Source organism: Equus quagga, chromosome 9, assembly GCF_021613505.1.
Source record: "Equus quagga isolate Etosha38 chromosome 9, UCLA_HA_Equagga_1.0, whole genome shotgun sequence".
NCBI lineage: Eukaryota > Metazoa > Chordata > Mammalia > Perissodactyla > Equidae > Equus > Equus quagga.
This window is the reverse complement of record NC_060275.1, coordinates 45,957,953-46,079,848: the sequence shown is the minus strand read 5'-3', so window position 1 is coordinate 46,079,848 and position 121,896 is coordinate 45,957,953. Positions and strand designations below refer to the sequence as shown.

Here is a 121,896-nt window from a genome sequence, read left to right as displayed (position 1 = left end):
ACAAAAAGTTCACACGAAGGAAGACTTATCTTGCTAACCGATGCAGAATAACAAAGCATGAGACATAACACTTGCTGAGTGGGAACGGAACTGTTCAGGTGACAACAATCCTCATCCTTCAGTGAGTTTTGACCTCAAAACTGGCCTCCGCTGGTGGGCTTCTTTTTGATGCTCAACACAGAAAATTTAAAAAAAGAAAAATTTCATTTTTAGTACAGCCTTACCCCAACATGTGTGTTTCACACAGACCTTATTTTTTAAACAGAGTTTATTGTATTTAATACATTATAAAATTTGAAAAATTGTAGGAAAGCAGCAGACTCAAACTGGAGCAACTCTAACAAGTAATAATTCTGGCCCCTTTGCAAAACTGATCAGTTTAAAAACAAAGTAATGTTCACATCTGTGAGGCAGACAAAAAAGTGTGACTTCTGTACAAACTACATTTAAAATTTCATGTCTAACGTCTTTTGAATGCAGTGTGCTCATGAGCGTTTTTCTGAAGTCCTGCCTGGTCCCCGCCTAAACAGACGTGAAACCGCCATATGCAAAGAAACTCGATTCAAGGTGTTTTTTTTGTTTTGTTTTGTTTTTTTTTAAAAAAAAAAAAAGGAAAAAGAAAGACAAAAGAAAAAGAAACAATGGATGGCTGTTGGCAATGGAAACTGTAAGGAGATGCGTCCTCACTGCTCATGGCTTGTTTACTGGTCAGAGGCCTTGGGAGGCCCAGGACACTTCACGGCCATCACAGCACCAACTGTAGCTACCACCTTTTTTTTTTCTGTTTTCTTTTTTTTTCTCTTTTTTTGCATTTCCTACCTTTTGACATATATATATATTTATATATTTTTTACACCTTGAGGATATCACTATTCCAATTGTTCCCATATGAATACAGGTGTGGTCTCTACTGGATATAAATGTGTCTTTTATTCAATTTTAGGTCCAGGACTTGGTTTGCTGTCGCAACTGCACATAAATGTCCCTTTTTTATTTGCGTTATTGGTTGTGTACGTTTTTTCCTTTTTGCATAAGAAATATGTCCGTTTAGTCCAGAGGCTCTTGCTTTATCCGGATGACAGAGGGGACACGGGGCGTCCGCCTCAGCTCCCGCCGCAGGACGTATTCGCTGAACTGAGACGAGTCCACTCCTCCCCCACAGGAGCCCACGATTTCAAAGCCTCTTTGCTGCAACCTCTCGAGGACCTGCGAGGGGCCAAGACAAGCATCCGGTTAGAGGCGACATGGGTCCTTTGGCCACAGAAACAGCCCAAAGAAATCTCCCAAAGTTTGAGATCATGTGCGGCTCTGGTGAGTGTTATCCAACCCCTAAGTCTCTTTGAGTTTCTGGTTTCAAACGAAGACTCTGGATTAAAGGGCAGGAGGGAGGGAGCAAATGTTCCTAATACAGTACCTAAAATGGGCCTTTACATGCTGACTTTACACATGCCAAGTGCATGAAATCATTACAACCCCCTGGCATAATGACTGGTGTCAGCCCATTTTATAGATGAGAAAACCGAGGCGCAGAGCTAGTAAGTGATGGAACTGGGTTTCCAACTCAGCTCTGTTTGGCCTCAAATCCTATGTTTTTTGCAATGAGCAATACTACTTTCTCTGCAAAAAGAGAGGGTTCACATTTCAACGCTCATTTACCACTAGAATATATTCAATGAGATGATAAAGGATGTGGAAAGTCAGTGATATTATCTGAATTTACTCAGCCAGTGAATCATGCTCCACTCTACCCTTGTTCAAGTGTCCCGATGCTGAGTTAATATATTTCAGCTTGGAAAACTGATGTACTTTCCTTTTTTTTTGTAAAGATTGGCACCTGGGCTAACAACTGTTGCAATCTTTTTTTTTTTTTTTCCTGCTTTATCTCCCCAAACACCCCTGTACACAGCTGTATATCTTAGTTGCAGGTCCTTCTAGTTGTGGGATGTGGGATGCTGCCTCAACGTGGCCTGACTAGTGGTGCCATGTCCACGCCCAGGATCTGAACCCTGGGCCACCGCAGCGGAGTGCGTGAACTTAACCACTCGGCTACTGAGCCGGCCCCTGATGTACTTTCAATAGCAGAGCAAATGGACTCCTGAAGACAGTTGAAGTTTATCTACAGGTTTTCAATTTGTGGCATTTGAAATAGATTTATTGTTTTGTATGCATTCAGGAAGGCAAGAATAAATGCAATGGGTATATATTAGAAAACATCCAAAATAAAGATATTCTAAACTTCTCATATAAACATAAGCCACATAATCTCTTCTTTAATTTTGAAATCAAATATCTAATGCCAGAAAGATCCCTGGGTTTGTCACCATGTGTCTGACACTCTTAAAGGCAGGAAACGTTTCCTGCAAGACTTGGACAGAGATACAGGAAATTGATGTAGAGCATCTGTATCTTTAGGAATTCAACGAATATTAGACTTGCAAACGTTCCCCATCAGGATTCTGGATATAATTAGATTACTGCTACCCCACTCTAAAGGCAAAATGACTCAATCACAGCTTTTAAAAAAAAAAGGCCTGAGTCAGATTTTTTTTTGGAATGAAGTGAAATGTTACGAAATAACTTTCAAAATATAGTCAATGTAAAGTGAACCCTTACTGGTTTTTTTTTTAATTATTAGTTTTTGGTCACCTACTTTTATATGGAATATAATCTGCTATTTTGCAAAACAGCTAACTAGATGAGACCGGAAAGCAAGAGAGTATGCTTTCTAAAAATTAAAACTTCAAATGCTGGCAAATTAAAAAAGTCCTTATGAGAACAAAATGAACACTCCACGCTGCGTGCTCTATTTTTGTACATAAATTCACAACGCATATGCACGCCAGTCCCCAAAAGGACAGGATGAAGAAAACAATGCCTAAGTTCAAAATCAAGATGTGCGCTGGTGGCAGATGAATCGAAGGTGAAGACCAGTGCGCTCTGAGGTCTCCCCAGCAGAGGCAGGGATGCAGCCTGTCAGCAAGAAAAAGCCCAGTTTGCTGGGCCAAACCACCGCCCTGGAGAGGGTTCTTTGCTGCGCTTAGGAGAGGAAGTTCAAAGGTCGAGGATGCTTTGAACAATAAAGACCCTAACTCTGGTGTCATTTGTCTTTCAATGTTGTTAGGTCGCTAAATTGCTAATATCAGGAAATCGCTAAGCTCCCTCCCCAGGGGGTCTGTCTGCAACGTATAATAGGATAACTTTTCAGTGTGACCCGGGGCTAGCTCGGATGTGGTCGAAGCTTATTCCAACGTTAATGCAAATAGGTTATGCCTGTTGGCCATTACTTTTCAAACATCAACTTATTAATAGTAAAGTTCCTTAAAGTTAGGGATCATTTGAGAGATTAAACTCACTCTGTGGGGCAGCAGGTCTCCTGTGCCCCATCCCAAAGCCTCTGAATGCCTACAGGATGGGCCTGTTTCTTGGCAGGAAGCAGGAGGTTAATCCAGATGAAAATTTCTGCAACTGATCAGCTTCGGATGATCGGGAAACTTGGCAGGCATATGAATGTATGAGAGTTATTCGGTGGCCTGAGGGGTGGGGCCAAGGCTTTCTGTGTGAGAGGTGGAGGCCTAGGGAAGCGATGGGATGCTGTCCTGGCTCTGAAGGGCTCTGCCTCTCCCTCTGTCTAGGGGAGCGCCAGGAAGGGTGTGTGTGGGAAGGGAAAGGCTTTCAGGGCTCCAGGGGCGTTTATAAATAGCGTCCCCACTCAGGAACGCTGCACAGGGCAGCATGGGGGCGCACCTCTGGACCGTGCAACCCAGCGGCTACCCCGCTGCCTGAGAGTGTGTGCCTTCCTCTGGCACGTCCAGGGCTCAGTTTCTGTCAGTTTCCTGCTGTTCTGCTCAGACATCTTTTCATAAATTTTAAAAATTATAAATAGTTATGGAAAAATCTTCAAGAGACAGAATGGTATAGTGGGTGCTTCTAGTCTTTGAGCTTTGGGAGATGTTTTGTTGGGTCAATATTGAATAAAGTCATGGGCCATTCCAATTAAAAAAGGGGGGGAACTGCCAAACCCTCACTCCATTGACTTCAAATCATTTTGCACACAGACCTGGAGTCAAGACCCAGGTGTGCCTCCATTTTCTCATCAACAGTTCAGGGGGATTAATACGGCTGACTTGTTACGAGCTGTTATAAGATGATGATGCGTATACAGCCGCTGGCACATGTTAGCTAAGATGATGACCACACCTACCAGTGTCTAAGGCATATGGCACCGCACATGATGTAAACCAATGTTCTGTATTTCACCCTCACGTCTCCTCCCATAGACTTGTCCATCTTAGAAAACGGCAATTCCATTTATTCAGTTCCTCTGCCAAAAATCTTAGTCGTCTTTGGCTTCTGTTTTACAACCCACAGCCGTTAACAAAACACCTTGTTAGCTCTACATTCAAGATATTCAGAGTCAGACACGACTCAACTGTGGCTTGGACCATAGCTTTCCAACTGGTCCCCTTGCTTCCACTGTTTTCCACCTGCTGCTGGAGTATTCATTTTCAAATACAAGTTACAGCATGTCACTCTTTCACACAAAATCCTCAAATGGCTTCCGTTTTACTCCCATGTGAAAATGAACCCAAACCCAAAGAAACCAAAACAAAAAACCCCAGAGTGCTTACTACCCTTAATGAGGCAATCCAGTATCTGTCCCGGGCCGCCTGCTGGCCTCGTGTCTTAGCACTCCCTAACCCTGCTTCACTTCTTCAAGCCACACTGGTTTTCCCGATATTCCTCAGTATGCCAAGGATGTTCCTACTGTGGAGTCTTCAGAACTTGCTGGTCGCTCTGCCTGGAATACTCTATCCCAGATATCCTCTTCTCACTACGTGACCCACATTAATGCTGGTTACAGTTTGCCCCCCACTCCATTCCCCTAATGTAAGTTTCATGAAAACAGTGCTAATGTCTATTTCTTCTTTTCTATATCTCCAGTGCTCATACCAGCACCTGGCACACAGTCGACATTCAATAACATTTGTGGAAGGACTGAGTGAATGCTGTAGAGGGGTGAATATGTTTACCTACCCAACGGAAGTGTTACCACATGAGAGTTCTCCAGCTCTCTGGAGGAAAGGCACCATGTGAGGGCAAGGTTAAGTTAACAATGTTAAGAGTGACATTCGATGCCACATAGTATATGACAATGCTATACCTGGACTGAGTTGAGGTGACAGTAGCCATTCAGTGGAAACCTGATGACGTGCGTCGAGTCGTGATTCCAGCCTGCGTTGACAGAGTTACACATCACGTCGCCGATCTCTGGAAACACTTCTTCTATCAAGGATTTGTCACCGCTGAGCGTGATCCTTTCTCCGAGGTCGGGGGCAACGCGCACCACTAGGCACTCACAGGGCCTTGAAAAGCGACCAGTTTCTCTGTCCTGCTTCCATCTTTCCATCTCCAACAACATAGGCTGAAGCTGAAAATATTTTGCCTCTTCATATAACAAAGTGTAGTCCTGAACAAAAAAAAAAGGTATTTCAAAGGCAAAATACAAACATAAAATTCTGAAAATGTCTACATAGCAGAGGTGAATTTTTCACCTCTGTTATTTCAGTAATCAAATCTGGGTGTAAAATTTTCACTTCCAAGGCATTTGCACAGACTCAAGTTGCACTCACTCATTCATTCATTTCTTTGCTCCTTCAGTTATTACAATAGGAGCTCTGCGCATTAAGGGCTGGGTGGGCCTCTTCTAAGTGCTTTACATGAATTAAGTCCTGTAATCCCCATAATTGCTCAGTGACTTGGGAACCATCATTATTCCCATTTTGCCAATGAGAAAACTGGGATGTGAACTGAGTCCCCCAAGACTTTTCACTTTTCGTAGAAAAATGCCTTTGGGAAAGTTTGATGGTGTTGGAGAGAAGCCACTGTACGTCCTCTTGGATGGAGCACAAATGTCGCCTGAGGAGGAGGAGGCACCGCTGCGCACTGCTCACCAGAAGCCCAGGCTCCTGACTATCTTCAGAGGCAGCTCCAGAGCTTCTCACGGGAGGGCGTGGGCAGCGCGATGGCAGAAGTGGGGCAGGAGAGGGGGCGGGTGGGCGCCTTGGGGTGTGCATGCTGCTTTTACCTAAACTTGAGTGTTGCTGTGTGATGGTGTGGGGAAGGTTGACACACTGCCCTCAGCCCCCTATGGGTGTTGTCATCATAAAGTGAGAGACAAACAACATCAGGCCTTGACTCCTGCAAGACAGAAGTGCAGGAAGGAAACGAGGCCATTTCTGAACGCGCACTCACCCAGTGTTTAGGCATGGTTTCTTTTTCTCTTGCCTTAAAAAAAGAATCTATTGAATTAAAACAGAAATGTAGCAGATAGGTATAAAACACACACACACACGAGCCCCTGAATGGAAGGACAAAGGAGCATGAAGGGGAGGCAGCAACTTAGGAACAATGTTATCAAGCAGGTCAATATTATGTCTAAACGTAGCTATGGCCACAATCATCTCTGGGTGTGAGGTAAGTGGATACTTGTCCAGACACGTTGACTGAGAATGTTTTAATCAACTGACACAGGCACTTCTGCTTTCCTTCCAGGGGCTAGAGCTGGCAGGCGGTGCCTGGTGCCTGCAGGAGAGCTGAGGCTGTCAGCCCAGGGCCTGAGTGCTGTCAGAGGCCTCTACCATCTGGACAGGATGGAGCATGGGGAGAGGATGACCACAGGAGAACTGGTTTTACTTGGCACTTTGCTCTTTTTCTTGTAAATCAAGCAGCAGCAGAATTAGTCAAGGCTTCCAGAGAAAACTGCGGAGAGGCGAGAAAGCACCAGTGGCCTCTAGCTGGGTCATCCACCTTCCATATTGAGAACCTTGGGCCAGGTGGAAGATGCTGTCATCAATACTCATCAGCAGAATGGGCCGCTGCTTCATTCTGTCCTCTCCCAGCAACTCCATTACTACAGGAGACTTGGTTCCCAAAGGGGAGCGGCCCGCTGATCTAATCATCTTCATTTCACATGTTGCTACCTCCTTTGCCTCCTGACCTGAAGGAGATACTGTTTTGTTTGAGGAGTGAAGAACTAATCTGAGGTGTGGCCACTCTTAAGGCAGGGCAGAACCGAGGTCCCCTAGCCCAGCCTGAGGGTCAGAGTGGGGAGACTGCAGGTTCCTCCCAGACGACCCACGGACCCCCACTGCGGGGGCCTTGCCGTCTTCGAAGTACACCAACGTGAGATACTGACCTCAATATTTACTTATCAAGATGACAGCTCTCGAGAAGATTAAAAACAGCACTGAAGGTTACACAAGAAACAGAAGTGAGAACTTCTGCTACTGCTTTTTATTTTCCCATGAGATTTAATTACAAATTTTAGCACAAGGAAGATCTGGACTCTAGTGAAAATATGCTTTGTCTTTTCTAGAGCCATCAAGTCTTCAAATCCTAAAGGCGCTTAGAGCAGTCTTCCTGACCGATCGTGACCCCACGGAGGAATCCTCTCTAACATCACTGAATAGTGACCACTCAGTCTCTGATTGAATGCTTCCAGTGATGGGATGCTTACGGCCTAACAAGACACAGCATTTACTGGGTCTGCAGCTTGGATTGCTGTAAACGTCTTCATTAGAATGACCTGAATTTCCCTGTAACTCCAACTTCCTAGTTCTAATTCTGCCCTCTGGGGTTCCAGTGATCTTAATCTCTCTTTGACCCGTTCCCCCTTTAAACATTTGAAGACAACTGTAATGTGTTCATCTTATTCAGGCTGGAAATATCCAATCCCTTCAGCTCCTTTTCATTTGCTATGACTCTGAAGTTCTTCAACATTTGGTATGTACTTGACTTTGTCAACATGCTTCCTAAAACCCAAACCAGAACGGAACCTCACATTTCAGATGTCATCTAATGAGTGCACTGTACAGCCTCTGCTTGGCTGGACACTCTAATCACTGTGAATGCAACCTGTGTTAGTTTCCTGTTGCTGCTGTAACAGCTGTCACAAATTTATTCTCTTACAGTTCTAGAAGTCAGAAAGCTAAAATAGGTTATTAAGGCTGTGTTTCTTCTGGAAGGTCTAGGAGAAAATCCATTTCCTTGCCTTTTCCAGCTTCCAGAGGCAGCCCGCATTCCTTGGCTTGTGGTCCAGCATCACTCCTACCTCTACTTCTGTTGTCACACTTCCTTCTCTTCCTCTGACCCTCCTGCCTCCTGTCACTTGTAAGGACCCTTGTGAGTACAATGGGCCCACCTGCATTATCCAGGACAACTTCCCCATCTCAAGATCCTTATTTCAATCACATCTGCAAAGTCCCCTTTGCCATGGACGGTGAGATAATCGTGGCTTCCAGGACTGAGGACATGGATATCTTTGGGGGGCCACCAGTCTGCCTACCACACAGCATAAGGCCGTATTCGCCTTCTTGGCAGCCTCATTGCTCTATTAGTTCACGTTTTACTTATGCTAAAGTCCCTCCATCTTTTTCACAAGAGCTGCCATTGAGCTAGGTCTTCCTCATTCGGCGTTTGTGAAATTGTTTAAATCCTCCATTATTCACCCTTCTTTAAATTGTAGACTCTTGGTTCTGAACTTGTTTCAAGGTACTGAGAAATCTTGGGTTCTTTCATCCAGTGCTTTAGGTCTCTCTCTCCTCTTTGTGTCTTCTTGAACTGGGTGTTCTATTTGTACATGTGAATCATTTCTTAAAGTACCGAGAGGAGAGAGCTATATACAAGCCTTTGTTCAGGTTAATGCTCAGGGAGTAAATTAAGACTCTGGATTTTGGCTGTTCAAGCAGTGATAAAGCCCATATTTCTAAGGTCATCCAGCCCATAATTGTGGCATCTGCTAGATGCCTTGTTGAAATCCTGTGCGTTAGCGTGAGACTCCAAGGGGAAGGCTGGAGTTGGAGGGGCCCAAGTCTCTGTATTGCCCAGACAGTCTCCTCTAACTGTTTAGGGCTCATCTCCTAATCTGTAAAATGAGGGGAATAAATTACATTACAGTTGCTTCCAGTCCTGATAGTCTATGAGTCTATGCCCATGACAATGCCCTGATCTACCCGTTTGTCTACATTAACCCAGAGGCAATGAGGCTAACAGGACTTGGGGTTACAAGGCCCCCCGTGCTGACTCTGAATCCTCACCACCTTCTTTCTTCCTCTGAGTTCACAAACCACACATGTACTAATCCACTCTGCAGTCTGGCCATGGACCGACAGAGCACCTCCCTATGGAATGTTGTTCACGTTCATCGTTATCTGCTCTTGGAATATTAGGGAGACACTGGCCCTTCTGAGACTTTTAGCCCTGCTCAGTGATTCCTCAAGGATCCTGCTAGTGGTCATTATAGTGAAAGTTTAAAAGGGCTCCCCCGAAGGTCATCCTGCACCCTGGGACGTAATCTCACAGGCCTAGCCTTGGACTACCTCAAACCACCAGGTGTTCTTTTACTGTCTCTTGACTATCTGGGCTCCATTTCTCCCCTTTACCACCCAGTTCTATCTGGGCTCCAAGGCAGAGCCGCCGTCTGTACTGGGGGCAGTGCACGCTAGAGAACAGCTGAGCACACGGGCTTCGCTTGGCCATCAGCTGCCCACGCTGACTTGCCTCCAAGCATCAGCCAGCCCGAGAACTAAAAAGGCCCTTCTTGTTGTTGTTACCATTTTCTGCATGGTTAAGCTCACACTGGCCATTCGTTTTCTTGGCAGCCTCCTTTATATTTGTCTTTCTCTACTTCCTAACGCGCACTTCCAGTCTTGGCTCATTAGAGAACTCCCTGCAGAACAGACTCAGCCCCGTGGCTGCTTTCTTTAGAAACCACGTCCTCCTTCCCTTCCTCAATCAGCATCATTTAATTTTATTATCTAAATCCCATGTTTTCGAGTTTATCATGTTTCCTTTTAGATTTTCTGGCCTTGAGTCCCTTTCCTTCTGGTCTTGGAATCTTTTGAAATCTTCTTTCCTTAAGCATCAGTTCTTATCTGACAGCGCCCACCGTTCCTTTTACAAAAACTTTTACAAACGCTAGACAACTCAGTCTCTTATTCCCAAGGTACGAGGGGGAAATGGGCAGGAGTTTAGGGGGTAGCAGGTTCAGCCCTAGTTCTTTTGAAGGAAATGAACCCAAAGCATCCACGTTTGCTTTCAGCAAAGCAACTTCAGAATGTACTAGATGCTGTCACTCTTCTCTGCCAATTTGATCTTCTCTAATTAAGAAAGCCTCATCCATATTTCTTGCTTACCCTCATATCCAGTTAAAGGGAAATAGGTTTTTCACAGGCCTATTATCATGTTTAAATAATTTTAAAATCCAAGAGTACATGCTTTTAAAATAAAAATCTTTTGGAGGTTTACAGTGGTTTTTCAAGGCAGAAAGATCAAGATCTCATTCTACAGATGAATAAATTTGGCTTCCCTAAGACCCTGGAGATAGACACAACGGAACAAGAAGGTAAATAAGGGTGGACTCCAAAATGCAAATGGGCCATGTTTCAAAGGCTTATTTCTTGATTAAATATCTGGAATTCAGAAAACGTTTTCCCTAGGGGGAGGAAAGCGATATATGCAGTGCATGACTTTCCTCTTGCTGCGGTAAGAAGTCACCACAGATTTGATGAAAACAACGCAAATTTATTCTCTTATGGTTCTGGAGGTCAGAAGTCCCAATGGGTCTCCCAGGGCTAATGTCAGGGGGTCGGTGGGGCTGCCTTCCTCCTGGAGGCCCTAGGGGAGCATTGGTTTCCTCGCCTTTTCCAGCTTCCAGAGGCTGCTGCATTCCTTGGCTCCTGGCCAGCAGTCCCATCACTTCCAGCCTCACATCTCTGACCCTGACCCTCCCGCCTCCCTCGTTCACTCATAAGAACCCTTGTGATTCCATTGGGGCCACCTGGATTATCCCGGATAATCCCCCCATCTCAAGACCCTGAATTTAATCACATCTGCAAAGTCGCTTTCCTGTGTAAGGTAACCTATTCACGGGTTCTGGGCATTAGGATGTAGACACCTTTGGGGGCCATTATTCAGCTTACGGTACACATTTACTGGTCCGACAAAACAGTTCAAAGGTTTATTTAACTCCTAATGTACTTGAAGTTTTACACAGTAGTTGACAGTTCCTTATCCTCAACCACTCGCTCATTCATTTTAAAATCTGTGTATGTGCCGATGCCATGTGAGGCACTGTGGCACAAACAGGGGTTTTCTAGGGGGAACGCGTCCAGTTTTCCAGGAGCCCTAGAGCTCTTCTCCTGCCCACTCACTGCTCCTGGGCCCCTGCGGTGCTCGGTACCCCAGAAGGCAGAGTACAGATACATGAGAGGACCCACAAAGCAGGGGCACCAAGAAAATGAGGGGAAATGAAAGGAGTTTATATTTCATACTTCAAAAATAGCATCCAAGTAGTAGTCATCATAAGAAAAAAAACAGATGTCTGCAGGACTTTCCTTTAGTTTTAAAGATCTTTTTTGAAGGGGAGGTGGGCCGCCATAGTTTTCCGAGTGTTTGAGGTTTGGGGCATCTAAAGTTCTTAATTTTCCTGGCTCTGAAATACTTTTGTGGGCTGACACTCTTTCTTTTCTTTTGTTTTCTTTAAAAGGACTTCACTTTTTAAGAGCAGTTTTTGCTTCACAGCAAAATTGAGGGGAAGGTGCAGAGATTTCCCATATACCCCCAGCCGCCACACACGCACAGCCTCCCCCATTATCGACATTCCCCACCAGAGGGGAACATTAGTTACAGCTGATGAACTGCACTGACACATCATCACACCCCAAGTCCACAGTTACGTTAGGGTTCACTCCTGCTATTATACACTCTATGTTCGGACAAATGTATAATGGCATATATCCACAATTACAATTTCACTGCCCTAATATGCCTCCGTGCTCCAGCTATTCATTCCTCCCCCCCAACCCTTAACCTCTTTCTTTTCTTCAAGCGAGAAAGACTGGCCCACTTACTCCTTTTCTGCTGCTACCACTTGATACTTCCCGCCAGGAGACCTCCTCCCTGTCCGGTGGCACCAGCTTCCAGCTTCTCGCGACTATTCTTGTTTTTCTGGGGCAAGGTTATCCAGCCTGAGATGTCTCCTGATAGCTATTAAAGGAAACGGAAGCAGTGGCATAGTGTCCCTTTTCTACCTGGCCATTGTCTCAATCCCCCACTCTCTGAATCTGCTAGAGAAAGGCTAAATTATACACAAGTGATACTGATGGGTTGCTGGTGGCAGAGCCGCAGGCAGATCCATTTGCATTTTGAAGCCACACCCTGGCTAACTACCTTGCAGGACTTAGGCCTGATGTGTGGGGCGTGGAGAGGGCAGGGGCTAGAGATGCTGTCTGAGATGGGGCTAGAGTGGGCTGCTCTGCTCGCCTCCTGGTCCTCCTTGGTTGCTGCAGCTGGTCCTGCCTCCGAAGGCGTAGGCTTGGGAGAGGACAGAGATGGGCCTGGGCAGGGGTCTAGGAGTAACAGTCTCTGCACCAGGGACGCAGATTCTAGGTGGCGGCAGCTGAGACCAGGGGCTGAGGCAGACGTCCTAATGGGCACTCTCTTAGGTACTGGAGAAGAAGAAACTTCTTGGGGGTTTACCCAGCTTACTGCTCTGCCTTCTCTGAGAAAGTTCGGCCCTCTGGAGTGAGTACCTAGAAGCCATGTCTGTGTTGCCACAGCTGATTGGCTAAAAAGTAAGCATTGGAGCCAACCTGAGTGAATCAGCTGGTCTCTCCCTAGAATCATGGGAGGGGAAAGAGACTCTCGGCATCGTTGGGGCAGAGCCATGTTAATGGCAGTGCTCTAGGAGCCCTCAAACTCCCATGACCAAGGTCCTCAGAGGTGCCTGGGTGTTTCCACCTGAGAGAATGTCCCCACTAATTTTAGGAGATAAACTAGTATCCTTCCCATAAATACTTCCTTCCTCTTTTCCTTACGCTAGACTACTGGTTCTCAACTGGGGGTGATTTTGATCCTAGAGGACATTTAGTAATGTCTGGAAACATTCTTTTTTTTTTTAAATAGATAGGCTCTTTTTTTTTTTTTTAAAGATTGGCACCTGAGCTAACAACTGTTGCCAATCTTTCTTATTTTTTTCTGCTTTTTCTCCCCAAATACCCCAAGTACACAGTTGTATATTTTAGATGTGGGTCCTCCTAGTTGTGGCATGTGGGACGCCACCTCAGCGTAGCCTGATGAGTGGTGCCATGTCCACATCCAGGATCTGAACCGGTGAAACCCTGGGCCGCTGAAGCAGAGCAGGGGAATTTAACCACTCAGCCACGGGGCCGGCTCCTGGAAACATTCTTGGTTGTATAACTTGGTTGTATAACTGCTATTGGCATCTAGTGGGTAGAGGCCAGGGATGCTGCTCAACATCCTACAATGCACAGGACAGGGCCCTACAATTATCTGGCTCAAAATATCAATAGTGTGAGGCTGAGAAACTGAGCTTCACAGGGATCATTTTTGTTGCAACCTAAGGAACACATAACTCACCCTGGTCAAATGGTCAGTCATTCATGGGCGTTCAACCACATATGTTTGCTAATGTGATGTAATACGAAGCACACAATATCACTTGACATGTATTCTTGCCAAAACTTTTAACTTAAACCCATCAAGCCTTTAGACATAACTTGCAGTTTACAGGAAATTAGAGGATAGGGTACGGAGCTAAACTACATATGACAAGGCAACCAGGCAAATCCAGATGGTGGGATGTTCTGTAGGGCAACTGCCCGGTCTCTTCAGCAAGTCAAGATCATATGAAAAGGGACTATGGCTCATAATAAAGGGAAGGGACATAACTGGATTCAATATGTGGTCTTGGATCAGAGACCATCTTGGAAAAACCAACCCTAAAGGACATTTTAGGGTCAACCAGGGAAATGTAAATATAGTTGTGGTTTTAGAGGAAATACAATTTTACTAAAATGAAAAGGTAGAGGGGCTGGCCCTGTGGCCGAATGGTTAAGTTCGTGTGCTCCGCTTTGGTGGCCTGATGTTCGCCAGTTTGGAGCCTGGGCGTGGACCTACACACCGCTTACCAAGCCATGCTGTGGCAGCCTCCCACATAGAAGAACTAGAATGACCTACAACTAGGATAGACAACTATATACTGGGGCTTTGGGGAGAAAAAAAATGAAAAGGTAGAGATTATTATCTGAAATAAGCATAGAAAAACATCCAGAAGGCTGTGCACAAAGGTTTTAACACTGGTTATCTCTAAGTGGTGGGAATATGCTGTTTAAACTTCTTTTTTGCTTGTCCATATCTTCAGATTTTCTACAGTGTATATATACTTCTTCTATAATATTAAAAGCTTATTAAAAATAACTAATAGATTTTTCAACCTAAGCCAGAGATAGGTAAGTTGGGGGCTGTCTGCCAGCAAATTTTTCTATATCTAGGAAGGGTGGAAATTCATCCAGAGACCACAAAAGATGTTAGCAACATCAGGGTCACCTACCAAAGGTGTTCAAAATAAAAGGCTAGAGAGAGAGAATTTTGTGGTTCCCTGTCAAAAATGGAACCAAGGCTCTGGACCCCTGGTGTGCTGGGGAGTACAACAGGATGTGTGCACATATACACATATGCATAAGCATAAAATAAAGCAGCAACGAACAAATCAGTATAATTCGGGGGAAGGGGGAAATTAAAGGAAGAGGGAGAAACAGTCATATCCATAATAAAACACTGCAGAGAAGTTCTGCAATCATTTTTCCAGAGAACAGATTCCAACCGCTTTCAGCGGGAGAGGGACACAAGCAGCTGCCACTTAAATGGTGTTCTGCAAGATGAAATTATCTAAATTGTTAAATGGGTATCTAGCTCAGACAGCACATTTGCAGAATGAGATTTTAGGGGGCGTAGGATGTTGTGATTTCAAGATTTCATGCATTTGCTCAACCCAGCATTAAATAGCTGGAGACGGAAGCAGGGAATCAAGGAACACTCTCCCTAGCAAACCCGGAAAGAGAGATTCTCTCCACCCGCCAGATGCTGTGTCCCTTTTCCAGGGTCAGGAAATGAACTCTGACAAGGAAGAAAGCACCTATTATACAGTTCAGGGATGGGCAGGCTGAGAGCTCATAGGTGCCCCTGTATCTGGGATTCCCAGAAACCGACGGCTGCTGGTGGTGCAATTCCATGCTCAGCCACAAGGGCTGAATGGCCACCTCAGTTTCCATTTGCCTTCTGCCCCTGCTCCGTGTTCCAGAACACCCTGTAATTTACAGCCGGGCACCCAGAGCCTCCGTGGGAAAGATTTCAGGGCCCTGGGATACGTGAGTTTTATTTGACATGTTTTTTGTCTTTTTCCCCCAAGCACGGGCCACAGCTAAACCCTGAGCCAGTGAAAGGGCGTGTTCTGCGCTTGGCACTGAATAGCGGCAGGTCCTTCGGGGCTCTGGAATCCTCAGGGAGCTTGAAAGGGGCAGGGAAGCCACCAGCCCAATCCTAGCCAAGGGGTGACTGGGTGTGTCCTTAAGGGACTGTCCTTGGGAATTGGCCACAGCTTAACTCCCATGTACTTTCCCTCCCAGCATCTAACCTGAATGTTCTTGGAGGAAAAATGATGCCTGCCACATTTAAATGTGTTTCAAATATCCAGCTCCATTTCTGGAATGGACTGCAACTAAAAACAAATAGCTATTATCGTTTTCTAACCATAATTCCCCATAAACTGTTTTGGATTCCCTGGAGTCTGCTTCTCTTTTAATCATGAGAATTATAAATTAAATATATTACCCTGATAAGTAGTTTAGGACAATGGTGTTGCACACATACATGTTTTATATTTTCCATTTAATATAAGTCCTATAAGTCCTATATCATTTTAAATAAAGGTGCAGGGCCTACAAGCCTCCTAATGACTCTTTTGACCTTTTTCTCCTGTGCTTAAATTAATACTAAGCAACTGTTATGTGTCCAGCACACAATGTCCTTTAGAAAAACATAAAAATGTCCCTGCCTGTGAGACTCTTACAAAGTAGTTAGAAAGTCAAGATAAATGTGCAAAATATCTAGGGTTCAAGTATAAGAAAGTAGGTGACCAGGTATGAACAAGAATCTGGTTTGAATGTGAGACTCACTCATTCATTTATTTACCCATCTGTGCATTCATTCGCTCTCGCCACAAATACTTACATGCTTCCTGAGTGGCAGTGCTGAGCTCCTGTGACAGACCCTGTTGGCTAGCTTCCCCAACAGCTATTCCCAACCCCTCATCCCTTGCCCATTTCTCTCACTATAAGGGCTAAAGGGAATAAATCACCTGCTCAGCCTCCTTTGAGCTACAGGAAGCTCAGTTCTGGCCAACGAGCTATGAAGGGGAAGGCTAGTGGGGATCTTTTGACAAGGATAAAGTCTTTTGAGTTAAAAGCCTTTGCCCCTTTTCCCTGCCTTGAATGAGGATGTGATGCCTGGAGTTGTGGCAGTCACCTTATGACTTTGAGGTAACCAAGCATGAGGCCAAAACGTCAACACTGAGGTTGGCAAACAAAAAAGACAGAGAATTCTGGTCCTTGATAACATCACTGAGCAGATACCACTGCCAACAACCATGGACCTCTGACATCTTATGTGAGAAAAACAAATCTCCATTAGTTTAAGGCACTGGTGATCAGCCATTCCGACGCCTGTAGCTAAAACCATTCATAACTTACAGCTGGGTATACGGTGCTAAACAATATAGATAAATAATTACAAATGTACAGTGTGTGACCACGGAGAATCAGGAGGCAGAGGAAAACCTAAGCTAGCCCAGGCATGGGACAGCTTAGTGATCTATACCATGAGCCCTGAGTGACAAACAAAGGCCAGGGAAAGAGCATCAGGCAGACAGAACGGTTTGTTCTGATGGGGGCAGAAAGACGGCGTGTTTGAGGAGCTAACAGAAGTCTTGTAGGGCATAAGTGTAGGATGAGAGTCGGGTGAGGTGGGCAGGGGCCAGAGCCTTCTGGGCCTCGTGGGCTCTGACAAGGATGTGCTGCTTTGCTCCAGGAACAATGAAGGGGAAGCCTCTGCAGAGTTTTAAGCAGGAGCAAGTCATCATACACTGTCCTTTCTGAAGTGTCCTTTGGTCAGGGATGGGTGGGAGATGGAGGAAGGGGAGAGGGTGTGAGGCTATAAAAGGGCAACAGGAGGGATCTTTGTGATGGCGCAAATGTCCTGTACCTTGACTGTATCAACGTCTACAGCCCAGTTGTGATGTTATACGATAATTTTGTAAGATGTGGTTATTGGGGGAACTAGTAACGTAGGATCTCTCTGTTATTTCTTGCAAGTGCATGGGAAGCCACAATGATCTTCAGGTTAAAAGTTTAGTGAAAAAAAGTGTCTCCTGGTTTCAACGTGGAGAGTGGTTGAGGGGGGTAAGGGTGGGAGAGGGGACGACTCCAGGTCTTCCAGAGAGCTGCTGGGCCTGGACTAGGAAGGGGGGATGAGAGGAGTGGACTGATTCGAGAAGCATCCGGGAGGTCTGATGGAGAGATTCCCTGAGGATCCCACATTGGGGGCAGAGAGGAAGAAGCGCAGAATGGCTCTCAGCTTCCTGTGTGGAGCGAGCAGGCAGATTCTGGCATCTTTTACTGCGATAGGACACAAAGGAAGAGGAGCAGGTTTCATGGTGGTGGGGGAGGGCGGGGGGAGGTGGGCATGGCCTGCTTATGTTGGGCAGCTTAAGTTTAAGGAGCCAAGGACTATCCAGGTGGAGATTCGGAGTGGGCCTTTGGAAATGCAATCATCTTAATGTAGAACTAAAAGTGAAATTTCCCTCCTTCACCCCCCTCCCCTTCCTTCTGCTGCCTTCCTTCCAGGAAAATATGAGAGACTAAGAAAACGTTCACCCACCTCGCCATATCACACTTTCAGCCCTTCTCTCTACTCCCTTACTTGCTCTCCCACACGGGAGGAAGGCCAGAGCCAACTGGGCAACACCCGACATCCGCAGCACCAGGTGTAATTAGGGCTGGGGGCACTGCTGGGGTCCGTGCCCACGGACAGCAGGCCCTCTGGCCTCTCCCGACTCCTTTCACTTCCCGTGCCTAGTGCAGGACTCAGCCCCATTTCCCAGCTCCGTGGGGGCCAGGGCCTGCCCCCTAGAAGCAGTCCTGACTGTCTTCTGAGCTCACTGTTCTGCCTGCAGCTAGTGTGTGAAGTGGGCCTGCTGTCCTTGGCTGTCAGCGGTGGTCCCAGCAGCCCTGGGGCCTGCTGTCTAAACGCAGCCAGCTCTCTCTGCAGTCGTGTCTAAGCAGGTGCATCCCAGGTTGAGACTGAGGGCTGGAGGCAGGAGACTCCTCTTCGGCCTCAGGCCTACGGGGCATCTCTAATCCAGCTACTATCTGAGAGTCCAGCATAAGACGCTGGCCAGGGAAGGAAGTGGCGAGAGGGGAAGGCAGGAAGGAGGTTTGAAAGTGGCATGGAAAGAAAATACAACATTGAAAAGTATCCTTGAAAACCCTGTAGGAAGGTGCCACATTAGAAAGATTCCCAACCCGTTTTCCTTCCTGAGCTGAGAGACATCATCACTGATGAGGTAGCTGACTTTCACTCAGGAGCCGTGTTGCACAAACCAGCCCCACACATCTTGAAACCCTGGACTTACGCCCAGCACCATAAGAGGCACACTCAGAGGGCCCTGGGAGCTGCCATGGGCTGGGGAGCAGTGAGGCTGGGATCCTCCTCAGGCTCATTCCAGGGCGCAGGGAACTGCACGTGCTAGCTGCAGTTTCTCTCTCTATTTTCTTGCCAGATGGATAGAGTTGTTTTCATATAAGATAAATGCGTACATAATATGACCCTTTCCATACTCTGTTTTCCCTTTGGCTAGTCATCCTTGGCATGTGCCCCAGCTTCAAAATCCTGAAGGAGAGGCTGGATGAGAGGCACCCTGACCCCTATTAATTTGGGATCTGTTCTTCTAGATCCTTTTCTATGTATTTAATCACACACACACAAGTTTTTACATAAATAGGAACATACTATACATATTCTGCAATGTAATATTTTCACTGAACAATAAAATCTTGGTGATCTCCTCCATCAACAGACACAGATCTACCACATTCTTTTAAACTCTTCCAGTGCAGATAGCCTAGAATATTTGCAACCATGTGCCATTACTGGACATTTTTTAGCTGTGTCCAGTTTTTGCTATTTCAAATATGACTACAGTAAACATCCTATGTACATATCTTTGCACATTTATGTGAATATTTCTAGAAGATAAATTAATAGACATGGAATTGCTAGATCAAAGAATATGTATTTTGAAAATTTAAAAAGGACTGCTGAATGGCCCTCCAAAAATGTTTAATAATTTTCATTCCCAACCACACTGTATATTTCCCAACACTATATATTATCAATTTTTAAATTTTTGCCAATCTGATGGATAAAGAGGGTATCTCAGTTAAGTTTTGTTTCTCTGATACTAGAGAGATCAAATATCTTTTCAAATGTTTATTGGCAATTTCTATTTTTTTCTTTGAGAAATTTTTGTTTATATCTAAAAATGTTTCCCAGTGGGTTGTTTGGATGTTTCTTACAGCTTTTTGGGAGCTGTGTTATGATGGATATTCATCTTCTGTTGCAAGTATCTCTTCTGACACATCCGTTATTGTATATAGTGTCTTTAATTCAATTTTTGTTTTAAAGGAGATCTACTGGTGATTAAGTCTTGCTTAGTAGGCCCTCTCTGCCTCAAAATTACACTTTTAGAAATTCTTTTATATTTTTTCTAATACTTTTATAGCTTTAACTTTTGTGTTTATTTCTGGAATCTTTGTGAACTTATGATATGAGATAGGGTTCTGGTTTTACCTTTTTCCAAATGTCTTGGTGCTAATTTTCTCAGTGCCAATTCCTGATTATTCTTTTCCTACTGATTCAAAATACTGCCTTTATAATATATCAAATTCCTATACACACACCCCTCCCTCTCTCTTCAGACCTTGTTCTACTCCATTGATCTATTTGTCTATTTTAGCCCCCTCAGGATCACACTTTCTAATCACTATAGCTCTATGGGATGTTTTGATGTCTGGTAGGACACATCCACCATTGCCCACTACTACTATCACCACCAAAAATCTTTTTAGTGTTTTTTTTTTTTTTTTTTTTTTGGTGAGGAGGATTGGCCGTAAGCTAATATCAGCTGCCAACCTTCCTCTTTTTGCTTGAGGAAGACTGGCCCTGAGCCAAAATCAGTGCCAATCTTCCTCTATTTTACCTGTGGGTCACTACCACAGCATGGCTTGACAAGTGGTATAAGTCCATGCTTGGGATCTGAACCTGCAAATCTGGGCTGCTGAAGTGGAGCACTCAAAACTTAACCACTAGGCAACCAGGCCAGCCATATTTTCAGCTATTCTTAAGCATTTTTACATTCTAAACAAGATTCATAAATGGGTCAATTTTCATTTTTTAAAAATCTGTGACTTAAATGGGTTTGTATTGAATGTATTAAGTAATTTGGGCATAGCTGACAGCTTAACAATCTCGAGTCTTCCCATCCAGGAACACAGAATATCTCTTCATTTAGTCAACTCTTCTTTTATCCTTGTATGTAGAGATTTGCTGTTTTCTCAATCAGGCTTTGCATATTTCTTGATAGGTTTATTCTTAGGTGTTATAGCTTTTGTTGTTATTGTGAGTGGTATATTTTTCCATTATATCTTATGATTAGCTCTTGCCAGGAAAGCTATTGATTGTAATGTATTGATCCTGAATTTAGATGCTTTAATAAGTTCTTTATTAGTTCTAATAGTATTTAGCTGACTCTTCAGAATCTTCTATTTAGAGAAGTATTAATGGCTGCAAAGATTACATTTTTGTACATTCCCTTCTAATATTAACACTTTCTATTTGTTCTGATCTAATTCCAGTGCCTACAGTTGCCAGCACAAGGTGGGACTAACCATAACACTTATTACTAACTTTAAAAGGGAACAATTCTAAAATTTCATATAATGTAAGTGGAATGCATGCTTTCAATTTCTGGGAGAGAAAGTCTTTATTAAGCTATGGATGTTTTCTCTTATTCTCTACCTCACTAAGACTCTCAGAACTAAGTTTTGAATTTTACCAACTTATTTTCAATGTGTTAAAATGAATTGTAATTCAATTCTTTAAGTAAAAAGCAGTCTTCTTTTGGTCATGTAAAACTTTAACGACCATATACTCTATTTCATGAAGACAGTATGTCTGCGTCTGTCAGAGACCTCTGATGCCATCAGAGTTGGTATATGTTAAAAATGTAGAACTAGAAATATTTTTTGGAGCACATCAAAACAAATCACATATTTATGCTATTGGTAATTTAATATGAATCCCTCACCTTGAAATCATCGGGAATGAGGAGTTTTGATGTTCGTAGAAAATTCAAGATATATCTGAACATCTGTCCATCTCTGTCAATGAAATAGTGCTGTTTGAGACTGTCCAAAACAATGGGCTCTGTACCATCAAAAAGTCTTCCGATTCTGTGATAGAAAAGAGGAAACAGTGAAGACAATTAGAATCAATTGTTCAGCCACTTAGACTAAGAGCTACTTTTTGTGTCACTGTCAAAGCTAGCATTTTCAAAGATGGCAGTCAGGAAAATCACTCGTTAAGTAGTTAGGGTTCTCTGAGAAGTACTGGCCCCTGCTTGATAAGGATCTCAGGAGCGAACAATTCAAAATAGTCTCAGACTTTCTCAAGTAAATTCTTTTATTCACTGTCCTTTACCTGTAAAGAAAATGTCCCTGACATGGTGGTTATGGCTAAGTGCTGTCACTGGGATGGAAGAGCTTGTCTTTCCTTCTGTGTTACTTAAAACAACCTTCTCTGCTGCTTAAAAATATATATATATATTATTGCTCCAAAGTATCTTTTAAACAGATTCTATGAAAAAAGCAATTTTGTTTTTAAGAAATCTGTTTTCTGAGCTTTCCCCTACCTGTGAGTCCCAAACTTTCTAAAAATAAAGCTATGCCTACATGCTAACATCTATATTTAATCACAAAAAAGAATAATTGAAAATATCACTGGTCCAAGAGAACATGTCTTCCATTAACATTACGCAGTCTAGTTTCTTAGGTCTCAGCAAAAATCATCTGTAACAGTCAGGAATTATATTATTATATTAGTATAATATTATATTATTATAAATATTTGACCACCCAAAAAATATGACCTAGTTCTGGAACATAAGGGGCTATGCGTAATTTTTAAAAATAGGGATCCATAGTATGTTTTTCCCATTTACAGAGTCAACATTTGAACAGTGTGCTACAGTTAAAGCATTTTCAATCCATTATCCTTTATCCCTTTAAGAAACACTGAACCTGCAGACTTCAGTATATATTCAGTTCACAGAAAGTGGTCACATCCATACTATGCACAAGCAGAGGTCTGGCCAATAACAAACAAATATCCGATATCAGAAAGTAGAATTTAAACACTAGAAATCACTTCCTTTACCAAAAGGTGCATTTTACTTTTCATTAACACTGTAGGCAGGCAAATGACTCCATTTTTTAGTGAAAAGCTTTTGCAGAACAAGTCTATCTCTGATATGGAACATCATTTTATTGCTTTGAAGATGATTTTGAAATCATACATTTTTAATCTTATGTTGAAATGGGACAGATGGAATGGTAAATCAATAATTCCACCCTTCTTAAAATACAATACACAGACAAATAGGAAAGCTACTCCTCTCTCTTCCAAAAAAAGAAAGGTGTGTGAATTTCTATTTCAATAAAAATCTTTTAAAGATAATTAGAAAACTTGTCCTACCTGAAGGTATGTAGCACAAAGAAGAAAGCAACCAATTACAGTCAGGTCATATTTCTAAAACAATGTATTTTTCTCAGCTAATGTTTCCATCCAACTTTCCATGAATTGAGGGTGATTATCCAGAGTGTGGATTACAACCATTCAAGGATTCTTTCACTGCCCGCTACCTTGTCATTCATTTCTCATTAACACATCAGTCAAACAATAATTCATATAAAGATGTGGCAGTGAAACTAAAATACACTTAGTCACTTATTTATAGTGCTTCCAGGACAGCCTGGTGCAGCATGCTAAAGAATGAGACTTGTTTGTCTATTATTAAAACATTTTACTCTTCACTGTTAAACACATGATAAATTTACAGTTGACAGGGGAAGGAAAGGGAGTTATATTTATTCTGTGCTTTCCAGATACTCTGCACTATCCTAAGAACTTTGTGTCTGTAACTAATCCATTATCCTCCTTTTCAAGATGAAGAAATAGGCTCAAAATGATGAGTAACTTGCTCAACTAGTTAAGTAGCATTGGGGGATTGGGGCCCAGTCTGTTTGATCTTAAAGGGGCCTCCTACAATGATTGGAATGAAAAGAATTACTACTCTGGAATGAAAGCTTTTGGTGTTGAGTTTTTATTTCTATCTTATATTTGTTCAGCAAGAGCTTTACAATAAAATCCAAGAGTGTATACTGATAATTTTTGTGGCCTGAAATAAATTAGTATCAGTGATTGCAAGTCACTTTAGTGAAGAGGTAAAAAGTAAATATTTTGTTCTTAAACAAATCCTATGCTTTTTATTCTTAAGGGCTCATTTTCAAAATCTGGACTTGGACAACTGCAGGCAGAGAATGGGTGATTAATAAATCTTTACTGAGTGAATGAGTAAGAGTGACTGATGGGGCGGGAATGAGGCCTGACCAGTTATGAGCTGTAATCTGGGTGAACTGACTTCTCTGCTCTCCATGTCTTTTATAAAATTGTCTCCATTTCTTTTATAAAATTGCCCTAAGTTTTTCTCAGCGTTGATGAGAAAATCAAATGGGGTCATGGCATGCTCAAAAAGAACACAGCAATGGAAGATACCTCAAACTAGCAAATAAAAATTTCTATGAAAGCAGCTCGTAAAAGAATGCAGACACTAAGAAACAGGACTTAAGGAGTAAGAGGACCAATCTTCGCAGAACGGTATTGTTGTAGCCCTTTCCAAGAGAGGAAAGAGGGTCATTTTAAAGGTTTTTAGGGGGCCAGCCAGTGGCCAAATGGTTAAGACCACAGGCTCTGCTTTGGCGGCCCAGGTTTTCCCTGCTCAGATCCTGGGCGCCTGACATGGTGTGGCTCATGAGGCCATGCTGAGGTGGTGTCCCACACAGCACAACCAGAGGCACTCACAACCAGAATATACAACTATGTACTGGGGAGCTTGGTGGGGGGTGGGGGGGAGGAGGAAAAACAATTGGCAACAGATGTTAAACCAGATGTCAATCTTAAAAACAAACAAAAAAAAGCATAAAAAAATCTAAGAAATATTTAAAAAATGGTTTTTAGGATTAGAAAACAAAAAGAACAATAAGAAAACACTTCCAGCAGCTGCAGGAAATTGGGCACTGTTGCATTCAGAAGCACCCTCACCTCCAACTTAGGCGAAACAGGAAAAGACGCCAAAGAAGGAGCAGGAGGGCAATTGGAAAGGATGCTCAGTGCAGGCAGGAGAGGTGGCAGCGGCCTCTGGGCAGTGGGAGAAGTGGAGTCTCCAGGCGGGATCATTCAAGACAAAAGGGCGCGAGAAGCTGAGGAGGAAGGACCAGACTCCATGGGGCAGATCAGGAACGCCAGCCAGCCGGCCCGGCCCGTAGGCTGAGCAGCGAGGTTCGGAACCTGCGGCGGCCCACACCTTGTGCCCCAAGGTGGCGCCAGGCCCGGGAGGCTGTGCTTGGCGGCCCAGGAGGGCAGAGCAAGGGCCTGGGATGGTGGGGACACCTTCCTGGCCTCCTGCTCAGGGCGGAGGAAGCTGTGAGGCCCCCCGGAATGGAGGGAAAGGTCTGTGAAGAGAAGAGGGAAGGCTTGGGAAGGGAGAGCCCTGGGCCAAGTCGAGGCACATTCCTGAGGGGAAAGGCCTTTCCAAGAGGAAAGAATCCCCTTTCTGAGGCAACGTTAGGAGCGACAAAAGGAAGCACAGTGCTGCTGAGTTTTGCTAGCTCTAAAAGGAGGAACGTTTTGAGTTGTGAAAACAATGGGGCAGGACAGGGTGGTCCTGAAGATCGTAAAATGGCGTCCCCGGGTCGGTTCTGAGATCGGCCTGAACGTGCTGTGGAAAAGCATTGTTTGGCTAAGCAAGTAAAGGAACGTGGACACGGGCTGTATTTCTTGTGGACATATGAATGGAGTTACAAATCAAACTGCAGGGATTTGTAAACTCTGGTGCCTGAAAACTACGTGGAACTGATTACAGTTTACTAACCTTGGAGAACATTCCTGTTTTCCAACTGACCAAGACCAAGCTGGTTGTTCTGGATGATGTATGGCTCTCTCTCTCTTTTTTTTTTTTTTTAAACATTCATTGAACCAAGTGGCAAAGCTGAGAAAAGCTTCCTTCCACAGTTTTTTTCAATACATTTGCTTTTGAACATTTTACTTTGGACAATTTAAAACATGTAAAAGCAGAGAAAATAATATAATGAACCCCCATGTGTCCGTCCAGCCTCAAAGCTATCAGCTCTTGTCTGATTCGCTTCACCTCTATCTCCAGGTCGCCCTCTCCCGCACTGGGATTTTTAAAGTAAATCCCAAACATCATATCATTTTATCTATAAATATTTTCATTACATAGTAGGATTATAAAAGTTTACTGAAAATATCCATTAACAGATACTGAAATATATTCCTCTTTCTTGCTTTTTAATATTAACATTCTGTTGATTACACTTGTTTATGGAGCAAATAATGCAGGACCAAGTCTGGGAGGAAATTAAGCTCCGTTGGTGGAAAGCAAATGTGGTTCTCCACCACGGGTCTCCCTTGCCCTGGCATTAAAGAATGTCTTCGGGGGCTGGCCACGTGGCCAAGTGGTTAAGTTGGCACACTCGGCTGCGGCGGCCCAGGGTTTCCCGGTTCGGATCCTGGGCGCAGACATGGCACTGCTCATCAGGCCATGCTGAGGCGGGATCCCACATACCACAACTAGAAGGACCCACAACAACAAAAAAATATACAACTATGTCCTGGGGGGCTTTGGGGAGAAAAAGGAAAAAATAAAATCTTTAAAAAAAAAAAAAGAATGGCCTTCAATGAAACGTCTATTTCATTGGTCTACAGGGGTAGGACCTGATTTAAACTGGTTGAGTGTGAGTCAGTCATTACGAATTTATTTTTTCTTGTGTATTCATTCATTTATGGGACCTGGTTTCTCTAATTTACCGTGACTTCATTCCTTAAGAATTTCTCTTTGTTATTGTGTAGTCATTCAGTTATTCATTCATTCTTTCCACCAATATTCACTGAGCCTAACCATGTGAAATATAGGGGATGCAGTGGTGAATAAGCCCCACTCGTTGCTTTCGTGGAATTTAACAGTCTGTGGGGCTGGGAATGCAGATCAAGTGCAGCGTGATGGAGTGTGTCACTGGGTGTGTCGAGTGGGCTACGGCGTACACAGGAAGTGCACCCAACTCACTTTGAGGAGGCAGGGAAGAAAAAGTTCACTGGAGACCTGAAGGACAAGCAGAAGTCGGCCAAGTACAGGGGCGGGAGGTAAGGTTAGGTAAGAAAGGCGAGGGGTAGGGAAGATAAGCTTGAAGCTGGAAAAAACCTGACATGTGATTACCCTCCACTGGGGCATAGAGCCAGGCCGACTGAAAAATGAGGCTGGGGCAGGAGAAGTCAGATCTCGAAGAGCTGTATAATAAGCCAGGTCAAGGAGTTTGGATTTGGTTTCAAGAGCGATGGGGACTGATACAAGGCTATGCTCTCGGCAATGTGAAGGAAAAGAGCAAATTTAGAAGTGAGAATCGAAATATCATATCTGAAATCACATCTCACAGCAGCCTGTGGCTTATCCAAATCCCATCTCCTCTGCCTTGCTTTTCACTGTGTCATTTGCACAGAGCAGTGGTTCTTTTTTTTTTTTTCTGCTTTATCTCCCCCAACTCCCCTGTACCCCTGTACACAGTTGTATATTTTAGTTGCATGTCCTTCTAGTTGTGGGAGGTGGGATGCCGCCTCAACGTGGCCTGACGAGCGGTGCCATGTCCGTGCCCAGGATCCGAACCCCGGGCCACCGCAGCGGAGCGCGCAAACTTAACCACTTGGCCACGGAGCCGGCCCCGCAGTGGTTCTTAACCCTGGGTTGAATGAAGTCACCTGGGGAGCTTTTAAGAAATACTGATGCCCACCGCCAGATATTCTGACGTAATTCTTGGTTGAGGTTCGGGCCCAGGCATCTGCATTTCTTAAAAAGCTCCCAAGTAAGTCTAATGAATGGGCTGAGTTGAGAACCAGGGCAAAGGAGGATGAGCAGAGAGACTAAGCAGGAGCAAGTCAACGTCATCGACTTGAAATGCTTTCAGTGAGTCATTCTGTCACTTTGAACTGTCATAGCACTTTTTCTTAAATTGCCAACCACACTTTTAGAAATGAAGGGTGTCCAGGACAACCTAATTCTACCTCCCAGTTTACAAATGGAGAAAAAGAGTTCCAAATATGTAATGCTCAAGAATGCACAGCTGGCTAGACACAAAGCTGGCTCTAAACCTGCCATGCTGCCCCTGGGGAGATGGGCAGAGGACGGTCACATTCAAGCCCATGGAGGACAACTGATCTAATGCTTGTTACTATCTATTGAATAGCATTATGTGCCAAAGAGTGAGCTGGCTGTCTTACAGACTTTATCTCACTTCATTCTTACAGCGATCCTATGAGATGACCACATCATTCCCATTTCACAGACGAGGAAACGGAAGCCCAGAATGCCTGTCACTTGCCTTAGCTTCCAACCTAGGTCTGATTCTAAAGCCTGTGTTCTTGACCACTAAATATAATGCCTTTTTATTTATAATTAAAAAAAACACCACACACAAAAACAAAACAACAAAGAAGAAGAAGATAACTGAACAACTTCCCTTGAGAAATGCACAATTGTTATAGTTCAGTCGAGTTTGCTAATGTTGCATGTTATCCCAAGTTTGGTTATTATCCACTTGGTAGGGAAACTAACTTAATTCCTAGCTGGGATACAAAAAGTTGAGGCTCAGGGGCTTGGTGTAGTTGAGAGCTGGGGATACGGAGAAGATACCCTACACTGAAGGGAACTGAATGGGACCAAAACACCCCAAGACTTCAGAGGTTACTCTCAAACTGTTGGCATACCCGTGAAGGGGCATAATAAGGAATGGGAAAGTGAGGATCCTTAGGACAACGAAAACTTCTGGAGAGAGGGATACACAGGAGGTTCCAGTTCCACTGACCTTGCAGCTCTTGTGTCCCATGTTAGCTGTGTCCCTACACCGAATCCTGACAAACCCCTGTGAGGTTTTCCTATAGTTTAGGAAGTTTAGCTTGGAGGGGTTTCCCACACCCAATCCTCCTTCCAACGCCTGGTGAACGCCAAGCCCATCAGCCACCAGGGCATGTAACACGACACCAGACCAGACCCCACTTTACCGGAGGCAAGTGGCTTAATCCTTTCAACTCCCCAGAGCCGGGCCACACTTGGTAATTACACTGGGAGGCAGGCGGTGGGAGGAGGGCTCCTCTGTGGAGCCTTAGGGTGGACTTGCCCAGGGAGGGTGGAGGAGCCCCTGCCCAGAGGTGGGGCTGAGAACAAAGTTCCAAAGACAGATGGAGGGATAAAGATGGTGAGAAAAGGGCAGGACACAGCTTGTTGTGACTTTTCACCCACTTAGCTCTCCTGTGCCAAGAAATGCCCCTTTTTTTCCACCTCTGGGCTTTCAAGCCATGGAAAATAGGGTTTGGACATGAGGAAAAGATTCAATTTAGTTTCTGGTCCAGCTTTATTTCGCTGGCTAAGAGATTCAGAGGCAACTTCCAAATTACCTCTTTAGCACTACTTTTTGGGGATTTTGTTTTTTGTTTTTTGTTTTTTGTTTTTTTTTGGAGGAAGATTAGCCCTCAGCTAACTACTGCCAGTCCTCCTCTTTTTGCTGAGGAAGCCTGGCTCTGAGCTAACATCCGTGCCCATCTTCCTCTAGTTTATACGTGGGACGCCTACCACAGCATGGCTGCCAAGCAGTGCCATGTCCGCACCCGGGATCCGAACCAGCGAACCCCGGGCCGCCAAGAAGCGGAACGTGCGAACTTAACCGCTGCGCCACCAGGCCGGCCCCAAGGGATATTTTTAAATTATAAAAGTGATGCCTATTCATTGTTAAAAATTGGAAAAGCATAGAGGACAAAGAAGCAGGAAAATAGAAAAACAATCTGCCATGAATCCACTAATCAAGAGGATATTACTTTTTTAAAAATCAGATTTAAAGAGTATTTTTCTATTGAATAATTTTGTTTTCGGAAGCACTAGCAGCTTCATACTTTTTTATGGCTACTAATCCACATTAGTAGTTTCCTGACCAAGTTTCTCTCCTTATATCTGAAACCTAAGAAAGATGGCAGATGGGGTAGAGCACTGGGTGCAGGTGCACACATTCGTTTGTGCATGTGCAATCGTGAGTGTGTGGGTGTTTGTGGGTGTGTGTGTGCATGAACGAGAGGTGTGTGTGTGTGGAGAGCTGTCACTGCAGGTGGAACCTGTACTCAGAACAGCAGGGAGGGAAAGACACATGGGAAGGAGCACTGCCACCAGTGGGGACCTTTTCCTCTCTTCTGCTGAGATGGGAGAGGAAGAAAAGAAGTGGGTGGAAGGGAAGAGAAATGCTAGGTTGATATCTGAAACTTTCTGAAAGGTGGGCGTTCAATATTGTATTCTCTCTATTTTTGTACATCTTTTAAATGCCCATAGCAAAAACTTTTTCTTATTTAAAAAGGAAATGTTACACTGGACATTATTATAATGTAAAAAAAAAAGAAAAAGAAAGAAAGAAACCACAGTCAACTTATTGTTTTTGAAGTCTGAACGATCATAAATAGCATTTAATTTGCTTAAAGTTTCATAATTGTTAAAAAAGAATTCTAGGGGGGCTGGCCCGGTGGCACAGCGGTTGAGTTCGCACGTTCTGCTTCGGTGGCCCGGGTTTGTCGGTTTGGATCCTGGGTGCAGACATGGCACTGCTTGGCACGCCATGCTGTGGTGGGTGTCCCATGTATAAAGCAGAGGAAGATTGGCATGGGTGTTGGCTCAGGGCCGGTCTTCCTCAGCAAAAAGAGGAGGATTGGCAGCAGTTAGCTCAGGGCTAATCTTCCTCAAAAAAAAAAAAATCTAGGAATCGTTCTTCATGTTTCACAGTTGGGATTTTGTCTATATTTCATGAACACAAAAATTAATTCAGAGCTTGTTATAGAAACGAACAGGAGTAATTTAGAGAAGAGAGAAAATACCTTCTTAGTAAAAAGAAATTATATCTACTTATGAGGAAGTAATGTTTCCAGTACCTGTTTCCTGAGGCAGCATCATTTTCTTAAATGATACACAGAACTGAGGAAAGTAGGGAAGAAGTAAAAGATAAGTTTAAGATATAAGAGAAAGTGCGAGAGCACCAACAACTCCAGGACTCAGCATTTTGGAGAACTGATCACTGATTGCTTGGGGGCAGCTCCAGGCCACTCAGGGCCTGCTAATCCTCTAGGAACCTCATGAGTCCTCCCCATGACTCTTTGGCAAGAACATTTTTTAAATTAGGAGAGTTACATTGACTGTTTACTATGAAAAATGTCTTATTACAATTAACCTGATTTTAAAAAGCCCAGAATTTACATAAGTAGGCTTTTCGTTTCTACCTTTATCGAATGCCCACCATGTTCCTGGTACTCTGCCAGGCCTCTTAAAATGAGCATCATACAGTCCCACTGGAGCCATGGAGGGACAGAGGAGAGGGACCTCGCCAGCCCGAGGCAGGCAGGGAAGGCTTCCTGCAGGAGGCAAGCCCTGTACGGGGTTTTCAGGATCACTAGGCATAAGAAGGAGGGATTTCAGGCAGGAGAGAACACGATGGGTGAGCTGGGGACACAGCGAGTGAAGAGCAGCTCTCGCAAAGCGTTGACCTGAGTGGGGAACATACGGCACGATTATTCACAAGAGCCCAGGCCTGGTTCATTCAGTATGTTGCAGGAGCCCCTGGAACAGTCAGCTCCAAAACTCACAGACCTGGGTCTGAATCCTGGTTTAACTATCTTTAAGCCTAATTCAGTTTGAGTTTTGATTTCTTTATCTGAGAAAGGGGGTTATACTTAACACAAAGAACTCTTACGAGGAATAAGTGGATAATAAGGGATTATAATAAATGGATGTCTAATTTACTGAGTGTTCACTACATGCAGAGCATGGTACTGAGTCTTCACAACTTGACTAGCCAGATCCTATCATCCCCAGTTTACAGGCGAGGGCACTGCAGCCAGCTAACCAAGCCCGAGGCCGGAACTCACAGTCGGGCGGGTGGACGGCAGGGCCCGGCGCGCAGCCGCTCCCTCACTGCCCAGTGGTTCCCCCTCCTCGGGTGGCGCTGGGCCGGCCTGCACGGGTTCTGTAAGTGCTGACAGGTTTTCATCCTTCAGCGATGATGTGTTATGCCAAAACAGAATTCTGACTGTATATAAAATCCTTTTGGGAATCTAGAATTGGACGAAACCTTTTAAGATCACCTGGTCCTGCTCTTTGCTTTGAGCAAGTGTCTGTTTAAAAATGATTTCTAGGGCAGATGGCTATTTTTTAAGATCAGCCCAGGGTCAGATCACCATAACCTCCCTTGGGAGCCCACTTTGGTATTTTCGGCTCAAACAGTTTCTGTTTAGGTTTTCTCTTGCTTTCTCTTTGGGCAGGCAAGCCTGCACATGTGCACATGGGCCTGCCCCCACAGCCCGCCCCCAGCCTCCTCCCAACACTCTGTTCTATATTTGGAGGTATTTTTGACACTCCTTTTTTCTCTTGATTTAAAACTTTAGAATATGTTTTCCATTTTACAATAATTACTATTCAGAGAAAAGAATGTGACAATAGCTAACAGTTTTTGAGAGTTTGTTAGGCACTCTGCTAAAATCTTATGGATTATCTGATTTAATCCTCACAACTCTATAAAGTACTTACAAGTAATATTTTGACTTTACTGATGGCGAAACTGAGGCACAGAGCCATTAGGTAACTTGCCGCGGGTTGCTGAGCTATGTGGTCTCTTTTCCCTGAAGAGCAAGGGCCAGCCCATGTTCAACACTGTCCCCGACTCAGGGTCTGTCTGACCCAGAATTGCCAGCTCCCCTCTCGCTCTGGCAGTACCTGCCATCCTTTCTTCATGTTGCAGTTTCACTCCAGTTTTCCTTCTTTCTTTTTTTTTTTTACAACCTTTTATTTATTTAATTATTATTTTTGTTTCTTGGGGTTTTTTTTTTGAAGAAGATTAGCCCTGAGCTAACATCTGCCACCAATCCTCCTCTTTTTGCTGAGGAAGACTGACCCTGAGCTAACATCCATGCCCATCTTCCTCTACCTTATACGTGGGATGCCTGCCACAGCATGGCTTGCTAAGCAGTGCTAAGGTCTGCACCCGGGATCCGAACTGGCAAACCCCGGGTTTGGAACCAGCAAATCCTGGGCTGCTGAAGCGGAACGCACAAACTTAACTGCTGCACCACCGGGCTGGCCCCTCCACTCCAGTTTTCTTGTTATACAAGGTAATTCTTTTGCATGTGTTCCCACTGAATTTAATCTGTTTTGGAGTGACCGTTGTTATTCCTGGGCTTCTGAGCATCAGCAGCCCTAACTATTGAACCAGTGCCTTCCTCCAGGAGGACACATCCCTGATCCTTCCATCTATGCCATCAGTCTCTCTAATAAAGGGAACAGACTCTCGGCCTGTTCCTCTGAGATTGCTGCTTTCCCAGTGGCTCCACCCTCTCTGCTGTACTTCGAGATCATCAACGAGAACAGGACATGAAATGGAACTTGTCCCCACTTCCTTTGGTGTTTTACGATTCCAGACTGTAAGAATTCACTTACAATATGCCATAGTAGTCACTTCAAATAAAAGCACTGTATTAATTACATGACACTACGAGAGGACTATGGCGAAGCCAGCTGTTTCTATTTTCAATGAACAATTTTTTCCTACTTGTAATGGGGCCAGTGAAACAGCAGCTTACAATGAAGTACTTAAATCTTTTGCTTAGTACCTATAAGTGAAAAACCAGAGGCTTAATACAGTGCTTAATAAAAAAAGAAAGAACAGGAGAAATATAACTTACCTAAAGACTAGGTAAATGCTTTCGAAAACCTAACAGAAGATGTCTGGAAGAAAATAAGTGACTCTACCCTGATTCCTTTGTATTCCTTTTCCATCCTTCACACACACACACACACACACACACACACACACACACACACACACACTCCTTCATTCCCGACGTCATTCAAGGGTCTTACAGCAGCAGCAGAGTATCATTCAGGTATTCAAGAGTATGGAGAGGTGGTTGGATGAATGAAAATGAATGAATTATTCCACAGCTGTCTGACTTCAGAGTGACTAGGAAGCTTAAAAACACTTTCAGAAACCAGCTTTAAGATGACAAAATCAAAGGGAGGAGGTTTAGCCTCAGGACTGTGAGTTATACATCCTTAGAGGAAGGAAAGCAAGCTGCACACTGGACTGGATGAGACTCCTTTTTACCCAACTTCAAAGGTATAGAAGCACTTTAAAGAATGTATAAAATGTCCATACCACCCTTCTGTTTAAAAAAAGCCTAATTGTTTCTTCAAATCGTGATGGACAATGTGCCTGGTTGGCTTTATACGCTGAGAAGCTCAAGATTTCAAAGGTATGTCGCAAGATTATTTAAATAGTCACCAAATCAAAATGACATGTGAAAAATACTAAGTTTCTATCAGCTCATGACTCAAAGACAACATTCTCGGGCGTGTGGAGTTGGGCAATAATGAACGAGGCCGCTGACAGCACTGTGCCTTTGGCTGCACCACGGCTGGCAATGCGGTCGTAGGTGTGTGTCTTGCGAAACCGTCGCAGCCCTCCTGGGGCTCAGGCCTGCTTTGTCAGGGTTCAGGAATTTACCCAGAGGCACCCAGCTGGTCCATAGATTCGCTGGGCGGTAGGCATATTTATCAATATTTCTCCCTATCTCTTCCGACAAAAAAAAAACAGAACCAAGCCCTAAGCTGCAAAGTAAAGAAATGAGTTTCCCAGCTATTCACAAGAACTTCTCATTTTTTCTCTTCCTTTTCAGATGATCATACACAAAAGGGGACAAGTCTTAGTCGTCATTTGACTCCACTGCTTCCCACGGGGACTGTCCCTATAACCTGTCATTTCGAAGTCCTGCTGAGACGTGCACTAAAGCCAAAGCTCATTTTTCTCATAAAAACTTTCGCGAAGTTTAGATATCTATATAAAGGCAAATGGGTTCTTTAAGAGCCTGACAGGCTGTGTACTTGGCAATGCAAACCGTACCGTCATGTTCGGTGTTTCTATTCGTCACAGCCATCTAGCCAGGGCGAAGATCAGAGCTGCATGCAGAGTAACACGCTTCCCTGGGTTTGCCTGGTTGTTACAACTAAGTCCATTTTAACGTTTTCTCTGAATTTTCTCTGAATTCCCCCCTTCGTGCATCTTGTTCCTTCTTCAATGTATCATCAAAATGGTGATGTTTTGATGAAGTACCCTCCTTAGGGCTCCTGAGATTATAGATCAGCAGGATACACTTAAAAGAGCCTTCCTTTTTTCTTTTATATTGACTGTTTGCACCGCTTTGAGACCAGAGGAGCTTTCATTGTTCAGGTAAGCTCTAAAGCCCTCAGGGCCTTCTAAACTGTTTTTAAAAAAATCAATTTTTGGAGGGGTGGCAGGGGCCTAGCCAAGGCTTAATTAGGCTGGGTGGGAGTTCTGGAACACATCACGGAACAGGTTTGGGCGAGCTGAAATTCACCTTTCAGTTACAAAGCCCTCTCGGTCTGGCAAGGTTTGCCATTGTTTGAAAGAGGTGGTTAGCTGTCATGCACAGTTGTAATTTATCTTCTGAATATGGGGAATACAATAAGAAGAGCTGCACAAGAGTAAAAATAATCATTACCACCAAAAAAGATAAACAGTAATGGCATTACTAAGCAAACCAACACATGGCATTTAAGTAGCTGTGGGAAGCCATTATCCAGTGACAGTGTCATTTCCACGGATACTGCATCTTGATTAGATTCAGACAGTCCAGCAAATAGCCAATATAATTGTGGGACTGAAACATGGTTTTTTTTTTTTTTTTTTTGAGGAAGATTAGCCCTGAGCTAACATCTGCTGCCAATCCTCCTCTTTTTGCCGAGGAAGACTGGCCCTGAGCTAACATCCGTGCCCATCTTCCTCTACTTTATATGTGGGATGCCTACCACAGCATGGCTTGCCAAGCAGTGCCATATCCACACCCAGGATTGGAACCGGCAAACCCTGGGCCACTGAAGCAGAACGTGCGAACATAACCACTGCGCCACTGGGGTGGCCCCTGGATTTTATTTTTTAACCTTTTCTTTTGCAAATGGGATTGCCACCAGACTGGAGCTTCTGGGTATGTGCCATGCACACAGCATGGAATACGTATACATGAAACGTATACACCTCGTAAGAGTGCATCTGACTTAGCCCCACCACCTCACACTCCCCCATTCTCCCACACGACCATCCTGGGCACAGTCAGAAGCCCAGCATGTAAACATATGCAACCCCCTCAGCTTGCTGCTTTGCGGATGAAGTGTTGCTACTTTCTATCTCTAGACATCTTGAGAGTAATCTTTCAGAAGCAGAATATTGATAATTCATCTATTGAGGCTATAAATCCTGCACTTCTAGTGAAAAGAAATGGCATTTTAGTGGGTTATTTATAAAATGATGATAGACTGAACTGTCTGGCAGGCAGACGCACACCTCAGGTTTCAGCAGAGGGCATTTATGTTCAGGTGACCCATAAGGTATCCTTCAGTGTGACTTTCTGAGGTTTATTATTTTTTTAAAGTCCTCAAAGTTTAAATGCAAATTATAAAATCATGTGTTCTGGTTGTGAATAAATGCCTCTGTTTGGAACTTAAGGGGGAAAAAGTTTATTTTCTGAATTGGCTTAATAAAAAAGACTCCCCCCCCCCCCCCCCCGCCCTGCCTGCCGAACTTGAGAATAACTTGCACATCATTGTTGTAGTCCAGCAAGAATACACACAGCATGGACACCTCACTGTGCCCTGAAGTAGGGGTGCTTCTCTTCTGATACAAGGAGATTTCGTATCTGTATGAAGGAGATCACGCTGGCCTGGGAAGATGGCGTCAGAGCGATATGGTGGACGCAAGAACAATGCGGTGGGGTGTAATAGTCCTGCCCACAAAGCTCTCTACGTGGCCAAAATGCACTTCGTCTTTTGGAAAGTCACTTAAAATGTTTTAATGCTGGTCCTCATTTACCAGGAAGAAGCTCTCAAAGCGCTCAGCCAGAATCAGAGTTATGTGACTGACAGAAACTACTGGGTTTGAGGAGCCAAAGTCATAGGAGACCCGGGAGCTGGGCTGTGTGAAATAACACCGTCGATTTCAAGCCCTTTTAATGTTACTGTTCTCAAGAACACAGTAAAGTGGAGCATCTTTTTCACATATTAACTTTGTAAGAGGTTACCAGAATCTTCTATGGAATTCTTACTAATTAACTTTTCAAACAGTTTATTATTATAAAAGTACTTTCTTGTAGTACTTTCTTGTAGGGTGAGGGGAAACATGAAAATTCAATTAAAAAAAGAGCAAAAATGACCTTGGCGTGACTTAATGACTGCTTTCACCACGACCGATCAAAATGAGCACAGTCAGTAGTATTGTCCTGAGTGATGAGAATCAAGGCAGAATCCATAAGAAAAGCCTCATTTTTTGTTTTTTTTTAAAAAGATTGGCACCTGAGCTAACACCTGTTGCCAATCTTCCTTTTCTGTTTTGTTTTTCTTCTTCTCCCCAAAGCCCCCCAGGACATGGTTGTATATTCTAGTTGTGAGTGCCTCTGGTTCTGCCATGTGGGACGCCACCTCAGCATGGCCTGATGAGTGGCGCCACATCCGTGCCCAGGATCCAAACTGGCGAAACCCTGGGCCTCCGAAGCAGAGTGCGCAAACTTAACCACTTGGCCACGGGGCAGGCCCCAAAAGCCTTGTTTTAACAACTCATCCCTGGCCACCCCACGCTGTTCCCATCATGCTGCACGCTGATGCATTTGTTCCACCACCCTTCTCTGTACCCTCTCTGGTACCCAAACTCTAAGATGCAGGTGGATCACCTGGATGCTGAGGAAAACTACAGATTTCTCTCGAATCCTGAGATGCAGATTACATACACGGTGGGTGGAACCCAAGAATCTGCATTTTTTCAATCATCTGGAGATGACCCTGATATGGGGGGGTGGGGTTAGGGAGGAGGGATCAGGTGGAGGAAAACATCCTGAAGGCAGGTGTCACGCTTCTGTTAATCTGGCTCCTTGGTGTCTGGGCTGCGAGTGGATTGATTTATTCCTTTCTCCTTACTCTTTCCCTTCCGGGTAACTAGACGAGAAAATCCCTTTCTGGTCTCTGCCTTGAAGAACAAAGGACGTCAATCTTTGCTGCCCAGATTGGATTCAGCCTGCCATTAAGTCTTACCGTCACCCTGCACCTGATGATTCAAAACGTTTGACCTTCCCGCTGCAGCAGCCCTGTGGCGGCTGAGTTGCTCCAGGTCATAGCAAAACTCATCCAACTAACTAAGCAAAACTCATTCAACATTCAACAAATATTTATCAAGCATTTCCTAGGTGCCAGGCACAGTGTGCAGGGCACTGAAGATGACTGGGGGATCTATTATTTGCTTAAAAACCTATGACATAGTTTTGGAGAGCATGTTTTAGAAATGAATTTTTAAAAAATCTTTAAAACCTTTTTCTGATTGGGGCATGCATGTGTGTTTTGTGCATGTGTGTTTTGTGCAAAGATGTGTACCTGAGATAGCGTGCTGCACTGTGGGGCACTCTTGGTTCTACTGTCCCACTAGCAACAGGAAGGGAGGAGCTGAGCAGGAAGCAGGTGACTAATGCATCCCTGGGCCTAGACACCCCCACCATGATGAACAGCCTTGCACATCCCAGGTGGTCCCATGTATCATTCCTCCCAGGGTGGGTGGGCACAGCGTGCTAGGGCCAAAGCTGGTCACTGAATGCGCTGCCAGTGATTTTCTCTTCACAGGTATAACCAAGCAGGCATCAGCAAGTGACAAGGTCACTGGTTCAAGGCCATCCTTGTCCCTTGCTGCGGTCAGACTCTGTGCACTGGACACTGGGGCCTGAAAAAAGGAAATCCTGAAACCCATAGGCAAATAAGGCTCATTTATCCCATTGCTCAGCCAAAGGCAGTGTGCTTTTCAGACTTTTAAAGTCATGACACACATAGAAAATGATAGCACTGTATTTGTACGACACTGGGGCAACAAGAGAAGGCTGCTCATGGCTGGAGGTGGCCAGCCGGGGAGCTCCAGCTACCCGGGGGGCTGAAGGGGTCACCATATAACCCGCACCCCAGCACTGACTGAGAAGCTCTTGAGTGGGCAATTAGGTGAAGGCCACCTTGAGAATAAAGTGGCCTGAGATATTGTGGATGAGCTGCTCTCTTGGCTGAAGACCACGTTTAGAACACAGTTCTGGGAGGTGGTAAAATGGACCACATGGCTGAATATGCGAAGCATTAAAAAATCCCACGTCAGGCCCTGCTCCCGACGAAGAAATCGGAATCTTTGTGGGAAAGGCCAGGTTTTTTTTTTAAGAGCCCCAGTTGATTCTAACATGCCCCTAGGGTTGAGAAGTAAGGCTACAAAAGAGGGAAAGACGAAGGTCCAGGAGTCAGAGTGGGAGCTGGAATCCTGGCTCGTCCCCATTTGCCAAATAAGAGTGAACATGTGGCTTAGCCTCTCAGACTTTCAGTGCTCTTATCTGTTAACTGGGGTAAACAGCTCCTTCTTATAAGGTTATGGTGGCACATTAGATGAGGTAATACACGTAACGAACCCAGCCCAGCCTTTAAACTATACTTCCTATTTTGAATAGCTGTACCCAATTATTTGCCCTTTATTGTTTTTTTTATAGCTTTTTTTTTTTTTTCTGAAGAAGATTCGCCCTGGGCTAACATCTGTTGCCAATCTTCCTCTTTTTGTATGTGAGCGGCCCCCACAGCATGGCCACTGACAGAAGAGTGGTGTAGGTTGGCGTCTGGGAACCAAACCTGGGCTGTCGAAGCAGAGTGCGCCAAACTTAACAACCAGGCCACTGGGACTGGCCCTGCCCTTTACTGTTTTGAGGATCTGACCTCTGTATACAATATTTTACCCAATAATTAATTCATATATTAAGCAAACTTTTTTTACATGCTTTTTTTCCTCCCCAAAGCCCCAGTACATAGTTGTATATTCCAGTTGTAAGTCCTTCTAGTTCTTCTATGTGGGATGCCACTAAAGCATGGCTTGATGAGCAGTGTGTAAGTCCATGCCCAGGATCTGAACTGGTGGACCCTGGGCCGCCACAGCAGAGTGCGTGAACTTAACCACTATGCCACTGGGCCGGCCCTTAAGCAAACTTTTGAATGTGCACTCTGTAGCAGGCCCAACACTAGGTTCCAAGAATATAAGGATGAAAACTGAGTGAGAAAGAGCTTTCCAGGGAGAGGGCTTCTATCTAAGCTGAGGCTGAGTTCTTGGCAAGCGAGAAGTTAATAAAAATTGAGAACAGGACCCACAGCCCTGCCCTGAGCTGTTTCACGTGAGATACCCAGTGTTACTCCCTGCATCACTGCTCTGCCATCAAAGGCACAGCACGGGGCCATGGATGCTAGAGGTCTGTGGTGGCAAGGTGGCCCTCCCTTTCTTCCTGGTCTAAGCTCGGCAGGGGCTGAGGGATGTCAGCCTTATTATTTGCCTCCAAGGGGCTTCTGCCCACATCTATTTTAACATCTTTCAACTCTCTACATTGGTCAAAACTAAATATAACTTCAGTAACCCGCAAATGCAAAATTAAAGAAAATGTATCAGAAACAGTATTACAGTTAAAAGAACTAGCAAAGTGATGGGAAGTATTATGGTTATACTAGCGAGGAGATCTGAAGATGATCTGGCCTTGAGCTGGTCCACACCCACCGCCCAGAGAGTAGACTGCACCAGGTGTTTCCCTCCCACTGGGATGAAGGGTGAGAGTATATATTTGCTACGGGTCAGATAACAGGAGGTGAAGAACAGAATCCAGAATGGGCAACTGATCCTAGATTGGGGGTGATATGTGACACTGAAGGGACAAAAATCTGCTTCTAAATCGACACTAAATTGTAAACTAGATTTTATCTTGGAAATGTAGATGAACAAATAAAGATGTTTCTTGAGAAAACAAAACAAAACATAGGAATAAAATTATCTTTAGATTTAGTATAGGGGGCAAATGACATCCCAAAGTGGGCCCATTTATCCTGTTATTTTCCTTATTTCCCGCTTCACTTACTACTAACTCAAATACTGTTTATTGTTTGTTTTCTTGTTTATTGTCTGTCCTTCCCCTCCCCCATGTAAACTACAAGATAGCATGGACTTTCGCTGGCCAGTATACGCCCCGGCTGTGGGGGAACACAGAGCAAATCTGTCAAATGAATTAAAGAATCTGACAGAGAAAACTACAGGCACCGTAGTGTGGCTGCATTTTTCTTTGAATTACACTCGAAGACAAGACTTTATGAGTTAGATTACTTTAAAGGCTGCGCTTATTTTGTACCCAAGTGGCTAAGGAAGTTTGCGGAACCCGCCAGTAGGGCAGTGTCTGTTACTGAGGGACTAGCTTTTCAGCATTCAACGGAAAATCCAGTTTCATTGTTTTTTTAAAAAAAGTCTTTTGAAGCTGGCTTCATTTACTCTTTGCCTATATAACTGAGGGGCAATTTTGGAAAAGCAATATTGAAGGATGAAGAGAAGAGACAGAAAAGAGGAAAATTTCCCCTATTATCCTGAAGAAACTTTCCATTTTTCATTTGCCAGGTGCCTTTCCTCCTTTAAATCCCTCCGTAAACTAATTTTCTTTGTTTTTAAGATCGACCAATATTACCACTCAAAGCTGTTCACCACTGGTTAGACTGTCCTTATTCCATGCATTTCCACGGGTGTTTTCACAGCAATGGGACACACACTCTCTTCCCATTTGTGCAGAAACTATATATCTCAGGTCGAATGCCACTCCTCTAAAAACCCCCAATAACCTATTCTGCAATTTTTTTTAAACTTAAGATAGACACTGAATTATAAATCACGCCGATCTAAAGAGCAGGTTATAATAAACGCTTTCTATTCAGTGCCATGCAGTAGTCCTGAAAGAGAGCTCCGTGAACTGTTTGGCAAATAGGATGCATTTATGCTTTGGCATTTTTGTTGAGATCCTGAAACGTGGGCCCGTGTGACAACACTGTTGGACCCTTGTCTCGGGACTGCAGTGTTAAACTGGAACTGTGAAGTCATGAAGTCATAGCACAGAATCCCCAGCCCTAGCACAGGGTTACAGAAAACTCCCTCGGCTGGCGCACAACAATTACATGGAAATCCAAACATTAGAACTCAGTCGTTCCAAGAGCGTGTGCACCAGTCCCTTAATATTGCACCCATCCGACTTTCCTTTCAGTGCAGCTCCACATAAACCATCCTGTGATGGCTCACACATCCGTGAGCGGAGCACGCCAGAAGCCGAATCTCTGCTGGCGAGGCACCCATGCTTGGCATCTCCATTCTAACGCTCCAAATACACACACCCCTTGGGTGGCCGTGGGTGTTGACTGCAAAGCTGAAAGCAGAGTCCCTGGAGTTTTGCAATTACGTACATATGCCAGTGTGCTTAGTAACTCTGCTGCTATTTAGAAGAGACCAATTTAGCATAATCTGCTTATGTAGGAGTTAACTCATGTACTGGGTTTAAAATATACAAAAGCTCTGTTAAGCAGTCAGATCAGATGGCTCAGGGGATTGTAACATGAGATCTTGTCTTTTACCTCTAGGTCACTGGCTGACAGCTCAGTTAGCTCAGACCCCTGCCTTATTACCACCCGATTGGCTTGGCTAATTGGCAGCATCAGCTCACTTCCGGGTTTTCAAAGGTCCACATCTGAATAACCATCCACACAGCTGCTATTAATATTGTTTTTGTTTGAGTTGATAGTGAAGGACGAAATAGACGGAACTCTGAACTCAGACTCGTGTCTTCTTTTAAAGCATAGAATCTTTCTTTAATATCACACACACATGTGCCTAAGAAGACATTTCAGAGTGTCAACAGTGGGAGATTTCAAAAAGACCACGTAATTTGGTACCAATCTTAATTACTTATGACTAATTATTTAGATACCTAGATTTTTCCTTATCAATGATGTTAATAGTAGGTGCCTTGGATTTTTGAATCAGATATATAATCAGGTCTGTCCTTAAAATTTGTGGGTCCCAGGGCAGAGGACAAGGGAGGCCCACCTCCCACATGTCTAGATATTTACAACTTATAAACCAAGCTAACAAACTGTTAAGTATGTTCCAACTTCTTTGTATATCCGTTTAAAATCTTTTCATGATGCTGATGTATTTTTCTTGACTTTTTTTGTTTTACTTATTTGATGTAAAATTACTGCAGATCTGAACTGGGTGTTTTTCTTGGTGATTACAATTCAAAATAGCAACCAGAATTGGAGACTTGCAGGCTCCTCTGAAGGGGAACCGTGTTTATCACTGAGGTCGTGCGGATCAGCCTGTGTCTCGTAAACGCCCCCAAAGAGCTGTTTTGCATCTTACACAAAACACTGGCAAAGACAGAGCACATCACTGATGTACGTGGTACTTCAGTTAATTTGAAACCTTCGGTCCGCTTAGCTAAAAACCACCTGATGATGCAAGTGAGTAACAAGGGAAGTGATTAACCTTGTTGTAAAATTTAAAAGTCAAATTGCTTATTGAATCTGACTCAGGGTATACAAGCCAAAAAAAAAAAGGACATGGGTACACACACAGTGGAACCAGGTAAACTTGGTAATTAAAGAAATGAAAATCAAAAGGTATTTTCTTTTGGTGGAATGACCCTTATGATATAGCATGAAATATTCATTGAGGAAGAGGGCTATATTCACTTGGAGGGACCATACAACTTGGTGTTGTTCAAAGCCAGATGGGGAAAATCAGGATCTCTCAGGAAAATCGCAGAGATTCCCGTTTTATTGGTCTGGGCCAGGGCCTCGCATGGCCTTCTAATGCTTCCCAGGTGCTTCTAAATTTTAGCTGTGTGGTCCACTGTACCACTTTCTGGGGACAATGTTCTAAAGGTGGTCTGTAGCAAAGAGGGCAGTAAATAGAATAAAAAATCACCTACAATATTTCAAAATGGAGTACAGGCTCTTTGTAGGACCTTTGAAATGGCAGAAAGATATTACATCTTTAAATATCACTCGTTACAAACGAATTAGTACTTTTACACTACAAGTCTCCCTTTGAAACCCTAGGAAACAAAACCAAGGAAAGAGTCCCCTCCCCTCCGGGCCACACCCAGGAAAAGGTGGGGGAGAGCAGAGCCAGGGTGCTCTAAGTGGGGAGAGCGGCAGGGAATGGGCCCATAGCATGAGAAGGGCTCAAAGGACCAGAAGCTACAGAACTAATTCTATGGTCATGGGCAACCTAACGCCCCAGGATTTATCCCCAAAGTGCTAATGATATGCAAGAGATTCTCTCACAAGTTGCAAAGAACACCTGACATCTATGGGAAAAGCATGAAGAACTATTTCTTCCCTGTATATCTGACTACTAAAATTTGTGTATGGGTCCCATTAATCTGATTGTTGCTTTGAAATGAACTTTTAATTACTCCCTCCCCCCCACCAAAAAAACCCCAAGAGGGATCAAAGTAACATACAGCAGTCAATTCAACATCTAACCCAGTGTCATCTGCTTTAGCTGTAAGCTATAGAAACAGAAGTTACTTTGTAAGGCTTGTTTCAAAGAGTCTTGACATATGCTCAAACATATCTCCTAATGATAAAAATCATCTTGGACCAGCGCAGCAGTTCTGCAACAGGCAGGGGCATTTAAGATAAAGGATCAGAAGGTGCAGGCGCGGAGTCCCTTGAGCATGTAGTAATCCAGGCAAGAATCCAGAAGTGGAGCTGTTTCCATGGTCTAGGAAATGAAGGAATGGGATATATTTGGAATTTGGAAGGCAGTTGGAAAAGAAACAATTGCTGGGTTTGGCAGAAGATTAAGTATAAAGGCAATAGTATGCGTTGGGCGTGGGGCGATGGCGTGCTTTTCATAATCACATTTAATCCTCCCAATAACCTTGCAAGACATATTTGTGCCTATTTTACAAGAGAGAATACAGGTGCTTAGAAATTGGACCTATCCATAGCCAAACAACTATTAGTGGCAGCGTCAGCATTCAAATCTGGGACTATTAGCTCTACAAATTATTTTCAATGTTGCTCCTGTGATCCCGTGGCCCAGTGGAGACAAGGAAGCATAGGGAAGATTGGGAAAGGAAGATGAACAATTTTATCTTTTCTAATTAAGTTGGTGAAAGAGAAATTCAATTCATGATGCATATAAGCATCAGGCTGGGGGACGGATAGGTTTAATTAAATGGTTTTTAAAAAAAATCTGTATATAGTTCAGTACTGTCCAATAGAAATAAAGAGCAAGACACATACGTAGTTTTGTGTTTTCTAGTGGTCACATTAAAAAAGTAAAAAGAAACAGGTGAAACTAATTTTAATGATATATTTTATTTAACTTAACATTATTATTCAAACATAAAATCAGTATAAAAATTGAGAGATTTTCCTTTTATTCTTTTTTCTGTACTAAGTCTTGAAAAGCCAGTGTATATTTCACACTTAGAGGACATTTCAATTTGGATGGGCCACATTTCAAGTGCTCAACAGTTACACGTGGTCAGTGGCTGCCATGAGAGAGTGAAGATACTGAAGGGACAAGATCCATGGAGGTGATGCACGTCTCAGGGTGTGGATAACGAGGGACAATCAGGAGACTCTTAGAAATACTTATGGACAGGTGGCCACAGGAAGACTCTCCAAATGAGACGCTCTTCGAGGTCTTTAATAACATGAAGGCCCAAAATGATTAAAGTGGCAAATTATTTGAGAGAGAGGGACTGACTAAACAGAGCCTCTCGCCTTCTATCTTCTACCATTGCCAACAGGCCAAGTGACACCAGGGAGCTTCACGAAGGCCAAAACCCCCGTGGGGCCTTAGTTAGTGGGAAGAGACCCATCCAGCTGCAACAAACACTAGAAGAAAACCTACTGCTTACATCATATGCAAATGGTGTAATTATGAACTTCCCTCTGCATCAGAGTTTAAAAATCAGACTGAGGCAAAAGCTCATCAGACCAGACCAGCGAATTTTGCTACAGCTGAGGATTCGTTTTTTGACTCAGGTTTGTTTTGTGCCTTGCCTCCTACAATTAAGCATTCATGAGAAGGGGCACCGGGATTTTCAGTTGTTGCTGTGGGTCTAGCAGAAGGTTAGAAGGAATGGAAATAGCACTTTTTTTTAAAAGAACACTACTTACGATATTCTTGAGAAATATAGCCATCATCTAACACGATTTTGTAGCACCTGTATAATGCACTTAGGGAATTTGGGAACTCAATAATCCTAATAACTGATATGATCATTTCATTTAAAAATACATAGTCTTTTTGGGTAATTGTATTAATAGACATCTGGTTTTTTAAAAAAAATGATTTCATTTTGAATTTATAAATTAAATCTGGAAATTAAGGGGGAAATATTTCATCTGTCTTCTCAACCTTCACATTCTTTCATACAATATCAGGTAGTGGAGTGAGATAAAAAAACAAAAACAAAACACCAGCCTTCGTCCAGTTATCAAGACGACAGTGATTTTTTTTTTTTTGAGGAAGATTAGCCCTGAGCTAACATCTGCTGCCAATCCTCCTCTTTTTGCTGAGGAAGACTGGCCCTGAGCTAACATCCATGCCCATCTGCCTCTGCTTTGTATGTGGGATGCCTGCCACAGCATGGCCTGCCAAGCGGTGCCACATCCACACCCAGGATGTGAACCGGCGAACCCTGGGCCAGTGAAGCAGAACTCATGCACTTAACCGCTGTGGCACCGGGCTGGCCCCGACAGTGATTTTTATGTCAGCGCTATCTACCTAGGCGGTAAGCTACCTGATATCTGTCTCTTTGTAAGAGGATCTTAAAAATGCAATTGATGCCCATCTGAAGCCCGAGTGGTGTGTTCCCATTTCACGTGAGCAAAAAACAGGCAGAGACCCTTTTTCCTGATATTAGCCCACGGGAGCTCATGCCTCGTCCTCTATCCACCACAGAGCTGGTGAAGACAAATTCTGTTGGAGGATCTGGGCATAGCCCCCAAATCTAGGCAGAGCCAGGAAGGTTGCCCCAGGATACAGAGTAAATTGTTCCCCTGGAACTCCTTTAGAATAGGTGGGTGTGGGCCTGGGAGGGGGTATCTCATAAACATAAACATATCCTGCCTAACTGTACCCCACGCTCCCTGAAAAGACACTGTCAATATTTACTTATCTGCCTTGAGCTCTCATAAGTTCCACTGCCCTTTATTTTTTTTTAAACAAGACTATCTTGGCTTCCTGGACTTTTGCATACTGTTCTAAATATACTGCCTCACTGATAAGAGTCTCTCTCTCTTTTTTTTTTCTCTCTAGTTGACAAGTTACTGGGCCAAGTGACCTCCTATAAAATTACAAGAACTGATAAGAAAGTGTGTTTTAGAAGAGGACAGGAGAAAGGTCAGTGGGAGAAATCATGGTCCTTTCTGAACTATGTTGAGAACCATGAATCTCTTTGTAGAACAAAATATCACAGAACTTCATTCTCATGTGACATTTTGACATGTTCATACTTGACTAAGCTGTGGGTCAACCCTGACTCGCAGAAGATTTGCAGCCACATCCAAGAGCGGCCTCGGTCGTAGGGTGGCCTGCCTGGCACTTTCCTGTCCTAACCCTGGCCCTGGCGAGGCCATCCTGCTACGCTGATCAAAGAAAAAACAGTTAGATCATCAAATACATGCACTCGAGTGTGACTTTTCCGTTGTTCAGATTACCTTGATTCAGGGTATTTGGTGAGGGTGGCCAGGCTGCTGGTGTACATGTGGCCGCCCACGTCAATGTGGACGGGCGCATTGGATTTGGTGAGCTGTGCTGGAGTCGGAATGCCTTGGTTGTTCAGTGGAGACGCAGGAGATCTAGTGATCAGAGGTCTTGACATATTGGGCCGACTGTCCTACAGAGAGAGAAGCCAATTTAGACATGTCTTCTTTTTGCACTGGAGAGAAAGGAAACACACATCATAAAGAATAAGCCAGTGACTAGCGTTGATATTCATTCAGCAATAAAATCCAGAAGCTCTTGCTTTTGTTATAATGAATATTTGAAAAATAAATTCTATGACAGAGCAAAGGGAAACTTTGCATGCTCAGGATCAAGGAGCCGAATTCATGTTCATTTCAAATGATCCTGAGCACTGTGACAGCTTATTTTACTAATGACTTCTCACATTTTACAACTGGTAAATGGCATGTAAAGAAATACTGTTCACTCTGAATGAAAAGATAATCCACACTTAAAACAACACACATCTAAATAAAATAGGCATGCTTTCTCCTTCTCTTTGAAAACTCCCTTATTGCTATATGCACTTGGAATAAATACAGACCTTCAGCACTCGTGTTCTGCAAAAAGTTTTCTTCAATGTCTATTTTTCAAATCGGGAAAAAGAGGGCATGACTGGTCTAGCCATCAGCTCACATACTCAAAGCAATCTTGTAAATAGGCACAAGTTTATCAGTCAACAGATTAAAAAAAAAAAAAAAACTACCCACACTCTATGCATTTGGCTCTCTGTTTCTCTCCCTATAAGACTGTGGTCTGGGGACACTTTGAAAAGAGTGTACCCTCCAGTGATAAGTATATGCTTGTGAGCCACAAGCACGCTGCTCTTCTGCACGCCGCGTTTCTTGAGGAGGTCAAGTTCCCAAGGAGGTGCTGAGGCAGATGTCCACGGAGTAGTGGGCAGTCCCACGGCAGAGGTGCAATGGGAGCAAAGAGAGCAGGAACATAGCACATGGTGGCAGCGAGACCATGCTGAAGAAACTGTCCTCTTGAGAAAATAAAATGTTACATCCTTTCCGTGGATACAATATACATATTTCAAACACTCTCCAAACATGGTTGATTGCCTTTAAATTAGAGCCCAAATCACAGACAAGTAAAGTCAGGTCGCTTGTGTTCAATGAAGGGGTCAAATATTTAGAGTCCACATCTGAGGAATAAGCTAGAATAGCATTTGTGTATGTCTAAATTCTGCAAGACCAACACCACTAGTATAACTCTCAGATTTATAATTTTGCCAGAGATTGTTTTCAATTTGCAAACAACGTGTGGCAAAGCCAGTGATAAGGCATAATAAAGGGATTTTGAAAAATGCCTTGGATGGAGATTAAAAAGGGGAAGTCATTTAGTTTTTGTGCATAAAACCCAGCATGATAAAATATAAATTTGCAAAACATCATAGATTTTATGATTGGAAACAGCTTTAGGAGTTACCTGGGGCACAATGTTAGACTACTTAGCATTAACCACATGTCCAGGCAAGACCGTGAACGCACAGGCTTTCCGAAACTCCGCGTCTACTGTGAACAGGCTGGTGCTCGGGCCTTTACACAAAATGCTGACCATCTGTGTTTATGCTTTTCTCCACGCTGGATCAAACAGATCCCAGAAACAGTCACAGAAACAGAGTTAATGTTTTATTTCTTAAATTGGGTGGTGGGTTCATGGGTGTTCACTCTATTCTTTTTTATACTTTCTTGTGTATTTTTAATAATGCAAAATAGATATTAAAAAAAGCACAAAAGGATGTTTGTAACACAACAGAGAAAAGAAGTCAAAGAGGTATTGAATACGAGAAAAAATTAAAGAACAAAGACGGTAGGAAATATAAAACAGTTAAGACTTGGAAATATTAAAAGTAGCATGTTAAAATTCGGATGACCAAAACCACATTGTTTTCCTTTTAAAATGCAATCACATAATCTGTGCTTTTAAGAGATACATACCTCCTGACTTCCTTTTACAAATGATTTCCCAGCTAAAGGCACCCCCCCACACACACACCCTGTTACAATTCAGCCCATCACAGCACCGCGGTGTCTCTAATAGTTTTTCAATTGGACACATTCTATATCCTGCCTGAGGGTGCTCAGGCGAAAATGAACAGATTTGCAGGGTTAATACTGTAGTTAGACTGTGACCTCATTCAGCGCAGCTCTAACACTGTGAGGTCTATATAGAAGGAGAAAAAAATTAAAGCATAACCGATCGGTTGAAGGATTCCAGATTTCTCAGAATCTATCCCATTTACATTATAAATCATAAATGTATGGATACTGCTAAATTTAAAACTAAACCCGTGTTTCTTCAGCTGGGGTGGGGGTGGGGGGAGTGGAGATTAACCCTTAAGGGCAAGGAGAGAGTTCCTGGTGGCTGCGCTCATCAGACTCTATCAGGACCCGGAAGCATAGAAGTGGTCTCTGGTGAGCCCTCCTAGCTGTTTTCCTAGGCTCTCTCTTTCCATCCCAGAAGGTTTCGCTGTTCTGTATGCGGCCCCTTAGTTATGGTCATTTCCAAGGCACTAACTGACATTAGCTAACAGAGTAAAGGCTTTTCCTTCTGTATTTTCTGTATTGGTGAGACTGACAGAACTTTTAAAATCCATGGGCTGGGGTTGAGGGAGGATCTTTGGGGCTGGGAGGTCTTGGCGCTTGTAGTGGACACTTAATATCTAGGTGTTTCATCTAACACAATTCTGGCAAGCTCCTTCCCTCGCCAGTGACTGGAGCTGATGTTTCTCTTCTTTAACTGGCACTGAGGTCCCGGAGGGGATACTGACCTGCAGCAGCCATTTCCCTACCCGCCCAGGAGGAAGGCAACACCCAGGAGGCCTGAGCTGAAAGCTGGGTTCTCACTGACATTGTTTAGACGTGGAATCAACCAACTCTGAGCCTCTATCTCTAAATTTCCTGTTACTTGGGAAAACAAATCTCTTTATTTTTCAAGCTAGTTTGAGTTGGGATTTCTGTTACCTGTCCGGACAGAATACGCTTCATTTACAGTTGCCTCCCCGTGAGGGCATTTGGCTTGGTGAGTCTCGGCCTGTGATGCCAAGAACAGCTGCCGGCTGATGGATGCAGCAGGATTCTGTCATATTATCACCATTCTCCAACTTCACTTCTCCAGCTGCCTTCCCCTTCAATCACTCACCCACCATCGTTTCAGTTTGGATATGCCTTTTAGTATTACTTCCGGGGAATGAAAACCATTAACTTCAACCGGAAAGGGTGCAAATGTCTTGAAGGTGGCATTATCGCTATTGAAGAAACAGCCCAAAGCACTGATATGTTCTGAAAGGCAGCCACGTAGAAAGCTATCTCTGATAAACCCCCTTCTGGGACAGTCTCCTCGCCCAGGGGAGAGGAACCCCACCCCCAAATTACGCTACTTGGTTATTGCCCCTTCCTCGTGTGGCCCGTTGTTCCTTCCTTCCACAATATTTATTAACATCTCCTAAGTGCCAGGCACTGTCCCAAGGGATGGATATACAACAGTGAACATGACAGACTGGTCTCTGGCCTCACTGGGCTTGTTGTCCAGTGGGACAGAGAAGCCAGGAAACAAGCACCCAGCGCCAGGCAGGAGGAGGCCAGGTTCCTGTGGTAGCATAATCGAGGGGATACGTAAGCCAGGCTTGGGGGCTGGGAGGAGGGATGGGGGAGGTTCCCTAGTCTATGCTGAGATCGGATGGATGAGAAGCCAACGCACAGTGGGAAGCTGGAAGGAGGGCTCCAAGCAGTATTGCCAAGGCCCCAAAGTGGGACAGCACATGGTACATTCTAGAAATTATACATTCAGCATATTGTGAGAATTCTCCCACTTATTTTTTCCCCAGGGTAGGGCAATAATGCAGGAAATAGAAGTTTGTAATATGACGATCAGAGAACCACAAAATTAAATGATAACTTACAATAAAAAATAAATAAAACCCACCATAACATCCTTATATCTGGAAAAGGGGAAGAGGAAGAAGAAGGGAGCTAACAGGTGGTTTTCTAAACAGCGCTGTCCAATAGAACTTTCCGCAACAATGGATATGTTATGATCTGCACCATTCAGTAAGGCAGCCGCTAGCTACATGTGACTGAGCATTTAAAGCATGGCTAGGCCAACTGAGGGACTGAATTTTTAATTTTATTTTAATTATTTAAATTTTAATGTAGCCAGTGCCTATCATATTGGACAGCATAGTTAAACCTTGCTTGAATTTTTCTTAATATATGGAAGCTCAAATCACAACAACTTGAACTTATCACTCATGTCTAAATGGAGAAGCAGGGGTATTTTAGAAGTGAATACAAACAGCTTAGGGCCCCACAACACATTCATTTCCCTCTCCCTTTCTAACTGTCTCACTCTCTTCTTTACTGATTTTATGAAAATAAAATAAATTAATAGCCACACAGTGAGGAAAACAAATGATGTCCTGCTGCATAGGCAACATCTATGGATCTCACAGAGACAGCGCTGAGAAAAGAAAAAGAAAAGACAGACTCCAGAGCGCATCCTGCCATGATTCCATTCACAAGAAGTTACAGACAGCAAAATGAATGTTATGACAAAGCTCAGAACACTGGCCACCTCTGGGGGGTAGAGACTAGAAAGGGTAAGAATAAGCCTTCTAGAGAACTAGAAAAGCGTTAAATCTTGATCTGGATGGTTACACAGTTGTATACATATGTACACTTAAGATTGATTCCCTTTATGTTCTGCTTAAAAAGAAAATAAACCAAAACTAATCTTGGAAAAAATTCTTCCAATCAAAACACTTTACTGTTCTAATACTCCAAATTTAAATTTCTAATACAGAAATTTAAATTTCTGTGAAATATTGTCTTTTTTAAAAGCCAAAAAGATGTTTATTATTTGCTCTCATAGGATTCACCAAATCTGACGACAATACTCTGACATGGAACAGCCGCAGGAAATTTTATTTCTAAATCTTCTTTCCCCCATTTCTATCTTATATGGATTTTCTAGGCAGGTTGATCAGTTTATCTTTAAAATTTCCATTTCCCAGCCGCTTTCAGTGTGTGGCTTCCTTGTAGCTTAATCATCCATCTCACCTACCCACCAGGGCGGCAATGATTTTTCGGTAGCAGAGTCCTTCAAGGGCTTTGACTTCAGGCATCTTTCAAAAGAAGCTAATGAAAAATTTGCCTCCTAAATCTAGCCTAGCTGTGTGCTGTTCAAACAGGAGCCCCAGGGGCACTGCCTTGAACAAATGAGCTGAAGTTTAAACTCAAAGCATTAACGACTTTATTTGTTAAGAATGTCTGCCCCTGTCTTATATCACGTTTCACCATCAAATTGGACAATATCACCTCTTTCACTGGGAAAAGAAACAGGTTTCTTGGACATATTTCCACAAAAGCACATCAATAATAAAATACTTATCTATATTATTTGGTAGGGTAATTCATTACATTCAATACAGCAGAGAAGGAACTTAATACAAATCATAACTTTTCCACAAATTTCAACCTGGGTTTAATATACATGTGATATATTTCTATCACACATCCACATTCAAGTAGCATCAATATTATACGGAATACCTGGAGAATGGAGTGTTCTGATTAACTCTATTTTCTGATACTTGGCCTATATTTAGGATATGCAAACTGTAATCAAAGTATCTTAGGCAAGAACACTGACAGTTCCTAGGATGGAAATTTGTGATGACTTTGGGAGTGCTATTTTACCATGGGCACAATCCTATTGGGCTCACAAAAACATCACTTTACTGACCACAGTTACCTAATTGTATAACAAGACTCTCAACCATAAGGTCAATGTATTTTCTAAGAGGCCTCACTGGTTCCTTCATTCATTCAAGTAATAAAGAGGGAAAAAAAATCTTTTCCTATAACTTCATGAGTTAAAAAAAACACAAAACACCACAGTGCTTCGAAATTGATGAGTACTGCATACATAATTTATTTAGAGGATAGTTTCTGTCAATCTCTGAAAACAGCAGAAAATTAGGCCAAAAAGCCTTCTGAGCATTCAAATTTGATGTCAAATATTCCATTTACTTTACTCATAGGAACCCCCTTCAAATTCACAGACCTACTTACTCTTAATTCATGCATGTATAATAATGTGGTCATTGGTTTTCTAGTTCACAGGACAATAACTAATTGCAAAATTCATCCAAAATTAAGTTGTTCCAAAATCAAACCCTAGACTAGCTTAGATTAGAAAGTATATGATATATTGAAGAAAGATTTCTGCCAAAAAACATAAAGAAAAACATTTTTTTAAAGGTAAGACAAAGGGCCGGCCCGGTGGCCAAGTGGTTAAGTTTACGCGCTCTGCTACGGTGGCCCAGGGTTTCGCTAGTTCGGATCCTGGGTGCGGACATGGCACCGCTCGTCAGGCCACATTGAGGCGGTGTGTCCCACGTCCCACAACTAGAAGGACCCACAACTAAAATATACAACTATGCACTGGGGGGATTTGGAGAGAAAAAAGAAAGAAAGAAAGAAAAAAAAAGATTGGCAACAGTTGTTAACTGAGGCATCAATCTTTAAAAAATAAATAAATAAATAAAAATAAAGGTGAGACAACTTTTAAAACTTCATATAGCCGGAAAAGTCACCCATACAGAACAGGCACAGAGTACAGGAGAGACAGCCCTGGGTTTTGGGATCTGAGGACCTGGTTTGAGCTCAGCCTTACCCTTTGTGTGATCTCAGACCTAAGTTCCCAAACCTATCAGACTCCCGTGTCCTCATCTCTAAGACAGGGGTGAATCTTCTCACCTTACTGAGAGGTAAAGCTGGCAGAGGGTGAGACAAGTCTGTGAAAGCATACAATACAGTGCCTCACCTAGAGAAGGAGAAAGGAAGTTTCTTTCCTTTCGCACATGAAAACTGAAATTTGACAATCCAGTAAACCAGATGTACAGAGGAGACGTCTATGGACTTGGTGAGAAGTATACAGAACTTTTTTTTTTTCCTTGCTAAGGAAGATTCGCCCTGAGCTAACATCCATGCCAATCTTCCTCTATTTTTTAGTATGAAGGCCACCAGCATAGCATGGCCACTAACAGAGAGGTGTAGGTCCACCCCTGGGAACCGAACCCGGGCTGCTAAACCTTAACCACTAGGCCACCAGGGCTGGCCCTAGAGAACTTTTAAAGTAGTTGATGAGGCAAGATCCATGGCTGAGAAAGACAACATTTTACACTGATAAAGCATTACACTGTGAGGTGTAGATGAATAAAAAGCAAATAGGGCAGGGCATAACAAGATGCCAGTTATCTGCTTTGGACAAAGTGTATGAAAGGAAGTAGAGAATGAAATAATCACAGTAGGTTCATAAAATGAAATGGCACTTGATCTGGACTGATTTTTCTTTTCAGATCAAAATCTTAATTTCACAGACTAAAAAAACCCCCAAAATAAAAAATAGGACACTTTAAAGTTTTTTCACAATGACTAGCAACTGTGTTAAATTAATGTGCAATTACTTCCTAATAGCAAAACGAAATAGCAAAATGCTATTCTTCCCTTGCAGGACATTTGGTCCTGTCCAAAATGTCCGTCAAACATTTGGTCCATGCCAAAAAGTCCTTGATATTTGGTCCTCTCCAAAACGTCCACAATACATTTGGTCCATGTCAAAAGGTCCTTGACATTTGGTCTTGTCCAAAACATCCATGAACATATTTGGTGCATGCCAAATGGTTTTGGACAGGACCAAATATGACTGGATATCAAGGACCTTTTGGCGTGAACCAAATGTCTTCTGGATGTTTTGGACAGGACCAAATGGTCCTGCAAATGTCAAGGACCCTTTGGCGTGGATCAAATGTCTCCATGGACATTTCATACAGGACCAAAGATGACCAGATATCAAGGACCTTTTGGTGCGGACCAAATGTCTTCTAGACCAAAGGTCTTCCGGACGTTTTGGACAAGACCAAACATCTGCTAATCTATTCTTGCTGCGGGTCAGGAAGAGGAGTTCCTAGTGTTTATCTGTTTCAATGCACAATCTCTGCCAGATACGGAGTATGTGACCTCAATATGCCTTTTTATTGTTTTCTTTTTCATAGTGAAATATGTATCCAAGACGCTCCCTTGTTAGATTACCAAGCTGGGACCATGAAAAGAACAACTATTTGCCCAAATTTCTCTTTTTTCCCCCCAAAGGAAAGTGAACTCAAAAAAGAGAACATTTTGATAGAATTTTGCCTTTTATTACAGCTAGATTAATTATTCAATTAGATTTCTTAGATATTTTTAAATGTACTTAAAATATCACAGAGTATTTTTAAATATACACTACAGCTCAACTATGGGTGTTACTAATTTTTAAAAAAATTAAAACACAGCATTAAAGTGCAAGTAGATTCTTTAACAGTTGTATAGGGAAAGGCCATTTTTGCAAAGATATGTTGTACATACAATGAAAAATTCTGGAATTAAACACACGAAAATATTAGTAGGGGCTAGGACTGGGTGATGATATCACAGGCAAATTTAGTTTTTGTTTTTATTCTTTTGTGCTTTATGACATTGAACATTCACTACTTTTGAAATTACAAAATGCTATTTTTAAAAAGGAAAAAATGTATTGTCCAATTAAATCAATTACTACGTACTCTTGGTATGCTGCTATATTTTACCTTCATAATCGGGTTTTTTGGGACATTTTTAAATGAAGGACTGAATGAAGAAATACAGAAAAGGAAGTGAACTTAGGGATAAGGCTTCCTTTCCCTTTATTTTCTTGCCAGGGAGGAAATGTGCAGAACAGAAAATTAAATGGGCCTCAGGTCATGGTAAGCTCATATTTAGCTGACACAGAAGTCTATTTAGTTTGATCCTGAAAGAAAGGAGCAGGAGTGTATGGTTTCCACACTTTTGGGAGCTATCTGGTCACCTGTCCCCTCCCCCAGACCCCCTCCGCTCCCAGATCTAAAATACAGCAACAGCAAGAGGGTAAAAGCTCTACATGGACACCTCTTGCATTTCCAGAAGTTGGTGTTCTGCACGTGCTCTCTTGGAAGGAAGATGCGGATGGCAGCAAAGGTTGGCAATGAAACAGTATCTAACACTCATAGACGGCCTTCCAGGCTGAAATCAGAAACCTCGGCACAATGTTAAGCATTATCACCATTTCACACAGAAGGAAGTTGACTCTGAGGTCAAGTGGCTTAGCCTATAATTATCTAGTAATGAATTTACTGTGATATTTTACACGCTAGCCATTGTGTACCAGGATAAGGTGACCACTCTCCATTCCTAGGCTATCCATGCTTTGGCTTTCATGAGGGAAGAGACAGACTTGCCTTGCTCCATCCACATTCTTCCACTAGGTCTGCCTGGGGATGAACACAACTGGCTGGAGGGTTAGAAGGACTGTCAGTGGTCATGCAGAAGGCAGGAGCTGCTGGCCCAGGAAATGGGCTCCTCCCCCCGTCACAGAGAATTGGCATTTTATGTACTCCTCTGACTGCCAGTCCTAGAATGTTAACTACAGGATACATCAGCCTCTAAATAGACAATAAACTTGACTTACTGACTTCTGGAATGTGGTCATAAAAATGCTTTGTCCAGCAGTGTCAAAAGCTAAACATGTTCCTTCTAAATTTAATTGGGTCCCTGGGAACCTCCTCTTAAGATTCTTAAATGGCTATTTGCTTGAGCCTTTTGCACTAAAAAATCAAAAATTACAATACACAGGTTTGAAAATACACTAGCTTACTCTAACTTAAGTAACAGATGTGTTCAAAAAGTTCATTTGCTCACTTGTTCACTCATTTAGAAAATGCTGGCTGGCTATTCTATTTGGTGCTGGGCTAGGGCCCTGTGGAGGTGAACTTTTCAGAGAGTTGAGAGTCTGATTTGGGAACTGGTCATATGCACAGGGATCTCCTGATGACAAGAGATCCTCATGTAACTAAAAATATTTTAAACCAAATTATGCTTTAAATGCTCTGAGAACTACTTATTGACACTCTTAAGTAAATGATTTTGAGGGCAAACAATAATATTTTGGTACAGCAAGAATGTACCACACTTGGTTTTATGAATCCAGGGTACATTATTTTTTTTATTTTTGGTGATGAAGATTGGCCCTGAGCTAACATCTGTGCCCAGCTTCCCTTATTATGTTACTGTCACAGCATGGCTTGATAAGCAGTGCTAGGTCTGCACCCAGGATCCAAACCCATGAACCCCGGGCTGCTGAAGCAGAGCAAGTGAACTTAACCACTCTGCCACCGGGTTGGCCCCCAGGGTACATTATTTTTAAAGAAGACATACCTATATTTAGTAATTCTACATTACAAAGATCATACTCCTAATTTTTGACCCAATTACCTTTTAAAGAAGGAACTAGTTGCAGTGCTTCTAAGAGAGTCGGCATTGATCAAGGTTTCTAAACCCAGAAACGTTTTCTCGAGGATGTGACAAAGTAGAGACCCAAGTTTTCCTTTGAGCCACGTCACTTTGGCAAATTACTGCATCTCTCACTTCAGTTTTCGCATTTAGAATATATGCAGTTGAACCACCTGGCCTATAATGCTCTTTTCAGTCCTGATCTTTTTACAATTCTATGATTCTAAAAGATATAAACCATAGATAATTCAAATGTCTTAAGAAATTTAGCATTTTAGGAGGTCAGAATTGGAATTCAAAATTCCTTTGAAAGAAAGGGAACTGGTCATGAAATGAAAAGCATTCCAAAAGCATGAGTGCCAAAGAAAAAAGAAGTCAACACTAAGATTTCGAGATTTCTTAACAATCACAGCATTTTCCCTAACTGATTAGGAAGATTACATTTTAACCACTACTGCTTTTTATTCGCCTTTACTGACAGGAGGAAATGGCCAATAAATATGGTGCTTAATGAGCAGAATGCCAACTTCAGAGAGCTTCTTTACTTAGTTACCATTTTATTGGAGTATTGTTTATTTATCTACATCTTGCAATGTTCTAAAATACTAGGGGTCTGAAAGAAGCTTATCTGAGATTCCCTTACAGAACAGAAATAACTTGTTTTGGTGATAGAAAACAGATGCCTTTTTAATACAGTAAGAATCTCTTGTAAGCAGAATGAGTGTCATCTTTTCAAAAAGACACACTGAATAAAAAAACTGGAATGACTGAGGGACAGAGTTTCAATGCTTCCGCACCAGAAACAATGGGTGGTGTCATGTTGGCAGGGATGCCAGGTCTCGTGATTTGCCAAAAATGCTTCTCCTAGGTGAAATCCCGTGCTAGGTGGGATCTTTATTCTCAGAAGACGTAGACTGTTTCTCTGCTGGCTGTTCGGGTCATCCTGGTTCTTTGTTACGTTATTCCCATTTGAGCTGCTAGTGGGAACTGCTATTAAATGAAAGTCGCGATAAACTGATGGCCTCCTCTGGCTCTGCTCCTCGTGATGTGGCCGAAGCCAGGCCTGCCAGCAGCCAACTGTGGCCAGTGACCCTGGGAGGCCCAAAAGTTCCTGAAGCTGAACTGTTAGTCCTGGTATGAGCACAGTAGACCTGTTTCTTGGGATATTTTAGAGGGGACAGTGATTGATGAAACTTCCTGTGCAGGAGCAGATGGGAGAGGAGATAGCGTTGAAAGCACGGATTAGGAAGAAGGCGAGTGAGCGGTAACAGCAGCAGCAAAGCAGCCATCCTCCTTGCTAGTTCATTGCGACGAGCTATTCTTTGCAATTTTCACACTGTAAAGGAGACATCTGTGTTCTTGGAGAAGCATCTTAAAATAAATACCAACAAGAGTTAAAAAAACAAACTAACTTTTTAAAGATCAACCTGACTGGCAAGAAAAGTTTGGCACAAACACGGAAATGCATTAGAAAAAAAATCCTACCTGGAATTTACATAGTGCCTTATGCATATGAAGCAGTTATCTATGAGGTACTAGAACTCCAAAGATCTTATGAACAATCATAACCCATAAGCCTTCTAAAAGGTCCAGAGAGGGAAGACAGCAAGGCTAACTACTGTCGTTTGCAAAGAAGGAAAACTGAGGTGAGAATATTAGATTAATTGTGCAAGGTCAAGAAAAGTTAGTTGATTTAAAGTTAGAAGCAGAATATTCTGGAATCTAAACCTGCGTTCTCCCGTCTCCAACGTGCTGTCTCGGTCTGGGCCAGTCTGGTGGTGTCTGACCACCAGCACGTGGATGAGACTCTGCAAACAGCCCTCTCATCTGCCCGTGGCAGCAGACAGCATTGCACTAGAGCATTTCCACTCAAGGAAGTGAAACGCGCAGCAGAACGTCTTAGGTATTCTTAAAACCCCAGCCTAATTTTATTAGACGGTTATTTAACCACAAGACACAGTATTTAAAGCCACGGCAATGGTGGGGGTGGCGGAGTGAGGTGGGGAATGAAATTCTGTCTAAGGAGAAAATTTTTTGGTCAGTGTTAGAGAAAGAGGAAAGGGACGGAGAACAGGCCAAGAAGAAGTGAGAAGATGAGAAGGAACAAAAGAGGGGAAGGAAGTGAGAAAAGGACAGTGACGTGGGAGGGAGACAGGAAGAGAAACTGGTAGAAAGGAAAATACAGGAGAGTCGAGAAGAAAGAGACAGAAGATAAGTGTGTGTTGCGGGGAGTGGAGTGGGTCGGACTACTTCTGTCTCCTCACTTTCCAACCGCCTGTCCACTCATCTATTCAGAAGGTCAGTTTCTAACCCCCGTCTGCTTGCCCGTAGGTCCTCTTGTTTATTCCAAAGTAGGACCCTACTTGATCCCTGTAAGTGGGCTCCTTCAACAGGCAGCCATGAGAGGTTTTGGGGGAGGTTTAAAGGATTCTCCAGTCTCGTAATCTGCTAGGGTCTACGATCCCGCTACGTACTGCTCCCTTCTGAAGATGGTGGGGCTGAAGCCTAATTATTAGAGAACCAGGTACTTTCTTGACGCTGTTGGAAAGTTCTCCGAATAAATGAGCTCAGAGATAAATGGTTCTAGCCTGCAGAATGGAAGACCACAGGCATCAGTGGAAAGCCTACAGACACCACTGGAATGCAATCGGGGGTAAGCATACTCAGTTGTTTTTTCCACCCACTCCCCACAGTACTTAATGAAATCTTTTTTATTTTTGCACACAGTAGAAAATGAATAAACTTCCGAGGACGTTAAAGCAAGTCTATAAGGCTCTATAATTGAGTGTTCTGATCTCCTTCCAGTAATCGACCCCAGTGACTTTTCCCTTAGGGTAGGGGCCCTCAACAGCTTTTTCATTTGTTACCTATCCATCCCACTTGTCAAATAAAAAGAAAAAACAAAACCCAAGATCTCACGGTATAAACCGGCGCAAATGTCAATTAAGGCAAAATTAAACTCCAGTGAGGTGATAGGGATTTTGTGGAAATTAAGTAAACACATAACACAAACAGAAAAGCCTGATGCTGTCCTACTGCGCAGCAGAAACACCGGTGCCACAAGGAACCAGGCAGCGCGGGGCTCTGGAGGAATCTCCGGTTAGCAGTCCACACAGCGAGAGGTAGGGGTTAGGAGTCTTGGTATGGCTCAGGTGTAACAAAATGACAAGGCGGCGGCAATCAGCTCTGTAGGGCTGACTCGGGATCCCTGTAGCTCTAAGGGACAAACTCTTGGGACAGATGGGGGCGGGGCTGGGCAGGACAAGGGAGTCAAACCCCAACAAGTCCCAATCCAGGGAGAAGCGTTTTCACAGAAGAAACGTCCTCAGAATCACCCTTGGAAATCAACCAGGTTGCGGGCTCCGCAGGCACGGGAGCTGCGTCTTTTATTCACCGTATCCCAGCCTCTAGCCCAGGGCCTGGCGTGGAGGAGGCACGAAATAAACACTTGCTGCATGACTTGACATTGAACTCCAGAAGAGATGTAAAAGGTGGGTCCACCACGGCTCCCCATCTTTCACCTTCCTTCACATGACTTCTTTCTCATCTCTCCAGCAACCATATAAGGTATTAGAGACCACTTTAGTATAGAGAACAGGAGCAGAAGGGGAAATATGAAACTAACCTGGGGCTGGAACAGGCAGATGCTTCAAATAATGTAAGACAGCAATACAGCCGCACATGATTTAAACACACGCTATGAGGAATGCTGTGAATAACTTAGGTGGACGTTTATTCTGTAATAAAAGTAATAACATTTTTAAATGAAGTAAAATATTTTATGGTATAATCTTATGAATTGACAGCTACTCTTTATAAATTCCATTTGGAAAACTGTTACTAACACATTAGCAATGGTAGACAGAGGCAGAATGGAATTGCGAGCTCCAGCGCCAGCGTGCTGGGCTTCAGCGCTAGTTCCATCACGCCTGCTGTGTGATTTAACCTCTCCATGCCTCAGTTTCCCCATCTTTAAGATGGTAATAATAATGTCTTTTAGGATTATTGTGAAAAATCAGCAATTCATGTAAAAAAAATAGAAAGTTGTGAAAAGCACTTACCTAGGGCCAGGAATATAACTCAAAAAAAGGTAAGCTATTATTTTTAATGATGTTTGTAACAATTTATAAATGATAATTGTTTTTAAAGGATTTAATGATTATTTTTAAGGGATACTTACAAAATACCAGAATATGCATATGTTGCTCATACAACCATTCTTATTTCTTTATTCCCTCTGTTTTCCAGTGGTTCTGAACTTGCTGTGAAATCCCAGCTTACTTTATACTACATAGTGTGCAGTGCTATACAAATACCCAGAAACTTATACTTTTCAGAGGAAAAGATAATACGTAATTATCTGATACATGTAATGAAGTTTTGATATTATTAACCACCAAGAATAATAAACAGTAAATTCATTTGTCCCTGCTTTTACTTATTCTCAGATCTAAGTACAACTTCTATCTCAGTGAAGACACTTGGAGAATGAAAATTTGCCTGACTTTCACACTTACGTTAAATCTCACATGTATTGCTTTTCACATATCTTCACGAACTCCTAACTCTAATGATGGCCTTAGATAGCTACCGCTTTAAGAATCCCCATGTTGGGGGAGGGCATAAGTGGTAAAGGGGCGCATACGTATGATGACAGATAAAAACTAGACTGTTGGTGGTGAGCACGATGCACTCTATACAGAAACTGATATATAATAATGTACCCCTGAAATTACACAGTGTTATAAACCAATACGACATCAATAAAATTAAAAAAAACCAAAGAATTCCCATGTGAATAGAGGTGCCCTCAGAAATACAGAACATGCCTCCTTTCTGTAGTTCTTATGTGCAAAAAATAAACAAAAGATGAGACTCCGGTACGTGAGTGATGCTAAAATATTACCTGCACACGTGTTTCTAAGTCGGTCCAGTATTACATGGAAAAATGTTTTGCTGAAACAAATAAAAAATATTGTAAATCTGTACATTTGAAATGTGCTGGCCTTCTAATGGAAATCCTAAACTAAAAGGTAATCAAATTAAGTTAATAAAAACGTCACTTAATTTCTGGCCTGTTTAGCACCATTTGGAGAAGAGGATCTGAGCATTAATATTCATTCAACCATTTATATAAACTAAGACTCAAAATAAATTTCATCACTGGAGTTATTTTATCTGCTAATAATGTACTTGATATCCTGTTTCATGTAATTGGTATACGGAAATTAAAATATTAAACAAATGAAGCAGCAATTACCACTTCTCTCTCTAAAGCTATATTCTGCTGCACTAATAAAATTTAGTTGGATGATATTAAAGAAGGAGAAAGGAGGAGGGAAGAAATTAGCATACTTGAAATGTAAAAAATAACAATCGTGGAGAGGGACGGTGGCTGTTCGAGGGAAAAACCTATATATTCAGAGCCAAGTGCTGCCATTTGTTACTCTTAATTTAAAAATCTGTAAGGAAGCATCAAAATCAGTTCAGCTCAGTCTTAATGAGACAGCTCTAGCAGAAGCCTATTCACCGTACCTGTTCTAATTAGCATGAATATGTCCTCAATGTCAAATCTGACAATACGCTTAACTAAATTAATGTTAATCCTGTAACACAGGATCATATTTGAGTTAGCAGCTCTAAAACACAATTTGCATATTAATGTTTTGATAATGAATAGCAAATGAACTCAGGGCTGGAAAAAACTCAGGGCTGGTTTGTGACTGTTTCCCAAAAAAGGGAAACTGAGTCTCAGGGAGACGTGGAGGGTTGCTCAGGGCCCACAGCTGAGAACTGCCCACAAGCACAGCTTCAATGCATGCAAATGCCCAGCTATTTTCTCCCTGCCACGTCCCCAGAGAGATCTGGAGTCCTGTGTAACCTTGTAAAACGAAATGGAAGTCAGATGATATCCCACCTAAATTATTGATGACGAATACTATTTGTTAAGATTCCACAACAGAAGAACCCGTGGAGGTTATTAAGCATAATTCTCGCTTTTTAATTGCCACTTCAGCTGAAATTACTACCTCTTCAAGATTTATATGAAGATAATTTGGAGATTTAGTTTGAGGTGGATGTCAACACACGCTAATTGACCTTAATTCACACCTATTTCAAAAGTGATAGGAAGGATAAGGGATGAGGAAAAGACGACAAATTAGAACTAAAAAAACCCTAAAATGAAAATAACTGCTAAAAAGATAGAAGCCATTCCATATTTTAGCTCTAAAACGTTTAATAAGTCCCCAAGAAGAAACTATAAGATGATTAACTTTCAATTGACATCTAGGAAAGTTTACTCCAGCCTGGCTGGCACTGGGAAGATAGAGATGGGTAAGAACAGCCCCCGCTTTGAACTGGCATGACCTTAAACCATCTCAACGTTGGGCTGGCATCTCCCGTCTTAATTTCCTACAGGCTGGAGGTTTGGAGAGCTGGGTTCGAGTGCTCCTGCACAGGCCTGCTGCAGGACGCGGCTACACCCTCTGCCGCCATAAAATGAGAAGGCAGAAGTCCTTCAGGGGTGTGCCCACACTTGTTCACGTGGAACCTTTTCTTTTCAGAGGATATCTTACAGTGGAGCTGCAGAGGAAATGCAGAAAAAGGCAGTGCTGCTGGGGAAGGGAGGTTGGGGAGGGGGTCAGGGCCACTCTCCTGCCAGGCCCGCCGCTCCCTGGAGGAGGGTGGACCATCCAGGCCCCTGAAGGGTGAAGAGCTTGGGCCTGGATTCCCATAGAGGGGCTCCAGCTGACAGCCTCTGAACCCTCTAATAAGAGTAATGACAAGTAGCATTTGGGGGGCCCTTACGGTGTGCTAGGCACCATACTCAACACCTGACATGCACTATCTCATTTAATCTTTACAATGACCTTGTGACACGTCACTAAAACTACGATTACAGACACATTCAATATTCTGACGCTCCAATCTTGGCAAAAGTTCAACTTCCCTCAAATTAACCCATTTTCTAGGTAACAGTAATCAGACTTAAAAAAAAAAAATGCCTGAACAAACTGCCTCTTTTACATATGGGGAAAAGAATACGTACCTCACAAGGCTGCTCTGAGGATTTAACGAGGGTATGAGGTGTCTAATAGGACCATGGGTTCAGGAAAGAAATAATAAAGGTTTTTTTTTTTTTAAAGGACCCATCAAAATTGTGCTCTACAGAATTCTAAGAATTCTAAGGACTGGATATATAGTTATTAAAAACTTCTACACTAGATTCCTGGGGATTAATGGTTCCCTTTAAAAGCAGACACAAGCAAAAAGCCAGAACAGAAGACTAAATATACTCCATAATTTCATTTATACGAAATGCTACAAAAAATACACCTACAACCAACCTATTGTGGCAGGAAGCAGAGCAGGGACCGCTCCAGGGCTGGGGCGTGGTTGGGGGACCGACTGGGGACGGACAGGCGGAAACTTTTAGGATGATAGAGATGGTCTATGTCTTCACTGGGTTGATGGTTACATGGGCACATACATTTGTCAAAACTTACTCAACTGTGCACTTAAAATGGATGCATTTAGGGGCTGGCCCCGTGGCCGAGTGGTTAAGTTCACGCGCTCCGCTGCAGGCGGCCCGGTGTTTCGTTGTTTCGAATCCTGGGCGCGGACATGGCACTGCTCATCAGACCACGCTGAGGCAGGGTCCCACACGCCACAACTAGAAGGACCCACAACGAAGAATATACAACTATGTACTGGGAGGCTTTGGGGAGAAAAAGGAAAAAAAAAAAAATCTTAAAATGGATGCATTTTATTGTAGGTAAAGCAACCCCAATAAAGGTAATTGAAAAAAAAAAGTCGTTCTAAGAAAAAAAAGCAAGCACAAAATTTCACAACTGGATGTTTAACCAAATCTCTTTCCTCTTGCATGTTCTTATCGGGACTGACCTACCACATTGCTGTTGTGGGTTGAGCTGTGTCCTCCACATATTCATATATTAAAACCCTAACCTCCAGGCCCTCAGGATGTGACCTTATCTGGAAACAGGGTCTGGCAGATGTGATCAGTTAAGACGAGGTCTACTGGAGTAGGGCGGGCCCCTGATCCACTATGACTGGTGGCCTTATACAAAGGGGAAATTTGTTCACAGACATGCACAGAGGGAGAACACCACGTGAACCTGAAGGCAAGGATCAGGGTGATGCGACTACAAGGTAAGGAACAGCAGAGTCTGCCAGCCCACCACGGGAAGCTAGGAGAGAGGCCTGGACAGACTCTCCCTCATGACCCTCAGAAGGAACCACCCCTACTGACACCTTGATCTCAGACTTCTGGCCTCCGGAGCTGAGAGACAATACATTTCCCTTGTTTAAGCCCCTTGGTTTGTGGTACATCATTCCCGCAGCCCTAGGAAATTAACACAATAGGGTCCTTTCTTTTTTCTCCAGTCACATTAGGATTGAACATTTTAACCAACTGTAATGTGCTCAAGTTTAATCAGATCTTGATGCCATCTATCCCCGAGACAGGAGTCTACCAGACTCTGCTCCACAACAAATCTGCATGAATTTGCTCATCAATAATAAAGGTTAGTATTTTCTGAGCACTTACTCTGCGCCAAGCACTTTACATGAGTCAACTCATTTCACCTCTGCAACGACCATAGAGTAAGAACTAATGTAACACCATCTTCAGAGAGAGAAACTGAGGTTTACAAAGGTTAAGTAATTTGACCAAGTCACAAAGCCAGTAAGTGGCGGAGATTTCAAGCATCTCCCACAGCGCCTGTGCACACTCCAGGAATCAGAAACAGCACTGGCGGCTGACAGCCATATGGGTAACTTTTGCAGTTCCTAAATTATTAGAGCTAAAATTATTGTAAATAGCACAAATAAACTTACAGGGATGCAATTTTTTTTAAGATTGGCACCTGAGCTAACAACTGTTCTCAATCTTTTTTTTTTTCTTTCTTGCTTTTTCTCCCCAAACGCCCCCAGTACATAGTTGCACATTTTAGTTGTGGGTCCTTCTAGTTGTGGCACGTGGGATGCTGCCTTAGTGTGGCCTGACAAGCGGTGCCATGTCCACGCCCAGGATCCGAACCAGCGAAACCCTGGGCCGCTGCAGTGGAGCACGCAAACTTAACCACTCCACCACGGGGCCGGCCCCAGAGATGCATTTGTTTTTTAAAGTTACTAAAAAATTACTTTTTTCCTGGTGATGTTGTAGACGTGTTTCCCAAAATGTTATGAGAAACAGCAGCACCAGATATTACTAGTGGTGGAAGGTGGCGAGTTAATGATCAAACAAATTTGGGAGTCACTGAATTAAGTAAGTTTCTTTCTACAGGGTTTCCAAGATGTTGGCATTGTTCCCCAAACTTACCTACCTGACTGGGGAACACTACGTTTTCGGCACCCATTGCAGGAACAGTGTTCCCCCTCACTTACTTTGGAGAAAGTCTGCTGTGCATAATGACTTACTTTCTATTTGAACCTGCCATTGGATGTGGCTATTACAAAACTCAATTTTTGCATCTATATAATGTGGATAATAATCAATCTTTTACTATCTCAAAGGGTGGTTTGTAAGGGTCAAATAAGGTAAAATATATGAAAGGACATTAAAATCTGAAAAATCAGGGGCCGGCCCGGTGGCACAGTGGTTAAGTTCGCATGTTCCACTTTCCTGCTGCCCGGGGTTCACCAGTTTGGATCCCGGGTGTGGACACGGCACCGCTTGGCAAAAGCCATGCTGTGGCAGGAATCCCACATATAAAGCAGAGGAAGATGGGCATGGATGTGAGCTCAGGGCCAGTCTTCCTCAGCAAAAAGAGGAGGATTGGCAGTAGTTAGCTCAGGGCTAATCTTCTCAAAATAAATAAATAAATAAATAAAATAAAATCTGAAAAATCATAAACCTAAGGCAGCCTTGTGTGGTTTTGTGAACATCTTACTATTTAACACAGTTTATTTATTTATTTATTTTTATTTATTTATTTGTTTTGAGGAAGATTAGCCCTGAGCTAACATCTGCTGCCAGTCCTCCTCTTTTTGCTGAGGAAGACTGGCCCTGAGCTCACATCCATGCCCATCTTCCTCTACTTTATATGTGGGACACCTACCACAGCATGGCTTGCCAAGCAGTGCCATGTCCGCACCCAGGATGTGAACAGGCGAACCCCGGGCCGGCGAAGCAGAACGTGCGAACTTAACCGCTGCGCCACTGGGCTGGCCTCTGTTTAATACAGTTTTGAGTTTGGAGAAATAGTGGTGGGGAGCCTTGCTTAGCCTACTGCTGATTCTTCTTTGCTAGTATAAGAAAAGCTTCTAGCAGACTGGAAAACGCAATCTGTGGAACAAGGATTAAGGGTTAGGTGATGGAAATCTTAGGTGCTGTTCAGAACACTCCTGGGCTCCGGGGTCCGAACGCTCTCACTAGAAAGCCCAGCTCATGCCAGTGCGGCTCCCAGCAGAGAAAAGACTGGAATCTGCCGTCCAGGAACACCTCGACTGGACAGGATTCGAGGGCTTCAGGAGTGGAACTGGACACAATGAGGAGGAGTAGGGAGGTATCAATTCAAGAGCTCCTCAACTGTTACCTCGGTGGCTTCTAAGGCAAATGCCCTGAGATCACCAGCATGGGCATCCTGCCACTGGCCTCCTGCTGCTCTGGGCAGGAGGTGCACCTGGGCGCCTACCTCGAGGTGAGGAACTCACCCTAACAACTGGATTGGGATGCTGGACCTCACCTGAGCAAACTGCCTGCTTTCCAGCAGGGGGCCTGCCTGTCACCAGGGACAGCTCCTGGACCACGTCCACCCTTACTCGTGTCCACATCTGCCTGCTGCGGGTGCCAAGGTGAAGGTGCCCACAGGCTCCCCATCCCTTTCAGGCTTTGGTGAGAGAGAGAAGACTCCAGAAGATTCCTCTCAAGTACACATAATGAGAATATCCAAGGTCCTGTTTTATTTCCAAACATTCTGTCTCTACAGGTAGAATTAGCTCCATTTCACTGTACATACGATTTAATTTTTCCCCTTAGCAATGATCTGTATTATTTACATGAGGCCCCAAATTCACTCAAGCTCAGGAATCAATATCCCAATGACATTATTCCATCTTCTTTCTATAATGTCTGATTTTTTTCCAAACCTTTGAGCATCTGCCACACACTAAACATGTAAGAAAGTGCTACCTTTCAAAAATTATCCAGGATGCGTGCAATATGTTTGAAGATGCATATTAAATGTCTGAAGCCATAAGAATTCATAAGGAAATGTAACAGTGGTTGTCTCTAGGGGGGAAAATGGGAACTGGAAGTCAGAAGTAGGAAGCAAGGTTATTTTCCATGGTATATTTTAAAATTTTAACATGTATATGTGTTCAATTATAAAACATTTTTTAAATTTAAAAAAATCGAGAGGCACAGAACCACATACACCCTTCCAGGGTTATTTGTCAGACCTGCAGCTTTTACTTCTCTTCTGACAAAATGCCTTGATCTCCCTGGTTCTATGAACCGCCTGGAAAAACTCCACCCAGAAAGGTCCTCTGGAAAGAATGCTCAATATCAAAAGAGCTCATTTCCCTAAAAAAAGTCTCTCTCCTAGAAAACTCAGCCAATACCAGCTACCAGTCTCCAGAGCCTTCCTTTGACGAGTCTGGCAGAGAACAGAACTCTGCAAACACAAACTTTTAAAATCTTGGCTTATTTCTCACAATGCAACTCTCTTTCTACCAGTAAAGACTTTTCCAGAAAGCCTTCAGGGTTAAGAGGAAGATAACCCAGCCTGCACGCTATGGTGCTTCGGTGTGCCAGGCCTTGTGCTAAGTGGGAGACAGACATCCCTTGAGAGGCAGGGCTGCTAGGATCCACACCCGGCAGATCAAGTGTAGGCAGGAGATGAGTAACCTGCCTCAGGCCTCACGACAAACTGCAACAATGCACGTGCTCTGGTCCGCTTTGCAAGCTGCTTCATTTCTGGGGCTGAATGCGGGGACAGGATTATTCCATACAAGCCAGTATTCATAACTCCCCATCGCCTCCAGAGAGGCCCGGCTGCCCCATCTCATTGCCTTCTTTGCACCTCCCTCTGCCCAGAGTGCTCCTCCCAGGGTGGGTCCCTTCGTGCCTCTGAGCTTTCTTTCCGGAAGGCCCCCTCTAAGCAGCCCTGCTCCCCCATAACCACCTGTCACGTCTGCTGCTTTTTATTTTCTCTACAACACTTATTACTACATCACATTTTCTTCTTGTTACCTATTTCCCCTTTCTGTCCCTCTCATTCTCCCTAGAATATAAACTCCAAAAGGGCAGGGCCCTTGTCATTCTGGTGGACCACTGTCATTTCCAGAGCCCACACAGCACCTGTAGCAGGGGTTTAAGGAAGGTAGTTGAGAGACATGCAAATTATTTAGATCTCTCTAAGTCCCTATCCCCCAGGGTGGAGCCCTCAGTTTACACAACCCTGGAGAGAGACTAGTCTTTAATAGCACTTTCCTCTAGGTAGAAAAAAAAAATCCAAGTATGCACAAAATTGTGAGTTAGTGGAATGTGAGAAGAGACCAGCAAGAGAGGAGCCCTTCCTTGACATTTCAGCGTACCCAGCGAGCAACTGGAAGAGGGCGGCCATGTCTCGCACGCACAATGAACCTCCTTGGGCCTCATTCATGAACTTCAGGAAATCTGGGGGCTTCCAGCTCTGGGAGGCTGCGGTCTAGTGGGTGTTCCAAACAGGTAACACGCATCCCTGCGGAGGTGCAAGGTCACTCCAGGGTCTAGGCGGCGGACTATTTTCTTGTTTCTAAGTAGTCATAAGCGTGTTTTATACTAAGTATTAGAAAGGAGAGCTAGCGCATCACACCTCTGACTTCGTGGCTACTATCACTTGGCCTGAGTGTAAAACAGTCAACAGAAAAATACTAGGTAGGTATGAATACTGGCGAAACGAGAAAGAGAAGTCCCCGCAGCGGTGCGCGAAGTCCAGGACACTTCCGATTTACTCCTGTCCCCTCTGAGGCATCCGGAGGGATGCTGGAAAGCAGAGACGTTGGGCAAAGGCTTGGAAAGGGAGAACACTGGGCGTGGATAAAGCAGCTTAACGCCTGGGGGCTCTTCTCTGAAGAACTGGTATTTTCAGTCCAATTCGCCCTGCATGTTTTGGGATTTTTTCCCCCAATAACTTTCAAACCGCAGAATTTACAATTACCAGTTTCCATAAGCTTTAAAGCAACATATTTTCTGTACAAAGTAACAATGAGTAAACAGCAGAGCCCTGAACACTAATGCTGTAACCCCTTAACCCCGACACTACCTTTCTCTGTCTTTCTTTTAAGGTCCCTGCTGCAAACATGGTTGTCAGAACCTTTAAGAAGCACAGCTTCTCCTCTGGCCCTTTAGAAACAGAAATTTTCTCCGTAATACACAGGAGAGGCCAAGAACACATCCTCAGCCCGTTGCCCTGCAGCGCTTTGGGAGGCCAGGGTCAAGGGCGGGTCTCTCTGCCCTCCCTCCATCCCGGCCAATGAAGAAGAGGGAAAAAAGCTTCTGCTGAAATGTTAACTACAGAGAGCTTAAAAAGCGGGTGGGGAATACTCACAGAGAGAAAAATAAAGCTGGAATTAGATGTCTTAGTGCTTTAAAGTCATAATTCCAGGTCAGTGACTGAATTTTTCTTTTGTGTTACAAAAATACTCTAACCAAAACAAGGCTATTACTAAGGTTCTCTCAAGATCTTCAGAAAGGAGAGCCTGAAAAACTAATGTTTATGTTTACATGAAAGAGGATGACTGCAAACAAACAAATAGAGAGGAGAGTGGACAGGCAGAGCGAAGAGGACTTTGGGGGCAGTGAAACTATTCTGTACAATACTCCCATGGTCGATACATCATTTACATTTGTCAAAACCTACAAAATGTACACTACCAAGAATGAAGCCTAACGTAAACTATGGAGTTTAGGTGCTAAGGAGGTATCAATGTAGCATCATCCACTGTAACAACGTACCACACTGGTGTGGATGTTGATAGTGGGGGAGGCTGGACCTATGTGGGGACAGGGCGTATAAGGACACTGAATTTTCTGCTCAGTTTTCTTGGGAAACTAGAACTGCTCTAAAAAATAACATTTAAGAAAAATTGAAAAATTACACTTGCTGCAAATCACAGTCATTTTTTTTTCCAGAAAAAGCCAGCAAATAGAAGCTCATCTTTTTCCCTTACGTGCATCTACTTTACTCAGGCCCAACTCAGACTGAAATCTAGAAATTTCTCTGCACACATGCACGATACTTAAAATCAGTTAAAAAGGTGCCAACAAGAGCCTATATTAATTCCAAGAAACTTGAGACCCAGCAGGCTTCACAGAATGCAACTCATGCGCACTCTCCCTGGTCTGAGAAACACTTTCAGACAGCGTTTCTATTTTATCTAGCTTTTCGTTCAGTAAGATGGGCCCCTACCTTGAACTTGATCCTCCGCTTTGTCACTTACTCAGTTCAGATACAAAGGATGTTCACTCCTCCTCCTCCTAAAGGAGAGGACTTGGTTGAATGAGGAACGACCTTTAAGTGGTAGCGGGGATCCTTTATGACCAAATCCAGACTCCCTGGGGAGCACAGTGGGTGGGTGGTCGAGGAGGGAGCTTGGAGGTAGGCCCAGCCAGGGAGCTGAGGCCGCAGGCTCATCTGAGTCTAACCTGGGGTCAGTCTTTTCCTTCCGTGTTTTAGAAAAGTACATAAAATATTAATAAAACAACTCAAAGCCAATTTCACCTGTCCTCTGGATCCTGCCACCTCACTGTCCTTCTTACTCTCTACTGACTCCTTCCCCCCAGCATATGAATACGATTCAGGTCTCTCCCACCTTAAAAAAAAAACACAAAATTCCCCCCCAAACTCATCTCCAGCTCCAGCTCCCGCTCTCCTGCTCCCTCTCCTGGAAAGTCAAACCTGAAAGAAGTCCCCGCACTTCCCTTTCCTCGCCTCTCACTGGTCCCTCTGCACTCTCCAGTGTGGCTTCTGCCCATCTCCCCACAAAACTGCTTTGCAAAGACCACTAACCACCTCAATGCGGAGAATTCAAGAATTCAGACGACAGACCCTGTGGTCTCATCTTACCTGAACTCTCAGCTGCATTCATAACACCGACCACTCCCTCAGCTCCTGGTACACAATATCCCACCAGTTCCCCTCCTCTCTGTCTGGCTGCTCATTGTGGCTCTATGCCCTTAACTCCTTCTCAGCCCTGCCTCGGAATCTTCCAGTTTCTTGGGACCCTCTTCTCTTCTCCCACTATGATTTCTTTATAAGCAAAATAATCCACCCAAGTGGCTTCAATTATCACCTATAAACTGATGAACTTCCAAATTTTATCCCTCAGCCCAGACTTTTTACCAGACCTGCTAATCTACCTACTTATCCAACATTTCCACTTGGGTGCCCCATGAGCCTCTAGAATTCAACATCTCCAAAGCAAAACCCACCCTACTCCCCACCGTGCTCCTCCTGCAAGTAGCCCCCGTTTCAATATGCAGCACCACCATTTGTCTTGTGCACTGCCAGAACTCCTTCCGAGCCCCAATATCAATCCCCATGTCCTGTGGATTCTACCTCCCAATATCTCTCAGAACCATCTACTACTCCTCCTCACCCCACTACTTCTATCTCAGTCCTTTGACACAATCACCTCTCCCTTGCTCTAGTTCCTCTGCAATCCATGGTCCATATCTCGACTGAAGAGAACTTGTTTAAAAAAAAACCAAGTTGGATCCTGTCCACCTCTGCTTGAAACTCTTCCATAACTGCCCAGACCGTAAGATGAAGTTTGAAACCTTTAAAATGGCCTAGACACCATAGGACCCTTGATGAACTCTTCAGCTTTCTCTCGCCACTTCCCCATCACTCTCTATGCTCAAAGCCCAGGGACCTCCTTTCTGTTCTGGAATATTCTGGTATGTTCCATGCTCTTTCCTGTCTCAGGGCCTTTGCACATGCACTTGCCTCTGTCTACTATGTCTCTCAGATCAAAATCCTTCTTCCCGTTTTTGTTCTCTGCACCCCCTTGAAGTGAAAATAAAGAGTATAAAACCCAAAGGAGAACAAAAACTGAGAGAAAAAGACGAAGAAGGAAAAAGAGGTAGGTTTATATCCTTTTATTAACTGTACTTTGCCTTCTCAGACCATATTCTTTAAGTTTAAAAGAAAATGTAACCCAAGGAGATTGTGCCTAAACTAGAACAGAGGTAAATTCCCAAACGGTATTAAACAACTGTGAGAGGACTGATTTTATTTTCTGCAACTGTGAACAATCAAAAAGGTGACTGGAGGGGCTGGCCCCGTGGCCGAGTGGTTAAGTTCGCGCGCTCCGCTGCAGGCAGCCCAGTGTTTCGTTAGTTCGAATCCTGGGCGCGGACATGGCACTGCTCATCAGACCACGCTGAGGCAGCGTCCCACATGCCACAACTAGAAGAACCCACAACGAAGAATACACAACTATGTACCGGGGGGCTTTGGGGAGAAAAAGGAAAAAATAAAATCTTTAAAAAAGAAAAAAAAAGGTGACTGGAGTCCATCATCAAATGTCGTAGAAGTAAAATGGGATTAGTGCCAATGGTCATCAATATTTCCTAATACAGTATGTCATACGTCCTAATATGAATAGAATTAACATAGGAGAGGGAGAAGAGGCTAGCTAACAGCCACAAAGAGCCAAGGCAGACAGGTGGACGGACTGATGGGTAAAAGGAACTCTTCTCATGAAACACAAATTATACCACTGACCCCCTCAAGTTGGAGTTCCCTCCCTAAGAATTTCTTAGCTGTGCAATGTCCACTATAATTTGAGCAGATACTGTATATTGGATAATTCTGTGAAATCAAATGTGTCCCTTTATAAAAGGGTTTCTCTTAGCTCTTATGAGGTTGGCAGTTAAGCCAGGGAAAGGTGGAGGAGAAATGAGAGCTATGGGAAATGGAAAAACGGAAAGAAAAGAAAATCTGAGTGGGCATGAGGTAGGGAGGTGAAGAACATTGGTCCAGACCTAAAGCACAGAAGAGGCTGAAGTCCAGGTTTGCTGACCTCGGGGCAAGTCCCTCTTAGTCCTGCCCCTCCCCCATCCCCAGAGGGCACCAGCTCGCTAACCAGACCCACATCTCTAACAGGATAGCACTGCTACCACCACCACGTTCCACTGGGCTGGTGATTTATTTGGGTGTATGTGATTCCCGCTGTGTGATAAGAACTCAACAGAAGAGAACAAATTAAACTTGGAACATATGCAGTAGAGAACTTGACAGTCTTCAGGGGCACTGTCTCCATCATCTGACCCTTCAGAGCATAGCACACTCCCAGGCACACAGTAGGTGTGCAACAAATATTTAAGGAAAGGGTTTTTTTCCTCCCCCTTATGTGCTATTGAAGGAGCTTTTTATTTCTAACCTTCACAGCTAAAGAATTGGTTTTCATTTTTTCAAATGAAGGTGAAATATTTAGATCATTTCTGCTGAAGGCTAGGAGGGCAAGGATTATAAATTAACCTTAAACTGTTATTACAAAATATTTTTATTCATTTCTACAAATACTTTTGAGCACCTAAAATGTGCCAGCCAGTGTGCCAGGTACTGGGAATAGAGTAGAGAACAAAAGAGGCAACGTCCCAGAAAGAAACCTTATATAAAGAGTATTGGATGAATAAAGATCATGAAAATACAAACTCTCACTCGGAAAATATTCAACCATTAGTTTTTGAAGGGCTACTCTGCATACAGCAAATAAAAGATAAAATAACCCTAAGTCAATTAGAAAATTTCAACCACAGATTGAAACACATGTCAGATACATTACTTTATACATCACATTTAGTCAAATATTGTAAAAAGGATATATATATACACATATATCTCCTTAAAACATATAAATCCCAACCAGAAATGGCAACAGACATTATAAGTATACCAAGTATGTTTGAACAGCCAGAGCTGATATTGGAAGTCAGATCAAGGACAAATGAGGGCTCTAAAACAGAATTTCCCTCAGTGTATACAAACTGCGATCTCATTTACAAACATCTGATTTGTAAAAATTTGATTTGCAGAGATTTTTGCCAGCATAAAATCATAGGTTCTTAGGGTGGAAGGTCACCTGACCAGGTGTTCCTGTAATAGCTGTCTTATTGAGAAGGGCTTCTGGTAAACTGGTTTAGGTGAGCTAGTGTAATTAACACCCAGGAGGTTAGGATGCGGTTTAGCTGTGCCAGCTGATCTCTCATTCTCAAATGCTAATCCCACAATTCTTTAGCATCACAAATATGGACTAAGCAGCTCACAAACAAGTGCCTACCTATGTTAGTATATACAGTTTTTATTCCATCAATAAAACCTTAGCTGTTTTCTTTTACAGGAACAGGGAGAAAAGCACAGATTTTCTGACAGACCTATTTGGTGAGGCAGTTTCTCTCTCTCTCTCTCAAAAGTGACCTCAGTTCTTCAGCAACTCACGCAGCATGAGAATCAACTGAGTTAAGTCTGAAGCAATCACATGGTAAAGGTTACACACAACCTACCAAGTGAGGAGACGGGGCTTTGTTGACCAGGAGAGATCCCGAGCCTGTGAATCAGGATCACTTCCTGACTCTGGACCAGATTCTGCTACTCAGTCTCTCTGGGCGTCCATTTCTTCACTCTACCCAATTAGTTGAGGTGGTCAGAGGTGTTATCCACTCTTGAGTTTTTAAGAAGGAAACTATGCTAACACCCATTCTATACAGTTTACCCATCCTTCTCCTGATATTTTAAATAGGGAAACTAAATCTGATGTGGCTCATCCAAAAGTGACCGCCTTTATCTGGAAGAGTGGACAAAGCCAGGCACAGCTTCATCTGTGCTGGGTCCATGCAGAGCTTCATGTGTGATTACGTTAGCACGAGTGGTCGGCGTGTGTGGCCTGCTTCTGCATGGGTGGGACCCAAGTGAAGAAGGGAGCAGCCACCCAGTCCCTTCAGTCTCTTTTAATGATAACTTTGTTGGTTTTAATATCTGTCACTCCCACTTGAATGTCAAGTCCATGAGAAACGTGACCTGTCTTGATCTTTACTGGGTCGTCAGTGACTACCACATAGTGGGTGCTGAATAAATATTTGTTGAGTGAATGGACAAGTGAGAGACCTGGGATACAGTATGGATTTGCCATTTACTTCCTGGGACAGGCTACTTAATCTCTCTAGCCTATGAGACTGTTATGAGGATGAGCTGGCATCATGTACACTGAGTATCTACAGTACTGGATTGATCGTGGGGTCAAATTCTTCAGGAATGAGATGTGTAGTCCTGATACCAAGCAATTGATGCACTGAAGGCTAATAATCTAATTACAATTCATACTTCATGATGCAGATAATATTTACTGACTTCATTTCTAAACAAGTTGGTATAAACTAAATTAAGACTAAAATGTGAATTATTTGATGAGTTATGTCAGTTGAGCGAGTATTTTATTTGTCAAGTAGGGAAAGAGAGTTAAGAGAATGACATAATCTCTTTCAAATTAGCACTTTTAACACAGAGAGGGCTTCTGTTATATGTAATACATTGCCTGAAAGTTTCATATTCTTTATTTTATCGATGAGATCTTTTCTGGTTGTAAAGTGGCCATGAGAATGTTTTTTAAAACTATTATTAAAAAAAAACCTGTAATTTATCATCTGGTCATATGTATTATTTTTAATGATAAAAGTTTAGAGGGTCCTAGTTCCGTATTCTGTATGATTAAGATATTTGTTTATTCAAACAAATATGGAATATACTTTACTGGTATCACAACATTCTAATGAAAATTATAAAGAGATCAATTTCTATAAATTCATTGTTTATAATTAGGAAAACAAATATTTTCTAATGAGATGGATGATTTCATTGAACACTGAAGCCTTATATGGTCAATACTTGTAAGTCATTTCAACTTTTAGCTGTTCAAGATCTACTTAAAAGTTAGTCCAAAATTAATCCTTAAACATTTTATACAAAGTGTATTTTTATATAAATTTTATGTAAATTTATACAAAGTATTTAAATTATCTTCATGATATAAGTGAGCAGAGAATAAAAGAGGATTTAATTTTATTTTTATATTTGAGTGAGTTACACATTGGCTCAAACAGGGATATCTACAATTTAATATCCATCTTTCTCTAAACCTTACAATTTTTATTATTTGTCTTTTGATTATCGTTATTTTCTTACCGTAGATGTAGGTTCTTCAACTGGTTTCTTTGTATATTTCCATTCTTTCATCTGTGCTTATAAATATTTTGTGATTTTTTTGGGATCCTCTGTCTTAGCTTTCAAAGAGAATATTGAGAATTGTATACAACCCCTCTACTTTTCTTCCAGCCTGTCAATAACCTCTAACCAAGAGAATGTTTTTTAAAAAAGTTATCCATCATTGAGTGCATCCTTTGGGTTTTTACTACTCATGACAGTGGTATTCCCATCATCCCTACCTAACAGATGAGAAACTTGGTAACTTGCCCAAAACGATTCAGGTCAATTATTCTCCTTTTTTTTCTTTTTTTTTTCCTTAGGAAGATTAGCCCTGAGCTAACTACTGCCAGTCCTCCTCTTTTTGCTGAGGAAGCCTGGCCCTGAGCTAACATCGTGCCCATCATCCTCTGCTTTATATGTGGGATGCCTACCACAGCATGGTGTGCCAAGCAGTGCCATGTCCGCACCCAGGATTCGAACTGGCAAACTCTAGGCCTAGGAGAAGCAGAACGTGCGCATTTAACTGCTGCACCACCCGGCCGGCCCCTAGTCTCCTAACTTTAATGTGGCCTCTCCTTGGTAAGAACTGAGAGGGGATGTTAGTTTTGCTCCAAACTTCCTATAAGACTTAGCCACTTACCTCTCCTTTCCTTTTATTCCTACTGTCTCTTTTCCTTGTTTTCCTTTTTGCTCTGTCACCAAAGTGTCCTTAATCCCTTGTGTTATCTGTTGTCCCCAACTAAAGGGCTACATGTCTGTGGCTGTCACTTCCCAACAGTGTTCTCGCAGCAAGAAGTCAGGCAACCCCAGGACTACGGAATCCATTCCACTCGCCTGTTCCGGCTGGGCAAGAGCTGCCTGCCAAGAGCAGCAGCCAGGGAGAAGCCTCCGCGGGAAGGCGTGTCATCCTGTGCCAAGAGGTAAACCCTGGCCCCATAAAGCGCCTTAGTATTATTAAACATTTTCTATTTGTCAGGCACTTTATAGTCATTTTTATTGGTTCTTTTTACTAGTCACAACTCCGCATCAGAACTGCGTTCACTTTTTCTTTTAATTAAGTGCTCTGAGTGAAGTAGAGAAGACTGAAGGCCTTGGGGAATAAGTCTTCCACGGCTGAACAGTCAGGAAACAGAGAACCGCAGAGAACCGAGACTGGCTCCTAGGGAGCATCAGGCCCGATGAGCAGTCGGCCAGCCCTCGACCGATGGCTGCAGAAAGGGCTCCCCAGGAGCTCGACTTTACATTAAGAAAAGATCCCCAAATCAATCTGACCATCATTTCCAGCACGTGCTGACATCTGGAAGACTGGGCCATCCTATTTCACCCTAATCCAGAATGTTCCTTTTTCTTTTCCTGACACTCCCAAAGCACAAAAATCACATTAAGATTCTTTTAGTTTTTAAAAGACACATCCATCCACATACTGGTGTCTCGGCATCCTTTTTTCCTTTTCTTTAATGCCTAACTGCACCACTTTTATAACTCTGGCTCTAAATTACAGCTAAAAAAGAACCGCTATGTAAGAAGCCTGGACCTGGAGTGGGAACCGGAAATTTAATTTTGCTTCCCAGTAGCAAGGCGACCTTGAGAAACTGCTTAACCTCTCCTAGGGCCAGTTTTTCTCATCTGTAGCAAGGGTATAATCACAGTTCCTATTCTCCTCCTTCAGCTTGCTTTACTATATATACAGAACATCACAGGACTTATCCCATGGTCAGGGTTTATTCTTCAGGTTACTTATCTGCCTCCTGCAGGAGACTGTGAGTGAGTCCTCCAAGGACCAGAATTTTATCTGTGTCCCCACCGTTTATCTAACCCAGTACCCGACACTAGGAAGTGCCCCACAAAACTTCCTTAGAATGAAATCACATACAGGAAAGCCCTTTGCAAACTGTAAAGCACCGTTCACATGTACTTTAGTAACCGATTATTCACAATATGGTCCCACAGGCCTGAGACGTGAAAGCAGTGATGCTAGGTACCAGAGGAGCCAGGATTTTAGGAATCGTAAGAGCCGTGATGACAATGCAAACTGGGACCCATTACCAGTTCTGACTGTCTTTGGGTTATTGCACAAATAATCTTAAAATATGTGGATAACAACAGGGTGAACATTTAGAGGGGCTGATGTACAGTGAGATGTGGCAGCCTTCTTCGTCCTGGGACATTAAAATAGCAGTGTACTAAGTCTTTTCCAATCAATGTGATAGCAAAGAAAAGGCTTAAATTTTTGACAAGGCAAGATTTTATTTTTTCCGAGTTTTCACTTTCTCCTAACACACTTTTTTTTTTTTTTTTTAAAGATTTTATTTTTTCCTTTTTCTCCCCAAAGCCCCCCGGTACATAGTTGTATATTCTTCATTGTGGGTCCTTCTAGTTGTGGCATATGGGACGCTGCCTCAGCGTGGTCTGATGAGCAGTGCCATGTCCACGCCCAGGATTCGAACCAACGAAACACTGGGCCGCCTGCAGCGGAGCGCGCGGACTTAACCACTCAGCCACGGGGCCAGCCCCTCTCCTAACACACTTTTAAGGTTTAAATGTTTAGACTTCCAGTTGAGTCAGGCCACCTTTGGTCCCATTTCTCAGAGAGCGACGTACACTGTTTCCTCTCCAGGGGTTACTGGGGAACAGTCATTTAATGAGATAAGACCCTCTTCTTCCTCTCCACCCAGCCCTCCACCTGACTTATCCTAGACATTCCCATTGGAGCTTCTCCAGTGTCTTCTCTTAACTATTTCTAACTTATTCCTCACCTTCAAATTCCTGCCCTTGCACACAGTAAGTGCTCAATAGATGCTTTTATAAATGAATCCTATTTTCAGAGCTTTTCGTACAGCATTCTCCTTCACCTTGACGTTTCTCTTCTTAGATCGTCACTCACATCCCAAGCAGTGGTTCTAAAATACATCACTCGCAATAGTAGTGAAATGCTGGGAACAAGATCTATGATGCCATGATCTTCTTCATAAGTTAAAAGAAATAATAACTTGAGAAACACACCTGTAATTTTACCACTCCCCCCCTCCTTATAAAATGAGCCTGAAAACAGTGAAATCATCAGCACTATGAATATCCTACCATTAATTGTAAAAAATTAACATATGAAGGAACATCGAGTTGAGAAGAAAAAATGAAGCTAACATAATCAGTTTTCTAATATTCTTGTTATACTTTTATTTAGGTCTGTGTGTTTCTGCAACAATATGTTTTTAAACCACTACTCAACCCCTAAAAACTAAATATTCTGCAAGTTTCCCTTTTTTTTTTTGGAGTAAAAACCAATGAGATATTTGTTCAAGATGGAAGAAAAAATCTAAAATCTATTTATACATAGTTTTGTCAGAAAGAATGTCACAAAATAGAAACCAAAATTCCAGATGAGCTGGCTTAATAAAAGTAAGAGTTATGAATTAAAGTTATTACTTATTAGGTAATAGAATATAATTCTAAAACCCCATGGACTTATCCTATAAGGACTGTGATGGCTGAATAATGTGAATATTTGAAGGGCAAATTAAATTAGAGGTAATTAATCCCTGTATAGTCCTACAAATCATTTCTATTTTGTAAGCATTCTGTCAAACTAAAAACAAGTCACAAGAGGTCATTAATCGGTCAGCAACGTTGCATCAAACACCGACCCATTACTCCGATTCTGAGGTCTACTTAAAACATATATTAGTACACGTCAACTTTAAGTGGGACATCTACTGGTTTATACAGTCTCCAAGACAGAAGTTAAGTATTAGAAAATCATAGTCCAGTTACGCATTAGGGAAATGCAAATATAGTAACATAGGATCTAGCCAAATACAGGCCCTGCTTTCGGAACACTGAAACTAGACTTTACGAAAGTTATAGCTACATCAACCTTGACAATCTTTGAAGAATCCCAGTACGACGACCGCTCCCTAATTCCAAACCATTCCAAATGAAATTTAATCTCCCGTGAAAAGCTGCTGATGTCATTCTAAACCAACTTTTGTGAATCCGCTGGCATTCGGGCAGCAATTCTGCCCATCAGAGAGCTCCCTCTGCCCGCATCAGCACCTGAAAATGTCCAAGGCTCTCTGAAAGAAATGGGAAGGGTCTGCAGAACGAACCTAGGAGGAGGTGAGGAGCTACATCCCGCATATGTGAATCTGAAAGAAAAGTAGAGGAGAGAAAAACAGGCCTGGGGTAAAGCATCCACATGGATGGGCCTTTTGAGGTGACTGAGAGGGAGGAGGGCCCAGTGAGCTGGAGCGCAGAGGCCGCCCTGAGATTCCGTCTACTCGAGACCAGAGGAAGTGCTACTGGCCCAGGCTATGGACACCCTGGAAAAAGAAACAGCGGAAAGGCCCAGCACAGCACATGGACAAGCTATGCACACGAGAAAAACTGAAGGCTAGGACTTCATCATCAAGATCAGTAGTTTTTCATATGTAAAACATTCTGCGCTAAGATAATAAAATGATAGAAAATGCTTTAAGGACTTTTCGAATAGCAACCAATGTCACACTGAGGACCTTCTGAGGGAAGTCTTACCACCAGCCCCATCTGACCAAGGGGGAAAGTGAAGCACAGGGAGGTTCTGGGCAGAACTGCGATTTGGCCCAGGGCATCTGTTTTGTTTTTTTTTTTGAGGAAAATTAGCCCTGAGCTAACTACCGCCAGTCCTTCTCTTTTTTGCTGAGGAAGCCTGGCCCTGAGCTAACATCTGTGCCCATCTTCCTCTACTTTATACATGGGACGCCTAGCCCAGCATGGCGTGCCAAGCAGTGCCATTTCCGCACCCGGGATCCGAACCAGCGAACCCCGGCCACCGAGACGCGGAACGTGCGAACTTAAGTGCTGCACCACCGGGCCAGCCCCTGCGGTTTGTTCTTAACCACGATGTGACAGGGCTTCTCAAAACAGGTGGATAAGTCCCCAGAGTCAGGAAAGGCTGGGGATCACACATAGCAAAAGGGAAGCACGTTATGTCCTGGAAATATTCTTTTGTATTCTCTGCTTTATCTTTTGTTTTCCTGTATTTTAACAAGTTCTCTCTTCTTAAGTTGCTCTAGGAAAGTACGTAAGGTAGTGAAAGGAATCGAATGTCATATCTTCTTCTCTTTACTGGATTCTTTTATTTGAACAGTTGATAAGAATTCTAGAAACAACAGACCACGAATTTGAAAGCACAGACTCTGGAATCAGACAGGCCTGGATTCAAATCCCAGCATAGTTACTTACCAGTTGTTAGACCTTCAGCAAATGAGTCAACATCTGATAACCTTAGTTTCCTCCTTTGTAAAATGGAAATAAGAACCATAACTCCCTGAAGGGCTGTGTGAGGATTACACGAGAGACCAAGTAGACCGCTGCTCCTAAGTGACGCCGCGGCTGCCGGTTGGGGACCACATTAAAGCCCTCGGTACATCTTGGTTATTATTAATGATTACACTTCACTTCAAAATACAGAATCAGAAGTTGGGACAGCCAGGAAGGAATCATGTTTGTCTCTGCGGATGGCAGCCCAATGAGATGAAAGCCTCATGGCCCGGCACTCCCTTCATTGACTCCTGCCTGGATCTGGTCCAACTGGCCACTCCCTGACCCAGAACAGCTAGGAAGCCAGGATGGTGAAATAGTTCACATTTCTAAGTTCCTTAAAAACTAGATGGCAAAAACCACAGCGAATTCAGGTATCAGAACTAATCCACAAGCTCAAGAAATTTGTCTTAAACACTTATGTCTCAGACTCCAATAACAAAATGGAGAATTTTCTCATGAATCAAATTTATATATAGATATGTGTATCTCTATCTATATGAACGTATTATCCACGAACATTTCATCTAAATAGAGGGGGAGGTAGGGAAATCTATAACTATTAAATTAGAATATATACTAATATATACTTACTAGCTTGGTCCCTGGCATGTGGTGGAAAGGGTCCAAATGGGAATGAGAGCTATAAATAATAGTTCCCTTTTTCTTGTGTCAAAAGAGGAAGGATGGGGACTGAATGGTGAGACACTGGACTGAACTGGATGAACCAGGACTGGGGACATGGAGTAAAACTAGAAATTGATGATTACAAGCTTCCAAACTAGTCTTGACATTCTAATTTGGTAACCAAATTACTCACAAAGGAAGCAACATTCATCTCTGTCATCCTTCAGCATTCCTTTCCGAATTCCTCATTTTTTCTCAGAGGTCGACAACCTAATGCTCTCTTAAATCTCTCAGCCCTTTTCAGGTAGCACGTTTTTACCTCCTTCCTCATAGACCGGATCAAAACGCCCATCTGCCAGCGTTCCCTGCCAGGTGATCAGGAGAAAGCAGTAATTCAAGGTGTGAATGAGTCTAGACACTCCCAGGAAAGGTTTGCATTATAAAGATGAGTTCCAAATGTCTGTATTCTGGTGGAGATGGGGCTGAAAGGCAGAGAATGGGCTGGTGATGCGGGAATAACTGACCTGTTTGCGCACATCCCCAATCCTCTCCTTCAAGGTCTCCCCAGTTTTCCAGGCTTATATAAACACACTCAACACAGGAGACCTTCACCACCCTCACACTGCCCCTTCACACCTTTGGGACCTTCCCTGCACCCCACATATTAGAAACAACCAAACTCACTGCCTGGAGAGCCAGCAGTAGCTGGACTGTTTGTAATCACTAAACACGAATCAGCAATCTCAGAATGTAGTGTGTTTCCAAAAGAGGAAGTCCCCACTGGGGTTCCCAAAGCAGCCCAAGAGGAAACTGCTGTGAAGAAAACTCCCACTAAAGCTCAGACACTCTGGACTCACAATACTGTAAGATATTTCCTACTTCCATTATTTTTGAAAATTCGGTGACCCAAGACTTGGACAAAATTCAGGATGAAATGAAGAAAAAAAATATCAGTCACTCATGAAAGTTTGCTGTCATATATAAATGCATCATTTTTAGGGAAAAAGAAAAGGCTTCATTAAGTTGTTAAAATATAAGCTGAAAGGAAGGAAGTCGGGCTGTAAAGAAAGTTGAACAGAAGGAAGTGGAGAATTACTGAAAATCTAAACCTCGTCTAATTCGGTTGGCGTCCTTTAGTAAGGGTGGATGCACTGTGGTCTGCCGTCTTGTTTACAGTCATGGGTCTTAGGTACTACAGTCTCATATGCAGGTTTTTCTTTTTCTTTTTTTGGGTGAGGAAGATTTACCCTTAGCTAACATCCGTGCCAATCTTCCTCTATTCTGTATGTAGGATGACTCCACAGCATGGCTGATCAGTGGAGTAGGTCTGGGTCCAGGATCTGAACCTGCAAACCCTGTGCCACCGAAGCAGAGTGCAAGTAACTTTAACCACTTGGCCATGGGGCCGGCCCCTCATATGCAGGTTTAATCTCAGCCCAAAGCCCTTGCTGTAGCCAGATAGCTCAAACTGCTTAAACACTCATTTATTTCTAGACCATACAGAAGTTCATTCTCTATTATAAAGACTCGACATCATTCAGAGTCCATCCTCTCTTGAAGGAGAATAGCAAGCAAAGAGAAACTTCTACGAATCTGAAAACCCAAAAAGCCTAAAACTGTATAGAACCTAAAACTTTAAAAGTTCATCTGTTTCTGCTGTGCTGTTCATGTATCCAGCAGGGAATCACTTCACCTTGAAGTCCACTAACTTCCTGGTTCCCTTGCAAACCCCTACTGAGGGCACGGGCTGCATCCCGCTCCTCTCGGCAGCACATAGTATGTAGAAAGAGGCTGAAGTATTGAAGTACTAGTGTTAAATTAAAAAGTTTATTGCTCAGCACAATGTTTCAAATCCTAACACTACGTTTTCTTTCATTGAGTTTTATCAAGGTCAATCAATATCCCTTCTTGGACCAACTAATTCCCACTATCCGATACCCTATCTAAATTCTCCAAAGACATCTTTCAAAAAGCATCCTGACTGAATGGTAGAATGCAGTGACTGGTTGATCAGGGAAATAAATTAGGTCCTTGAATAACATTCCAGCAGATGTCAGACCCACAGATGACTTGCTGATATTTGGTCCTGAGATTTTTAACACAGGCGAGTGCACAGCAACTCCTGTATTGATTATGCTTTTAACATGGCAGTTAAGATACCAAAAGATAACTTGAAATTGAACTTTTTATTAAATAACTGAAGTGGAGCTTTGACTGGCCTACACCAAGGTGAGAAATTGCCTAAGCGGCCTCATATACAACAGCAGTCCTGTCAGAGGAAGGAGCTCTTCTTGCTTGAAATCTATTTGCAATGACAAGAAGATGGCCTTTTAGGTGACATTCGTTAGGGGAGCCCAATTTTAAAATCAGCGTGACACAAAGATTTAAGTTTTAGATGAATGGGATCCACACTCTCCCTTGGCAGCAAATACTTATTTTTCTATTTCCTGGATTAGATTTAATAGACAGTGAGCTGACCTATATGTGCATTTACATCAATTTAAAATAATACACCTGAGTATTGATTGCAATATCAATATGCAAAAGTAAAAGTACAGATTTTTCCCCAAATGACTGTTGCAAAACATTGAGTGTGTCACCTTTTAACTTTATTTTGATCTAGTTTTAATAATTAATGAGGTCAAAATCTTGCCTGTGAGACCACTTGCTAAGTGGAAAATAGATTAATTTATAGGTTTCTGGTACAAAAGCTACAATGGTAGGTGCTCAGTAATTGTTTCCCGAATGAATGAAAACAGTTACATATTTATGTCAATGACACTTAGTTTCTCTACCAATTTGAACTTTCCATAAAGGAGAGCAAACATCCTTTCAGTAGAAAAAGGAATGTTGCCACATATTAATATTAAAAATCAAGAAAACATCCGTTTTAAACACAGCAGTTAATCCTAATAGCTCCAGATAACCACTGCAAAAAAGTCTTGTTACAATTGCTATAGCTATTCAACACATGACTCGTTTCCCATTTATAGAAGTTAGATTCCATCTTTTCAAGAAAATAAACCTCTCGCCCACCTAGTGTCCAAATTCAAAATAAGACTTTGGCAATTATTTCAATGATACATAAAACGCGTGTTTCTCCTACCAAGGAGGTAGATGGCACATTCTCTCTCCCTTCCCACACGGTAGCACCTGAACCAAAGGAAACTCCCAGTGCTATCAGCATCTGGCTTGTCCTCAAAGGCAAGGTCGTAAATGACTGCGTGCGCCCCACGGGGAGGCTGCTCCAGTTTTCAGCTCGGAAACTCTAAGGAATGACCCTGGCTCCTGGTGAAGACAATGGAACAGAAATAGTGGACATGCACCAGTGACCCCAGAATCTTTCCACTAACAGATTTCCTATTTAGAGAATTCCTTAAAAGGATTTCAGGAAATAATCTGGGTTAGGTCAAGCAAGTGCAACTGAAGATACCTTTGTCACAAGCTTACGGATGCTTCTAAGTGTATTTTAGGGAGCGACTTTTCACATTTTTTGCTTGGTCCTGGAGAGAGTCTCAGTCTGTAAAAACTTTAGCAACAAAACTATGATACTTAGAATCTAAACTCCTATTAATATTCTTTTTTGTGTAAATGATAAAGACTAAAGTTACACATCTTTATCATCCATCTAAGCTGAAGTACTGTTCTCTGAGGCAGGAAAACTGCTGTATTTTTCAAGCACAGAGCACAGCTATGAAGATGTGGGATATGGCGTTACACCTTTGGAAATGTACCACGTGATCTCCACCTGGAGCTGGGAGGCTGCACCAGTAACTGGATCCTAACAGCTGCAGGGAAAAGGGGACTAAAACTACCATTGACTTGAACACAGCCATTCAAGAGAAAGAGTCTGTTAAAGTGACCATCACCACAACCGCCCCGCCCCCCCCCCCCCCCCCCCCCCCCCCCCGCCCCAAAACAACCAAAGCCAGGTACTTCACAGGAATAAAAATCACAAATTCCATAATCTTTGCTAATCCTCAAGTGCCTTCATTTTTCAACCAGTTCCATAAATGACACACTTATCAACACCCTCAAGAAGAGAGTTTCTTGGTTTTTTTGAGACACTTGCAATGTCAGAAGAGAATCAAAGCATGACTGCATTATCAAGTCTAGAAAATATGGTCAACCGTGGAATTCAGCGCGACACCACTAGATGAGGTCTCGTCAGGATTAAGGTTAGACAGCCAGTGTTTATAATTAAGTAGTAATGACTGAAGCTCGAGGTACACAGGGCATTTCCTGAGGATTAATGACCAGCTTGAGTCGTTGAAGACCTAAAGCAATGCCTTGGGCCAGTAACCCCGGCCAGTCACTAATCCCAGGAAACGCGCTCGGCCTCAGTCACTACAGTGATCTTAATAAATACAGGAGGGAAAAGTTCAATATCAGCTTCCTAGTTAAACCAAACTTCTGTTTCATACTCAGAATGCTCAGACTTCACAAACTGGAGTTACTAAAGAGTTCCCTTAAACTTTTTAACGCTGATGAAAAAAATTGTACTCTAACGTAAGTGAACAGCTGACTGTAAAACATACGCAAAGAGAACTTTTGTAATGTTTTAACTAGAAGGGACATAGCTAAGATAATGCTTGAGAGCCACAATAATATAACCAACACACTCAAATCTATATTTAACTGGGGAGTTACCGGATAGTAACTCAAGAATAATTACGGAATCAGCATTGAAGTTTATAGAACAGATGTATCTCAGTGAAAATAATTTATCTCGGTTGAAATAAAAGACTGAAACAGCAACTGCATTCCTTAGAACAAAACAAAACAAACTAAACAATCCCCCCCCATCTTTTGTGGCTCTTTAGTCATGATTCTATATGACACTGACGTCAAGCAAACAGCAGACAGATGCCAGTAGACAAACTGTTTCCTTATTATTCCAAGCCAACAGACACTTTAACAAAGTTTGTTAGACTTTTAACTCTTAATTAATCTGGTGCTACTTTAAATCAGGACATTTTAAGGGTTTTTACTTTATTGGAAGAAGTCGAATGCCTATTTTTGCTTTCAAACAAAAAGCAAAAACCCGAATTCTCCAAAGAGAAAGAATTCTCCTCTCCATCCTTAAATCTCCCTAAAACCACCTATGTCTGTCAGAAATGTTCTCTGAAACACAGAGAGACGCACGGCCAGCAGGTCTCACGTATTTTAGAGAAGCTGGGAGTTTCTATGACCATTCACAACCCCCTTCTTAGTTGGCCTTGAGGCTTGCTGATGAGCTGGGAATCGTCTGAGAGGGTCAGTTTGTCCAGAACTGGAATTTCCACTTTGGAAAAAGCACAGAGGTACCTGACATCTGTTCCTTGAAGGGCCTGCACTACCCCTCCAGACTTAGAGTCGAAATTCCTACTTTTGCTTGATGGCAGGGAGGTCAAAGTTGTAAAACCTCCTGTGGCTACTCCTGCCTGCAGAATAGAGCGCAGTCCCCAAAGATCTCTGGTTTCTGGCTCCTAAAGAAAAGTATCCAAGAGATGAATATAACTTTAATAATACAAATATATTTCTCTAGGAAAAATAGTAAGACAAGCAGCATCCACTTGGGCCCCCAATCTCGACCTAGAATTTGGTACTGCTTAGAATTAAATAATTTTAATGTCAAACAGTTCCCTTATTTTTAATGAAGACACTGAAACCCAGAGAGGTGGATTCATTTGCCCAAGGTGGCACAGCTTCTGCGCTAGCACTCTTACTTTGGCCTTCTTGATACTCTACCCTGCTGTTTGTCTTCATTGATTGTCTATCTTCCCAAATCTTATCTGCCCCCTAGATGGTGAGCTCCGTGGGGCTGGGGAAAGACGGCAATGTTTTAGCACCGACAGTGCTGGGCACCACGGGGCTCGCTACACTGGGAGTCTGGCTGGTAGTGCAGACACCACCTTTCCATCTAATAATAACTTTAACAAGTGACTTTAGTTTACAGGAACTACACCCCAAACATCACTTTACATTCATTCAACTACAAGTTACAGTATAAATTGGCACTCAGCCGCCAGTCTCTCAACTCGCCTCCTTACAGCAAGTGGGATTGGCATGTTTTCTTTTCAATAATTTGTAACTGTTTTCCTACCTTCCTAAGTTACAGTGAATATGTAATAAAGTATTTTAATGCCTACTTTATCCAAAACTATTTTAAGTAACTGTTTCATTTACACGTACAGTATACCTGCACTCTTTGCCTTATAAAACTCAGGCGTTCGACGGAGAGGCTGAGGGTTGAACCAACCCTTTTGTTCTGCGAACTTTCAAGTTCGCAGCGTTACTGCGCAGCAGTGACTGTTCGATAGCTTGCCCTCTCACATCTTTTAAGGTTAGGTGTAAACTTTCCTGAAAAGCACCCAGAGTTAAGCTTCTAAGAGTGAAACCAAATCCGATTCGGTGTAGTTGCTACTTTTAAAAACTTCGCCCCCAACCCAGACCTGCATCAGCACAAGTTAGGCTCGAAGTGGTACCAGAGAAACATTTCATGCATAGAGTTTGGTTTGGTTACCTGGGCGGGGGAAACAATAGCAGGTGAAACTACTGTGGGAGAATTGGTGCTTCTGTGACCATTGGCTTCTGGAAGAAGAGGCAGGGGGTCGTGTTTCACGGAAACCACCACCACCGCATCCACAGGCTCCGAGGGGCGGATACAAAGTCTTTTGGGGGAAGAGGGGCCGCAGATGTCCCCGGACCCGAACACGGACTCGTACAGGGCGCGCTTGGGCGCAGCCTCGGATTTCACGTCGGGCCCGAGCTGGCTGTCTTTGGGGAGGATATAGCTGTTCCCCAGCGAGGGCGGCTGGGGGCGGTGGTGGTGGGAGGGATGGGTGGGGGGGTGGTGGGAGTGGTGGCGAGCCGCCCCGTTCAGAGCCTCAGCGTAGCAGCCCTGCGGGGTGGGCGAGCCCAGTTTGGTGCCGATGCCCGCGATGCTGTTGAGCGTGGCGATGGAGACGGCGCCGATGCAATGGTTGGTGTAGGTCTTGGAGAGCTTGGCCGCCTTAGAGAGCATCTGCATCCTGGTGCCTAGCAAGTTCTTGCCGATGGCTTTGTTCTCGTACCAGGTCACATCGCCCTCGCTGCAGTGGTCCCGGGGCCGCTGGAAGAACGCCTTGCAGAGGGGGTTGCGCTTCGACAGGTACTTGACGAAGCTGGCGTAGGGGCAGAACTCGGTGCCGGTCTCGTACATGCGGGGCAAGTTCTCCTCGTCACTGCTCTCGGCGCGCTTCTTGCTCCACGACGACGAGCGCGACTTGTGGTAGGGCCCGAGGGATTTAAAGTAGACGAACTTGCGGCCGTCCTCGTCCATGGCCAGCCCGAAAGAGTCCTCCTCCAGCTCGCGCTGGTTCTCGCGGCCGCGCGTGCAGAAGTACATGCACGTCTCGAACCAGACCTTGTTGAGCAGCCCGAAGGGCGTGTTGGTGCTGAAGACGCTGGAGGTGTAGAGCTTGCGCAGGTCGGCGCGCGTGATGGCTTGCTTCTGCACCACGGGCCCGGCGCCCTGCTCCTCGAGCTTGCGGATGACCGCGGCCAGCGTCAGGTTGGCGCTGCGAAGCTCGGGGTCCTTGGTGAGGTCGAGCGTGCGGCAGTACGGGGGCTCGTTGAGGTAGCGGTTGAGGGAGCTGCGGATGCTGATGAGCGACGACTTGCTGTAGAGCTGGCCGCTCTTGGAGCGGGCCTCGGCGTAGAAGGAGCGCAGCACGCGGCACAGCGCCCCCTTGTCCATGGTCTCGAAGTCCGGGCTCTGCGCCTTCTCGCTCAGGTACTCCCGGAAGATGCGCACGGCGTAGCGGGTGGCCAGCCGGGTGTTCTCGCTCAGCCGGGCCCGCTCGGGGCGCTGCAGCACGTCGGGGTCCAGCTCGGCGCCGTCCCCGGGCGGCCCGCCGCGGGCCCGGGGCGCCAGCAGTCGCGGCGGTGCCTCGGGCTCCAGCGCGGCGCTCTGGTCCATATTGATCATATGGACCGGCTCGGGCTCTAGCTCCTCCCCGGCCGAGTCCTCGGGCTCCAGGGGCTCGTCCCAGTCCAGCCCCATCTCTTCCTCCTCCTCTTCCTCCTCCTCGTCCTCCTCCAGCCCCCCACCTCCGTCCTCCTCCTCGTCCCCCGTTATCTGCACCTCCTGGATCTCGTCCTCCTCCTCCTCTTCCTCCTCCTCCTCGCCCGCGCTGCAGTAGTGCGGGCGACCGTGGCGGCGGCCGCGGCCCCCCGCACCGCGCTCGCCCTCGCCCCGCTCCCCATTGTTCTCGGCGGCGGCGGCGGCGGCGGCGCTGGCGCTGCCGCCCGCGCTGGTGTTACAGTCCCCGCTGCCAGGCATTCTCGCCATATTGCCGTCTCTCTGCCAGTCCTCGGGCAGGGCGCATGCGCTATATTGGACCGCAGCGCTGAGAGCTTTTGTGTTTAATGACCTTCAGCTACCGGGAGGCAAAGCCGGGCTCTTAAAGGAGCCGCGCTCCAATTGTCAGGAGCGCTGCTCCGGAGGGGCCGCGGTGCGCAGGGGATGGAGGGGAGGCGGGGGTAAGTTAGACAGGGAGAGGGTGAGGACGGAGGCTGGCTGGACGCTCTTCCTCTCCTACCCCTCTCCCCGCTCCTAAGAAAACTTTGAAGGGGAAAAAAAAGGAAGGGGAGGGAGAGCTGTCGGTGGGGGTGAAACACTCCCAACTTACCCTCTGGCGGAGTGGCGCGCGGGCCCGGGCGGGAGAAGAGGGAGGGCCGGCGGGAGGGCGGGGCGGTCTCGCTTCTCTAAGTAATGCCCGAGGAGCAGTGCCCCTTCCACCGCCCCCTCATTGCCCCCCGGAGCTGGGGGTTCGAGGAGGCGGCTGCGCCGGGCGGGCCGCGGGTGCTGCTTCGAGAAGCCCGTGTCTGGGGCCGCCCGGAGCGGAGCGGAGCAGGCAGGTTAATGAGCAGGGTGGAGGAGGCACGGCGAGGCCCCGCACCCTCTCTGCGCCCGCGGCCAGGGCGCAGCGGGCGAGGCTTGGGAGCGGGATGGGGCTGGCGGCGGCTCCCCCACCTACTTGCTGGCGGCGAGGCGCAGAAGCCTGGGGCCAGCCGCACGGCTCCCAGCTCCCTTTCCGACTCTTGCAAAGGAGCGAAACACGCCCCACGTCAGCCTCATCCCTTTCGACTTTTCCAACAGGCACTTTTAAGCTGTCATTAAAGACCTGGGGCGCTCCCCGTAGGTCTAGGACAAGTCCGCGCCGGTTCAGCCAGCCTGGGGAGGGAGCGAGAAAGAAAGACTGGGAGGGGCGTGTGGGAGGGGAGACGCGGGGAGAGACGCTAGGGACCCCAGGGACCCCTCCCCATCCGCCCGGGCCACCGCCCTCCCTGTCTCGGAGCAAACTGACACAACTCCCTCTGGCGAGGCGCTCCACCTGGTTGGAGGTAGAGCAATGCCTGTTTTGTCCCTAAAGCCCGTCGGGCGGGCGGGCGGAAAAAGTGAACTTGGGTCTCGGCCGTCGCCGCCTCCGCCACAATTCTGGCAATTCGGATCCCGAGCGCGCTCTCGTTCCAAGTTTACCATCCGCCATTCGTTCGCCCTCGGGGCTGCGCTGCCTCCGGCACGCGGGGGCGGGCACCTCCGAAACTGGAAAGGCGGCCTAAGAGCTCGCCGGGTCCCGCTTTCCCATAGGAGACACTGTCCCACTTCCAGCCAAACGCCCGCCCCCCGCGCGCCCAGCCTCCGGGCGCGTCCTCGCGTCGCCGCCTCCAGTTCTCGGTGCCCACGGGCAGCGCCCCCAGAGCCGCCGGAGACTTCGGCTGTTTTCCTGGGAGGCACAGCCTCGGCCATCTCCGGAGCTCTCACTGCATCCTAACTTTATCCTCCTCGGGCAGCCCGAGTGTCCCCTGGCGCGCCGGCCAGCTCAGAGTCCCGGGGGCGAGGGGAACCCAAGGAGTCAGGTCCTAGAAGCGCCTCCCCAGGTTGGGGCGGCCCTTCGGTGAGGTAGCCTCGCCAGCTCCTCGAGTGGGTGCTCAGATTCGCCTCGAATTCTGCAGTTCGGCTGTGAGAGTCTTGTCACTTGCCCGTTTTCCCTCCCCTGTCCTCCGTCTTACGTTCAGGGTAGTTTATAATTTAACGCATCAATAGAAACCCATCAGTCAATTTGTAATTTAAAAAAAAAGAAAGAAAAAGGAGGGAAGGAAGACTGGGTCTCTGAGCCGCGTGGGCGTCTAAGTAGGAGTTGACGGTGTCTTCTCCAGCGATCAGTCCTCGCCCTCTGCGTGTCTCCTTGGCCATGGACGCCGCGGAGCGTTGGGGAAACCGCGCCAGGTGTGGACAAGTTAGAGCAAGTTCCTGCCTCGCGGGCCCCCTCCCTCTCCTCGGGGAAACACACACACACACACGCCGCGCGCTCATCTGCCCTGCTCTCCGCGGAGAAGCGTCTGCCGCGGGAGGCGAGGAACCCGGGGTTTGCGCTCCTCGGGAGTCGTCCCCGAGGTGCGGCCGTCTTTGTTCAAATGCACTGCCCCTCGGAAATATGTAGAAACGCGTGTTTGTTTCCCGGAGCCCAGGGCAGTAGGCAGCTAAGTTAGTTGCACACGCGGACCCGCGCACACGAGCTGGCACACACCAGTCGCACATGGCTACTTCCGGAGGGCTGGCCCTTTGTCCCGGGGTGCTCCCAGGTTTTCCAGCCGCCGGAACGGTCCGGTGGGGCATTTCAGCGGTGCTGAGAACTCCGTTGGGCGCCCGGCAAGTTACCTACCGGGGGCTGCTCTCCGGCGGCCCTCACCGCGAACGCAGTGAACTCAGGGCCCGCGCTGGCCCGGGGCTACGCTCCCGCCTGGGCCTGGGGATTAGGAGCCGCGCTCCAGCCCAGGAGCGGCGCCGCTCCCTAGGTCTCCCCGCTTTTGCGGGCGGCGGGGTCCCCCTCCCCCAGCTCCCCTCCCTGCTGGGCGAGCTGCTTTGAATTGCTCGTAATTTGCCGGAGGCGGTGTGCTGGGTTGGACGCTCCGGGAAACAAAGCAACCCAAAACAGCTCCCAGTTGACGTCAACTTATTTCCAGAAAACAGTTCTGTTCTCCCGGGACAAAATACCCCCCAGGGCAGGTCTCTACTGGCAGAAGCTGGGGGGCGGGGGTGGGGAATGGCCGAACCAGAAAACCCCAAGCGCAAATAACTTTTTAACGGACTTGGAAAAACAGCAGCTTCAGACGCTGCCTGGACAGTTTGCAAACAACGGGAGGGACCTCCGCTAACATTAGATACGAAAAACGCACCTTGGAAAGTATGCCTTGGCCTGATTATCGGGCGACTGTGAATCCGCTTCGTGGCACCAGCTCTTGAAACGCTACCAAAATTCTTTGCCCATGATACTTCATCAAATATACAGTATTTACCGGGAAGAACACCCAGGAAAACCAAGAAGTTATAAACCCTTTTTCCCTCTCCTGACCAAAAGAAAAACTTGCTTAATTATTAAAACTCAATAACACAAAATTACAGTTAAGTTCATAGAGGAGTTCAACTCCAAGCTTAATAAATGATCTCTTAAAAACATGCTGTGGTTCCATCCACTCAATTCCAAATTGAAAGCATCAAAAAAGCTTTCTTCTTATTTTGGTAGAGAGGCAGTATTGGTTGTCTTCTGGTTGTCAGCCTAGCCCCAGATTCCTCCACCTGGATTTTGCCCCATCGTGAAGTCCATGGAGCCCACCACTTAAAACCGACTGCTGCCTGTCACTCCTCTGAAAGGATGCTTTATTTCTTGTGCAGAATTCATAGTTTCTTTATGTAAAAACGATTCCACTACTATATGGAACATATATTGCAATTATTTAATTGTCAGAACTCTTTACTATAAACTACCCTAAGATGTTTACAATTTCAACGAGATGCTTCACATTTTTTGGTCTCTGTCATCATCATTATAAAGTACCACCTATATATTCGTGCTTCTCTGTTTCTTAGATTACTTGAAAGTAGTGTCCTGGTTATTTTGGAAGGAAAAACTCCAAATGTTTCCCCCTTGTTTTATAACCCACCTCCTCCCATTTCAGGTTCACACTTTATGAAAGGTTATGCCATAAAAAGACATACTCAGCTCTTCTTCCTCCTCTTTGGTTCCAGTCTTCTGAGCATCATCTGTTATACAACTGATGTAGTTGCTTTTTATCTGCCTATTTTCTCTATTAAACCAATATACCTTCGTAGGTTAGGCTGGTGCCTGGGACATGGTGAGCACTCCAGTCCTTTCTCTTGATGATTGAATGAACAGGATCTGTGTTGAGCTAAATCCTATATTTAGCAAGAAATGTGGGGTTTTTTGTGTGTGAAAAATCTAAAATATCATGGATCTGAATTTCTATATTAAAAATCAGGACAAAAAGTAACTACAAGGCAACATTATTGTTTGCAAGTTAAAATGAATGTAATGACTGCTTTGGTTTACTGTGTATTTCCCCACCGCTAACTCCCTCTCTAGTGGAACATTCTATAGGAAGCTATTGCAGAAGTAGAGGGACCAGGGCATGGAGGGAGCTATGAATTAAGAGAGGTGGGTTGGGGAGGATTTAAATTGATAAATTCAAGGAATTTTGTGGGCTTTTAAGTCACTTTTTAGTTCATCACTTTTAAGTTATGCTTGACTTGAGGACTAAAAGATTTATAAAGTATTTTGGAGGTTAAATATGAATTCAAATTGAAGCTATTTTGACATATCTTTGTTTCACAGTTTCACCACTAAATTCTGTGGAATTTAGTTGGAGATCATCTTGAGTAATGTTTTTTTGAACTCAGATGAAAATAGAACCCATGTAATCTAACTCTACAAAGTAAAAGAAAAGGAAACTCCACAAGAGCAGAAACTAAGTCTTATTTATTACTGCATTTCTGGTTCATTCCCAATACAGTTCCTTAGCATATTTTAGCAGAATGGCTGGTACGCAGAAGACACTCAGTAAATATACAAATATTTATGTGTGGGAAGAGAGCTAACCTCAACAAAAGGTTGTGTAGCAGAGTGGTTAAAAGCTTCATCTTTGAAACCAGACTGCCTAGGTTTGAATCCTAATTTGGCCTTACCAGCTGCCCGTTCTTATGTTGCCGTTCTCTCATTATTTTATTATCTGGATGATAATAATAATAGCCCCTACCTCATAGGATTGTGGCAAGAATTAAATAGATTAATATGAGTAAAGTATGTAACACAGTGCCTAGAACATTAGGAAACTTTCACCTATCAGCTTATTATTTTTTTTAAGGCTATAATACTTTCCAGGCTTGTTTATAAACAAGAAAACCAAGGCCAGAGAAGCTCCCAAAGGTTAAGCCACTTGCCCAAGGTCTCCCAGACCTCAGTAGGGCAAGAAAGTTTGTCTCTATAGCTCACGCTTGAGCCACTTGACCACATTCAGCTTCTAGGAACCAAAGAATGAAAAAGAAAATGTTCAAGGGAACAATTCCCTGCCATTAAAATACTTCTGTGTGTCATTTGATTTGGGAATCTTGCAAAGCCAGAATAGTACTAAGCTGAGGCCTTTGACTCTGAGCACAGCAGAAATGGCCTAACAAACAGTGTCACCTTTGTCATTTGGCCACCTAAAGCACAGGTACTGCTTTCCTGGGCTATTGGAAATAGGAACCCATTTATGTCTTAGAAGAAATGACAGTGAGGAACTTAGAGGGCAAAAGGAATGCCCACAAACCCAACCAGACTAGAATGTGGTGTTTTCCATTGAAATCTTGGGCTGTTCTACATAAAGCTCCTGGGGGCAAGGAGGGCGTTACCTATTTTTATCTTTGATGCTTTGTCAAAAAACAGGTCGGAATGAACTTAACCCAGTGATTGACAGGGGTAGAATTTTTAGTTTCTGTTTGCCACCTGGTGACTGTAATTCTTGATCTTTCCACCTAAGAATCACTTACCAGTCTCCTAGGCTGTTTTTAAAAACAGGTAACATATGAGGGGAATGGAGTTTTCCATAAGTAAATTGTGTTTTTGTGGAGCCTAAAAGTGTGCTATCTGTCTTTCTTATATAATTCTCATACTGAAACTTCACTTGGTTAATAAAGAAGTCAAATGCAAAGGCTGTCAAAGTTAAATCAAACATAAGATTAATAATGATATTTCTTTCTTTATCTTCTAGTCATTTATATTTAAACTGTATGTAGGATTGAGGTAGATGTCAGTCCTATTATTAAATAACATTTAAATCAATGCTATTGCAATACTAACTAAGGTGGAAAAAGAGATAAAGGTATGTGTTAATATCATGTAACAAAACAAACACGTGTATTTTAAATAATGGAGGAACTATTTACAGTTGTCTCAGAACACAAAATATTCCTGAAACTGCTGCATTTCAAAAAGGTAGCCTATTAAATTAGTAAAAGCAAAGCAAAACAAACAAAACATGTAAAAAACCACTTTATACCCAAATGTTGGTATGAAAATGTTATTCTTGTGTTTCTTTTCAGTATCAGTTAAGGTAGCCTTTTAAGAAAGCAATTGGGCAACCTCTCAAAAGCCATGAAAATGTTCATATTCTGTGATCCAGAAATTGCTTCTGGAAATTCATCTTCTTAAGAAGTATCTAATCTTATTTGTATTTTGGTAAAGTTTGGTTTATTGCCTCTAGACCACTTGGCAAATGGTTTGCTGTACACGTCACACAGTTAGCTCTAGAACTACATTTCATAATGTCTTAGGGACCTACCTTTGTTTCCAGAAGTTTAGAGAGTATTTGTTGAACGAAGGAAGGAAGTTCAATTAGGGTAGAACCATATCTTCTCAATGTTCTATAGTAATGTCAAGCATCCTTTGATGAATATTGATAGTGATGGTGAAGATAAAGCATATGAGCTAAAAGGGCAAAGCAAGATAAATTTTAAAGCTCATATTTCAATATCTTCATGACTTTGAGAAAGTTTAAGGACCAGATTTTGAAGATCTAGGTATCAGAAATTAGTATCTAGATATATCGTGGCAATTCACAGGATGTGCTGAGGAGTGAGTATGTACCTGCCCTGTGGCTATGTTTCTAAATGAACTAAAAAAGAAAAAAAAATTTCTCTTTTAAATACCCAGAAGCATTAACCCACATTTTGAACTAATTGACTTACTTTTTCTTAGGAAAGCTTAATTTAACTGATAGGGGCACATGGGTTTATCTGAATATTTAAAGAAGCCCTGGGATGGGTTTGTTCTATTTCTTTAATTTGATGCTGGAGATCCAGGCTTTGCACCTGATGGAAGAGGACTGCCTTGGGGTGGGGGTGGGGGGGCAGGAAACACTGTGACCTACCCCCTCTATTTGGAGATCTAAGTTTACAGAGCCAGGACACAGTTGATACCAGGATAGAACTCATAATTCCTCATGTTTACTCTTCCTACAGTCTGTGCTTTGATTAGGATACCCCAGGAGTCACATGCTGTCATTACTCCAAATAAAAACAGACTCCCCTGATGGGGGCTGCATCTGTTTTACTATCTTTTCTCTCTTTATGGCTCATTCTCTTAAATTAAAAACAAACAAACAAAAAACAAAGCAAAACTACGGTTTATCATTATTTTCTGATTATAAAAGCAGTAAGTCTTCATTGGAGAAGATTCAAACAGTACAGAAATCTGGGAAAATTTCTATGTGCCACATTTCTTTCTTTCTTTTTTTTTGAGGAAGATTAGTCCTGAGCTAACATCTGCTGCCAATCCTCCTCTTTTCACTGAGGAAGGCTGGCCCTGATCTAACATCCGTGTCCATCTTCCTCTACTTTATATCTGGGACACTTGCCACAGCATGGCGTGCCAAACTGTGCCATGTCCGCACCCGGGATACGAACCTGCGAACCCCAGGCCACCAAAGCAGAACGTGCGCACTTAACAGCTGCGCCACGGGGCCAGCCCCAATGCCACATTTCTTGTTAACATTGAGTGAGTGCTTGCTGTGGATCTGGCCTTTTATATTAACACTGTCAAATCATTCTCATGAATATATGTGAGGACTGTTCTGGATGAGTAGAAATCCAGAGAGCTTAAATAACTGGCCCAACATCACGCAGCTAATGAGGGTCAGACTCTAGAGCACACACACTTTCTTAAGAATCTGCGGGGCCAGTTCATTCCATTTTATTTCCACTGCCCAGAAAAAAACACTCTTTACATTTGAGTGTATTTCCATGAATTTGATCTTACGTGGCTTACTTTTTAAGTACTACATATTTCAAAATATGTAATCAGTGGGTTTTTGGCAAACTCTGCCAAGCACATGCTAAGAGGCAGGAAGGGCAGAATATTCTCTCCAGGAACATGCCTGGCCTGACTCCAGGAGGGGTGAACCTTCAGTGGGTCCATGTGGTCAATAGTTTCCCTTCTCGCTTTCTCGTAGTTCTCTTATTGCCATCTGCCACAGAAAAACGCATTACTTTATTCTTTATCCAACTCTGGGAAGTGGAGTTAGCTGTCAGAGTTTGAGGACGACCCTCACTGTCCAGGTCTTTTTTGCCATGCAGATGGTAACACACGTGGAATACAGCTTTAAGTGGATGATCACTGAGATGCCCAGGAAAATGTGTGCTCTGGCTGTTGCTCCTAGTTCTGTGGCATTGTGAGGCCTTTTGTGCCTTAGTACCATGCTTTAGTGGCTCACATGCTTTCTAAACTCACTATTAATTTAGCTTTCCTAGACTTGCTGGCTTTTAGATTTAAAGCCTGAGGCAGTTCGTGAACCTTTGAGTACCTCAGAATCAACCAGAATCACCTAGGGAACTTCTTTTAAAATGCAGAGTCTTTGGTGCCAACTCCAGAGATTCTGATTTCATAGGTCCAGGACATAGCCCAAGAATGTACATTTTTAACGCACAGCTCAGACAATTCTAATACTAATCTGACCATACTTTAAGGAACACGGTCTCAAAATCTAATATAATCTAGCAAGCAATAAAATAAAATCTCCTCTCTAGCAATGATTACTAAATAATTTGGGGGCCATGAATCCATTTGAAAATTGTATGAGAGTTATGAAACCTCTGCCTCAGAAGATGCACACACACCACCAATTCTGCCTACCATTTCAGGGAGGATTGGGGTCCAGCTGCATTGTTAAAATGTTGTCACGTGGTCTCCAACGCCATTTTATACTTTTTCTCGCCTGGTCTAAAAGTCATTGTGGCTCCTTTCTTATTTTAGTTTCAAATCCAAACTCCCCCTAATCTTACCCAGTTTAATTTCCCAACATTCTTCATTGCGTCTCCCTAACAAGAGTCCAGCCCTCTGTGGGGGAGGACTCCAGAAAGCATAGCACTGGAAAGGGAGGAGCCATGGCTGGGAGTCCCCAGGACATTGATCCTCAAATTTGAGCGCGCATCCGAATCCCGTGGAGGGCTTGTCAAAACCCAGTGCTGGGCCCATCCCCAGTGGGTCTGATGCGCCAGGTCCCAGGTTGGGCCCAAGAATATGCAAGCTCCCAGGTGATGCTGATGCTGCTGCTTCCTGGGCCCCACTTTGAGAACCACTGGCCTGGGAGAAGGTAGATAAACATATCCAAAGGGAAGAATTGGCACAGGGAAGGAGGAAAGCTGGGGCTAGGAGTTGAGGTGGTGGAGCCTGGTAAGCCTGGCTGAGTCACTTAAGCAGGGCCCAGGGAAGGACTCTCGTATGATTCCCATGGCTGAGCCTATGATGGGAGGAGCTGTTAGGAAGCCCGAACCAGCCCAAACACGAGCTTCCTTTCCAACTGGGAAATTCCTCCTTCCCTCCCCTCTGCTGATCTAAATTGTCTTGTTTAAGGCCCAGCTTCAAATCTCACTTCTCCATGAAGCCTTCTCCCACCCTTGCAGCTAGAAGCAAACTGTCACAGCTTTTGATGCCTGCGGCCGGCCCCTTTCATCAGTGCCATCTACTGGAGCTCATACTGCCCTTTGGTTCTAAGTTGCAAGTTTTCAGGGTTGCATTTGGCTTTTCTTCCTTCTACCCTCACTGCTTGGAGTTTCTTCTCTTTGGGAAGCTTCAACAGTGATTCTCAAGGTTGGGTACACCTTAGAATCACCAGAGGGAGCTTTTAAAAAGTACCGATGCCACTGAATAATTTAAGGGAGGAATGTTAGCCTTCGCCACCCGACAAGAAACAGAGCAAATATGGCAACATTTTAAGAGGTGTTTCACATAGGTCATGTGTGTGTTCATTCTCTCTACTTCTGTGTATGCCGAACAGTTTTCCAGTGAAAACATACTTATCAATGCCAGGTTCCCCTCACCCCCCACCCCTGACTCATTAAAATAAAAACGCCTGCAGTCTGGTCTGAGATCCCTGAGAGCCCCTTGTACACTCTTGGGTTCTCTGTCTTCAAATTACTTCTTTTTATCCCTCTGTAGGCCTCTTCTAGACTGCACTGATTCTTGCCATTGAGTGCATGTTGGAATCACCTGGAAAACTTGCAAAAAATATCGATGCCTAGATCCTTTCCCTAGAGAATCTGATGGAATTGGCCTGGGCATGGGAATTTTTCAAAGCTCTCTCCAGGTGACTCGAATGTGCAGCTAAGATTGAGACCCACTGCCCTAGACTGGGAGACTCATTCATACATGTCTGTTCAGGGGAGCTTTTATAAAGTCTTGGGGTTCCTGGGTGATCTTCAAGTGGTCTGAGAACCCACAGAAATTGTATGCAAAATATTCTGTACATACAACTGTGTATTTTCCTAGGACAAGGACTCATAGCTTTCAGCAGAATCTAAAGGGATTTATGACAAAATAGTTTAAGAAACGTTCGTATGGATGTGGAGAAATAAGCACATGCATCCTCTGTTGCTGGAAGTATAAATTGGTACAGTGTTTCTACAGGACAATTCGGCAGTAGCTACCAGCAGGCAAAATGCTCATCCCTTTCAACCCAGTAATTCATTTCTAGGAATCTAGGCTGCACACAAAGAAAAATGTACAAGGATGTTCTTGAAGCATTGTTTGTACTAAAGAATCATTGGATACAATCTAACTCTAGAGGTGGATGGTGAGTAAGTAAATTGTGTCTCATCTATTCAACAGAATGCTAGCTATAGATACAAAGAATAACTTAGACTTGTAGGTACTGAGTGAAATGATCTCCAAGGCATTTTATTAAATGAGTAAAGAATATTAATGTAAAGTATAAGTTCATTTCTTGAAAACTAAACTAAAAAGATATATGCATAATTTACGAGTGTACCTAACAAGCCTAAAACCAAAATAATAATCTTCCTTCCACCCCTACCCTCCATTCTAGATGTTTCAGTTACACTGCCAGGCATACCCCAGACCTGTCTAAGTGTGTAAGGGATGCTGTCTAAGGGACGCTGCCTTGCTCACAGCCACTGATGAAGGGACAGATTTGTCAAGCCTGGTGTTCTATCACATGACCACCAGCCCTAACTGACGGGATCAAGGATGGGTCCCTGGACAACCAATCCCTAGGCTAGCTAGAAGCCTGGATTGAAACTCCTGAGCCAAACAGTTTCTGTTTCTAGGAAATATGATGAGAGTAAGAGTAAATCAGCCAGTAGGGAGGAGAAAGGGAGCAGAGACATTGAAGCAGCCCAGTCTTGCTTGTGGCATGAGCTCCTGCTGAGAGACCCCCAGTGCTGTTCTGTGTCCAGACTCCAGAGGCCGGAACCTCCTAGAATCCTGACCTTGGGTTTCAGTGAGATTCCACTTTCATTCTGGTCCCACTGCATCCCTACAGTTAATCAGCCATCACTTGAATTCCTCTTGCTTACATCCAAGAAATCCTAACTGCACCTTCACTCTCTACCCATGTCCAGCTCCCAAGTCTCAGACTCAGAGAAAGTCACTGAAATTCTTCCTCTATCCAAGATTGAAACCTTGACAATATGCCTTCCTCTGCTTCCTCCTTCATGCTCCTTCTCACCCTCCACTTCCACCAAAGCACCAAACCCTGCCAATTCGAACTCACCATTTCCTTTAAATCCATCTACTGTGTTTTTATCCAAGTGTAGATTAATTGTCTTTCCCTCTGGATTAGTTTGCTTGGGCTGCCATAACAAAATACCACAGACTGGGTGGATTAAACAAGAGAAATTTATTTTCTCACAGTTCCGGAAGCTAGAAGTCCAAGATCAAGGTGCTGTCACGGTTGGTTTCTGGTGAGACCTCTCTTCCAGGCTTGTAGACGGCTGCCTTCCCTGTGTCCTCACATGACTTCTTCCCTGTGTGTGTGTGGGGAGAGAGCGAGATCTCTGGTGTCTCTCTCTCTCCTTATAAGGACACACCAGTCTTACTGGATGAAGGCCCCACCCTCATGGCCTCGTTTAACCTAATCACCCCCTTAAAGACCCTATTTCCAAATACAGCCACATTGGGAGTTAGGGTTTCAACACATGAATTTGGGGGGGTGGCACAATTCAATTCATCACACCCTCCAAACCTGCTCCTCCTTCCTTACTTCCTCTCTCTGCAATGCACCCAAGCTAGGAACCCAGTAGTCTCCTTCACTGTTCTCTCATGTTCACGTCAAATCTGACCCACTCCGCTCCTGCTCTGCAGTTCCAATGGCATCACTCTGACTCAGGCCACCTCCACTGCTCTGTGACTCAGGGAACAGAGAAGAAGCTGACACTGCGGTGGTGCCGCCCACGGAAGAGGGAGCTGCTCCACACATGTCCAGGCTCTGATTGGTTTCTGGTTCTTGGATGTCCATGGGATGCCTTTATATCCATTAACCTGGCCTGTTTGTCTTTCTCTTAATTGAAACCCCACAAACCCAGACTAAAATGTGCTCCCTGCCTGCTCCTTTAGTGGCATCCACCATCCAACACCCACCCTACCCTCCAGCTACCAGAAGGTAATTGTTTTCCTTGCAATTACTTCTCTCTCATCCCACGTTCTTTGGCTTGTACTCCCTGGGCCTGACATCCTCTTCCTCTCCTCGCTCAATGGCTGAACTCCCAGAGATCTTTTTGGAATGATTTCACATGTTGCCCCTCTTGGAAGCCTTCCCTGACTTCAGCAGGCTGGGGGTTCCCTTTCTCTATAGCGAGAGTAGAGTGTAGTGGTTAAGTGCTTGGGCTCTGGTGCCAACCAACTTGGATCCAAATCCTGGCTCTGCCGCTTACGTGTTGTGTGATCTTGGGGAAAATTCTTCACCTCTCTGTGTCTGTGTCTTTGTTTGCAGAAGGGGAGATTGTTGTGATGATTAGCGAGTTAATATGGAAAAGTGCTCAGAACAGCGCCTGGCACCCTGTAACACTTAATGAATGCTAGCAATAATCATGACCCTGCACATACCCATGGCACCTTGCACTGAACTGTGGGCCTCCTGTTTCAGCTCAAGTCCTCTGAGGGACCTTCTCTGGCTCCCTATGCTTATGCTTCCTGGTGTTTTGGACAGACCCCAGTTTTAGCAGTTGTGTGTATTATGATTGTTATTCTTTCCTTAACCAGACTCCTTGGCCTTCATTAAAAGAGAGGAGCTTAATTTTTTGTATTCACTTTGCCTAGCATGGGTACTGGCACACAGAAGATGTCCAGTCGATGTCTGTTGCATGTATTGTAATCATGAATTTACTTGTGTGTATCACGCATTAATCTGTGAGCTTCATCTTATTCTGTATATCCATCTTATTCTTTGTATGAGGAAGGGCAGGGTGGTGATAAGTTAGACGGAGCATGGACTCAGAGCCAGACAGCCTGCTTTAAATCCTTGCTGTGCCACTACCTAGCTGTGTAGCCTTGAGCAAGTCACTTTTCCAGTCTCATTCCAAATAACTTTCCACAGCCGCGCCTGGTCTCTAGCTCACTGCATTGTGCTTTATATCTGGACCATCAAGGCCCATCCATGTCCTGGGCCTTTGTGCATGCATTTCCCTCTTACACATCTGACACAGTCCTACTTATCTGCTAGGACCTAGCTCACATGAGCTGGAGGCTTACCTGAAGCCATCTCTGCTCTTTGTCCTGTGCTAATACTTCTGTATTATTTTATTATAATAATATCTCCACAGAGAAGCTCCAGTGTGCCTGTATGTGTGTGTATTTTTTAAGAAGGGTTTGGCAGGATCATAGAATATGTATATCTATTCAAAACAAAGCACAAGGAAACATCACAAAACATCAAAAGGAGGAGAAACTTGTGACTGTATCCTAGAATGATGTGATAATGTGAGTCAAAAAGTTAGACAGACTTTTGTTTAAAGAGTGGCTATTTGGGGAGTAGGTGAGAGGAAAGGAGGTGAAGAATTAATTAATATCGGTAAGATCCTTTGAAGATGACGACTGCCAGGTGAGAGTGCTAAGTATCGGATTACTTTGTAATTAGGGATCAAGTCTGTTCCACATCATCTCCATCTCTGGCAGAGTTTCACTTTATTATCGCAAACAATCAAATTCTTTCATTCATAACCTTACCCTTCATATGAATATGGTTCTGAGGGGATCCATCAAAGGGCTTGGCAGTCATCAGCTGAATCAGGTTGTCTTTATACATTGTGTTATGGAAATGAGATCTTTATCTTCCTTTCTGTTTTTAAAGTAGGAGGAAGCAATTCTCTCTGAGTATAAAGCAAGCCTTCCCAAAATATACTCTGGACCTTAGGTCTCTGAGAGATAGAGAAAGCCCAACAAGAATGCCCAAAGGTGTGTTAAAGAGTTCTTCATGGGGGCCGGCCTGGTGGCATAGTGGTTAAGTTTGCACACTCCACTTCGGTGGCCTGGTGTTCCTGGGTTTGGATCCTGGGCACAGACCTGCATACCCACTCATCAAGCCATGCTGTAGCAGCGTCTGACATACAAAATAGAGGAAGATTGATACAGATGTTAGCTCAGGGCCGATCTTCCTCATCATAAAAAAAAAAGTTCTTCATGTCTACCTGCGAGAAATAAACTTACGCTTCTTTTTTCACTAACTTTCATTTTGTGAGCATTGGTTTGATTCTTCTGAGTCCCTACTTACTTTTTTGAATAAATTAGACTGTCTTTAATTTGCTGCTTGGTGCTGGTGTGGGGGTGAGCATGCTTTGTTTCCAGAACTTCTTCGATGTGGGATGTTAAAGTGTTAGTGCCAATTTTTTTTTTTCCTAAAGAAGATGGAAGAGTCAGGTTTAGTACTAAGGATTAACTCAGCAGTGGTTGCTAAACTCTTTGAAATCATTAGATGAAAGGCAAATTAGATCTGTACTAAGTATACATGTCATTTCTGTTTTGGTTATTATTGTGGGAATTTGCCATTCAAAGAGCATTTTATTACTGAATAATTTTCTCCCTGAATTTATGACATCTTCAGTTTTATTTAGGAAAAATATGTTTCTTTCACAAGTATCCTTTACTTTTCTTACCCAAGATAGCTTTCTATCTGAATAGAGTCTGAACCCTATGGCCTATAGTCTGTCTATTTCTTCACTCTATACCCAGTGCTAACACAAACCCAAGCACACAGTAGGGCCCAACAACCATTGGTTGCACCAAATTGAATCTAATGGCTTGCAACTTTGAAATGTGATCAAATAGCTGTAATTAAATATTGTTTCCTCTTCAATTAAGTCAACACAGGATTTTGGCATTTTTAACCATTTTTCTTCCTGAAATCCCAATTTCAAGGTTTCATGGTCTGTCCAAGGATCCTCACGCTGTATCTGTGGCTTGAATAGGGCAGGAGGAAGCCGATTCCATACGGCCAGCCATGTCTGCGTGGGCTCCGGCTCTGTGTTTTCTCTGGCTTCACTGCCTACCCCACCAGGTCCACACCTGCACTGCAGAGGCACCAGACCAGTTCCACCGAACGCCTGTTGGCTGGCCTGAAACAAACCAACAAAAGCTTGCCACTCTGGGTGCACTGCCAGACTTCAAGCCGGTTAACAATTCACCGAGAAGACAGCTCTGAAATTGCTCCTGCCTACAGAGGGTGAGGTGGGTATATATAGAGGTTTCCAACTTGATGAATCTGTTTGAGAAAATCTGAGTTTGCAGTTTAGGGAGAAAGCTTGTTCGGGGAGCTTCTGCACGAACATTCTGCTGGAGCCGTGTGTGTGCTGAAATCCACGAGCCCGGCACTTGGAGGTTCAACTTGACTCTACAGGCTCTGTGATCTCGTCCCAAAGTCACAGCCCACACAACTGGCATTTCCCCTGGTGGCTTGAGAACCTTAGATAAGAATCCCCAGGCTCTGTTTTGGAGGCAAGATCTTGAAGGGACTAGGATGAGGTAGTGACGAAACCATCTGTTTCTTTACACTCAAGAATCTGTGCCCCTGTGTCCTCAGGCTGGTTCAGGCACCAGCTTTGAGGTTGGTGCCACAGAGGGCTGCTTCCTGAGCCAAAAGAACAAGGGAAGGTTTTCTGTGTTGCAGGATTCTCTTGGGGAGCTAGGGAAGAAGGGAAATGATTCTGAGGGTCTCCTGCAAACCGTCTCTGTCCCTCCCTGTGAAGTTCAAATGCTAATCAGGTTTCCCTTGGTACTAGTTGCCTAGTATTCCAAAAATTATTTCTTAAAGAGATGTATCCAAACAACATCAATGCCTCTTTTTTTTTTTTTTTTTGAGGAAGATTAACCCTGAGCTAACATCCATGCCCATCTTCCTCTACTCTATATGTAGGACACCTGCCACAGCATGGCTTGATAAGCAGCGTGTAGGTCTGCACCCGGGATCCAATCCAGCAAACCCTGGGCAGCCAAAGTGGAAGATGTGAACTTAACTGCTGCTCCACCAGGCTGGCACGGAATGCTTCCGTTTTGTAGTACATCCCCCAGGACAGGGATTCGGATGGTTTCTGCTAATCTCCATGTTAGGATAAGAAATCTCCAGGCATTTCTCAATGTTTCAAGAAATGTGTTACTAATTCTAAAATGTTTAAATTGGAAAATTATTTAGTTACAAATTATATAACAACCACCCTGGAATCTATTTGCAATTCCAATGTGCTTTCTTGAGAGTATAGGGGCAGAGAAATTATTATAGCTCCAAAGGACGACCATCTTAGGGGTGGTGTGGGAATGAGAGGGAACTGCGGTGGATGTTCTAGAAACACAGCTCTAGTACTCCTTTTAAAACATCCACCACCGCAAAGAGGAATTGAAGACACACTTTTTAGATGGTGATTGTGATTTCTTCTAATCTATGTAAAAAAAGGTAGTGGTCTCTGTGTGTGACCCCGTCAGAAGAAAACCAACAATGAAATGACATATTTTCAGAAAAATATTGTTTATGAAATCAAAATTAAGACAATCAAGGGCTTACTTTCTTAAACGTTTGTAGGATTTTAAGTTAGGACATTTTAGATCCTTTTCTTCTCAGGCCCCTTGAAAATTCCTTCCCTACCTGTTTCCTCTCTACTTAATAAGGCATGATTAACAGATTCCATAAGGTGATGTTAAATGAAACCTGTAATACAGCAAAAATAGTGTAAGTGGAATTATCAAGGGGAAAAGAGTGGAGAAGTTAACAAATACAAATAGGTGAGCTCATGCATTTTTTAGTGATTTTTTTCTTTCAACTTAAAAAAACTGAGGTAGGTAGGATGTAAAGGCAGTCATTTATGTAATTATTGCATCTAAAACCGTTACACTGTAGAATAATACCAGCAAAAAATAGAGTGATTAACAGGATCCATTGAGAGCTTAATGAAGGCCAACACTCTCTTTGCACCCTATTAATTTGTAACTACTTTGCTGCTACTGATACACTTTTGAGACTGAGCTTTATAGAATCGAAGCCCCACAAACAGCCCTGATGTCTCCTTTGGCACTAACGTGACCCTTGTTGGTTCTGCTGAAAAATCTAGTTACATTTCATATATATCTTCTTCGTGAAAATAAACAGTGTTCTTTTTCTTTCTTTTTGTTTTGGCATAAAAATTGGCTTGGATTGGGGACAAGGGAGAGGAATTACTGTTGAACATTTTAAAAAGGCATTTAGCCTGTTAATTGATCCCACCTCCATTGCATAAGCAGCATTTCAGCACAGGACTGAGCTGAGGCACGTTTAGTCGTATGTACTTGACCTTTGTACGGTCAGTTAGAGTTTGCAAAGCACTTTCATATGTATTATCCTATCTAAACTTCACAACAAAGAATGAAGTGCTATTATTATTCCCCACTTGACAGATAAGAAAATGGAGAGCATTTAAACAATTTGCTCCCAAATTATTTAAGCCAGGTATTAAGATGCGAGGTCAAGAACTGAACCCAGTCCTTGGTGATCCCAAATCCTGTTTTCCTCCACTACCCTACAGCTACCACCTAAAAATTGTGGAACCCCCGAGGCTCTCAGACATCAGCTGAGTGCTTTGAGCAGAGCTTCACTCTGCAACTGATAAAAACCCACTCAGATCTCTCCCTTCCTGACAACTCACAACTCAAATGTCATAGAAAAGAAACACTTCCTACCTCTCTCGCCTTTCTCCTGCGCCCCCGACAACATTCTTCTCTCCCATTCAGCCTGTCAGATTCTTCTGGCAAGGCATTCGGGACTCAAATCAGGGAGGAGTGGGGCACGTTGCCTTGACTCTCACGGCAATGACAACTCGACTGTTACATTAATTGTTGAGGGGGAAGTAGGGGCACAGATTCTTCACAAAGAACAGACAATTCCCAACTCACCTCTGGTTATGAAACACCTCCTCTAACTTGATCTTAACCCTCTCCTGGCTCAGATCTGAAATCACCAATTAGAACTTAGTTTTAGACAGAGAGACACATAGCTTATAAAGTGATTCACTCCCAGATAATGACGAGTAATATATTGTCTGAGAAACAGAATTAATTAGATAGCGGCAGTCAGTTAACTGAAAGATCATGTAGTTTTGGCACCAAGGCCAACCAAAGTCATGTGCAAAACAAAATTATTGGGTAGCCAAGGGCCCAGGAGTAAGAACAGATAATCTGGATGCAAAAAGAACTTAACTTCTCTGCAACCAAAGATCCTTGACTACAATATTGAGAAAAGACCTACATTATATTGGTAAAATCATTACCCAACAATACCAATCAGGCTGTCCTCACATGCTAGGTAGTAAAGTGACTAAGTTCCAAAGAGAGTGAGCTAAATATACTTTGGAACAACCCTTTGTAGGAGAAAGAGGCTTAAGAGAACCGGAGATGAGGTAGGGTAAAAATCTGAGAAACATTGCAAGGAATGGTTTCTAGAATTCATGATTGATTAGAAGGAATTCAGTGAAGACATCCTCCTCAGGGAACTGGGCTCTAGTTTGAGAGCTTCTCCTAATTTATTATGAGACCTCTGACATCAGGCAAATCATCTAGCCTTTCTGGGCTTAAGTTCCTTCCTCTGAAAACAGCTAAGTTGCCTTCTTTCTCTAATATGAAAGAATTCTATGATTCCAGTGATTCACACTTCTGGGACAGGGAAAACGTGCTTCAGTTGACTGAAATGAGGAAACTCAGAAAAAGGCTTCTCATAGGGGAAATTGCATAGCTCAATTCTGTCTGAGGATGCTCCAGTCATACTCTGAGTATAACTCCATTCTATCCTGGTATGCTCCAGTCTCACTAACATTATAACATATGACTCACTGACATTATTACTTTATAGAGATATAAAGTATATAGAGATATACTTTATATACTGGGATGCCCCAGTATACTCTGAGCTTCCTTCCTCTGTGGGGGTGGCCCAGTCATATATAGCTCCATTACTCTGTCGGATGTCTCAGTTATCCTCTGAGTATAACTCCATTATTCTGTGAAGATACTTTCTGAGTATAACTCCATTACTCGGTGAAGATACTCTCTGAGTATAACGCCATTACTCTCTGAGTGTGCGCCAGGCACTTCCATGATTCTAAGGGTATTTTCACCAGATGAAATTTCCAAATTCTTCACTTCTATTGCTATTAATCATAAAATATTTTTACTGGTAAACATCCATTGCATCTGAAATTCCTCAGCTTTCTTTTACACAATGTAAAAGCTCAACAGTAAATTTCCAAGTAATCACTGAATATGAACAAAATTCTTTCACTAGTTGGAGGGCAGGGATGGAGTGTCATTCATTGTTGCAATAACAGGAACCAGTGTTGTCCCTTGAACATATTAGGCCAGTAAAGACAATACATGTTGAATGAATGAGTGAATGAAGGAGTAATTAAATGAACGACAGAGTTTCAGTTCTTTAAACGTTGGGAAAACTGCTATAGCCTTAACAAAAAAGAGGAAAAATAATAAAGAATACTTTATGTTGTAGGTTTTTTTAAATGCCCACATCTGAGTGACTACTTCAAGGATAACAAAGTTAGTATTATATATAGATATTCTGGAATCATGTATGGTGATTGTGCATATTAACTGGCCGTGATAATGTAACCCATTTCAAACAGATATTCCTTTTAAAAAAAATCACAGGGTAGCAAAAGCTTTGCTAAAATGTACCTATATATATAATGATCCATATTGCCTCTTTAAACAAAGGCATGAAGTGTTTGGTATAGTAGTCAGGAAGAAGAAATTAACTCACCCAGAGAGTTTACTCTGAATGCAAAATAGTAGATGGTACTTAATTCTGTATCCATTTTTAAAAATTGAACCTCATGCTAATGGTAAGGTTTTGTATTCTTAGCTGTCACCATTAAAGAATGACAAATGAGATTTCTCTCGGTGTGAGAACATTACCTTAGGTAATTCAAGGAAAGTGAAGTCACAGCCGTGGTACAAACCAGTGCATGGGTCAGGTCACACCAAGTTCTTTTTATTGGTTTTGGGTGGTATTTTATTAGGGCCAGAGTTATCAGAAGGGCTAATGGATGTCACATCAGGATGACTGTCACCGTATGGTGCTCCTGTTAGACCTGATTAGCGTGTGGGGTCACGATACCAGGCGAGGTGCTTGGTTGCATCAGGAGTCAGGCACTGCAAAGTGGGATGTGGAATGATGTTCATGAGCCACTCGGGGTGGGGCTGCCAAACACTCCCGTTTTCTTCTCTTTAAAATGTCTTTCAATCAACCCACTGACAATCGTTTCTTCAGGAATTGCCCAGCATGGCGGTGAACCCTGAGATACTTAATAAGGTACGCCACAGTCTAGGTGAGGAGCTCCCACTTTTGTTGACTACAGTAAATTCAATTGCAAGGGGATTGTCGTGTTTCTTAGATCAGGTCAAACTAGTGTAGAAGTGGAAACAATGCTGGAAAAGCTCAAGTAAACAAAGGCCCTCCTCAAAATGGCTTGGGTTTGGAGGAAATGAGTTTATCTTAAATATATTACTAAGTTAAAGGTTGATTTTCGAAGATACAGACCATACAAATGTAATGTTAGCCAGTAATTCTAACCCTATCAGACTCAATGCCTCCTTCTTATAACACGTCTTGTAACTCCTCCTCACTGTCCTGCAATAAAATTCATAGATAATATAAGCTATCTACACATAGACTCAAAAATCATCATATTGTGAGTAGTACTGAGGTCGCCAAATTCATAAAGACAGAAAGGAGAATGATGGTTGCCAGGGGTTGGGGGAAGGAGGGAACGGGGAGTTATTGTTTAATGGGAACAGAGTTTCAGCTGTGCAAAATGAAAGGCATTCTATGAATGGATGGTGGTGATGGCTGCACAATGTGAATATACTTAATACCACTGAACCGTACACTTAAAAGTGGTTAAGATGGTAAATATGCTATGTGTATTTTATCACAATTTAGAAAAGTAATTATATTGACCTACTTGTAATATAAAAGAGAAATGAAGGGAAAGTAATTTATTTTCAAATAATATGAACAACAAAATGTTAATGCCTGGGCACAACTATGCTAGAGGACATAAGGAGCTGGTTAGAAGCTGGCTATCTGTGGCGTCACCATGGATGTGAGCAATAAAAATGCGATCTGATGTGTATGTTTCCAGAGCAGTGATACTGAGGGTGGCATTTGCCAAAGAGTGAATGACTCCTGGCAAGTTCTGCACAAAACAAAGCACAGTTTTTTCTTGATGTATATGGTAGTTGCATTTTTTGGGGAAAATTCAGCATATTTAGAATTGTGCAAAATATATATATTGTGTTTCTATGTAAAACAAGTTGGATTCTTAGAATATTATAAGCAGATTCTTCACGTATATATTGGTTTGTAAATGACACAGAACAAATCTTTGTGGTTTGAGAGTGCTCCTAGCACCACAGTATATCTCCCATCGCTGGCCCCTGCCCACTGAATACCAGCGGTACCCCATGGTCATTATGACAACCAAAAGTCCCCCCGAATTTCATCATGCCCCTCCATCACACCCAAATGATGACCATACTTTTTGCCCCAGATCCAATCATCCACTCATTGATTCTGTCTCAGAGTTCTCATTCCACTGTGATTTCCTCCTTCTTGGAGCTCAAAGTTCACTTATCTTCTATCAATCATAATTAATAAATAATTAAATGGCTTTTAACCATGTTGCCCAATTAACTGAAAAGCGAATCTAACAGGGAATCTTAAGTAAACATGCTTTCTCCTATCTACTTTTATAAAAGCTGTCAAATAAATGAGTTGATATCAGATATTAGTTCTAAACATTAACCCTTGGTGCATGTTGTCATGGGACCCCTCACCACTGCCCTTCAGGCAAGCGCAGTGTCTGAAATGCCTCCAGTCATTTAAGGAAGATTGACTCACAGGCAAAATGGGTCTGAGTTAACACGCACTGTCACTGAGGTCTTTTCACTAAAAAATTCATAATTCTCAAGAACGCAAGTGCTGTGACGACAGGCTTTCTGCATTCTCACATTTCTCACAGCACCTCTCATGTAGCCGTGAGCACAGAAGGCACTCCATAAATATCTGTTGAGGGACCGGCCTAGTGGCACAGTGGTTAAGTGTGCACATTCCACTTCAGCAGCCCGGGGTTCACTGGTCTGGATCCCGGGTGCAGACATGGGAGTGCTTGTCAAGCCATGCTGTGGTAGGCGTCCCACATATAAAGTAGAGGAAGATGGGCACGGATGTTGGCTCAGGGCCAGTCTTCCTCAGCAAAAAAGAGGAGGATTGGCAGCAGATGTTAGCTCAGGGCTAACCTTCCTCAAAAATGAATGAATAAATAAATAAATTAATAAATATCTGTTGAAATGAACTGAATTTGTCCATGTAAGATATTTATAGTAACTATCAATATTAAATCAATGAAAATACCCTAGCTTCAGTCCCACCAGATAGATAGGATTTTAATGTGCTATATTTCACTTTGGAGAATGTCATCATTTCACAGTCAAGGAAGACACACGTGAGTCAGTCACAGTGAAGATCAAAACTCTTCACGGCAGTTATTTGCCCAGTGATTTCGTTGTAGATAAAATGAAGTAACCTGAAATCTGCAGAATAATTATGTCAGATAGCCTCGCGTCATCATTTATTCATTCCCAGGATAAAACTGTTTCTCCTGGGCCCTACAAGAAACAAGTTTGGCTAAGGCAAGCAACCCCCAATTATAGTGATATCTTTGCTGTGGAAAAAAAAAATAAACGTGTAATTAAATTTTGCAGGTGCAACAATCCTGCCACTGCGACCCACGGAGAAAACCTGTGAAATTATCCTGAGCAATTTTCTCCAGTGCAATTTGGAAATTAGCCCACCTGGAGACATAAACCCACAATTTCCTCTGCCATTGTCTTATCATGTTTATCTTGTCTTAAATGCTGACTCCTGTTGCAAAAAGAAACAGGTTGGAACAGTGAAATCTCAGCAACAGAGCAGGATATTTCAGAAGTTTGAATTCCAGGCCCATTGACTTTCATGGTGGCTTTAAAGACCATAACAACCAACCGAAAATCCTGCAGGGCATAACTAACCTGCCAGAAAAGCATGGCCGAGTCGCGGCAACTTGGATACACGTGCAGACTTGCCGTGCTGAGCGCCCCGCCCGCGCCCGCGCCCGCGCCCGCCTGCAACCACGTGTGGCGTCTCCAGAGGAACGCAGTGGGCGCGCGACCACGGCCCGAGGCACAAAGCTGACTCCAAATTCTGTGACCCCCTGAACAGAGCCATTTTTAGCTTTCCTCTCCGTCTCTTCAGTGGTGGAGGGAGGGGCCTGATCTCGACACCAGAACAAAGAGACAAGCCAGCAATGGCGTGATCTGTTTTGTTTCTGCAAGTCCTGGTCTGCTCCCTATTTGGGGAAATGGCTATCCTAGCCTCAGGCTGGCCATCTGTAAAAGCAGAGTCTTTTCTGGCACAAGTGCTCTCGGCTCCTCAAAGGGAAGACTGCTGAACCATTATTCAAATATTTGTACATCTTTTAGGCTGTGCTGATCATACTTCATTGTGCTCCCCAAATTTCTCAGGCAGTTTGGGTCACTTGCAAACTTGAGAATGTTGTCTTCCTTCCTCCTCAGACCTCCCCAAAGCCTCATTCAGCATACTTATCTTTTGATTACTCGAGCTCCTGAAACAGAGCCAAGGGTTGAGGCTCTGGTGTCAGCCACGGCAATATTTGGTGTCACTTTGTTGTTAGCATGGCTTCTTGCTTTTATTTCGTACAAATACAAGCACATATAAATATCTAGAGAAGTATACACTCCATAGCACCCTACCCTCATAAAGCTGTCCTGCATTTGGACATCATCACATTCAGGAGGTCTTACAACACAGTCCCACCCACCTCATGAGTAAGCGTCCCTTTGAGACCCTTCTCCAGCATTCTGTACCGAAAACTATCACTTTATCACCCTGTATTGTAATTGTATGTTTATTATCTGTTTAGCCATTTGACTATGAATTCCTTGAAGGCAGAGATTGTATTATTCGTTGCCCTTTGACCTGTGATGAGTAGAATGCATGGCCCACGGTGGGGATTCAGTACATGCTAAAAGGATGAATGGATACATATGACTGTAGACCTACATTAAGATTTTTATGTATTTTTGCCATTCTCTTGATTTCTTTAATTTATTAGTTCTTATGAATTGTTTTTCAGCTTTCAAGAGTTAGAGAGCCTCCTGGTAACCATTTCCAATAATTCAGAAGTACACCAAGAGGAAACCATGAATCTCTTTTCATCCTTCCTCACCAACCCAACTCCGTTCCTCCAGAGGAAACCACTGTTAAAGCCTTTTCTTTGCATTTATAAACTTATATTTAATATACCAACAAAAATAGTTCTAAAAATACAACAGGGTTATATATTATAGCATTCTGGGTCTTGCTTTTTTTTCTACGTAATATATAAAAGCTCTCATTTTTGTTTATTTATAAGCTCAGAATATTTATTTGTTCAAGTATTCATTTTCTTATTTATTCATTATAAAAATGTCCAATACACTTCGAAAAATCAAAGTGTGGAAGGTATAAAATGAAAAGTAAAGCCGTCTCTGGCTGTTGCACTCTTGGCCATTCACACTTCGGAGGCAGACAAACACTTGTAATTGTGCCTACTTTTACTACTTTTGGTGGTTACTCCAGCAACTCCAAATTACTTCTTGATTTCTCAACATTAGATAGTATCTATCAACTCCTCGATAAGAAAGTTGAACAATTTAGTGCATTTACTCCACTCCCCACCGCCCCCCCATTTTCTTTCTGTTGTTGTGTTTAGTTATTCTAGTGATTGCACTGATAAGCTATCTTGCTCTGTAAACTTTAGCCTGCACCTTCAGGTACCCTGCTGTGTGCTTTTGGCATGTAAGAGCATCAACATTCCCCTCCCCACCCCACTCCTGCAAATTCCTCCCAGGTACACCATCACTGTCAATGTCTATGATCTTTACATCGGGGCTTTAGCAGTTTCCATTTCTCATGTGCAACGCCTCTGTTTTTGGCGTCCAGAACTTAGATGAGATTTCTTGTCTGTTAATACCATCTTGTTGTTAGGTTGTTATGAATTAGTTCTTTTTAGGATATCATTTTTTTAAGATTTTATTTTTCCTTTTTTCCCCCAAAGCCCCCCGGTACATAGTTGTGTATTTTTAGTTGTGGGTCCTTCCAGTTGTGGCATGTGGGACGCAGCCCCAGCATGGCCCAATGAGCGGTGCCACGTCTGCACCCAGGATCCAAACTGGTGAAACCCTGGGCCACTGCAGCGGAGTGGGTGAACTCAACCACTTGGCCACGGGGCCGGCCTCTAGGATATCTTTTTATTATCTCGATGGGGTTTGGGGAAATAGGAGAGAGAAATACTTAGCCTGTCATCTTGAACTGGGTTCTTCTGCTTCTTTTCAAAGTGATGATTTCTTTCAGGTAAGTTTACTAGCATTTCTTAATTCTGAGCACCCATAAGTACAGCTGTATCTGTGGTTTGAATTGTGTTAAAAGAAATTAAGGATTTGGGAAGATGTCAATCAAGATTACTATTTCTAGGCCATCACTGTAGCTCACTTTAGTTTTTCCTATTTACCCATCTCTACTTTACTTCCCGATAAGCACTAACAGCAAAGTTCTTCAATAAATAATGATGTATTTTTGCTTTCCCAAAAGTCACTTTTACAAACTTCAGTAGCTTGATATTGTTTATAAAAGACCTGAACTGACTTTAATGAGAATATATTTACACTAAAATTAAAACTGTATCAAGGAATTCAAATTGCTTGTATCATAGACTATTGTCACCATTTGTGCTTATGCCCTATCTTCCCAAATAGATAGTAAACTCTTTGAAAAATTACAGAGAGCTTCTGAGCCTGCATCTTATTATTTTTTTTTTTTTCCTACCTAGCAACATGCATGTCATGTAGTTGGTGTTCGAATAGGTTTGCTGAACTTAACTGAACTGACCTTGGCAGTTGCTTCTCTATTGCAGACTTCTGGGCTCCATGCCATGGGAATAGCATGACTTTACCCATTTCTTCCCTAGGTCACTGTATATGAGCTCTTGAAATGCCTGAGAAACTCCCCTTTAATCATAATTACACATGTCTTCTCCTCCCCTTCTTGGTATGCCAATGTTAAATGCAACAGGGAAACTGATTTCAATTACACTGCATGCCTTACCCTTCCAGTTCATCAAATTACACACACATCACTTCCGTGGAGGTTATCCAGTATAATTCTTAGTACTGGGGAGCATGAACAGGGTGCCAATTACTTAAGAAGTGCTCATTAAGAATTAGAAAGCAAATATAATTACCACATGCCAATTGCATAGGAAATAAGAATGCTTTTCAACAAAGCCAGGCTTATTTTACGTGTCCCATATAGTTCCCACAGGATCTGTTCTTACCTGGTTTTTTTTTTTTTTACTCCACCAAATACTGAATACATATGGAAGACAAAGACTAAAGAAGTAGGAAATATACTAGACAGCAAACTCCTTATTTGTCTTACCGCATTGTATCTCCAGGAACCTAGTCGTGCACACCGGTGCTCGAAATAGACTTACTGGATCTTTGTAATACTTATAGTAGAAAGGAAGTTAATTTTTTACGGTGTGGGCTTTTTCTTGCTGTCACAAAAAAAGCATCCAAAGGTCTGAATGGGCTAGGTGGGTATTTAAATTTACAAAAAGTTTTAGAGCTGGAAAGTACTTTAGTGATTAATAATCTACCTCCTCCCCACGACCAATTTCACAATGGAAGTAAATAAGGCTCACTGTAACAATGTAACCACAAGGCCAAAGAGACCCTTTGCAGGGTTTATGCCCTACAATTTCCACTTGGTTGTAATCACTCTCTGAGCAAAGACCTCATCAAATACTCCTTTTGTATCTGCCCGGAATCTCACCCATATTTACCCCCCAGTTAGTGTCCAAAAATGTTGTCTTACACACTTGGCAATGGCAACATATTTGGTGTTTGGTAATTGTTTTATTTTGTGCGTGACCTTGGAACTAGTTAAATTAGACAACTATTTTGTAGATGACTATAGAGAAAACAAAACACTACATGTTTTCAATAACGGTTGTCTGGAGTGTTCAATCTGATTTAGATAAAGTTCACTTAGGGTTTTCTGTACTGCTTCCTTTATGAAGTTTAATTTTCTTCTTAAAATTTAGTTGTAAATATAAATTTTGCAGAGAAATATTTTGGGAAAAAAGTCAGATTTTTCATAAATTACATGCAAAAACCAGAAGTTATTTCCCATCATCACGATTTCATATTCCCATTCCTTATTAGCATGCAGAAATAGTCAGGAATGATGAAATAGTCCAGAAATGGCCAAACCAGAGCCTGGAACAATAGATAGGTAAGTGCCTGAGTACTTTGTTTTTGATTGTTAAGCTGGAAGGAGAAAAGCAAACCAATTTCTCTTTGAACCAGCCAGAGAAATTGGTTTAGTTTTCTCATTCCAGCTTAACAGTCAAAAACAAAGTACTTAGGTCCCACCTATTGTTCTCAGGCTCTGGTTTGGCCATTTCTGGACTGTTTCATCATCGGTCCTTAGAACTCTGGACGTGAGAAGAAGCCTTGTATGTCCTTTGAATCATGGAGGAAGTTTAGGACAATGAAGAAAATGTGAGCTGCCCCCATATTTGCTGCTTCTCTATCTATCCAGCTGTGTGGAGATGTTGGCCAACAGTAACCCAGTCCTCATTGATTCTTTCTGAAGCAGGTAAGTTCTATTTGTAGTAAGACTTTCTACGTTTATGAGAGTTCAGGCTCCACCTGCTAATGCCAAGTGGGTGACTTGTGAAAAGAATTGATTCATTCAGTCAACAAATATCTATTGAGCACCCACCACATGCCAAGCCCATTTCTAGGCTCTGGGAACAGTGAGTAGGGCAGGCAAAGTTCCTGCTCCCATTCTTGTGGGTGAGGCAAACAAGAAACACTTGAATATATAATGTAATGTCAGGGGTCCTGAATGCAGTGAGGAAAAACACATCAAGGTTAGTGGACAGAGTGATGACCCAAAGGCGGGTGGGGAGGGCAGGGCTTGCTGCTGGTAAGGGAGCAGCCCTGAGATGCCCAGAGCCTGGAGGGCTCAATGAACTGTGATTCCGGAGTGAACCAGGTCCCTTAATCCTTCAGGACACACTGCGATAACCACCACTGCAGGACAAGCGGCAGCTGGGGGCTGGCCTTTGTTTTCTGCAGTTGAGGATTTATTATGATTTATTATGATTATTATTACAGTCCCGTGTCCCTGAACGATGGGGATACATTCTGAGAAATGTGTTGTAAGCAATGTTGTTGCTGTGTGAACATTATAGTGTGTACTGAAGGGGGACAAAATTTGCCACCCCAAAATGTGTCTGTTTAACATGATGATTATTTTACGCTGGTTATTTTTAAGAAACAAAAGACTCACAAAGTTTTTCTTGTTATCTCGCCCTTAACTGCTTAAAAGAATTCAGATAAAAAAAATCTGTCTCAGGGAGCTATCACCTTAGCATAACATGAACTAGGTGGTCGATGGGGGAACCTAGAGAAGCCTGTTTGTTAGGCTCCCCTCTGTGTTCTTCTGTTTCTGTGACCAAACACCTGTTTTCCGTACCTTTGCTCCTCTTTACCTACCTGTGAATCACCTTCCTTCCCTTTGAAGTCCCTGACTCTCCCCACCCTCAATGTCTTCTTTTGTCTTTAGCTGAGGAGGGTATTTTTTAAAAAATAATTTTGAGGTCATTTGGTTTATAACATTGTGTAATTTCAGGTGTACATTGTTATATATCAGTTTCTGTATAGACTTCATCATGCTCACCACCAACAGTCTAGCTTTTATCTGTCACTATACTTATGTGCCCCTTTTACCCTCCTCCCACCCCCTTCCTCTCTGGTAACCACTAATCTGTTCTCTCTGTCCACGTGTTTGTTTATCTTCCACATATGAGTGAGATCATATGGTGTTTGTCTTTCTCTATCTGGCCTATTTTGCTTAACATAATACTGAGGATGGTATTTAAAGTGAGGGTTTCAGCCATTTTGGTGAGTTACTTGGTTTTCCTGGGTTTCTCCCATGGATATATATTATTAAACTTTTGCTTGTTTTTCTTCTGTGATTCTGTTTCATGTCGATTGAATTCTTAGACCAGCCAGAAGAACCTAGAAGGGTAGAGAAAAATTTCTTCCTCCCTACAGTACTTACACAAACTTAGATGGTATAGCCACACCTACTACACACCTAGGCTCTATGGTACTAATCTTATGGGACCACCATTGTAAATGTGGTCCGTTGTTGACCAAAACATTGTTATGTGGTGCATGACTATACTATAACGATTGTTATCACTGTTGTTGGCCTTGGCAATAAAGTTCCTGTGATTTTCTAATCTGATTCTAAAAGAGGCCACTGAAACTCATAGCTCAGAGGACATCTGGGAGGCAATGCAGCCAAACAGTTCAGAGCAGAGGTCATTGAACTATGGCCTGCATGCCAAAGCCAGCCCACTATATGTTTTTATGTTTGTTTTATATGGCCATGGGCTAAGCATTTTTCTTTACACTTTTAAAAGGCTGTGAAAAAAATATATATATAATAGTTAGTGACGTGCGAATTATGTGAAATTCAAATTTCAGTGTTCATAAATAAAGTTTTATTGGAATATGGTCATGCTATTTTTTAAGTATTGTG

The 121,896-nt window shown here is 43.5% G+C and overlaps 1 protein-coding gene across 2 annotated transcripts; it reads right to left on the bottom strand.

The window, feature by feature from the left end:
* Positions 1 to 250: 250 nt before the first annotated feature.
* Positions 251 to 92,207, bottom strand: KCTD1 (potassium channel tetramerization domain containing 1). 2 transcript variants are annotated; one of them, XM_046671246.1, is made up of 5 exons: positions 90,065 to 92,202; positions 47,000 to 47,178; positions 21,281 to 21,425; positions 5,162 to 5,467; positions 251 to 1,206 (listed from the first exon to the last, which is right to left on the bottom strand). In XM_046671246.1, the coding sequence occupies exons 1-5, from the start codon at positions 91,871 to 91,873 to the stop codon at positions 1,048 to 1,050; spliced, it is 2,598 nt and encodes an 865-aa protein (XP_046527202.1). In that variant the 5' UTR covers positions 91,874 to 92,202; the 3' UTR covers positions 251 to 1,047. The 2 variants fall into 2 exon arrangements, with proteins under 2 accessions (XP_046527202.1, XP_046527203.1); XM_046671247.1 differs by lacking the exons at positions 251 to 1,206; positions 5,162 to 5,467; positions 21,281 to 21,425 and adding an exon at positions 42,118 to 44,042 and having other exon boundaries at positions 90,065 to 92,207.
* Between the last annotated feature and the right edge of the window lie 29,689 nt (positions 92,208 to 121,896).

Excerpts from the sequence above, each read along its gene's own strand:
- KCTD1 (XM_046671246.1), bottom strand. The coding sequence starts at position 91,873 with ATGGCGAGAATGCCTGGCAGCGGGGACTGTAACACCAGCGCGGGCGGC. Across the intron at positions 21,426-46,999 it reads ACCAAATACCCTGAATCAAG|AATCGGAAGACTTTTTGATG; the intron begins GTAATCTGAACA and ends TTTCTATCACAG. Across the intron at positions 5,468-21,280 it reads TCATTCCCGATGATTTCAAG|GACTACACTTTGTTATATGA; the intron begins GTGAGGGATTCA and ends TTTTTTGTTCAG.